The following is a 144,179-nucleotide window of genomic DNA, read 5'->3' on the forward strand; positions in this document are numbered from 1 at the left end:
GAGAGATGCATAGTTTGTCTTAAAGTATATATCACTTTTGGCATAAAAGAAGGATTAGTTCTCAAAGAAACCATGTCCTTGTGGGAAAGTGAGGTAGGGTTGACTCACCATAAGAGCTTGTAACTCAGATACTCTTCTTGAAGAGGTCAGAGCAATCAGTCAAACTGTTTTCCAAGTTAAGAACCTCAAGTCAGCCAGATTAGCTGGTTCAAATGGAGCAGGTGTTAGTTTCTATACCACAAAATTAAGATCCTAAGGATGGGCCATCAGGTTACTTGGAGGCCACTTATGTAAAACCCCTATCAAGGACATTTTGATATGTGATTGGCTTAAAAAAGGGGATCCATGGGAAGACATGCTGAATGGCTGATAAATGAACCTTGATGGAGGAATAAGAAAGGCCGTAGGATAGTAAAACCAGAAAACAACTAACACTGAATGGGTGCTGGTTATGTTGTTGGCACCAACGAGAAACCTTTTTCCATTTGCTAATATATATAATTTTCTAGTAGCAGGCATTCTTGCCTCCATTAGTACCTGTTGCACATCCCCAGAAAACAGTTGCCTAAAAGGAATTAAGACACTATCATCCAGGCAGTCAACTGAAGATGATTTATGTCTGGGTGTATCAAACACACTTGTTGTTGTGTAAGTAGATCCATTCAGTGAGGAAGCTTGTGGTAAATGTACCTGATCATTTCCAAAAGAAGGGAGAACTACAGTTGCCTGAGCCAGAAAGAATACACTACAATGATCTTGGGGGATTCCTTCTGAATCTTCAGAAGTACCCTGGATATTAGTGGAAAAGCATACAGGAACATTCCTGTCCAAAGAAAAGAAAAGGCATCTGTCTTCCAGGCCTTCTTGCATGCAGTCTTAGAAAATAATTTCACAAGTTAATTGTTCAGAGAGGAGGCAAAAAGGTCCACTTGAGGAACTCCTCACAGATGGATCAAATTTGGGAAGACCCCCAGATCTAGTTTCCATTTGTGAGGGTCTGCCCTGGTCCTGTTAAGTTTCTCTGTCATGCAATTTTCCTCTGATGGAAAGTAGGAAGCCTGTAGTGTGAAATTGTTTTGTGAAACTATATCCCAAGTCAATATGACAAGTCTGCAAAAGGGGTATGTGGTTTCCCCTTGCTTCTGTAAGTACTTGAAGAGGTCCAAGGGATCAAAGATGGTTCAAGTAACTGAGTACTTTGATCAGGGCAAGCATCTCTTTGATATTTATATGCTTTGCATTTGTATACACCCTACACTTTTATCTCTCCTGAAACTGCTCTATCAGCAAATTCTGAAGTGTCTCTGGTAAGTGTCTGCTTTGGAGCAGGGAGGAAGAAGTTGAGATCTTGATTTAAGTATATTTGTTGTCTCCACCAAGTGATCTGTCTTCTGACAAACTCCAGTACTGGGATCTGAAAAGATAAAGGGTGTTGATGATGGGACCAAAGAAATTTCAGATACCACTGTGTCTTTCTTGTGTGAAGTCTTGCCAGAGGCATCAGGAGAATTTTAGATGCCATGAGTCCCAAAATCTTGAGGTATTCCCTCGCAGTGACTGAAGTCTGAGTGAAAAACTTAAGAAATAGATCTAAATATTAATCTATGTTTTTCCATATGTAAGAAAAGTTCTTTGAACTGAGGTGTTTAGCTGACATCCCTGAAACACAACCCTGTATGAAGAAGTCATGAAAGACTTATGAATTTTCTCTTAGAACCCCAGCTGACATTTTGAAAAAGACTCTGCAAAGATAAGTAAGTCATCTAAATATGGAATCAATATGGATAATCTGTAGCCTGTAATGATCTATAACTGGAGCTAGACACATTGTGAACATTCTGAGTGCCATGTACAGCCCAAAGAGTAAAAAGGAATCAAAGGAATCGGTTCTATCACTCCTTGTAAGAGCATGTGAAGAAGAATCGGTGGAAACGAAACAGTCGGATCTGCAGGATGAGAAATGACCTCCTGAAAAGGAGGAATTGCCTACCATTGCCATCTACAACCTGATGAATGATTTTCAGAACCCATTTGTCTGAAACAATCTGGTGCCAAAGAAAAAAAATCGAGATTCAAACTTTCTGGAAGAAGAAAAAGGATCCAGGTGGGATGGAGTCACAAGATCTCTTGAATGGTCATTTAACTTTGTTGGGGTGTCCTTGGTTTTGTGAGGTTTGCGACTTCTTTTTTGAACCTCCTTGCCACTACTTTAATGTCTGTTTACTTGAGTTCTGTTGAGACCATATATTCTGTTTTTTTTTTTCCAAAACAGGATGAGAATAAAAAAAGTGCTTTGGGCAATTTGGAAAAGGGGAGGGGGGTAAAAAATCTTAGAGATTCCCTGGGTCAGCTTGCTCTTTCACCACAGTTTTTGATCACCTCTGCAGCAGAAAGACCAACCACTAAATCTCTATCCAAGGGAGAATTTAAAATCTCATCTTTAACGTCATCTGGAAGGTTCTGAGAATGCAGCCAAGCAAACCTCCTTAAAACCACAGCCCTGGAAGAAGTATCAACAGAGTCATATACACACACTGCGAATAATGTGTAGTGACCTGTGCAACAGAAGAAACTGCACTATTTAAAGTAGATTTTCCTTCACAAGAAGAAACTGTAGATACAACATACCTTATACTTTCACAATATGTCAGAATAAACTTTAACATATGAACCTAACATTTTAACATTCTGAAATTCAAAGTTGCAGAAGTATACACGTTTTTCCCCATACCTATCAATAATTTTCCCATCCTTATTAGAGAGAGTAGGACTGGAGTTAATTAAGTTCTTAGCAGCAGAGGATTTCAAATAAGGTTATAGCAGCTGGGTCAGGTTTGGGAACAGTGTATACAAATTTAAAAGACTGAGGAACTTTATACATCCTATCTGATTATTTAGGGACAAATTGCTGACTATTAGGAAAATTGCAGGCAGTAAGACACACATCCTCTAAAACAGACAGGACAGGAAGAATGAGTTTATCTTCTGGAAAATCCTTCTGTAACAAATTACAGTATTTTTCAAGGACTGAGAAACATCAGTGTTCTCCCACTGAAAACACTGGGACATTCTATCAATAATCCCAGAGGAAGAGAAACATCCAGATGGAAAATCAGAAAGTGAGGTCTTTTCTGAGTCTGAATCAAAAATCTGAGGACAGCACCCTGAATCCATCCCGTTATCTTCCTGTTCAAATTCAGAATCTTGAATCTCTTCATGAAAGGAAGCATCTCTCTTTCTTTTACTGAAAACTACTCACAAGCAGGATCAATAGCCTGAATCAAACCCTGAGCCAGTGCCAGTAAACTACTCCTATCCAAAGAAATTTGAGGAGGAGGAGTTACATGCTTGGTTTTTTGTTTCTTTTTGGTAGGAAAATTGGGGCCATCTGTGTTACTAATGGCAGCCGCTGATTCCCTAGGAATGGGCACAGCATTCTGAAACAACAAGTAAACATTCTCTGTTCCATTTCCCAAGACTGAAAGAGTGGTTCTCCTTTGCCCACTGAGGGAACCCCAACACCTGCAGAGGACGTGGCTAACACCCACCAGGACAGTGACATGTTTATCTTTGATAAAATGGATAGCAACTGCATGTTGCATGAGTCTGCTAGTATACTTCTGTAGTAGTTTGTGAACAGTGACCTGTAGTGTCTATAGCTGATTTTCTCAGCTCTTAAGTTATATGTTGAACTCAAGTAAGGGTTCCCATGCATTCTTCAGAAAAATGATAATCATATGCAACTCATGACTCTACAGGTTGTGACAAATTAAGTTAATTTTAGCTGTGCGTGGTTCTGCAGGCATAAAATATAAGTTTAGGGCTGGCCACATTTCCGGGGTTCTGCTAATGACCTTCCTGACATTGATCTACTTCAGTGTCTGTTAACAAAGCAAATTCTTTCAGTTTCCATTGTGTTTGCACACTGAAACTGAAATAGCTGCACATATCTGATATGAGTTTTTCCACTGGAGATCATAGAGCTTTTACCCCAGAGTTAATGCAATAATCTGCTAGATGTCACAGAGACCACAGATTAATAACGCTGTGTTTCAACTCCTTTAAACAAGAATTGTTCTTTCCAACCACTGAGGCAGTATTATCTGAAGAAAAGCCTACAATGTTGGAGGCTGTAATGTCAAATTTTGCCATTGTTGACATTAAAGCATCAAAGAATGCCTGCCCACTCCCTGACACAGATTCTAGCATATGAAGAACCCTAGTTGCATTTTTGACTACATTTTCAACTAGGTAACATACAAGGATCACGAAAAATGTGTTATCACCCATGTCTGTGCCTTTGTCTACATACACACAAAATGGTGATTTCTGACAATTGGCAGCAGCTCTGATCTGGTAATGAGATCCCAGGATGTTCCTTGTGATGCAAGCTGCCTTAGTTGCAGTGGCGGCTGGTGACTTCAAATCAAAGGGGGGGGGGGCTGCAGGAGACAGCTGAATGGGTGGGGTCAATGGGAATGGGTGTGGCCAACTAGAAAGGGGAAGGGCTATGATCAAAACCACAAAAACTGTAACATTAATTAAATACGCTGCCCTGGGTGCCAAACCATCATTATGAGAGTCCAATCAAGAAAAAAGGAAAGTGTAGAAGAAAAAAAATATTTCACTCCATTGGCTGTATGGCAGCTTACTTAATATCTAGATGGAAACAAAAAGGTTGTGAGGCATGAAAAAATAAATTACTTTTTAAATACATTACTGGAATGTGTGGAGGCATACGTGAATGGGCGTGCCTTCGTTGAAGGTTGTGCATCAGGGCTGGTAACTCGGCACGTAAAAATCCTCTACCAAACGTTAGCGGACTGGAGTTCCGCTGTGGCGACCCATAACCGGGATAAGCCGAAAGACACAACAACAACAACTGGAATGCTAGTCAAAATCAAGTATAAGAAAAACAAGCAGCACTCAACTCAAACCACTTCTCCTTGCAATCCAGTTCTAATTATAATTTATATTCAGCTTTATTAAAGTACCAAGTAACATGCTGAAAGTAGCAATCTCTGTGATACCCCCACTTGTAAAAATGTTTCTTATCCAAAACAGACCTGCTGCTTACAACAGCTATCTACTTGTTTTATGGGGAAAGCATGATCAAAGTAAAAAATGAAAAGCAAACAGGAAACAAGCTCAACATACATTGCTTAATGGATTACTGCACAGGATATGGACCACACATGATAGATTGGCATTCTGTTTAGTTTGCAGGTAAAGCCTGTAATGAGCTCTTAAAATAAGTAATCCTGTCCTTTATTACAAATACTGTCACATGCATTTCAATACCCAAGGCTTATATGTTATCTAGTTATGTAAAGATTCTCTGCATGGCAACAACAGAAAGGCTTTCAATGTTGGCAATTTGTTAACAGTATGCTTATTAAAACTTACTTGCATCTTACAATCTCAGACAAGCTTACCAGATGGTCATTAAAGCATTGCTACTTAAACACAGAGCAACAGGCACTTTCTGAATAATAATAAGCATACATCAACAGTATAAAAATATGGCAGAAACCAGAACATTCTGCAAAATCAAGGACAGATGAAAAGCCATTGTAGTACTTGTGTCTACCTTGGATGGGGGGATCATCTGCACATTTACACTGCATAACTGCTCCTTGCCTTGCTTGGACATATCCAGAGTCACTACATGGGGGAGTGGGGTGCAACAAGTATGTCACAATTTGAAATGTCTCTGGGTGACTGCGATGGCCCTGACACATTTGTCATACCTCTCAACCTCAGAGCAAGAAATCTGGACAAAGCCATACATAGTTGTGGGACAAAGGCCCAAAAATAAGGACAATTTTTAAATATTGCTCTTATAAACTTAGAAAGATAATAGAATAGTATGTCTTGCATTAGTATGAATTTTCTGAAGGGTATGAAATCTGAAACTGAAATGTCTGTCATTATTTTCTAACTTCAGTTTTTAATGATTTGCCACTAATTTGCCAAAAAAACACAATTTTATGAAAAATGGACCAAAAATGTGATTCAAAAATATAAAATAGCAACACAATACAACTGGGAACCTGTCAAAGAAGGGACACTTATTAATATTAGTACTGCTAACTTGAGCAGCTGACAAAATAAAAGAATCTACATCCATTTCTGAAATAAAAGCAATCTATAACTGATTATTACAGTTATTTATTAATTGTAAACCCTCCATGTTTTCTTCCAAAATTTCCATTTTGTGGTGGGATTATTAGGGGAATAGCAACATTTTGAGCCAAAATCCAGGACAGTTGAGAGGTTTGGATATGTCTAATTCTATAAAGCAATTTATTTGCATGTACCTCTCAACCTGTTAATGAAGGAAATCTGGACAAGGCCAAATATATGGGGGGAACATATAAACAGTACTAAAAATTGCTTTTGTATAAACTGAGACAGTTGATAGAATAACAGGTCTTGCTTTAGCATGCATTTTTCTGAAGGTTATGACGTCTGAAACTCAGTGTCTGTCATTATTTAGTGACTTCATTCCTAAATGATTTGACAGAAAACCACAAATTTTATGAGGAAAAAAACAAAAATAAGCAAAAATCTCTTCATTCTGCAAAACTCTGGACTGTTGAGAGGTATAGTTCAGCCGGGGCTGTCTGAGATTTCTGCCCTCCCCCCCCTCACAAAATCATGGTCGAATGGAGCTTCCCCCACCCTACAGCCATTCCAATGAACCATTACTTGGCTATTTCACCCCATTTACCATAAACACTAACTGGGAAAAGCCGAAAAACAAAAAACATAAACACTAATGTGCATACTGCTTTACTTCTGCGATGATTTGGACTTCATTTGAAAGTTTTATTTTGCATTTTACTGCATAAACACTAATAGATATCATATCTGCTAAACAAAGCAATGCAGTCTCACAATGAAAACAGACAGCATTAAAACTTCTCTGCCCTTGAAAACTCACATTCACTGAAACAGCATTGAAACCCACATTCAAAGAAAATACATTTTGCCAGTGGCAGATTAACTTTGGGTTCGGGCTGTTTTCAAATCACAGGCCCCTTGCACACGAAACATACACATGCTCTTTCATACACCTTCCTGATTGTATTAAATTATATTCCTTGTACAATATGGTACAGTTTTAGAGGGTGTTTTAAATTTATTGTTTTGAAATTTTTTCAGTAAACAATGAAACAAAATGCATGCACCAGTAATGACAAAACTGCTCAATCCAGAACATTTCCATCATAAAAGTCTACTCAAACTTCTACAGTCCACCAGTATCAGTACATATGCACAATCTCTGAAGAAGTAAAAGTCATCTAAATAATTCTACATTAAAGATATCTGTAAATAATGCAGAGGTTGCTGCTAGCAAACAACTTTGTATTTCATTGTTTCATCTACAAATAAAGTTCCTGTTACCCTTGAGGAATAAATTGCCTATCTTACACTAAAAAAATGATAAGCTAGCAATATTGCAATAGGGAATGGATGGCAAACTGATAACAGGTTCATAGTTACTAGGTATCTTCGTCAAAAAGGGGTGCAGAATCCACCCCCATTGCATAGTACAGTATCAGCAATGCATCTATCTACTGTGGGAGTAGAACCCACAGCCTTCTGCATCAAAAAGCAAGTATACTACCTGTTGTGCTATTAACAAGGCAAGCAGACTCAGCATAATCAGCACTAAACTTTTACTCCCCTGCAGCTCTCAGCTCCTTGTAAAAATCTACTCACTCAGCTGTATCTCTGAACTTTGCAGCACAAAGAAATCTGGAAAAAGCCAAAGTTTATTGTGGGGGGGGGGGGCAAAAGCCCAAAAACCAGGGACACATTTTAAACATTGCTTGTATAATGTTGAAAAGTTGCTGGAATAAAATGCTGTGTTACCACCATACATTTCACTGCCAAGCCTTAAACCCAAGACCCTGTGCAAAACAGTCAGAGCAGCATACCACTATGCCAAATCAGCTGCTTTGTGAAAGAGGAAGACGGAAACTTAAATGGCTACCATTTAGCGAATTCAGTTCTCACCATAGCACAGCTGTCAACTTCTTAGCACAAAATACCTGAGCAAAGTCAATAATGGGTGAATACAGCCCCCAAACATTCAGTGAATTCAGTTCTCACCATAGCTCTCGATCTCTTAGCAAAAAACATCTGGACAAAGCCAGTAATGGGGGAATATAGGCCCCAAACATATTCAGTGAATTCAGTTCTTACCATAGTTCTCAACCGTAACACAAAAAACCTGGATGAAGCCAATAATACAAACCCAAAAATTGGGACAAATTTCAAATATCCATCTTATACACTTAGAAAATTGCTTGAATAAAAGCTTTTGTTTTACCATGCACTTTCTGAAGAATATGAAGTCTGATATTCAAATGCGTGTCATTTTTAACATTTATTAACCAGGAAAGTCTGACTTGGAACAAAAGCTAATTTTTAGCAGAGGCCCAGGGAGAAACACTCCAGACAGACACATGTCTTTGTAAGGTGGGAAGACACTAGAGAAAGCAAACACAGGGAAGGCATGTAGACTCCACAGAGAAGGTAAGGCACCCCAGGCGAGAATCAAACCAAAAACCTGTAGCTGTCAGGCAACAAAGCTACCACTACACCAACACACTACTGGCTTTCCAAGGACACAAAAATACCGAAACCACAGATTTTATGAGGAATAGAATAAGTATGAGGGAAAAATCTGCAATGTTTTTACAAATGGTGGTGGGTAGGGAATTCAGGTTCCTGCTACCTGGGCTCAAGGTACAGGGTTCAAGCCTTTTTCTCTACCCACCACCATGTAGCAACTGGGACATTACACACACACACACACACACACACACACACACACACACACACACACACACACACACACACACACACACACACACACACACACACACACACACACACACACACACACACACTACCTGTTCTACATAAAACAGCCCTGGCCGATCCACAAATCCTCCTGTTTGCAGCTAAGTCCTCCACAAAACAGCCACTGATCCACGAATCCTCTCCTGCGAAGCAGCTAAGTCCTCTGGCATCCTGGTCCATGCATTGGTCTCCCGTGAGAGATGGCTAGAGCACTCTGTCCCATGAGAGTAGGCTGGAGCCCCCATCCTGTGGGCAATGCAGTCCAGTGACTGTGCAGTCATCACCGCACAGACCTCTGGGCTGGAAGGATGGAGTTTTCTGCCTTCCCTATCCAGACTGTCTAACAGAGCAGTCTGGAGCTCTGGAATGAGCACGCATGTGTGCATGGAGTTCTGGTCTGCATAACACAGCAGTCAGGAACCATGCACACATGAGTGGAGTCCATGAAATTTTTTTTTTTTAATTTTATTTTTCAATTTTTTTGTTTAATTTCTTTATTCTACAGATGGGGGGGCTACAGTCCTGCAGTCTTATAGCACGAGCCACCCCTGCTTAGCTGCTCTAAATATAATTTTTCATAGAAAATCTTTATCCTGTCCATATTTTTCCTAAATTTAAGGATGTGCCTTCCTCCTGCAAATGATGAGTTATGTTCAGTAAAGAGTGAGACAAAACCAGTCTCTGCCTCAATAACTTTTGTACATGCTAAATTCGGAAGTCCATAGAAATCTGCCACTGTCCTTTCATCTGCATGTTTCCAATTCTGTCTGTGTTTCTCACTGTTGGCAAGTTGTTGCAGGTCACATCATCCAACATAATGAATTGCAAAATCTGCACCACATGTCTTGAGAATGCATACTTTACTTCATGGCTACTCACAGAAAGCCAACTTGCCTGATAAAAAATATACCTTATTCTCTACGTTGGATTGTAGTCTTTATCCCTGTTCCCATCTTGTTCCATGCAGTCTGTATCTAGCACATTTGTAAAAATAAAATTTGTTAATGACCAAACAAGGTAAAAGAGTAAAGACAGAAAAGTCCCCAAATAACTATTCACTCTAAAGCTGAATATTACTAAAAGCTGAACTAATCAGCCACAGGAGACTCAGCAATGTGCTCCAATCATTCCTTTCCTGTTTTTCAAACCTACATTTCTCCTTGAAAGCATCATGTCCATACAGCTATACAACAGTTGCAAATGTGGCTATACATACTGCAGAAAAGAAAAATGAGAGAGGCAAAAGCTTCTGCCTCCCCAAAGCATGGAAATGGGGCATTAGGACCACACCATGCCAACATCATTGAAAAGTTGCTACCTCTGCATTGATTCCTCATGGTAATCTCTGATCTTTTTGCTCATTATAAAGGCCTGCATGATTATGTCCAAATGACAGGTTTGCTATAGCTTGCCGAAGGTGTTCACTCTTGTGCCTTCACAATAATACTGTCAGTTCTCTGGTGCTTACTGCCCACCAGTTTAGCATTTGAGAATGGACAGCATATTTTGTACAGAAGATATTTGCATTGACACTGTCTGAATACACCCTCAGTTCCATTTTATCATCCACAGAATCAGTTCTGCAAACTACAGCACACATTGCATTTACATGAAAACATTACTTATACAGTAGTAATGGATTTGTAATTCACATCAAATACTTTCTGCAGTGCTATAAACCTAAGCATTAAGGTCATCAACTAAAACATGGAAGTTTGCCAAGAATATAACACAACAAAACACTATCCATTCTGTATAACACTACTAAGATGTCTCCAAAAGTCGTTACCTGTGCATCTTTAGAGAAACTGCTAACTGTATGCTAACTAAAAAGAAGTTCTACATAACTAAAGCATAGTCCATTGCAACACTGTCTAGCAAAACACCTGCTATATTGTACCACACCATGCACAATTCCACAACCACACATGACATACACAGTAGTAATGTCTTTAGTGTTTAGTCAGTAAAGTCAGCATTTTAAAACATAACAAAAAAAGGAAGTTTTAGGAGGTGAACAGTAAACTCAAGCCAAAATGCAACAGCAAAATACATTTTAAAATAAAGAAAGAACAGACTGTTTTTACTCAAGTGAGTTAGTGATATTTTATAGAAAACAACTAGCAGTTACTTGTGAAGTCATTAGACCTAACAATGACAATCTGTAAAGTATCTTTTTCTAATTCTCCCATCAAACAATTAAAAAAGACATCCTATGGAGAGAAAAACATGTAGAATCACTGATGCAAACTCCTCGATAATGCAGAGCTTATCCGAAACAATCCTTTGTTGGTTTGTGATTTGGTCATCTTTACCGTATTAACAAGGTACGTCTGTGAGCAAAAGTAAGCAGAAGCTACTGTGCTTGATGTAAAGGAAATCCACCCTTTGAGTGACTGGTACAACTGGTACTGCGTGTCAGAGCAATATCTTTAAAGTACTTAATTTAATATTTAGTTGTATATTGTCTGTGTGATTTTTATCTTTGAATTCTATAGTAACTGATTTTGATTATTCTTTTATTTTGAATGTTGTATTCATTTGCAGCTGAAATGGGTTTCTTAAATGATTATGCCATTAATGATTCATTAAAGCACAAGTATTTTTGTGCAGTGTACTAAATGCTATGTATATTTAAAGGTAACCGCTGATAGCGCTGGTTATCAGTGTTCCTCATGGCAAAAGTTGAAGGATTTACTTACCGTTATTGATACTAAATAGACTTACTGACAATGATTGTACTATTGCACCTGGCACATCTTGGTTCATTGGTTCAGAGGTTCATAGGTAAGTACTAGGCTATCTGTCTGAGGGCATCTATAAGCCTAGCCAGAATGTATGGGCTTTCATCACCCCCTTAGATTAGTTCCTTGTGCCTCAGTCCAGCAGAGCCATTAGTTCCCTGTGCCTCTATCCAGCAGAGCCACTGCAGTGATCCCCGGGGTAAATTTTTTGTTTCCCATCCACTCATCAAGGTTTTTTTTGAAGAGTGTTAGTGAGGGGTTCTGCCTAATGTAGATTGGAATCCTGTTCCAAAGCATGGGGAGTCTCTGGGACAGGAATCTATCCCTCCAGCACGTCCTATTTATCGTTGTGGTGAGGTTTAGATCCCTAGAGTGTGTGGCTCTTGGGGATTTGTTTTTTTTTTTAGTGGAGCATGTCCATCAATTTGGGGTTGGACATGGCCTTGTATGTCAGGCAGAGATCACCTCTGGGTAAGCGGTATGCAACCGAGTACAGCTGGAGTTTTTTCAGTTGGGCTGCATACGGCATATGTTTGAGGCCAGTAATCCTTTTGGTGAGATAATTCTGTGGTCTTTCCAGCTGTTGCAGGTGTCTTGTAAGGTACATTCCAAATGGGGCATTGTACTTTATGATGGGTCTGATGAGTGATGAATAGATAGGCAGAATAACCTATTTTGTTCTAGATGCGAACCCTTTTGTGATTAGGTGGGCCACATAGAAGGATTTTCTAACCACCTTGGCAATATGATTATCAAAGGAGAGCTTACTATCTACTTGGGTCCCCAGATCCCTTATTACATTATCTGCATTTAGGGGACTACCACGTATGTGGTAGTTCACAGGTACTTTGTTTTTTCCAAAGGGGGTGACTATTCACTTTTTGGCATTTAGCTTGAAGCCATGATTTTGACAACAGGTATCCGTCTCAGTGAGACCCTTCTGGAGGATGTCTGTATCAGCTGGAGAGTCAATATGGCCCCCAGTTTGCAGTCGTCTGCAAACTTGGTCAGCCATAGTCCTCCTGTGTTTGCCTGTACCTCTGAGATGTATATACTGAACAGGAGGGGTCCCAGGACTGAGCGCTGGGGGACGCCACTTGTAACTGGTTTAGAGTCAGACCTAGATCCTGCTACTTTCACCATGTGGGTTCTATCTGTGAGCCAACTGGCAACCCATCTCGTGATGAAGGGGTTTATGTTCGGGCTGTTGAGCTTGTCTATAATACCAGAATGGGGAATGGTGTCGAAAGCCTTTGCGAAGTCTAGGTAGGCTGTGTGGACCTCCTTTCCCTCATCTAAAGCCTTGGGAACTGTCTCAAAGAAGTTCACCAGGTTTAGGAGGCATGATCTGCCCTTAACAAAGCCAAACTGGGTAGGGTCCAATGTTTGAAGGTTCCCAGTGTCTCTGTTAATGAGTTCCATGATGATGCACTCCATAGCCTTGCAGAATAAGCTAGTCAGGCTTATAGGGCGATAGTTCCTGGGGTCCATTGTGGCTCCACCTTTGTGGAGCGGAATAACTGTTGCTGTGCACCACTCTATGGGTATGCAGCCTGTAGAGAGGCTGAGTTTCAACAGTGTGTTTAGGTGAGGGGTTAGTCCATTTTGGAGCTCATGTAAGACACAACCTGAGACATTGTCTGGTCCCATTGAAACTGTACTTTTGGCTTTGAATAGGGCTGTTTTAACCTGTGTGTCAGTGATTGCTGGGGCACTACATTCTTCTGGTATGGTTATGGACCCTTTAGGGGGTGAGAGGGGAGAACTGTTGTTACATATATCAATGACTGGACTGATGAGATAAATAATAGTAATAGGCAAAGTGCAAACAGAACACATTTAGGAAAGGAAGTGCCTGTTGTAAGTAAAGTTGGAAGTACAAAGCCAGCTGGATGATAATAATTGAAAGCTTACAAATGTAATAAGCAAGGAAAACAGAGGAATTAATAAGAATAATGGTGAATGAAGATCACTCCTTTGTAAAAATTGATAGAGCAGATATTATTGAAATAGAAGTTAGAGATTCTCCTTATCTGGTCAGAAGTGATATACTTTTAAGTGGAGGTTCAATGATAGAAGAACTGCTGTTTACATTTACAGAGAAGATAATGAACATCAAATAGTGTTATGCTTTCTGAAAGCAAAAATATAGGATATGAGAAAGGCCTTAGAACACTTTCATGTAAGGAAGTGCGGAGCTCTTTTTATTCTTGTTGGTAAAATGATCTCATCCGCAAGGACTATGTGACTGTTACTAGGGAATTTGCAGCCTTCTTTGATAGCATAGCTTGTATATGTATTAGGACATATTTTTCACAAATCACAGATATAGTAAGGAGAGTTAGGTCACCATAAAATTAAAATATTTTTGGGGTAAATCCATCCGTCCATGCACACCCCCTTTTCCCATTTCTGTACATGAGGTCAGGGTGTCACTTCAACAGTGACAATCATCTATTGACAAAGTTTACATCACCAAGTGGCTAGCCCTGCCATAGTTTTGGGATAAATGCCTACATAAAAAAATGGCCGATTTAAAAAAAAATGGAAATGTATAGTGCATCCAAGCCTAATTTTTAGCACATATGTGCTTGGGCAAGGTGACATGGATTTTTTGCAGCAAATATATTGTAATGTTTGACAAACATAAGACAGTCAAAAATTTAACAGCTGACAGCAAAATTTGAAGTATCTCTGATGGTTGTTAATTCTAGGAGCATTAGTGATAAAGTTTTATTATTGCAAAACGTGTTGCATTCCAACAATACTGATGTTATTATTGTTTCTGAAATATGGTTAAAGAGCAATGGATGGAAATCATTTATATCGGGTTATAAATGTTTTAACTGTAACAGACATTCTAAGAAAAAAAGAAGTGGAGGTATTACAATAGGAATAAAATGTTGTTATTAGACCTGTAATTATGGAATGTTCAGTGATAACACCAATACTATGGAATCTATAACTGTGACAATAAGGACAACCCTGTAACATACAACAATTGTTAGAGTGGATTGACCACCAAAATCAAGTGCTAATGACATAGAACAGTTAACACATTTCTTGCATGAAATACTGGAGGAAGACTAATATTTTCTGGGGTCTTAAATTTACCAGAGATGGGCTGGAATAATACTGATTCAAAAACATTAGTAAGGAAATTATTTACAATGTATTGCTTCTGTGACTTCATGCCATGTTTTATCACAGTTTATGTGCAGTGATGGTGGGGTTATAAAAGTTAAATTGTTGCTAGATAATTCAGCTAAACTGATATCTAAACCATTGCACAGATGATTAATAACTGATTATATGGAAATGAAACAGTCATTATGTAAAACTAATCAGAGTGATGCAGTCAGTGGAAAAACTGCCAAATAAATGTGGCAAGTTTTGAAAGAGAATCTGAATGCAAAAAAAAAGATTAACATCAGGATCTAGGTACACAATATCCGGAGGATATATTTCCACATGGACAAAATCCTTAATATAAGAAATGGAAAAGAGGTTGAACTATAACTTTGAAAACTGAAATAAACAAGTTGGACAGATAAATTAAACATGTGAGACAAGATCAAGGAAAAAAAAGTAAAATTTATATAAAGGTTTTGAGTGTAATAAGAGACTATTTTATAGATGCATTAAATATGGTCAGAATAAATACATATAACCTAATAAGTTGTGTATGATTCTAAAATTTATCAAGCACAGTAGATTATAAATATATTTGAAAAATATTTTGCAAAGTTGTTTGGCTCCACAAAGGGGGTGATAATTTGTCCTAGTACCATTCAGATAACCTCAGATACTGAAATCAGGTTAGATTTTATTGAAAATGAACTATACAAACTGACCCAAGCAAAGTATAGAGAAGAGATGAAATTGATAATGACCTGAGAACACTTCAGCATGAACTTAAAGTACCAATATATTTGTTATTCACCGGGTCATTTAAAATGGCGAGAATCCTCAAGATTGGAGATGTCCACTTGTTAAACCTATCTTCAAGGGAAAGGGGATTAGGGCAAATCTAGGGTCATACCAACTCATAAGTTTACTTTCAGTTTGTAGAAAATAATGGACAAGGTTATTTTGGCTAAGTTATGGTCAACATTTGAAAGGTTGGGACTTTAACCATATATCATCATGCATATGTTGAAAGTACATAAATAACCACCTGTAAAATGATGTTCTAAAGCAATATAATAATAGATATAAATGAAAAATGCTGCTGTGATATAACTTATATAGACTTAACCAGCATTTTATACAGACAAAACCAAAACACTGATCAATAAATTAGAACAAGATGGCATTGATGTAATCTTGATAAGATGGATAGGTGCATGGCTTTTAAATAGTATGTGGCAAGTAATCAGACAATAATTGAACAGTTGAAATTCTAGGTTGCAGTCATGGTGTCTCACAGAGCTCTGTTCTAGGCTCATACTTGTTTGAGTTCCAGATCTATCTTTTTCAACTGAGGTGTTCTACAGTCTGTATGCAGATGCCTTAGAAATGGGTAGACTGATTACATATGTTACAGATAGTGCATGTCAGCAAAAGAACTTGACTAAACTGAACATTTGTGCACAAAATAAAAATATGGTGATAAATACATCAAAAACTAAGCATATGAGATATGGAAGACATAGATTGAAAGGTGAATATGTAATACATTACACAGTGATTGAAACTGAAGATTCATTTAAGGACCTGGGTATATAGGTAGATGCAGCTTTGAATTTTTCTAACTATATAAATTGTTGATATCTTCCATGATATAGGTACAGTACATTATTTTAAGAGACTATAATGACAGTTATAGAACCGTAAGTTGTATAAAAGATTTATAAAGTCTGTGAAATCAGAAATGATTAAATCATTGTTTGTTACTTACATTAGACCCAAACAAGAGTATGGAATAACACTATGGAAACTTTATAAGAAAACAAGCTTGAGTAAATTAGAATGAGTGTAGCAGTATTATACCAAGGGCATTCATATATGAGAACATTTAAGTTATTATGAAAGACTAAAATATCCAAACGTGTACAGTGTCCTATATAGACATTTAATAGGAGACCTTATTGAAATATATAGGGCATTTAGTGACAACTACCTCTAGGAATATATGGGGTTATTAAAATTAGTAGATAATTATCAAACAAGCTATGTATAAGATTATATAGAGTGAAAGGTGTATTAATTGGTTCTCGCAGAGAGTAGCTGATGTATAAAATAGACTACTAAATTGCATTAAAGCACTCACTTGTTTACATACTTTTATGAGCAATCTGGGCACTTATTATGGGAATAACTGCTTTGGTATAATGGCAGGCTAGAATGGTATTATTGCTCATGCCTGAGATATTTGTATGCTTGCATGTGTGTATGTATGTAAGTATATGAACAGCAAGGAAAATGTTACTGAAACTCATACAGCCCACCTGGAACATCAAGTTTTGAAATGCTATAGCCCCTTATTAAATATAAGCCTTCATAATAAGAATCACAGAAACAGACCACATGAAATATGCATCTAATAAAATTAAGTAATACTATGCCTGACATTAACTATCACAGTGCAGTACTTTACACTGAGAGCAGTAGCAAAGGAATTATAAAGTAACATAAGGCCTACTACCAATAATCATATACTCGTACAAACTCATGATAGTACACAGAAATACACCAATACTGCCTGTACTTTATTCCATGTCGCCACTTTAATTTGCTTTAGTCCATGCTCACACTGCATCATATACTAGTCTATACCAAAGGTGACAGAGCAATTTACTTTAGACTCCAACAGCATGAGCAAAAACCAGCCATAGAAATTTTGCAGTACAAAAAGCCTTTACACGAATGTCCATCAATGCATATGCCACATCTTATGGTACACTGTATAAAACTATTCTTTATAACCTTCATCTTTTATTAAAGATTCCGGGAAAAACCTAAAAGCCATACATCAGGAACAAAAAAGTCATGAATTCAGTTTAACAGTCCATAAAACAAATCTTGCCTCAAAATACATTTTAGGAACAAACCGCATTAAAAGGCTGGCTTAACTGAATATTCCTCAGTGATTTACCTGACAACGTTTTAATGAGAGCTAGGGCAACAATGTAAGGCAATTGCATCAACATACATTTTGATAACAATAACACAATATGGTGTACTGTTATAGCATTTACTGATAGACTACAGTTTAGTTAATTTAAAAATGTATTTATTTATTTATTGACATTTGTTGACCGGGAAAGTCCACTGGGTCCAATTACCCATTTTCAGTGGAGGGCCGGGGAGAAAAGCTCCATACAATCACGGAAATTTCTACATAACATCAGCTTAACTTTGAAAGTCAAGAAAGTTTTTACATAATACAAATGGAAGTAGATATACAAGACAAATACATATTATAGCGGTATACAATATAAGAAAATAAACCCAGTGTGTTACATTTTTAGTAATTCTGTTTCTATATTCTCATAAGTAAGAATACTGTTTAATCAATTCTGTTTATTCAACCACAGAAATAAAGAAAGTAAGAGAGATTGGATAGGTAGACAGATAGTGTAAATTGCAACTATATTCAGTTAGTAAAAGTATTTGTAGTGTATAGTAGCTAAAACATTTAATGTGCTAATATAAGTATAATATATAAAAAACTAATAGAAAAGGTTTTGGATCAGCCTAGAGTTTCTGAACAATAAAAAGCATGAAAACTAGCTTTACAATACCACAATCTATTTACAACAAGCAAGTTTGCACCAACTTACATTGCTTGAATAATAAGTTAATTTTTCTCATTCTCCATATATTAAGTATCATAGCACTGTCCTTAGCAGAGTGTTATAATAAAGAGGAGTACTTTCTTATTTTTTCATATTTAAAGTTCTGCCTATACCACTACCCATACAGTAAGTGATAGGGAAAGTTTTGCATAGGCTTAATTTATTTAATAAACTAAGTCCTCGTAACCACTTCTGATTGTATGAAGAAAGCAGTAAATCTAGAAAGAGTAAGACTGAATCTGAGTACCGAAACCATAGCAGTTAAGAGAAATAAATCTATGATTAAAAACTACACACACAAAAGCAATTCCAAGCTCACTGTGTCTCCCAAGTATAAACAATAAACAGGAAACAGGACCAGTAATCTGATAAAATATTCTTCCATCCTCATATTGTATAAATATTAAGTTAATTTAGTAACTGTAATTATGATTTGTAAAATGGTAACAGTCTCTAAAGAAACTACACTAAACACAACTGAATAAGTAGGAACCTCTTTAAGGAGGCTTTATGAGTGTACAATTAAATTTAAAAAAGTACATAGAACTGTAGGTTTGGCATGAAAGAATGAAACTATAATGTCTGGCATTATCGATATACTGCACTCCTCATTGACTCACCAAGGAAAAACATTATTTTATGTGCAGAAGCCCCTACACACAAAAAAAGCAAAAAAAAAACTCTTTCTAATCCTACATTGATTGATGAAGCCAGGCACTTTCTTAATCTTAGCACTGACTGATGAAGTCAAGCACTTTCTAATCCTAACACTGACTGACGAAGTCAGGAACTTCCTAATCCTAGCATTGGCTGATGAAATCAATCACTTTCTTATCCTAACACTAACTGATAAAGTCAGGAACTTCCTAATCCTAGCATTGGCTGATGAAATCAATCACTTTCTTATCCTAACACTGACTGATGAAGTCAGGCACTTTCTAATCCTAACACAAACTGATAAAGTCAGGAACTTCCTAATCCTAGCATTGGCTGATGAAATCAATCACTTTCTTATCCTAACACTGACTGATGAAGTCAGGCGCTTTCTAATCCTAACACTAACTGATAAATTCAGGCACTTTCTAATCCTGATACTGACTGATAAAGTCAGGCACTTTCTAATCCTAACATTGACTGATAAAGTCAGGCACTGACTAATGAAGTCAGGCACTTTCTAATCCTAACACTGACTGATAAAGTCAGGCACTGACTGATGAAGTCAGGCACTTTCTAATCCTACATTGACTGATGAAGTCAGGCACTTTCTAATCCTAGCATTGACTGATGAAGTCAGGCACTCCCTAATCCTAACACTGACTGTGAAATCAGGCACTTTGTAATCCTAGCATTGACTGATGAAGTCAGGCACTTTCTAATCCTAACACTGACTGTGAAATCAGGCACTTCCTAATCCTAGCATTGACTGATAAAGTCAGGCACTTTCTAATCCTACACTGACTGTTGAAGTCAGGCACTTTATAATCCTAACATTGATCGATGAAGTCAGGCATTTTCTAATCCCAACACTGACTGTTGAAGTCAGGCACATTATAATCCTAGCATTGATGGATGAAGTCAGGCACTTTCTAATCCTAGCATTGACTGACGAAGTCAGGCACATTATAATCCTAGCATTGATGGATGAAGTCAGGCACTTTATAATCCTAACAGTGACTGTTGAAATCAAGCACTTTATAATCCTAACATTGATTGATGAAGTCAGGCACGTTCAAATCCTAGCACTGAATGATGAAGTCAGGCACTTATCTCTAGCAAGGTATGTCAAGCAGTTCCACCACCCTTGGGCAGAAGAAAAAAATATCAGCAATTCAGGCAGCCCGAGCTACTGGTACCACAAAACAGGAAGGCAAACAAACTAACCACAGCAGCTAACAGCCAGCTCAGTAGCACACAGTGCCACTGATGTCACATCTATGCTTTTCCACAGGCAGAAGAGACAAGAAGCAGCTATTAATTAATTACAGATCTTTTTGTGAGTAGGTCAAATAGTGTTCATCTATAGCAAATGGCAGGGCATCACATAAAGGAACGGCATCATTAACATTGCCATTTTGTCAGCCAGACCACGGGTAACGTAACATAAGTGTCAGTCAGCATACTACTTAAACAATGTCCACTGTACACTATCTGCTGAATATGTGGGCTACAACAAAGGTGATATGTCCTGTGCTACATATAATAGTTTAACAGTCTCTTAAAAGAATGTACTGTACATATATCATGGAAGATATCAACAATCTCACCTTTTTTAAAAAAAATTTATCAAATTTGATCTGCAAAAGTACAGGCCAATTATTTTGACACATTTATGTTACAAATGTTATAGGAGATGGCTAATGCACCTTTTATCGGGCCCTGTCAATAACATAATAGCCTGGGATTTATACAAACATGGTTTTACCACTGGCAGGTCTACTCTTATAAATTTAGCTGGACTCTATAATAAAATTACCATTCCTCTAGACTCAAGGTTTACATCTTGGATTATATATATAGACCTAACAAAATCCTTCAACAATTTGCCTCTCTCTCTCTCTTTAATCCATCTTGCATTGTGAAGTCAAAATTGTAATCCGTATGTGATCATTTGGGTTAATAACTGACTAGTCATTCAAATCCAGTGAGTCTCTATTCAAGGAACTCACTCAGATTATTTACTAACAACCCAGGAGTACCTCAGGATTCCATTTTAGGACGTTTCTAATTCAGTCTCATATTATGGAGCAGTCTCACCAGTAATCAGTGCTGGTTCTGCAAGTATGCACATTATTGTAAGATGAGATTCTTAGCAGTATCCATTGATGGACTTTCTGTCACCGCTGGGTAATTAAACATCTTTTCTGACTGGGCAAGGAAAGTAGGATTTCATTTTAGTGAAAATAAATGCCAAGTAATGTATTTTGGCAAGCCTACTATTGAATATTAATTAAAACTACAAGACCTTACCCTTGGGGAAGTATTTAAATACAAAAACTGATGGATTGAGATTAACACTAATTTCTCCTTTGATCTCCATGAGAACCTTACCAGAAGTACAGCTGTAAGATAAACCTGATTAATGCGCAGATCTGTACTCTTTAGAGATGAGCATAACTTGGCAATGCTCTACAAAATATGCATAAGACTAATTTTGGAATACAATAACACATTCTTTATTTATATGAGAAGACAACTTAAAAAAACGAATCTGTAAAAAGGAAATTCACTAAACAGATACTATCTATTAAAGAATTAAGACATTCTAACAGATGCAGAAAACTAAACATACTTCTCTTCATTCCGGATTATTTCACGGTAAGGTAATACTTCAGTAATAATCAATGGCTGGTCAAGGACAATGCTTGATTTACCAGCACCAACCTAAACCAAGCATACCCACACCCAGCCAACTATAATTGTTGTATTACTTTTGTGTGATACTCTGTAGTTGTGGTATTTTTTAAAGTCTTTTTTAGATTTACTTGCATACTCTTTTACTTTGCAGTAGAAAAATAGTTCTCGGCAGATTTTTTTCCATCTATAATTAACCATTTTATAATGACAATGCCCATATTTAGTAGAAGCAGAAATGTCTTGAGCTATTTATTTAATTTTTTTAAAATAAATAACTTAAACACTTCTTTTGTTCACTACTTAATCATGCTAGTTACACGAACATTACCTTTGTCTTCAGTCTGTCGTTACTGAAACAGCAATGATATAGGTAGTCTATATATTGCTTGCTTCTATTTATTTATATTTCATAATTTATTACGATAACACAATTATACTGAATGTCACATGGGCTCCTATAGATCTATATACATATATATATATATATATATATATATATATATATATATATATATATATATATATATCTTTTTTCTCTCTCTCTCTCTCCCGCTGTATATATATATATATATATATATATATATATATATATATATATATATATATATTTATATTAGACAAAGGGGTCTGTAATTATCCTTCTTTTTATGGGAGGGTGCTTGTTGACTCCTGAGCTCTCAGTAGCTTTTTTTAAAGGTGTTTGAAATAAATACAAGAGAGTAGAATATGTCTGTGTGCAGCTCTAACAAATTTTAATAACTATAGCTAACAAGATATCTTCCTGTTGGAAACAGTACCTGAGTCCTGAACTCACCATATTTGTTCTTTAGAACATTTTTCTTTACTTATTTTTTTTTTTTTTGGTACAGGGTAGAAGATGTTTGCATTTAGTTTTCACCTTTGCTTTTGGTAAATACAATGAGCACATTGGAATAGCTGCTTTTACAGCACAGACTCCAGGGCTCCTGGTAATTCTTTTATTACATAGATTTCCTTACTTTTTGATTATTTTCTTTTTATTTTTGTTGGGAGTAGAAGAAGTCTGCACTTAGCTATAGCATTTGTTTTTAGCATTATAGTTAGCCACATTTTTTACTGTTAGTAACAGTTGATTTATGATGTACATGCTAGTTGCTTTGTCAAATCTGAATATAAATGATCTTCTATTGAATAATTGCTTTTAATACTTTTAAGGAAGATCTGCTATTGGCAGTATTTAATTTAGTCTGATCTACAACTCCTATGTATGAAAATATCATTTTTAGTATCCTGCACAAGATGTTTAAAAAGTAATTATTTTGCACAATAAATACCAAGGATTTTGAATAAAATTACTTATAAGACACATTTATTAGAAAACTTACAAACTTTGATGTTGACCTTAAATTGGTGGGTGAAGAAGTTTTTAATATTAACTTTAAGGAGATATTTTTCCTTGATGACCTTCTAGACAGAGCGCTGGGCATTAAACATATGAAAAGGTTTTACTTGTTACTAAACACTGTGTCTTTAGTTACATGAGATTTGGCCTGCTTGCCCCTTACATATTTTCTGCCCTATGCGCTAGCAAGGCAGCTTCATAAATGCTGCCTACAATATTAGCAAAAGTACGACCCCAGAGCAGGGAGAGGAAGAAACTGAGGTTTCAGGAATAAATGATTCCTTTGTATTTAATATATTGAGTATTGTATTAACAAGAGATCAGACTCGACTATTAGAGAAAGGAATGAGTTTCATACCCTCCTTGCATTCACCAATGAGTGAACTTATCCTAGATCTAAAATATTTTGGGAGAAATGTGACTGTAAGACATCTCATTGGCAATATAAACAATGAGGAATCTCAAACTAGAATTGGATATAGAAAACCAAGTACGTTTGTCCCTGCATGTCATCTGGCTGTAGATGCCATTGTGCGATTATGTGAAAATGAAGAGGCTGAATAAAGACAGCAAAAGGGAAGTAAACATTTGCACAACTCAACTCTAAATGAGAAGAGAGCACTATTTGAACTACAGAGTATGAAGGACATCATGATTAAACAAGCTGACAAAGGAGGGGCAGTTATAGTTATGGATATGTCGTTCTATGATACAAAGATGAAGGAGATACTAGCGGATATAGCCACCTACAGCAGGATTGATAAAAGAGAATTGAACACCATTATACATAGTGTACAAGACACGCTTTATGACAAGCTCATGAACAGATCGATAAGCAGAGCTGTTTGATTTTTTGAAGTATGTCATCCTACTATACCTAGCATCAGTGAAATGCCTAAGGTGCATAAGAATCTACATGAGCCTCAGATGTGACCAGTCGTTTCAGGAAAAGGATGGATAACTGAACCCCTTTCTATTTTTATAGAAGGGGAGTTAAGGAAATTGCTACCTCATGCACCTGCAGTGATCAAGGACTCGGCTGAGTTCTTAAGTAGACTTTACAAGAAACTGCAACAGATGAATACTTGTAAGAATTTATTATTGGTAACTATGGACATGAACAGTTTGTTCACGTCCATACCCAATGATTTGGGAATCAAAGCGATCAGAGACTTTGGTGTGAAGCACAAAGCAACTGATGATATCCATTTACTATGTAGTCATTTGGAATTGGTCTTATATAACAATGTGTTTCTGTATGGTAGTACTTACTACTGGCAGAAGTCGGGGGTAGCAATGGGAACTCCAAGCGCAAATAGTTATGCCAATCTGGTCCTGGCAAGATGGGAAGAGCTATGGAAAATGAATACTAACAACAAATGGAATAGAAATATAGTTTTCTATAATCGATTTGTGCATGATGTCTTTCTCTTATGGGATGGCGATTTAACCTCCTTGGAACATTTTGTACAATTTTTGACCAACACAACTTCATTTTTGAAGTTTGAAGTTACATCTTCTAGTACGGAGATAGAATTCTTGGATGTTAAGCTAATGTTAGATAACACAGGAAGCATCAAGACTAGAATGTATATGAAACCTGTATGGCACAATCATTCACTACACAATGCTAGCATGCATCCCAGGCATGTTCTTGACAACATAGTGACTAACCAACTAACTCGAGTGTCCAAGCACTGCACAAGGGATGAGAATTATAGGGAGGAGCAAATTAAACTTATCAATGACTTTAATAAGAGAGGATACAAAGTCAAAGAGACACAGACCAATGAAGTAACTACCTTGGAACTATGCTCAGAGAGGGGAAGACCCTATTTTTTGGACAAAGGTGAAACAGTTAAGAACAAGGTAAAGGAGGTAAAGTCCAATCTGAGATGCCAGTTGACATGTAGTACTGACAATTTTGCTATTCGTAATACCATCAGAAAATTTTGGCCAGTGCTAACATCTGACAACAAAATTAGGGAAATTGTTGGAGATCAACCCAGCTTTTAATTTAAGAACAGTAAAAACTTAAAAAAGACTATTATGTTATAAAACAGAAACTGAAGCTATTTCTGAAGACAGGAGCTTTCAGATGAACAGGAGAGTTGGTACATTCAGATGTGGAAGTTGCAAGGCATGCTCTCATATAAACATCTCAAATACTTTTACACATCCCCTGACTAAGAAGAACTAATTATAAGTTTGAAGGATTTGCAAACTGTCGGAGTAAGAACATTATCTATGTGGCAACCTGCAGTCATTGCAAGGCATACTACATAGGGAAAACGAATCAAATGCTCAAGGAACGTATCCTAAAGCACTTATCTGACAAAAGAAAAAAAGTTACCAGCAATGCACTTTATATGCATATTAGTATAAATGGCAGTCATTCTTTCAAGTTCATGGCACTAACTAGGCTTTATGAAGCACCAAGAGGTGGGGATTTAGTAAACCAAACAGAAATTGAAGAGATGAAGTGGATAATGAATTTGCAATCAGATCAGTCACCAGGTCTGAATGCATTTGTCCCTTTAAAACCTGCACTAAAAGGGAAAGCTCTTCAGCACTCAAAATGACATAATTAAAAGGGTGTGTATGCTGCTATGGTTACTAAATGCATCCAAGTGAGTGAACACTAGGAAAAGAAGGTATTTAAGAGGAAGTTTCACTGGCAAACATTTAGGATTTGAAAAAGCTATTATACCGAAAGTGCTTATCCGGTTTATGAGCCAGTGAGTTTATTTTATTTTATCTTATCATCGTATATTTTATTAAAGTTTCCAAGTTTCAAGTGTTTTTAAGTGGCATTGGTGGCAAAACCATTTGTTTTTGGAATATTAGCAAATTTAGCTGTTGTAGCTTGTGAATTACTGGATGGACCACAAGCATGGATGTTGTCAACATGACTTATACCAGCTGAAAAAATCAATCAATCAATCAATCAATCAATCAATCAATCAATCAATCAGTGATGAAACAAATACCAAAAAGTATTAAACATGCACCATAAGCACCAGACATTATAAAAAGTATCTTTCAATCTCATCACAGGCTGTGCAACTCTTAGAGTTGCTACCATACAATCTGTGCCAAAAAATCTCAAAATGGTAGGCACCTAATCTGTAGTAATCGTGTTTGGTGGAACATTCTTACTGCAGCCATGACTGCACACATTAACTTATGTGATGCATAACTATGTGCCTAGAATATGATCAGTACATTGTGATGCTGTTCTTGTGCCACGGTGAATTTTTAATAGTTGGATTATTCTTATTATGAAAACAAATGACTGCCATGTCATACTAACATTAAAACTAAAAGGAGTGTTGAAAAGGAAAGTGTATACCTGATAATACAGACAGAACCGTAGCTTCTCTCTACAATATCTATAGCTCTCTATAATGTCCCATCTAGTATATAAACATCCCCCTGACAGCAGCAATTGCTTACTCTTAGAGAAAATATGATCTAATATCTGTTCTACATGCTGTCTTGTAAACCTGTCAGATCTTGTTTTAATTTCATTTTAATAGACTTCCTTGCACAATATAAATAAATAATTTTAAATAAGTGGATGCCATTGTTTTATATGGTGTATCCCTAGCTACATTCTTAGGGTACATGAGCAAGTAGGCTGGGACAGCTCCCTTAGGACAATTGCACACCCACATGTGCACCCATTATTCAGCACAGTAGGAGATGAGAATCATTACAAGCTGCCAGCTGCCTGTGACAGACATTGTAATACTTCTGAACCCCTCTCCTCTCCATTTCCCAGCCCAACACATAAACAATCGTGTTGCTGGATGCGGAGAATAGCAATATTGAAGTCCAGTAAATTAAATATAGATAAAGAATATGAATTATAATAGTAGGCAAGTAGTAAGAATATCACAATTTCCATATCCACTGTACTGCATCAAGCAAATCAAGGAAACCTACTGAAAAAAAAAACTGCAAAATGGCATTAGTAGTATTCAAAAACCTAAAGAATTATTGTAAATATTAACCATGTCTTCACAACAAAGTCACAACCATTCTGATCTGTACTGTCTGGAAAGAATTAATGACAGCCAATCATCTTAAGTTCATAATTCATCTGAAAAGACAGATTATTAATAAAGCTCAGCATGGTTAAAGTTCAGTAGTGTTAAAATTCTTGCTTGTTAGAAATGTTGACATGCAACAAAAATTCTTTTCATATATGAGTGTTGGTAATTATCTTTGCTTTTTCATGCATGTATTGGGAGTAGTCATGTATTTGTTAGTAATGTTTATTTTTCTACTTGTATGTGCTGTTTTACTTTCCTTTGTAATCTCAAGAATTGAGCTGATGCACAAAATTTCATTTAGGTTATGCATGTGTAGTTCTAAATGACAATAAAGTTTATTTTTACTTTGACTTTGACATATTATGAAGTCATTCATACAATCAGTTTCTATTACCTGTTTAATCCTATTACAGGTCATAGATGAGTCCCTAGCATTTAAGGACCTGAACCACTCAGAATAAGCACATACAAGTGATGAACCCTACAAAACAACACAATAAAACCAACAGGCAAAAAATCTCCAATTCACTAGCCAGCATATCATTCAATGTGTAAATCTTACAAAATGACAATGTATAAAGAGTCTGTTATCTTGCTTCACTGAAGCCATGGAGGGGGTAAGTTCTCCTATTCTATGCAGAATATATCTGTGAAACTGGATAATACTTGGAAAACAAGAGACAGCAAGCAATATAAAGAGTCATAAAATGTTGCAACCTCCATTGTAAAGTAACAAAAGTCCGAAAGTATAATATGATAACATTTTATTAAGTTGTACTAGCCAGAATGTATGGGATCTTATTCGTACAACCTCCTGATAATCAGAAGTATAAGTAGCAGGCATACTCACAATAACAGCCTGACAATAACAGTTTGAGTACATTAGACAGAATATTTTAGCATAGCAAAGTAACAGAAAAAGAAAATTATTATGGTATAGCCCTTCTTTCTTTCATTTTTTTTCCTTTCCTGTCACATCTTATCATTAAGCCTCCATCTTGAGTAGTCTATGACCCACTGTTTCTATAGGAGTGAGAAGTTAGCATTCCCAGAGGATAGTCATCATCCAAATGGGGAAATGAGTGTTGATTTAATCCTACCATTTCATCATACAAGCCCAGTGATAGCCATAAGGATTTCTAGGCAAAAGGCCTTGTGATTGATTGTCATTATCTTCTGTTACTAATGACAACCTGGGGAGTCCCACCTCCCCTGAGTCAAATGTCCCTGCTGGCTCTCAAGTCTGCACTGAGGATCTGACATGGAAAATGTATTCTTTGACGCATGCCCATTCTTGATAGACATGAGCTGGCTCCGCCCCTGCATTCTTCCCATCCCATAGAAGTCTCCTCCATTATTAGAACTGCTAATGGATCTCAGGTCATCTGAGGAGCAGTAAGGGTTCTAATCCACTTTGCCATGGAAAACACAACTACAGACACAATTAAAAAGTCAGTACAGAGAAGATAAATCTGGTCTGTGAGATTAGAAAAGTTAAATCCTGTATCTGAGAACACAGACATTAGATTCTGGCTGTGAGAGCAAAAATAAGAATAAACGAAATAAAAGATGTTTGTTCCTGGTCTTCCAGATGTCTGCCATCTTAGAAATACCTTTCTGAAAAACACCATGTCATCAATAACTGTCTTAATATGTCACTGTGGAATGAATTATCAGGAGGTTGTAAGAATAAGATCCCATACATTCTGGCTAGTACAACTTAATAAAATATCATATTATAAAATCTCATGCAAAGGACCCACTCATAGGTAATAAGTTTACTCGTGGTGTTCCTGGAGTTGTTAGTTCCAGCAACACAAACATTTTTCATCTCTTCTATTCCTAAAATGGAATAATGCCTCAAAAAGTTATATGTTCATCTCTGATAGCTTTGTTTTATCAACCTTCTTTAAAAAACAGCTTTAATATACACAAATGATAGTGCTCTTCCATCTTTAATGTTTCTTTGATATTATAACTCTGCATCCAGGTGTCGGCTCTAAAAGCCAAATCTTTATTCATCATTTGCTCTAGTTTGTTCTTGAAGAACAGACATATATGATAACATTTCACTGTTTATCTGCAAAATTATTTATTTTCTAGTTTACTTACCAAATTTTCATCCCATGTTTTGTGAGTACAGCTCTGTGATACACAGAAAGAATCAGTTCAAGGACATCCTCACTGATGCTTTATTAAAATCAGGTACAGAAAATCAAGCGAAGAATCTAAAAGCACACAGGTTTTCTGCCATAAAACAACAGAGAACATTTTGTAAAGCAAATTTTCTGAATGTAAAATAAAAAAAATAGCCTTCATCACTTAGCCACACTCCTCTTTACTAGATTTTTCATAGAACCTACATTTTTTAATTACTTCAGTAAGCAGTCCAGCACAGTTTATCTAAGCTGCCTGTACTGTAAATCAACACTCATTGCTCTGCCGCTGGTTCTGGTACTATGTGACTAAATACTTGTTACTCTGCCACTGGTTGTGGTACTATGTGCCTAAATACTCAATTACTCTGTCACTGGTTCTGGTACTATGTGCCGAAATACTCCACTCTATCACCGGTTTTGGTACTATGTGCCTAAATACTCATTACCCTGTCACTGGTTCTGGTACTATGTGCCTAAATACTCATTACTCTGCCACTGGTTGTGGTACTATGTGCCTAATTACTTGTTACTCTGTTACTGGTTCTGGTACTATGTGCCTAAATACTCGTTACTCTGTTACTGGTTCTGGTACTATATACCTAACATGTACAAGCTCAGTTAAACAGCATAGCTTTATTTTTTCCTGAGAACTTTGTAACAGTCACTGAATTGGGTTACTGGTCATTTGTTTTGTTTTTTTTCAATGAGTTTCAAATAATGTTGAATAAATAAATGAGATTTCAAGACAAGTGGAATATTTTCTTTGAACATCTAAGGTGCAGAGGAAACACAGCAGAGGTATATACACACATACACAGACATATACCCCTCCACCTGCCCCCCCCCCCCACACACACACACTGTTCTCGCTGTTGTAAAAGCACATAATCATTGTCATAGAAGCTATAGTAGAAGCAAATACTGCTGTAAAAGTGTGTCATAAAGCAGGCAGTGCAGTAAAAGCTTTATAGGTACTGATGTGAAAATACAAAAAAAAAAAAAAACAAAAGAACATAAAGATACTTGAACAAAGAAGTGATTACTCCAGTAATCAGAAAACTTAACACTGGCCCAATAAAATGTATTACATCAGTTCGGTGTCTCAGACTAGTGTCTTTATGTTTTCTGTTAGTGGACCAGAAAGGCATTTCTTATTCTTTTTCTACCAAAAGCAAGACATAACACCCAGATCAGTACTGAGGAATAAAAAATCACTCAATGTATGGATGAATACTACAGTAAATGAAATTATGACAGAACTATACCTCTCAACCTCTCAGATCAATAAATCTGGAGAAAGCCATAAATATTGGTGGACAAAGGCCCAAAACTAGGGACAATTTTTAAATATTGCTCTTACAAACATAGAAAGTTGACAGATAGCAAGCTTTGAATTAAAATGGATTTTCTGAAGAGTATAAATTCAGAAATGCAAGTGTCTGTCATTATATTCTGACTTGAATCCTCAAAGAGTTGCCAATCATTTACTAGGAAACCAAAATTATATGAGAAACAGACCAAAAACATGAGGCAAAAATCTGGACATTCTGCGAAAATTTGGACAGTTGAGAGGTATGGACAGAACTTAACTTTGTAGCTGGTTTAAAGGTTAACAAACAAAAAGGAACAGAATTCTATACCTGGCTTCCTCTTTCTAAGGAAAAATACAAAAAAAAAATGATTTACCTACTGACTGACTCTATTATGAACACAATGGAAGATGTTTTATTTTTCAGATCTTTCTTTATTTCAGGTTTCAAAATCTCAAGCACCCAGATAGTTACAAATGATAATGCCCCTACAGGACAAGTAACTACGCCCACTAAATGATCAGAAGCAGCTAATGGTGATCTAGCACTTGCATGCAGCATGCATGTACTACTAGAAAATTAGGTGATAGACCTGGAATCACAAACAGCTTATCTAGAAGGAACATTACGATGGTATAATATGTGATGTAAAGGTATTCTAGAAAACTGTGTTCAAGTACAAAAGCCAGACCAGCCTACAGAATTATTCTTGAAATGATAAAAAACTAATTTTCTAAGAGCTCCACAGACATACAAGACTGACACTGCACATTAAACAGACCATTCCAAATTTATAATTTACAAAGCAATTATATCCAAAATCTTCTCAAAGAATGAAAAAACAATCAAATGTTTATTGTTTAAACTGTAGTCAAAGTCAGAAAGCTAATCTTGGACAAAGCTTGTACAGGAGTCTTCTTGGATATTGTTATAGTTCTGGTTACCAAGGGAAGAACTTTTAGTAACATTAAGAATGATGTGGCATCAAGGCCTTTCAACCAAATTTGTTTTTCTGCCAAACCAGAATTTAAATACAAAAACAAGCACAATCTTTTGGCATATGCTTGGAATCTGAATGAGAACTGAAGACATTAAATACATAAATGGAACCTTTTTTCTACAGCCCCTACAGCATGTGTTATTAAAAAAGCTCCACTTTTCTGGTTTGTTTTTAAGAAGTCCCTAAAACCAAAGGTATTTATAGGATAATAAATACCACCAGCTTTACAGGAAAAGGCCATTTGGTTATGGTCTGATTTAACAAGATAGGATGATTTTTATGGAAATGTGCATAGACTGACTACATTTGTGAAGATTAGATTAAGGATACTTCCACCTGTAGGATAGTTAACTACTTGTAAAAGAGAGTTAGCTTTTATAATGTCCAGGAAGTGTTGGGCATGCCGACTACTGGCAGTGTAGGTCAGACAGTTTATTAATGGAGAGAATGTTGGAGCTGAATGGGAAGGAGAGGATTGATGAAGTTTAAAACAGCTCACACCACCTTCTTGGGGAGAGAGGTATGTGCTCTTGCAGATGCACACCCTGAAGTAGAATCCCCGGTGGGAACAGGATATCATACAGATGTGGCACAGAAGTCTCCCAATGGAAATGTGCTTGCTTTAATGCCAGCTCATATGTTGAGATGACTACTATACTATGTAGGGAACATAGACGGTACTCTATAGTGAGCTGTGAAGTAGGAATTAGTTTTGTTTATGGTAAATTGGTCTTTCAGAACATATATGAATGCATTTAAGTTTCAAGAGAGCCTCATATTCAAGCATTTGTTTTAAGGCTCCTGGCATTGGGTAGAGCCACATTATTGTGTTCCAAGTTTGAATTTGCTAGGTTGAATGTGAATCAAATGGACTCTACCTATCAAAGGTGCTATGGGGGCAGCAAAGGCTTTACCCTGAATGTAAAGGCCTTGGAAAGAGAGGTGCTGACCATCCTTGATAAAGTAGCAAGGCTTGTCAGTCATCTCATCCTAAGCTATCATACTGAATCCCTTAGAATGACATCAGATACAAAGCCAATTATTAAAAACAATTAATAATTAATTAAATGTATATGTGTGTGTGTGTGTGTGTGTGTGTGTGTGTGTGTGTGTGTGTGTGTGTGTGTGTGTGTGTGTGTGTGTGTGTGTGTGTGTGTGTGTGTGTGTGTGTGTGTGTGTGTGTGTGTGTGTGTGTGTGTGTATATATATATATATATATATATATATATATATATATATATATATATATATATAGATATAGATATGTATGTGTTTTTATATATATATATATATATATATATATATATATATATATATATATATATATATATATATATATATATATATATATATATATATATATATATATATATATATATATATATATATATATATATATATATATATATATATATACAAATGGGTCTACCTGACAACACCGACGACTACAACACCGACAATGAAATCACCGACACCACATAACCGAAAGTTCACAAACATGAAACCTCATATTCCCGACAGACCACAATCCCGACAATCAACAAACAAAACAAATCCCCTGTCCAAAAAGCACACACACAACACAAGCACACCAAAATCCTTACAAACCCACACTAAACCTTACATACACAACTATCTATAACCTTAACCCAAACCCTAACCCTAAGGTCCGTCACTATCGCACACTCACCTAACCTGCGCCCTAACCCTAACTCACTTAACCCGCCCCTAACAATAAAGACTGTCACTATCACACACTCACCTAACCTGCGCCCTAACCTTAACTCACTTAACCCGCCCCTAACCCTAAAGACTGTCACTATCGCACACTCACCTAACCCGCGCCCTAACCCTAACTAACTTAACCCACCCCTATCCCTAGAGTCCATCAATATCGCACACTTACCTTACTCGCACCCTAAACCTAACGTCCATCACTACCGCATACTTACACAGCCTTTTCACATGTCAGTGTTCTCAGTGTCGGGGTTTTCATCCGTCGGTCATCTCAGTTTTCAATCTTCTGGTGTCGGTGTTCTCATCGTCGGCGTTGTCAGCTTTCGGCATTGTCAGGTAAACCCATATATATATATATATATATATATATATATATATATATATATATATATATATATGGGTCTCTTTGGATTACTGAAATTTTACTTTACTGAAAATCACAGCAGAGAGATTACAACACTAAAACTGGACATCACCGAATCATCACATTCTCAAAGTTTACATCACCAAAACATCTGCTGCACATGTCTCATAGTGCTTGGAGCTTCTGAATGGAGATTGCAGTACAGTGAGGATCGGGAAATGTATGCTTTCCCTCACAGTAGTGAGCTCTCAGAGTTGGTATATATAATAGGCAAGGTGTGTGAAGGGGTGCAGCTTGATATAAAGATATAATTTTTTTTTTTTTTTCTACAATGTAGCAAACAGTTTGCTTTTATTTAGACCACACAGGGATCACTACACTGCTCAGGAATGACTACATATGCAATACCGGATTTTAAAAGTGGCTATTACATTAACGAGTGACCAGGATCATTTAATTGCATTCCCCAACACTTTGCTCCTTAGGCTGTTGCCCCTCTCACCTTGCCCAAGCTACTCTACTGCCAGAGCAAGAAGGCACAATAGGACAATATTATGTAAACTTAATACTAGCAGGGATGAAAACTAGATGGACACGTGAAACAGCTAAATTTTAGAGCTCTACAAAATTAACTAATTAGACAGGAAAATATTAAGATTATAGTAAAACATCTTATAAAGTTTAATTAATAACAATCTAGTCTTCAAGCCTAGACATTTTTGTGGATTATTTCTGAAGATTTCCTGTCAAAATATCTGTAGAGAAAATTTCAACTGTGAATATAAGCAATTCAAAGCAATCTCACTCTGACTTAGCCTTGAAGAAGGAACTGCAGATTGTCACTTCATCTGTACAGGTGCTGTGTTTGCAAATAGATGGCTTTCAACAAAATGTGGAAAACCTTAAAGAAAATTGTCTCAAACAAACTGAGGTCTTTAAAGAACTTCTCCAACAAAAATAAAACAAAATATCAGACACTGAAACTGCATTGAATGATGTGGATGGCAGACATAAGGAAGAAGAACAACAAACTTTCTTCTAAAACAAAATACCTGGCTGCAGAATAAACTAGATGATTTAGAAAATTGTGAACAAAGAAGTAACGTTAGAATCTTCAGATTAGCTGAGAAAACTGAAGAAGACATCATTTTCTTTTTTAAACACTTGGATTCCTGAAATCTTGGACTTATAGGAGGGGTTCTCCTATGGCATATAAAGATCCCACAGAGCAATAGGGAAGCCAACACAAGCATCATCCTCATCTCCACCTAGATCCATTGTTATAAAGTTTCTTTCATGTTTAGACAAGGAACTTGTACTGAAAACTGCATGGAGGAAAGCCCCTCTGAGGTTTAAACAAAGCCAAATCAGGTTTGACAATGACTAGTCCACCAAAGTCTTAGAGATGAGAAAGAAGTGCTGACCACTTGTTAAACTTTTAAAGCAGAATAACCCAAAATGCAAATTATATACCCAGCAAGAGTCAAAATACACTGGTCTAATGAAACAAGAATGTTCAGCAACCTGGATGAACTGTCTTCTTTCATAATAAACCACAAATTAATTACCATCCCAGAAGATATGGACTAGTCATCTCCTTCATTAAAAAGATCCTCAGGAAAAAAAAAAGTACTTGGACAGATCTAAAAAAGAAGAAACAACAAAATAGATCATACAACAGCTTCTAGTAACAATTTCCTGAAAACATCTACTTCTAAATGATGTATTTGTTCTTTAAATATTACTGCCTCTTTTTCCACTGAAGTCAAGTAAGGTAACATATGCCAATCAAAATGGTGTCTCCTTTTTGCTTTGTTCTAATTAAATGTCACTGGAAAAACAACTAACCCATATTAGCAAACAGTGGCAATGCATTTATCCCTCTTATATCCAGGTAACTTTGATTTTCTTTCTTGTATGGCTATTAAGCTAAACAGCTTTGATGTTAATCATTAGCATGGTGGAGGAGGAAGGAAGGATCTCTCAACATAAAACACATTATTACCCAAGAAATTTTAGTCAGAAGAGTCATAACTATACTTTCTGACATGACTAAATGTTATATATATATATATATATATATATATATATATATATATATATATATATATATATATATATATAATACATATTAAAATCAGTCATTGAATAGCTTGTTTTACTTATTTTGGCAAAAACAGCTTTAGGACAGTTAATTGGTCACAATGACATGCTTTGTTACATGAAATACTAATGAGAAAACACCAGTGAAACTCTGTGACATTTTTTTCACATTATTTGTGGTAATAAAGCTTTAACTTCAGTTTTCTTAGTAAAATTCCATTTATCAGATTCTAATGAAACTGTTCTTACCTCAAAACATATCGAGCCATTTGTCTTCATGCTGTATCATTCCTGAAGTCTGTGAGGGTTCCTGGTATCCTCTTTTAGTGTAACACATGTGAAATGAAGGGACCTATTTTTGTGATGCACCACTAGTCCTACTAAGCCATTTTTGTTGCGTTTTAATAGAAAATGTTAGAAACATTCAATGAATAATATTTATTTGTTCTGTGAAAGAATTACTTTATTTTTATGAATGAAATTTTGCTTGTCATGTATGCAAATGAAAATACTTTGTTAGAGGTCTGGTATACAATTGAACATTTTTTTTAATATAAGCTGATTTTGCTTAGGAATGGTTCTTCCATCCCCCTATTCCTTTTAGAAACACGTCTCACTTGTTATCAGTATAATTAGAAGAAAATGATTTGATTTTATAGAAATGGCATTTTTTATACAAGAATTGACATTTTACATACAAGTCTCATATTCATGCACATGGATTACTGTGCAAAAGTATTGCTTTATACTGCCCTTTCAAGTTAGCACTAGTTAAATTGAGAGTTACACCTAATTGTCAGAATTAACTGCTGCATGTAAAACTGCACTAATAAGTCTTTTCACTTTAGTATTCATATTATCCAGCATAATGCATCATAGTCAGGTTGATATATGTGATCTTGATAGATGTTATTTCATAATGAAGTTACCTACTTTGTTCAGCCTTCCTTTATTATTCTGGTATAACTAAGCACCAAAGTTGACATTTACCTACAAGTTAAGCTTAAAAGATGTGATTCTTGTATTTGGAAATGTAATATGCCTTATTAATTCACCCCCCTTTTTTCTCTCGCCTTGCCATTGTCTTTGCTTTCATTAATTATTAACCGGCAACTATTTAATAGTTCTTTAGCTTTAGTGGATTGTAAATACTTTTAATGAATACATACATGTATATATATATATATATATATATATATATATATATATATATATATATATATATAGATGTATACCTATTGTCCTGGTCTACTTCAATAAAAACACAACACCGAATGACATTTGGCGACCTTAATTAAACTTCCATAAATATGATTGTTAACCAATAGTTATAGTTTTCAACCAAAAACATGACACAGGTGATAATAACCGCCATGAAAAGAAACATAAAATAACCATAAGGGCAGAATAACCACTCACCCTTGATAAGCAGCGTCCCCCACTTGCTCACTTATCTTACACTAACAAGGCAGCATTACCCGCTCACCTTAAATTTATTGAATTACACCACCATCCAAATAAGCAGCTCTGTTTGTTTATTAACTTATCCAACAGAGCAATTGCTCACTTTCCTACTCAGCTTATAGAATTGCACATCCAACACCAGAGGGGGAACAGAAGAGGGCAAGTCTGCCCCTCTTCTCTGCCCACCAGCCTGACCAGTCTGTTCCCCCTCTCTTCAAAATGCTTCAAGCAACCTAGCCACCATTAAGGCATCTAGCCAAACATCATTCGGTGTACCCCATTCTCTCTAATAAAGCTGTAACAAAGTCATCACCCCCTAAAACCCTTTCACATAACTAACGAGAATAGCCAGTTCCTAAGCAGCTGAAAATAAACCACTGACCCCTCTCCTTTGCCAAGATAGCCACCCTAACCTCATAACCTAATTTAGCCACTGCTCATGAAATACATAATCCTTACCTCATGACCAATGGAAACTACACCGTGATTCCAAGAGCATTACTAGCCAACCGGACAACCAAACAGTAAGCCCACTACCACTAAAACCATGCAGATGCAACTGCATACTATCATGCCACCTTGTGACCCAATTTTACCACCCAGTTAATGGAACAACCAAAAAATGTCTCTTTGCAGTCAGGGCAATAACCATCCTAATGATTCCCTGATAATTAACATCCAACTGGACAAGCAACCAATTTCATAGGCAACTGAAATTAAAAACCAATAATCCCACACTAACACAAGATAACAATGCCCTTGTAACATGTGTACTCATACCCCAGTCATTAAATGACAGAAGCACCACAAGCACTATAAAGCACAAAGCCATCCAACAAATGAAAACCCAGCAGTACAAAGCAAAACATCCGATAACCAAAATAGCATTTGCTGATCCATACCCACTCTCACAAAAAAAAAAAAAAAAACATCCCTAAATGAAATATCCCCAAAAGGTAAAACAGGCCAAACATATTAGGCCAAGTTTGAACATTCCAGGGAAATCTATAAACTGTGTTGCTTGATTCTTCAATGACCTAGTACCTGAAAACCCATCTATAATGCCCAGCATTAAAGTACTCTGACTGCCTCACCTCCTTACTGCCTCTCCTACCTGAAAAGTTTGACCCTCACAAACCTATCATGCCCAGTGGTTAATTAAACGCAACCTCACATTGTCATCCCTACCGTCTCATGACTGAGACTTGCCATTAATCAAAAATGTTACCAAAGATGAAAACCTCATATAATATCATCTTTACTTAGACCTCAATCCAACCTATATAGATATAGATAACCATAACTATACCCTTAGACCTAACTGACAAATCCTTCCCCGCAGGAGTACTTGGCATGGTCTCTCTACCCTCTGCATGATCAGAGCTACCTAGCCGAATTACCCTCCTAATACCTCCTTCAGCAGTAAGCATAATTATACCCATCCCTTGCAATGAATGGTATGCTCCCATGGTAATACTCCTACAACCTGACCCATTTCAATGAAGACCCCATGTACCAATAATGCAGCAAGAGCTTCAATCCTAGTGATTACCATCCTACTCAAAGCACAAAATCAAAGACATTACCTTGTAGTTGCAAGAGAAAAAAGAAACACACACACAAAATAACAACTCCCATTCAGCTGGATTCTGGAAAACTGTGACCTCATTGCATACTGCTTCAGTAGCCAACATTCACTGCAACCTCCTCTCTCACCTATCAAGTCAACACCCCTCTGGTCATCAGTTGCTGCAACTCTGCACCTCATCCATCTGGGCCCTCCTTGTACATCACTCCATCCAAGCAACATCCATCCCTTCAGGCCACCAACTGATGAGACTCTGCATACCTCCTTTTACGACCTCACAGCCCATCACTCCAGCTACCAGCACACTGTCCACTGTGCACTTATTCCTCATTGATCTGCAAAAGAAAAGAGCTGTAAATTCATTGCCACAAAGCAAAATATCTTAACCTTGAGAGCTGTCATGTTGACCCATAGTCGTAATGCCCCCATCACTCTTCAATGTAAATATGACTTAGCGTCCCCTCCTACTCTTCTACCCTCCCCCTTTTGTTTATTTTATTTTTTTATTATTTTTTTTTTATAATTCAGCCAGCTTAACCTTACCAGCTGAAGCTGTTAATATGCCATAATATACCATTAGTATGTGTCCCACATTTTGCCCATCTGTTCCCCTTAACTTGCAAACAATAACACAAGCAAAAGCTCTAAACACATACCTCTCAGCCTGTTAGCCCATGTAATGTGGACAAAGCCCATACTTCTCGACCTCTTAGATCAAAAGTGTTTGCAAGCCATAAATAAAAAGGGGACCAATATATCATCTGAATGATATAAAGTGCTCAACTGAAATTCTGTCATTATTTTCTAAATTTCAGTCTTTAATGCTTGGCCACAAATTGCCAAACCCAAACTCTATGAAAACAAACCTCAAATATGAAACTAATTCTGTACATTCCATGCAATCTGTAGAGTTGAAAGGTATGCCAGAGCAGTTATATATGGACCAGACCAACCTCTCAACCCAACAGAGCAGGATATACAATAAACATGAAACTAGACCCCCCCCACCCATCTCACACAGCGCATGTTAAACCCTATTGTACCTGTGCGGCTGCAGGGAGGACATGCAGCCCTACTACTACTGAATCTGGCCCATAATTTGAATCAATGAACCAACAAGCTATTCTCCTCCCCAAATGTTAAAAGCATGACCCTCCAACCCCTTACCTTTATCTGTGATGCTTAAGTACAGGAATCCAAAATCCAAATTGGCAAAACCAAGCCTCCAAAAGCATTATGTGCATTTGACCATGTGTTCAATAACCAGATAACTTTGCTTGATGTTACCACAGAAAAGTAGTCCCTATGCTTAGCCATTCTGCTAGACATGCAACATTACCGATACATGTATACACCTTGTGTGTATATATTATATACACACGCTCTTACATATATTTATCCAAATATATCATATATTCATTTACCTATACAGCACACACACACACACACACACACACACACACACACACACACACACACACACACACACACACACACACACACACACACACACACACACACCAACTCAAGTACAATACACAAATTCAATTAAATGCATGGAACAGAGCTAATAAAACCCTCTACCCTGTGTACATGGCAAACCAAACATTATAACACTAAACACTGAAAGTGTGATGAGAGACTTAGGTACACAGGTGGACAGTGGTCGCACTTTCGATAACCACATTGCCATGACAGTCAGGAAATCCTTTTATGTGGCACACCTCATCACTAAGGGATTTTCATCCAGAAAAAAGGAGGTCACAGTCCCACTGTACTCACCCCTCATTAGACCCATTATAGAGTATAATGTCCCATTTGGTATGTACCTCACAAGACATCTTCAACAGCTGGAAAGGCCACATAAATACCTCACTAAAAGAATCACAGGCCTAAAGCAGATGCCATATGCTGACCATCTAAAAAAACCTCCAGCTATACTCTGTGGCATATCGGCTACTCAGAGGCGATCTCTGCTTAACATACAAGGTCATGCCAAACCCTGAGCTGTTGGACATGCTCCACTTAAAGAAATCCCAATCACCCAGAACCACATGCTCCAGGGATCTAAACCTTGTCATCACAATGAACAAAACATGCTGGAGGGATAGGTTCCTGACCCAGAGACTCCTCATACTCTGGAACAGACTGCCCATACATGTCAAGCAGAGCGTCTCCTTGGCCCTGTTCAAAAGGAACCTTGATGATTGGATGGGAGATAGGAAATTCACCCCGGGGATCATGTCAGTCACCCTACTAGACAAGGGTCCAGAGAAGTAAATATTGTGGGAAGAAATATCCGGGGAATTATTATGGCTAGGGTTGTATAGGCCCTAGGGCCAATAGCCTAGTACCAACCTATGAACCTATGACCCCCCCTTACCACCTGCATTGACGAGCTGTCCAGTCTGGGAACTATATTCATATATTTTGGCCTTCCATAATAGCTTACATTTTCCCATCCATGGATACCTCTGGTATAGTTCCATCATACTCTTTCCAGTTTAGTCATGTTTGTTTTCTGATAGGGTTTCCATATTGTTATTCCATACTCAGGTTTGGGTCTAATGTAACTAACAAACAATGACTTCATTATATTTGATATCATAATCTTTATAAATCTTTTTATACAGCCTATAGTTTTATAACTATCATTAACCCACTGGTTGATATCATTAGAAAAAAAAAACTCCTAGCTGACTCTACCCCTATAACCAGATCCATAAATGAGTCTACAGCTTCAATTATTGTGTGCTGTATTAAATATTCACCTTTAAATTTATGCCCACCAAACCTCCTGTGCTTAGTTGTTTTGATGTATTGAATAGCATATTAATCTCCTGTGCCCAAATGGTCAATTTATTCAAGTTATTTTGCAGACATGCCTTATCTGTAACATCTGTAATCAGTTTACCCAATTTCAGGTCATCTGCCCACCTCCCTTATAGATTGTAGAACATCTCAGATGAAAAATGTAGGTCTAAAAGATACAATCTAAATGAGTAAGGCCTAGGACAGAGCCCTGTGGGACACCCTGACTATAACCAAGGATTTCGTCTGTCCAGTTGCCATGTCCCATTTGTCAGCCATGCAGCTATCCATCTTATCAAGAGTACACCAAAACCTGGTTGTACTAATTTATTGACAATTTTAAGTGTATGACATTGTCAAATGCTGAAGTTAAATCTATATACATTAAATCACAGCACAATTTTTCATTCATAGCTGTTATTATATTGTTATAAAACATAATGTTATATGTGGTAATAGATCTGTTTTCAACATATGCATGCTGATATATGGTTTCAAGTCTGGACAGTCTGCAAAATCTATACAGATAGTAGGTATGTTGCGAAGCCCCTGCCCCTTTGGGACAACACTGTCAACCAATAGTCAGACTCCCCCATGGCAGCAACTGCCCATGAACAGCAATGAAAGCCCTACCAAGCACACAAACAGCATCCATCCTGTCCCCACCATACTGTTCAGAAGGACTCCAAGTCAGAAATTTAGGGAACCTTCTCCCTACATGGCCAAGCAACAGGCTATATGCTAGCATGCACCACAAACCACCTACAACAAACATCTTCACAGCAGACAAATGCCTCAAGTGGTTCAATCCCATCCAAATCCAAAGTCAAGGCAATAAAAACGACAACAAGATGCAACTGCCAGTACAGTGGAGGCTGTGGTTCTGTTCACCTATTCAATTGGACACCAATGGGATATTCCATCTCAATGTCTGTCAACATGCCAAGATAAGAGCACCACTTTCCCTTCTGGGGCTCACTGGCACCCCATTCTGTTCGATTCCACTCCTCTCCTTGCCTGCCCATCCCCCAGCCCCCCCCCCCCCAAGTGTGCTGAACAGCAATTACACACTGGTACTATGAACCTGTGAAAAACACAAATCCTCTCTCCTGACTCAGCAGATGAAATAGGGTGCAAATCCCCATACCACTATGACCAATGTGCATGTAAAACTACTTTTTTACTATTTTTTTTTTTTACAATTGACACTCTTCCTCATACTCCCTAAAGTTCAAAACTCAAATGTATACCCTCATTTACCAATTTGCCACTGAAGCACACCTCAAAATAAGGCACAAATCTGGATGTACTGCAAAACTCTGTACAGCCAAGAGGGATACTCCTTTACTTTATCCCTCTACTGTGACATCAACAGTAATATGACAGCATGTTTTCTCTGACAGTAAGTCAGAAACCAAAACCTCATTTCCTACCAACTGCAGTCCAGAGTGCTCTAACAACAATCGGAGAAAGTTGATAGAATAACAGATTTGCATTGGCATGAATTCACTGCATGGCCTAATGTGGAAACCAATCACCTTCTAGGTTAACAGACCTGAAATAAATGCAGGTCATACATATAAGTGTTACCCCCTAGCACCCTCTTTTTCTTATGTGGTCTGGGACACATCTCGCCCTCCCCCCAACAGCTACCCTGCCCAATGCACATGGGCAGCAATAGCCATTGTACTTGGGCATCTCAAAGCCCACAAAATTGCTATCACAGAGCTGGGCAGTCATCAAACTGACTCTAGGCGTCATTATGCCACTGCCGCAAGCCTTCCCAGCCCACTGACAAAGCGAAGCATGGAACCACTGTCATTGCAAGTGGTTAAATAAACTGATGAAGATGAACTCCATCTTAATAAAAATCTGGCCACAAAATGTATATGAGTACCGGACCTGCTCTGCAGCATGAGCACAAATGTCTGTAGGAAGAGTCTAGAGTCTGGACAAACCTAAGGTATGGGGGAACAAGGGCACAAGACAAGGATGTGCTTCTACTATTTAGTTTATAAACTTCGAACGAGGTACTTTGAAAGTTGCTTAATAGAATGTGTTACCACACTGCCTGTAGGACGTGTGGTAAAACAGCTCGCTGCATTTACTACAAATAGGAGACCATAGACCATAGATGTGTCTCCTGATTCTTTGTTACCCCCTCGTGACTACCCTCATAATAACCCCAGAGTGACCTCCTAACCCACTACTATCTAGCCACCTGCTCCTAACCCATAGCCACCTATGAGGGCAGGGAGAGAAAAAAAATTTGTTACTCACCTCTCCCTTTCTGCTAATCACCCAAAGGCCTACCTGATCACCAGCCTACCTCAGGTCATCACGGACGTGATCCTGCACTTAGCAAGTTCACGCCAAAATGTGACTTCAACCTCAGTTATGTTTAACAAATCCTTCTAAGCACCTCCCTACCCTTACCTCATTTCCTCCTAAACATCCCTCCATCCCATTTAACTCTATCCTCCCCTTAGTCTCTTAATCCCTCCTAATCTATGTGCCTACCCCCCACTTGAAAATGTCCCTGGCCAAAATGGTCTGTTCCAAACCTCATTTCCATAGATTTAAGTTATCAAAGACTGCATTTAAAAAGAAGGGGAAGTGGAGAAAGGGATATATATGAATAGCTAGGGGAAAACCCAGAGAGTTAGATGGAATAAGATCCACCCTCTTGATAAATGTATAGTAAATTCCCATTCATATATTCGCTTTGTATTAAAAGCATGTTCCAATATATCTTTGTCCCTTAAGTAAACTAATGATACTACACAGACTCTTGTCTCATTTATAGGAGTCATATAACACTAAAAGTAACTCTGGTAATTACTTCATTTCAAGGATTAGTGAGTGATACTAGATAATATCATTCATCTGTACATTAACTTATTTTCATTTGTACTGAGTTTGAAATCTAGATGTTGGTAATCATAACTTGATTTTTAGAGATGTTTTAATATTAATTCTTCTACTATTTCTAAATCTGCGGGGATATTTTTCAACTACTATTAGTAGTAATAGATAAGATTTTACTTAAAACTAAAAAGTTTCTTCTTATTACATGCAATCTATAACATTCAGAGTTATCTAACTATTAACAAGTTCTTTGATATAATTAAACTTAACATCACTTTTATGTAAACACAAAGAATATTGGATCTATGTTTACCCAAAGTCTCATACAAAGACTTTTTCACAGATTCAGCTAATATCTTATAAACTGAAGTTCCTTTTATGTCTAGATTGAGCAGTTCTAATGTATATTATTACATACACAGTATGTCTCCTTTACAAGACTTATTAGAACTACTCAGTATGGCTGGTATAATTACAGAACGTAGTTTGATGGATCATAGTATATCTATCAGACTAGAATTTTTTTATAATTCCATGTTTGTTTTTGAAAACTTTTATCTTTACTATTACCGGGTTTCATATATTATTTTTGAGTCAATTCTTTGCTATAGCCCTGAAATCACAATTTTTACCTTAAAATAATTATCTTCTCATTTTATAATTACATTTTACCTAGATGCTAGAAATATTAATTTCTTACATGTAAGAAAGAATTTTTGGACTATAACAGAAATTTTTGATTATATTCTTACAACCCCCTTCACATTATTCCATGACATTAACTTTAACATCTCTAAATATTAATGGATTGAACAAAACAAAGAAAAGATCTAATTTAAGATACTTGAATAATAACAAATCAGAGGTTGTGTTTTTGCAGAAAACTCACTTTAAAACTACTGAAAAAAACATTTGGAATCACAGTACATTCAACTTATAAAACAAAGAAGAGGGGACTCATGACCTTATGTGAAAAAGTACTGTAATTCCTCAAATAATATATAAATATGAAGACCCAGATGGACTATTAACCATTCTTATGCTAAAATTTAATAATAGAATTTGGACCTTAGTTTTACTGGTTCCCGGGGTTAGTTGATAAAACTGCTAAAGAAAATCTTGCTCTTATCAGAATCACATATGGGGGCAATCCTATACTTGGGGGAGAACTTAGATAATTGTGATACCTCAAATAACCCTTCATTTAGACTCACTTATACTGCAAAACTCTTTAAAAATGGTCTGAATAACTGAACTTGCATGATACTTTCAACTCTAAGCATAAAAATAAATGGTCAGACCACCACAGCTACATGGCAAATGAAAAGTAATAATAATTTATTGAAAACAGATAAGAGCTTTCATGTTGCAACAACCAACACTTCTTCAGATCACATAAAACACAATAAAACAAGGTAATTTAAAATAAAAGCATCCAATAAACAAAGTGCGTCAATAGATATAACCAATCAAGGGTTTAACACAATTTCTTATTTCTTAAGGTTGGCTTTAAATGAACATACCCATTAAGACTGGGATATCTATCTGCTTGTAGTTTCAAGAACCATTTGAGTTCAACCATTTCAGTAAGGTTTTTCAAATCACCTCCTCTAACATTACTGTGTATGTACTGAAGTACCCTAAAGACAAAACTGTGTCCTAGATTGTCTTTAATGTGTTTAGCAAGAGCATTTTGGTCATTACCAGTCTTAATATATAAATGGTTAAAAATCCTGTCCTTCAATCATCTATTGGTCTTGCCAACATAGAAACCTTCACAACATTTACATGTAGCTTTTTGGTTTTGACCTTTGTCAGTTATTGGGACTTTCTTTTGCCTGATACTTTCAACTCTAAGGATTCTACCTCTTTAAGATGTTCTCATATAGATCATAGATTTAGGACTCAAACAAGGATAGATAGTATCTTAGTCTCTACTGACTTAAAACTGAACTTTTCATCGTTCACAATTCCCCATGTCCTATCTCTGACCATGATGCACTTAATCTTAAATTTTAAATGGATTACAAAAGGTTAATAACTATAACCAGAATACCAGCTTACATAACCAAAATAAAATATTTTAAACATTGGCTTTATCAGAATAAGAATTCTAACATAATCATTGTTTGGGGTGCATTGTCAGCTTACATATTTGGTAAAATTACCACCTGGTATACAAATAAATTGAAAAAATGGGAATCAGAACTGCAGAATATACAATTTCAACTTCTAACACTTAAAGATAATGCTACTCAACTTTCCCCAGATGAAAAAAAGAAAATAGAAGAACTAAATAAAAAATACTCAGACATCCTAACTCATAAAATGAATCTGTCTCTGGAAAGATTCAAATTAAACTCTTATGCTTTTAACATCAAAACATATGCATAATCTAGAAGTAAGATCTAAGATCCAATGCAATTCAAATAACATTGTAGAATTATTACATGAAGGTACCAGCAAAACTGTATCTGATATAGGGGATATCCTTGATGCCTTCAAACATCATTACACTAATCATTACAAAACTAATAATTCAGAAAGCAACTCTTTTAAAACTAAACTTTCTTCTCTCAGCTTAACAAAAATTTTAATCTAGAAACACAAAGATCATTAAATGAAATAAAGGGAAAAATCTAAAATTTTGAGCCCAACAATGTCCAAAGAATAGATGGCATAATTATAGAAATATATAAATTATTCCCTTCAACCATCATAACCTTCTTTCACAAAACCTTACTTGAAGTACAAACACAAAATAAAATCCTTCCCTCTTGGAGGCACTCTGATCATCTCTATGATAAAAGCTAATTAAAATCATTGATGTTATAGTTCTTATAGGCCCATTTCTTTTTTAAACAAAGACTGTAAAATCTTTGTGTCTGTTTTTACTTACAGAATCAGGGTCCCATTATCTCATACTATTAATGATGATCAAACAGGTTTTATTTACAAGAGACAAACACATGATAACATTAGAAGATTTCTAACTCTAATTGACTTTTTAAACAGAGAACAAATTATTTGAATTCCCACCTTCCTTTATATCTATTCTGAAAAAATATATACAAGACCAATCTGGCCTATGTCAAACTAGGTCCTTTTTCATCCAAATATATTCCCATAACTAAAGGCACCATGCAATGTTGCCCCTTATCTTAGATATTATTTGCTCTCATTATTGAAATATTTTCTGCTCTAGTACAAAATAACTCAAATATCACAGGTATTGACATTTATGATTATTACAATTCTAAGGTGATGCTCTTTGCTGATGACATTCTTCTTACTTTATCTTATTTAACAACTGCCTTATGAGAATTATAATCTGTAATAAACATTTCTCATGGAATCTCTGTTCTTCACTTTAGTAAACTGAAATCTGAACATATATTACTAAAAGGAAAGAAAAGCACACAATCCTTCAATCAGCATATCATTGGTAAACAAACGAGCACCTTTGATTATTTAGCTATAGTATTATGTAATTCCATAGAGAAGATGATTGAAGTGACTTACAAAAATATCATAACTTTGATAAATTATTATTCTCTAAAATGGAACCACATATTCTTTTCTTTTGAGGATAGGTTACAGTTAATTAAAATTACTCTTTTGCCAAAAATTCTATATAGAGCTCAGGCTCTTAATATTTTTCCTGGAAACCAACTCATTTAAGATATAAACAAATTATTATTAATTTTTTGTGGTACCCTAAGAGAACATACCTGTGGAAGCATGGAGGTGTTTAGGTGAAATGGCAGTGGGGTTTTTAACTAGATTGTTTAATGAAATCTTGGAAAGTGAGAGGATTCCTGAGGAATGGAGAAAAAGTGTTTTGGTACCGAGTTTTAAGAATAAGGGTGATGTGCAGAGCTGTAGTAACTACAGAGGGATTAAACTGATCGGTCACAGCATGAAGTTATGGGAAAGAGTAATCGAAGCTAGGTTAAGAAGGGACGTGATGATTAGTGATCAGTGGTATGGTTTCATGCCAGGAAAGAGCACTACAGATGCGATGTTTGCTCTGAGAGCATTGATGGAGAAGTGCAGAGAAGGTCAGAAGGAGTTGTATTGTGTCTTTCTGGACTTAGAGAAAGCATATGACAGGGTGTCTAGAGAGGAGTTGTGGTATTGTATGAGGAAGACTGGAGTGTCAGAGAAGTATGTAAGAGTGGTACAGAATATGTACGAGGGTAGTGTGACAGCGGTGAGGTCTGCGGTGTGAGTGATGGATGCATTTAAGGTGGAGGTGGGTTTACATCAAGGATCAGCTCTGAGCCCTTTCTTATTTGCAATGGTGATGGACATGTTGACAGATGAGATCAGACAGGAGTCCCCGTGGACTATGATTTTTGCAGATGACATTGTGATCTGTAGTGAAAGTAATGGTGAGTGTGGAAGAGAGGTGAAGAAGAGAGTACAGGCAGGATGGAGTGGGTGGAGAAGAGTGTCAGGAGTGATTTGTGACAGACAAGTACCAGTAATAGTGAAAGTGAAGGTCTACAAGAGGGTAGTGAGACCAGCTATGTTATACGGGTTGGAGACAGTGGCATTGACAAAAAGGCAGGAGTCAGAGCTTGATGTGGCAGAGTTGATGATGTTAAGATTTGCACTGGGTGTGACGAGGATGGACAGGATTAGGAATAAGTAGATTAGAGGTAGGCCCAGGTTGGAAAGTTTGGAGACAAAGCCAGAGAGGCAAGATTACATTGGTTTGGACATGTGCTGAGGAGGGATGCAGAGTATATTGGGAAAAAGATGCTAAGGATGAAGCTGCCAGGTAACAGGAAAAGAGGAAGGCCTAAGATAAGTTTTATGGATGTGGTGAGAGAGGACATGCAGGTGGTTGGTGTGACAGAGCAAGATGCAGAGGACAGGAAGAAATGGAAACAGTTGATCCGGTGTGGCGACCCCTAACGGGAGCAGCCAAAAGAAGAAGAAGAAGAACCCTAGGAGAAATAGAATAGCATATCTTCATCATATTAGACCATGAAATCAGTTTGGGATAAAATTTCCTCATATTAAAACCTATATTAAAGCATCGACATTCAAGGTCATTATAAATTGGGTTGATCCAAATTATAATTCCAACTGGAAATCCTTACACCTTACTATATTATCAAATGAAAACCATTTTTAACTAAACTCTCTTTAAACAACCATACTAACAAATTCTGGTATTTTCTTTTTTATATTGTTCAATACAATATTGCTAAACCAACAAAGTTAAATTCCTTGAATTTTTTTCAACAACTTTGGGAAATTTGTCAACTCTGATGCTGATATCAAAATCTGGTTTGAACTATTAATTCCTTTCAAAATTTTAAGAAATTATTCTGATAAGCTACATTTAAATATACTCAGCATTTAGGAATCTAAAAGCTTCATTTGCTGACAACATTGTATAAAAGGTCATAAAACATTTGATACTCAATATCTGTTTAAAGAATATGATTTACTACCCCAAGGCTGGTTACTCTTACAAAGTATTCTGACCTACTTACAAGACTTCTGTAGGGTACTCAAAAACTCATCTAAAAAGACCTATGTTAAAAATCTATCTATATGAAATTTTATATAATAGCTTTAGTTCGAAAACGCATTCTTTCAAATGCGTCTTGATCGAACTTGAAAGCACGAGACGACAAAATACCGAAATGGCATATAAGCGAATTCTTTCCCTGGGAAAGAAATCGCTTGGCGGCCTTCATTATTTTGCCATTTTCAGCACTGTAGTGTAATCTTGGAGTTGGTATATTTTAAGTGTGGGGGCATGTTTAATGTTTTAAAGTTTTTTTTTCTTTTTTGGAAGAACGATTTTTTTTTCCCTGGGAAAAAAAATTGCTGTTCTAAGTGTTTGGGATTGTAAACTTTCACTTTTATGGGGTCAGTAAATCAGCGTTCACTTTTTTAAGCGTTCACTAATTTAATATAGACCCTAGATTTAATACTGATAACCCTTAGTGATGTGCATCAAAAATACTGGAATCACATCACTAAGGAAAAATCAAAAACTTTGTCCACTGTTAAATTCTATCATGGACTCAATACTGGAGTATTTTTACCTAGAAATTCCCTCAAAGAGCCTTCATAACTCCTGATAGAACAGCTAAATTCAGAAATTCTAATGATATTATTTGTTGGAGATGTCTGGAGGTCTCCAAAGCAGATTGGCTACACATTTGTTATGAATGTTCTGAATAACAAAATTAAAGGAAGGACAAAGATGATTTCTTTAAAGCCTTCATTTTCAGATTCATTCTCACTTAGTAAATCTATTGTGTTCGTTAACATAAATGAAGGTTCTACTATAAACAAAGGCAATTCATATCCACTATGGACAATCCTAGCCGTTGCTAGAATATGTGTCACCAGAAAATGGAACTCTAACATCTCCCCAGCTGTAGAAGATTTCCTGTCTCTTGTGAAGGAAACAGCACTTAAAGAAACCAAGACCAAATAAATCAGAACGTACCTTAAGATCTTCACCAACAATCCTTGGAGAAAGGTTTTGTCACTTATTGAGATACTTCAAATGGACTCAATGTCTTTCTGAAATTGTTCATACTTATGCATCTTTTTCTATTTTTTTTTATCATTAATGTATAATTTATCATTTCAGGCCTTTGTATATAATGTAAATATAAATTTTATTTTTTTCTTATTCTGCTTGTCAATTGTTATGAAGCTTTGTTTTAAAATGTGTACACAGTTGACATATAAAATAAAAAAAAAATATGATTAAACAAATAAACTTAATACTAGCGTAGTCAACAAAGTGAAAGTGAACAAAAGCATGATACCAGTAAGGTGCAATAATACAGTATTATTTAAACTCTTTAACACAACTGCATGCTAAAAAAAGTTGGCAGTTTTGGCAAAGTATCCATTAGAAGTGCAGTCAGTAAGTTAAGTGGCTAAAATATTTTCATTGGATGAAATTTGTCAGTAGTAAAGTTAATCAGAGTACTGAAACTAGGTTGTACCAAAAACAGCACTGGAGTTTAAGTCATAGACAAGGATGAAATGGTTCCATTACCCGCTGTACACTAGGCACTTTTGTTGGATACATCATCATCATCATCATTATCAGCTCCCTTTTTCCCATTTTTCTACATCTGGTCGGGGTATCGTGTTAACTGTCGCCAACTCTCTCGATTCAGTGCCACACTTCTGCCTTCTTCAACATTCATGCCTGACTGTCGCAGATCTTCTTTCACACAATCTATCCACCTCTTTGCTGGATGTTCTCACTTCCTCTTACGTTCTTCCTGTCGGATACCTAATGGAATAAAAACTGCTTCATAGACCTGAAGAAGACATGTGGGATTTAAAGTCTGTAAGGCTGCAACCCGGTGGAGGCCAGATAATCAAAATTCAGCCAATGACCCGACAGAAATTGTCTAATCAAAATCAAGCACTACCATCCCCTCAATAGAACTGAGGCCCAGGTGGTTATCACTTGGAGGTCTCTACTTTCACTAGTGGGTTTAATTCTGCAGACCCATTCCTAGGACGTTGATGATGTCCTTGCACAGTAGGAACCCAGGTGGAAAAGAGCTTTGTAATTTTGTCCTTCAATAGCTTAAATGGTCACTGACAAAAACATTTAATCCTGCCCTTTGGGATCCTCATTCCACCCTAGACAGAAGCAGACAGTCAATTCCCTTTCACGTCTACAAGAAAATTGATTATGAGAACCCAAAGAAGCCAAAGACTCAAGGACTTGAAATCCATGCAGTCGTTCACAAAACTCATGAAGCAAAGACCCCTATCTTAATAAGCAACCATGCCTGTAAAATTATAACTGGATATGTTATCAGTCAAAGACATGCATACTGATCCAAAGATCCCCACCCCCTTGTATTGGTATGATTCCATCCACAGCCAAACTATGTCTATACATGGACAATGGCATTTTATATTAAAAACCCATGCAGCTCTCTCAGAATGCCTGAGGACGTACTCCTTATCTCACTTTAGAAGTGATACACACTTGCATTTTCAATATTATAGATCAAGTGGTCTAACATACTAGTCACTGATGTTTACATGAGTGAATATTTAACCTGTTGGTTTAGATTCATCATTTTTTTAATCTCATATTGCTGTATTCCATAGAGAGTCACTGATGATGCAATTTGTCTGTGTCTGTTGGCAGTTATAGCACTGTATGAGGTCTTTTTTTATTTTCCCTGTGGTGGTACAACTATGCAGTAGCAATATATAAGTTAAGGGGGGGGGCTTAACCCTCGTGTTGGAGAGTTGTGCTTTTTGAGGACATTTTTCTTAAGTGGAAGGTTTGTCTTGTTGTGTTTGTCCATTTCAATATTCACCAACTTTTACCTCAATGAAATGTGGGGAAACAAGTCCACTGTCCTATAATTGGAGTCACTACTTCCATCTCCTGTAATGTCTCATCTTGCCACTGTCAGGTGGTGAGCATTGCGATGCTTTGTCAGCAGAAAAGGCCTTTCATTCTAGAGTAACTCTGCTCAGACATGAGTGTCCTCTTTTCTCAGCTGGAGAGATGCAACTAGGTGACAGAGTTTCATAATATCCTGGAAAATTGTTGCACACAACCATTGCACTGCAAAATGTTCGGTATCATATTGTTGTATGTACTTAAAATTTGTTTTCCTTTACAATTATATTTAAATTTTAAGGATGTAGCACCTCCATTATTCCTGTTCTTACTGTATGTCTTACTGTATGTAAAGTTGTTGCCATAGTTTTCATCTCTTTCTCTCTCAATGATCATTAGGCTTTTGTGCATTAAGGAGATTACATATTTCATTGGACAGCTCTTTAATAATCTTCTTTTGCTAACAATAGGTATTTTGCACTGTATGTCAGTCATATATTTATATAAGTAAAACAAAAGAATATGAACTGTAATGGCTGAAGCAAAACTTGTTTAATAAAACAGTAAAAAACAATAAGCACTTTCACGATCAACCAGATCGCTTCCTCAGACTAAAATACACCATCACTTAAACTTTTAAACTTTGGAGCACCAACCAGAAAGTAGAATCAATTAACAAATTAGGTAAAGGCAGTTAGTTTATCCATTACAAAATACATCTCATTAAAAATGCAAGGATGTATAACATATAAGCAATATACCAGTACTTAAAACATTATACAGAGAATATATCAATAAGTCATACTCGTAATTTATATCTATATAAAAATACAGTTATTTATTAAGCACTTCTAATATTTAAGTGGTTTGGCTTTCAAAAAGGGTTTAAGGGACACCATTTCATTGAGTCCTGGATATTTATCTGCATTAAGCTATATGATCCATCTTTGTTCTATCTCCTCAGTCCTATTCTTCAGGTCACTCCCCCCTGATGTTCTCAGCCAACTTTTCCAGTACCAGGAATTTAAAAACATGGTGAATGCCATCAGCTTCATCATGTTTAGCTAAGGCACTAGTTTCTTTCTTATTAGCTATATCCCTCACATGTTCTAAGATCGACTCCTTATGCATTCTATTGGTTTTATCTACGTAAAAACTTTACAGTATTGCAGTCTGAATAAAAATCCACTTTTATTTATTTATTTATTTTACATTTGTTGACCGGGCTAGTCTAACTGGAATAAAATCCATTTTCAGTAGAGGCCCGGGGAGAAAAGCTCCAGCACAGAAAACTTTATACAGTAAAAAATAATAAGTTCAAAGCAAAATAACAGTAGTAAAATAGCTCTAAACAGTTACAGCCATTCACATACACAATATATGACTGTAATAAATTGTTTCAAATTAAAAGAATTATAATAATAATTAAAAAGGGTCAAGCAGAATACAGACATACTGATTAGGTTCAGTTGACATTACAAGGATACCTAGGTTGTGCTGAGGTGATGTGCAATGGAATAGAAATAAAAACAAATTAGTAGTTTTCAATTGGTAGCAGGATAACAGAAAGTATATACTGTTGATAAATTATAGAAATGTATCATATGATATAGTGAGATAAAGGTATCTAAGAGGCAGCAAGAGTATGTAAATTGGTGGAATATACTCTTGCTAGGAGCAGAGAAGATATTTAGTCAGGGTTAGTACAAGGACAAAGCCAGTGAGAACTGAGAAATTGTTTTATTCTTAGTTTAAAGAGTCTTGTGGAGGTCAGAGATAGGAGTTCAGAGGAAGTTTGTTCCAGTGTTTGCCTATGGAGTTAGAGAACAGAGAATCTCCAGCTGAGTTGTTGGATTTGTTGATAGTAATAAGTGGCTTATTGGAGGAGCGTAGGTTCTTGAGATTGTTATAGGGGGTGATGAGGGTAGTCAGTATAGGTGTATAGGTGGGGTAGTACAAGCTCTTATGGATAATAATGAGTTGTTGAGATAGTATCTGGTTTTGAAACTCAAGCCATCCTAGTTGTTTTAGGTTGTTGCAGTGATATGTACGAAAAGGAGAGCCTGTGGCAAATCTAGCAATGGAGTGATAGGCAGTAGCAAGTTTGTTTAGGTTGTGTTTTGAGAGATTGGTGTATATGGGTGAGGCATAGAGTAAGGTAGTGATTAAATGAGTTCTAGCTATAGCGATTTTGGTTGTGGGAGTGAGGAAGGGTTTGATTCTGTAAAGAGATACCAGTTTATTATTTACTGTTTTTATAGTGATGTTAGTATGAGTGTCAAAGTTTGGATTATTATCTATAGTAATTCCAAGAAGTTTGGTGGTTACGTCAGGAGATATGAGAGTCCCATTGTTGGATGCAAGAGTAAAGTGAAGAGGGGCAGTCCTACGAGTAGGAGTAAAAAGTAGGAGTTTGTTTTTTTTTGGGTTAAGTAAAAGGCAACGGTTTAAAAACCATTGTTCCACTGTGTTAAATGCATTTTGTGTAAGAGATTGTAGCTCGGCAGGGGTATTAGCTGAGCAAATAATAGTGGAGTCATCTGCATATTGAATGCAGGTGGCATGTGGGATTGCTAGGTGGAGGTCATTAATGAAAATGGAAAATAACAGTGGGCCTAAAATGGAGCCCTGGGGGACACCAAGGGAAATAGGGAGGTGAGAGGATAGGTTACCTTCCCATAGTACTGCTTGTTGTCTATTGTCTAAGTAGGATTTAAACCATTGTAATGCTAGAGAATCAAGAGAAAGAGTTTTAAGTATTTCAATAAGGAGCTGGTGATTAACCATATCAAAAGCCCTAGATAAATCAATGAAGACAGAGGAGGAAAGGGTATTGTTATTACCGTTAGAATTTATACAGTCTGTGAAGGAGAGGAGGGGTGTGGTGGTGCTGTGGTTAGGTCTAAATCCATGTTGACAGTTGGCAAGTAAGTTATTATCAATTAGATGGGTGAGTACTTGCTTATGGACACATTTTTCCATTATTTTTGCTAGTGGAGAGAGTAAGGCTATTAGTCTATAGTTTGAGATGTCGATAGAGTTACCACCTTTATGAAGGGGGATGATGTGTGAGATTTTCCAGATAGATGGGATATTTCCTTCGGATATAGTTCTGTTTATGAGTATGGAAATGGGGAGGGCTATGGCTTTGGCACCTTTTTGCAGGTACTCAGCAGGTAGATGGTCAGCAGAGGGGGTGGTAGGTTTCAATTTTTCTAGTAGAGAGCATATAAAGGATGTAGGAACTGGTTTTAGCTGAAGTAATGGAATAGGGAAAGTGGAAGAGGTGGTTAGATTGGGGGAAGTAGGAGATAATTGCTTAGCTAGAGTTTGAATGGTATCTGTAAAGAAAGAATTAAAGGCATTAGCAGTTTGTGTTGGGTTTTCTTGGTTAGAGCCTAGAGGGGTAGGTGTTATAGATTGGCCTGGGTGTAGGAGTTTGTTGATGCTGGACCAAAACTTTTGTGGATTTCTTTGGTTAGTTTGTTGTAGTTGGATGTAAAAGTTTTTTTTATCTAGCAGGATAGCTTTTTTAGTGGTATTCCTAAGTTGTCTAAAGGTTTGGTGGTCTGTTGGATTCCTGGTAGTGTGCCATTTTGACCAAGATTTGTTTCTGAGGAGAATTTTCTGTCTAGTTTCTTTGGTGAGCCATGGGGCAGGTTTAGTGTTACTTCTAATAGAGCGTACAGGGGCATGTTGGTTAAGGATGGATAAGAATGAGGTATTAAAGTAGTCAACTGCTTTATCTAGGGGAAGTGTTTTTAGTGGTGACCAGTCACAGTGTTTAAGTTCTAGCTGGAAAAGTTCTGGGTTGAATGATTTTTTAGTCCTGATTGTACGATATGTAGTTGGGTTAGGTAAGTTAATTTTGTGTCTGATGATATAAGTGAGTAAGTGATCACTTAGATTATCAGGGAGGGTTCTGCCTTGTATGTAAGATGTGGGAGTTTGTAAGAATCCAATCAAGTATACTTTCTTTATTGTTGCTTTTATCAATTCTTGTGGGGGAGGTTATAACTTGAGAGAAGCCATGAAGATTAATGTGGGTGGTGGGCTGAGGGTACTGCAGGACTTCCAATCGATGTTAAAGTCCCCAAGTATTAAGGTTTCTTGTGGAAGATTGATAGATATCCAGTTAAGAATGTTTTCAAGGGTATTAATGTTATTACCAGGGGGAAGGTAAATACAAGCGATGTTATTGGATTTGAATTTGTTGATTTGAAGTTTAGTGACTAGGATTTCTGAGTTATTAAATATAGGTAGATTTATGTTAGATATGGTGACTTGTAGATTATTTTTAAAGGACCGCGCACCCCTCCCACACCCCCTTTTGTTTATCTGATCCTTCTCAGGATACTGTAGGCAGGTGGGATAAGTTCATTGTCATTAATGGATGGTTTTAGCCATGTTTCGGATAGACATAGGAAATCAAATTGGTAGAATTCTAATAGGGCATGAAGATGGGTGGTCTTATTGTTAATGCTTCGAATGTTAAGATGTGCTATGGAAAGAGTTTGGAGGCTTATTAGGTGTGTGTGGAAGAGTAATGTTGGAGGTAATTTGTACAGTGTCAGGAATATTGTTTGGGCCAGGATTAGGATGAATGTCTCCATCTAGTAGGGCTAAGTGGAGTATTCTATATGTGGGGTTGTTAATGTTAAGGAAGTAAAAACAAAGTATTTTCCTTGCAAGGGAAGTATTATATTTTATATGGGTTAGCCTGTGATATTTGGCATGGAGGTAGCAGGGAGAAGTTGTGGTGTTAAAGCTATAAAGAGAAATAGGTAGTAGTGGTGTGGAAGTGAGCTTAGAAGGCAGTAGAAGGTTTGGGTGGAGTGGTTGTTCATAAGAGGTTAATGTGTAGATAGTTATTAGAGGAGATAGAAGTGATATAAAGGCTAAACAGTTTAGTTGAGTTAGGTAGGTAATATTGGCCATGATGTAGGTAAAAGATGGGAAGATAGATAAGGGTTTGTAGTAATAGCAGGTGGGTATTTGAAACTATAAGGGTGGGGTGGGTATTACATTTAGTTAGGAGAGGTAATTGAATAAGTATGGTGGGGAGTGGCAATAAGGAGAACTATTTGATTGGTGTTGGTAAAAGTAGTGGTGTGGTTTAGTGAAAATATATTGAGGACCCCTGGGGTGGGTGGGAATTGGGGGTAGGAAGAGGAGCGGAGTGAACCCGCAGGGCGAAAGGAGCGGGTTGAGACAGTTGAGTGAGAACAATCAGTGGAATTCTGATTGTGGAGGAGGGACTGCAGGGGTAAGTAGGTTTTGTGATCTGTGTAGAAGAGTAGGGTGTAGTAGAAGTGAATTGTAAAGGCAGATAATGGGAAAGGTTTAGCAGAAAAGGTAATATGTCGAGTCAGTGGTAATAATGCTAGAAAGGAGTTCAAAAAAGAATACAGTCTTATGAGGATGAAGGGCAACAAGAGAGGAGCAGTTAGGAGGGTGCCACCTAGTGGGCAGTAGGTTAATGACCACAGTGGTGAGGAAAAGAAACTCAGGCAAGGTTAGACTAGGGCTAGAAAGGCAATATATATGATAGGGTTAATTAATTAAACTAGAAGTATGAGAGGGAATATACATAGTCTACTGGAGTGGGGGGGTGGCTACTGGGTGTTCAGGCTGTAAGGCATACAATAATTAACAACCAGGATTAAAGCAGAGTAGTGAATTAGGTATGAGCCAAACTTACAATTGCATATACTCTCTTATCACTTTACATGTGAGAACAACAGTTTTCACTTATGAAGTGATGTTACAGTTGAAAGATTGGGGGGTCCTTGGGTCCCTGCTGGATAGTAATCTCTTAGTAGAGGGTAGGCAGGCTGAAATAGGTGAAAGCAGACATGTATAAAGCAGGAACTAGAGAGAAGGGGAGAAAGACAAGAAAGAGACAAAAAAAAGTATTAGATGGCACACTACAAAATGGTTAGGCAAGTTACCAAGTTAATCAATTAGAAGCAATCAAATCCATATCTCTAGAGTAGGAAAGACAAGATAATGGTTTACTAATCTACAAAGGAAGAGAACACTAGTGCAAAATAAATTAGATAAAGCCTACCATGAGAAAACACTTCTATTCTAAGATTCTGTTCAGGACATTGGAAAATGGACCCTGTAAAAATATACCTACATGCTGTGCAATTTCTACACGGGTATGTCCATATTCTATTGGATAGTTCCCTGGGTTTATTACCTGATGTTTTATAACATAATTGTCTTTTAAGTGATTTTCTTTTTGTGTATGAAAAATGTGGCATTGGGTCGGTAACTCCCTCCAATTCCTTTGTAGATAAATATCCAGGACTCAATGAAATGGTGTTCCTTAAACCCTTTTTGAAAGCCAAACCACTTAAACATTAGAAGTGCTTAATAAACATCTGGATTTTTATATAGATATAAATTGCTAGTATGAATTATTGATATATTTTCTGTATAATGTTTTAATTACTGGTATATTGCTTATATGTTATGCATCCTCGCATTTTTTAATGAGATGTATTTTGAAATGGATAAACTGCCTTTACTTAATTTGTTAATTGATTCTACTTTCTGGTTGGTGCTCCAAAGTGTAACTTTTAAGTGACAGTTGGTGTATTTTAGTCTGAGGAAGCAAGCTGGTTGATCGTGAAAGCGCTTACTGTTTTTTTATTGTTCTATTAAACAAGTCTTGCTTCAGCCATGACAGCTCATATTCTTTTGTTTTACTTAGCTCTGAGGTGAATACCGAGTGCACACCTGGTACCTGCATCTATTTCTTTTGGATATATTTATATAAGCATTTTTGAAGAGTTCTAACTAAAGGGGTTGGATTGTGTGTCTTCTAAAAGAGAACACCAGTGCAAAATAAATTAGATAAAGCCTACCATGAGAAAACAAATCAAGTAATTAAAAAAAAAAATCTAAAAATCCAGTCATTTGCAAAGAAAATCTGCTGATACACATTTATAGATAATTAAGCTTGTATATCAACAACTTATTTTATTCCAACCCACACAATGCTGTCAAAGACAAAAAATAACGTTTATTTTGTGACCTACTCTACCTATTTAGCATAAAATTTTATTAAAACTAGAAAAGAAAATGCAATGTATTATATAGTTGTTTGCTGTCTTTGTTTAATTAATCAACAAAAAAGAGAAGAGAGAGAGAGAGAGAGAGAGAGGAGATCATTGCTGACATAACACATAGGGATAAAACCCTGACTACAATGACCCAGGTGACTTATGCTCACTTAGAAGGTCAAGTGCACATTCAACTCAGTGTTAGGGATGACAGGAATGGTGAAGAATGACCTACTCACCTGTTCTCTGTAGGAGATATTGGGATGCGTGAACAGGGTATTTCCAATAATAGCAATTTTGGGAGTTCTCAGGACATAATGGACATGGGAGATGTCCATTGGAAGAGCCCGCTGCATACCCACTTCTAACCATGTAGTAGCAGTGGTATTTTCTTAGTCTACAGTAGTTCTGTGTCATCTGTCTTTGACAGTTATGGCAGGAACTGTCAATCAGAGTTTTAAGGAGATAGACCTAAATGAAGCTATCCAATCCATTTTACTAGGAAGAGTAGGACACTGGTGAGCCATGCCACCAAACTGGAAAAAGCAGACAAACCCCAACCCAGGCCTCAGTGGTAGAAAAACTTTTCTGAAATATATCTGTACCAAAGAAGGCTCTAATATCTGTAAAAAGCAGAGCACCAATCTAGTCAGTATGTCTCGCCAATGGCACAGTTTTGATATAATTGATCTCCAAGACCAGGAATTTACATACTTTGTATACAGATATCAAAATCAAAAGTAATATTTCTTTTCTCAATTTCTTTTTCAGTTTTAAAGCTCAAATTAGTAAAAATGAATCTAGTAGCTACTACAAAAAAAGTCTTTAAAGTGAACAATAGTTCAGATGCTACCTTATGAACTTTGTATTGTGATAAAATGTTTGTTGCCATAATGTAGAGTTAAAAATAATAAATATAAAGTCATCTGGAATATCAGCTTAATGAGTCAGTGTTGAAGTAATAGTGATCAAGCAAGTCCACAGGGAAAGGAATACTTATTTATTTATTTATTTTACATTTGTTTACCAGGAAAGTCCGACTGGACTAGGTCTATTTACAGCAGAGGCCCGGGGAGAAAAGCTCCACAATTATAACAATAATACATTTTTTATACAGACTAATAACAACAATAATACATGTTTTAAACAGAATTATAAGAACAAGCTAGCAGTGGAGAACACCAATAGATCTTTGCATGTGGAAATTTATAGACAGATAAGACATAATAGATATTTACATGTAGGAATTTTTAGACAGACAATACATATTAAAACAACATTATTAACATTTTCAGGCTAGAAATATGAATACACGCAGAATATATGTCAGCAGTGATCATGGTTGATGAGCTATTGACTAGCGATAGCTTAACTGTTAGTACTGTAGAGCATTACGGTGAAGTAATTAGAAGACATCATTGTCAATGGAGGGTGAGAGGTAGGAAGCATTTATTTTTATGTAATACATGGAAATAACCAGGTAATCAGTAGGTGTCATTTTAGGGTGTTTTTGAAGTGTGACGTAGAGGAGCTTGCTGTTATTGAAGGAGGGAGGGTATTCCAGTTTTTAGCAACTGTGTGGGAGAATAGTGCTTTTCCTGCAGTATTATTAGCTCTAGAGATACTGAGGAGTGATTTGTCATTAGAGTGGAGGGGGAGATTTGCTGTGTATTGAGTTAGTAGTTGCCCTAGTGATGGGGTTTTATCAGGATATTTTAGAATGTTGTAATAATGACTAGCTGATGGAACTTGAGAAGTTGTGGAAATTCTAACCATTGTAAGCCCCTAAGAGCTATACAGTCATGTGTACTGAAGGAGGAGTTGTTAGCAAACTTGGCAATCTTATTATAGCATGAGTCAAGTTTATCCAGGTCTGTTTTCCTGATATGGGTAAGAATAGGTGCTGCATACATTAGTGTGGACAATAGGTGAGTTTGTGCTAGGGTGATTCTAGCTTGATTTGAGAGGATGTTTTTGAGCCATTTTTTTGTGAACCTTTTTGATAGTTTGGGATATATGGACATTGCAGTGAAGGTTTTTGTCAATTTTGATGCCCAGGAGTTTGAACTGGGTTGAAGGGGAAATGGTGGTACCATTTCTGGAAGTGATAGTAAAGGAAAGAGGAGTCGTTTTTGATTTGTTGGGGGTAAATAACAATGTTAGTCTTATTGGGATTCAGGATGAGTTGGATGCCAGTAATCCATTTTTCCACAGAACTAAAGGATTCTTGGGTGAGTTGTTGAAGGGAGGGGAGGCAAGGGGCTGAGCAGATTAGAGTGGAATCATCTGCATACTGTATAAGTGAGGCCTGCTTGGTTGTGGTATGTAAGTTGTTGGTAAAAATAGAAAAGAGAAGTGGGCCTAGTATTGAGCTTTGTGGTACACCTATGGAAGTTGGAAGTTGAGGGGAAAGTATACCTTGCCATTGGACAGACTGCTGCCTGTCAGATAGATAATTCCTGAACCAGGCAATAGTAGATGGGGCAAAGGATAGGGAGGCTAGAGTATCTAGTAGTATGGTGTGTGAGACCATATCGAATGCCTTGGAGAGGTCCAGAAATATGGCAGATGTGAAGTTATTATTATTCCTGTGTTGGTTAACTATATTAGTAAAGGAAAGAAGAGCAGTAGTTGTGCTGTGATGTGGCCAGAAGCCATGTTGTGTGGACGGGAGTTTTTGTGTGTCCAGGAACTTCATGACTTGAAAGTGAATGCATTTCTCTAGAAGTTTAGAAAGGGGAGATAAAATGGCGATTGGACGGTAATTTGAGAAGTCGTAAGAATTTCCACCTTTATGAAGAGGGATGATGTATGATACTTTCCACAGTTGAGGGATATAGGATTCTTGTATGGAGCAGATAATGAGGATGGACACAGGGTAGGATATGGATTCAGCAGCCATTTTTAGGAAGTTGGCAGGTAAATTATCAGCTGCAAGGGTGGTAGGTTTAAGTTTCATAAGGAGTTTCCTAATTGATGAGATAGGAACAGGTGAGAGAGTTGGGGGGATGTTGTTTGGATGTTTTGTTGGTGAATATGAATGGTTATTTTTGGATAATTGGTTAGATAAGGCTAGAATAGAGACAGTGAAATGGTGGTTAAATTGAGAGGCTATATCCTTGCCATTATTGGCTGAGATGGGAGTAGGAGTGATAGTTTTGCCTGGTTTCGGTAAGGAGTTGATGGCTTTCCAAAATGTTTGTGGGTTTCTTAAGTGTTTTGTTTGGGCATTATGGAAATAGTTGTGTTTGTCAAGTTTGGTTTGTCTTTTGGCTTGGTTCCTAAGTTGTTGGTAAGTTTGTTTGGATAGGGCAGTGTTTTCCCTCTTCCAGAGTTTCCTGGACTTATCTTTGGACTTTAGTAGGGCTCTAGTGTCCCTACTTAGCCATGGTGCATAGTTAGCTTTTACTCTGACATTCCTTGTTGGGGCAATACTGTTGAGGACATTGGTAAAAGTAGTGTTAAAGTAACTGACTGCCTGATGTAGTCCAACGGTTAGCAGAGGTTTCCAGTTACATTGTCTTAGAATTGAGTTAAGATCCTGAAGATTTAGGTTGCTGTCTTGTTGGATTTGCCTATGAACAATGGGCTTGGGTAAGCTAGTTTGTTTGCATAATAGGAATGTGGGGAGGTGGTCACTAAGACTACCTGATAGACAGCCTGTCTGGTAGTTTTATCTGGAGCAGTTGACCAGTGTCCAATCGAGTATGGATTGTTTTTGTGATTTTTTTATCTATTCTGGTAGGTTCATCAATGAGTTGTGAGAACCCATAGAAGGAAAGATACTGCATCTTAAGACACCTCCATTCATCCATTTCTAACCCCTTTTTCTGATTTAACACATGGGGTAGAGGTGTCACTTCAACAGTGAAAATTATCTCAAGCCAAGGTTTACACCACCAGGTGGATAGCCTTGCCACTGTAGTTCATTCATACCACTCACTGGCACACACACATAGTCACCTGCGCCAATTTAGAATCTCCAATCCACCTACCGCATGTCTTTGGGTGTGGAAGGAAACCAGAGTACCAGAGGAAACCCATATGACCACAGGAGGACATGCAGACTCGACTCAGAAGGCACCAGCCGAGAATCAAATTAGTAAAAATGAATCTAGTAGCTACTACAAAAAAAGTATTTAAAGTGAACAATAGTTCAGATGCTACCTTATGAATTTTGTATTGTGATAAAAAGTTTTGATGCCATAATGTAGAGTTAAAAATAATAAATATAAAGTCATCTGGAATATCAGCTTAATGAGTCAGTGTTGAAGTAATAGTGATCAAGCAAGTTCACAGGGAAAGGAATACTTATTTATTTATTTATTTTACATTGGTTTACCAGGAAAGTCCGACTGGACTAGGTCTATTTACAGCAGAGGCCCGGGGAGAAAAGCTCCACAATTATAACAATAATACATTTTTTATACAGACTAATAACAACAATAATACATGTTTTAAACAGAATTATAAGAACAAGCTAGCAGTGGAGAACACCAATAGATCTTTGCATGTGGACATTTATAGACAGATAAGACATAATAGATATTTACATGTAGGAATTTTTAGACAGACAAGACGTATTAAAACAACATTATTAACATTTTCAGGCTAGAAATATGAATACACGCAGAATATATGTCAGCAGTAATCATGGTTGATGAGCTACTGACTAGCGATAGCTTAACTGTTAGTACTGTAGAGCATTACAATGATGTAATTAGAAGACATCATTGTCAATGGAGGGTGAGAGGTAGGAAGCATTTATTTTTATGTAATACATGGAAATAACCAGGTAATCAGTAGGTGTCATTTTAGGGTGTTTTTGAAGTGTGACGTAGAGGAGCTTGCTGTTATTGAAGAAGGGAGGGTATTCCAGTTTTTAGCAACTGTGTGGGAGAATAGTGCTTTTCCTGCAGTATTATTAGCTCTAGAGATACTGAGGAGTGATTTGTCATTAGAGTGGAGGGGGAGATTTGCTGTGTATTGAGTTAGTAGTTGCCCTAGTGATGGGGTTTTATCAGGATATTTTAGAATGTTGTAATAATGACTAGCTGATGGAAATTGAGAAGTTGTGGAAATTCTAACCATTGTAAGTCCCTAAGAGCTATACAGTGGTGTGTTCTGAAGGAGGAGTTGTTAGCAAACTTGGCAATCTTATTATAGCATGAGTCAAGTTTATCCAGGTCTGTTTTCCTGATATGGGTAAGAATAGGTGCTGCATACATTAGTGTGGACAATAGGTGAGTTTGTGCTAGGGTGATTCTAGCTTGATTTGAGGGGATGTTTTTGAGCCTATAGAGTGTACCCATTTTTTTGTGAACCTTTTTGATAGTTTGGGATATATGGACATTGCAGTGAAGGTTTTTGTCAATTTTGATGCCCAGGAGTTTGGAGTGGTTTGAAGGGGAAATGGTGGTACCATTTCTGGAAGTGATAGTAAAGGAAAGAGGAGTCGTTTTTGATTTGTTGGGGGTAAATAACAATGTTAGTCTTATTGGGATTCAGGATGAGTTGGATGCCAGTAATCCATTTTTCCACAGAACTAAAGGATTCTTGGGTGAGTTGTTGAAGGGAGGGGAGGCAAGGGGCTGAGCAGATTAGAGTGGAATCATCTGCATACTGTATAAGTGAGGCCTGCTTGGTTGTGGTATGTAAGTTGTTGGTAAAAATAGAAAAGAGAAGTGGGCCTAGTATTGAGCTTTGTGGTACACCTATGGAAGTTGGAAGTTGAGGGGAAAGTATACCTTGCCATTGGACAGACTGCTGCCTGTCAGATAGATAATTCCTGAACCAGGCAATAGTAGATGGGGCAAAGGATAGGGAGGCTAGAGTATTTAGTAGTATGGTGTGTGAGACCATATCGAATGCCTTGGAGAGGTCCAGAAATATGGCAGATGTGAAGTTATTATTATTCCTGTGTTGGTTAACTATGTTAGTAAAGGAAAGAAGAGCAGTAGTTGTGCTGTGATGTGGCCAGAAGCCATGTTGTGTGGCGGACGGGAGTTTTTGTGTGTCCAGGAACTTCATGACTTGAAAGTGAATGCATTTCTCTAGAAGTTTAGAAAGGGGAGATAAAATGGCGATTGGACGGTAATTTGAGAAGTCGTAAGAATTTCCACCTTTATGAAGATGGATGATGTATGATACTTTCCACAGTTGAGGGATATAGGATTCTTGTATGGAGCAGATAATGAGGATGGACACAGGGTAGGATATGGATTCAGCAGCCATTTTTAGGAAGTTGGCAGGTAAATTATCAGCTGCAAGGGTGGTAGGTTTAAGTTTCAAAAGGAGTTTCCTAATTGATGAGATAGGAACAGGTGAGAGAGTTGGGGGGATGTTGTTTGGATGTTTTGTTGGTGAATATGAATGGTTATTTTTGGATAATTGGTTGGATAAGGCTAGAATAGAGACAGTGAAATGGTGGTTAAATTGAGAGGCTATATCCTTGCCATTATTGGCTGAGATGGGAGTAGGAGTGATAGTTTTGCCTGGTTTCGGTAAGGAGTTGATGGCTTGCCAAAATGTTTGTGGGTTTCTTAAGTGTTTTGTTTGGGCATTATGGAAATAGTTGTGTTTGTCAAGTTTGGTTTGTCTTTTGGCTTGGTTCCTAAGTTGTTGGTAAGTTTGTTTGGATAGGGCAGTGTTTTCCCTCTTCCAGAATTTCCTGGACTTATCTTTGGACTTTAGTAGGGCTCTAGTGTCCCTACTTAGCCATGGTGCATAGTTAGCTTTTACTCTGACATTCCTTGTTGGGGCAATACTGTTGAGGACATTGGTAAAAGTACTGTTAAAGTAACTGACTGCCTGATGTAGTCCAACGGTTAGCAGAGGTTCACAGTTACATTGTCTTAGAATTGAGTTAAGATCCTGAAGATTTAGGTTGCTGTCTTGTTGGATTTTCCTATGAACAATGGGCTTGGGTAAGCTAGTTTGTTTGCATAATGGGAATGTGGGGAGGTGGTCACTAAGACTACCTGATAGACAGCCTGTCTGGTAGTTTTATCTGGAGCAGTTGACCAGTGTCCAATCGAGTATGGATTGTTTTTGTGATTTTTTTATCTATTCTGGTAGGTTCATCAATGAGTTGTGAGAACCCATAGAAGGAAAGATACTGCATCTTAAGACACCTCCATTCATCCATTTCTAACCCCTTTTTCTGATATAACACATGGGGTAGAGGTGTCACTTCAACAGTGAAATTTATCTCAAGCCAAGGTTTACACCACCAGGTGGATAGCCTTGCCACTGTAGTTCATTCATACCACTCACTGGCACACACACATAGTCACCTGCGGCCAATTTAGAATCTCCAATCCACCTACCGCATGTCTTTGGAGTGTGGAAGGAAACCAGAGTACCCAGAGGAAACCCATATGACCACAGGGAGGACATGCAGACTCGACTCAGAAGGCACACCAGCCGAGAATCAAACCAGAGAACCTTTTGCTGTGAGGCGACAGTGCTAACTGCTGCACTACCACAGCCACCCACAAGACACCTATAGGTTCATAGGTTTATAGGTAGGTACTAGGCTATTTACCCGAGGGCATTTATAAGCCTAGCCAAAGTGTGTTGGCTTTCGCCGCCCCATTGATTATTAGCTGAGCCTCTGTCAAGCAGAGCCAATGAAGTGATCCCAGGGGTGTATTTTCTGTTACCCATCCACTCGTCAAGTCTTCTCTTGAAGAGTGTTAGTGAGGGGCTCTGCCTAATGTAGTTAGGAATTTTGTTCCAAAGAATGGGGAGTCTCTGTAACAGGAATCTATCCCTCCAGCATGTTCTATTTATTGTTGTGGTGAGGTTTAGCTCACTAGAGCAAGTGGCTCGCAGTGACTTGGATTTCTTTAGGTAGAGCATGTCCATCAATTCTGAGTTGGACATGGCTTTGTAAGTCAGACAGAGATCACCTCTGAGTAAGCGATATGTCACTGAGTACAGCCAGAGTTTTTTCAGTCGGGCTGCATAGGACATATGTTTGAGGCCAGTAATCCTCTTGGTGAGGTGATTTTGTGATCTTTCCAGCTGTTGGAAGTGTCTTGTGAGGTACATCCCAAAGGGGGCATTGTACTCTATGATGGGTCTGATGAGTGACGAGTAGAGGGGCACTATAACCTCTTTATTTCTAGATGCGAACCCCTTAGTAATTAGATGGGCCACATAGAAGGATTTCCTAACTACTTTGGCAATATGATTGTCAAAGGAGAGATTACTATCTACCTGGGTCCCCAGATCTCTTATTATCTCTTCTGTATTAAGGGGGCTGCCACCTATGTGGTAATTCGTGGGTGTTTTGTTTTTCCCAAACAGGACGACTATGCATTTTTTGACATTTAGCTTGAGGCCAAGACTTTGACACCAGGTGTCTGTCTCAGTAAGGCCTTTTTGAAGGATGTCCATGTCAGCTAGAGAGTCAATCATGGATCCCAGTTTGCAGTCATCGGCGAACTTGGTTAGCCATAGTCCTCCTGTGTTTGCCTGTACTTCTGAGAAATAAATGCAGAATAGTAGGGGTCCCAGAACCGAGCCTTGTGGGACTCCACTTGTGACTGGTTTAGAGTCGGACCTGGATCCCGCTATTCTTACCGTGTGAGTTCTGTCTGTAAGCCAGTTGGCAACCCATCTTGTGACATAGGGGTTTATGTTCAGGCTGGTGAGTTTTTCTATAATACCCGAGTGAGGAATGGTGTCGAACGCCTTGGCGAGATCAAGGTAGGCTGTGTGAACCACCTTTCCCTCATCTATGGCCTTGGTGACTGTCTCGAAGAAGTCAACCAGGTTTAGTAGGCATGATCTGCCCTTAACAAAGCCGAACTGGGTCGGGCCAAGTGTTTGGAGGTTCCCAATGTCTTTGTTAATGAGTTCCATGATGATGCGCTCCATAGCCTTACAGGCCAGGCTAGTCAGGCTTATGGGGTGATAGTTACCAGGGTCAGTTGTGGCCCCTCCTTTGTGGAGCGGAATAACCGTTGCTGTGCACCATTCTATGGGCATGTAGCCTGTGGAGAGGCTGAAGTTGAACAGCGTGTTTCGGTGGGAGGTTAGTCCGTTCTGTAGTTCATGCAAGACGCAGCCTGGGACACCATCTGTCCCCATTGATGCTGTCTTTTTGGCTTTTGAAAGGGCTGTTTTCACCTATGCTTCTGTGATTTCCGGGCCACTACACTTTTCTGGTATTGTTGCGGGCCCTTTTGAAGGTGAGAGGGAGGTGAAGTTTGCACTGAATCTATCTGCCAGGATGTTGGCAATATCAGTAGGTTCAGTATATTTTGTGCTATTTTGCACTAACTCAGAGCATATCTGCGAGTTGCCACTTAGATTCTTGACATAGCTAAAGAAGGCTTTGTGGTTATCTTTTGAATCCTTGGCTATTTTTCTTTCGGTTAGCCTTGGATGATTTTATGAGGGACCTTAGTTTTTTACTGATACTGATCAGGGATGTCTTTCCTTCTTGGAATTTGCTTTTTTCTGAACTAGTTTCCTCTTTTTGTTGTATAACCTGTTTATGGCAGGGGTCCTACAGATTGGTTTCCTTCTCTTAGGGGAGTGAGTCTTGGTTTTGCTAGTGATGGCATGATCCATGCATCCTTGTAGGTGCTCATTGAGTGCAATTGTAAAGGATTCTGCATCTTGGGCAGTGTTATCCTTTAGCGTGTGGGCTGTGAAACTTACCACCTCTGCCTTAAGTAAGGTGAAGTTTGCTTTAGAAAAGTTTTTCACTGCGGTTTCCTTGGTTGGGATGGTGGTGGGGTGTGGACATCCAGGGTGATTAGTTTATGGTCTGATCTAACCAGTGACGGGTTGACCTCCGGTATGGAATACCTGTCGCCCATGTTGGTGATGACCAGGTCCAATATGTTGTGGCCTTTGGTAGGGGAGTTTACCAGCTGATCCAGGGCATTTGAGTTGATCAATTCCAGGAAGCGCTGAGCCTGGGAGTTTGTACTCAAGTAGTTTTCCCAGTTAATGGTAGGGTAATTGAAATTGCCCAATATCAGGGTGTTTGGTAGGACCTTCATGTTTTCCAGTGTCTCCAGAAAGACGGAGTGGTAGTCCTGGGTCATGGAGGGTGATCTGTTGCAGGCCACAATTTGCAATGTAGATTTGCCCTATGATAGCTGCACATGGATGATCTCAGAGGTGTCATGCTGCGCCACTAACCTGGAGGTGTGGGTATCCTTGATGAATATGGATACACCCCCTCTTTTTGTGTTTTGTTCCGTATTCTGTGGCCGAAATGTGTGGTATGAGTTATAGCCCAACAGTGCTGGAGTGCTCTCTGGAGCATTGAACCAGGTTTCAGTTACTGCACAGATGTCGACGTTCTCCATACTTAGGAGTGCTTTGAGCACATGCATTTTGAGATTTAAACTCCTGGCATTGAGTAGCATAACCCTTATTTTTTTACTTGTGCTGTTTACGGAGGTGGGTTTGAATTTTGATCCTTGCCTAAAAAAGGCACTATTGGGGCAGCAAGAGCCTTGGCCAGTATTCGAAAGCTAAGGGGTGACAGGTGCAAGCCATCTCTTGTGAAGCAATGTGACTTGTCGACCATGTCATCCCAGGCTGACAGACACTGGATCCCCTTTGAATGACACCAGAAGCTTAGCCAATTGTTGAAATTGATCATTTTTTTCTTTATACTGAGGTATTATTCTTGGTAAGGGCAGGATGCTACTCAGGGTCAGGGTCATACCTGCCTGGGCTACATGATCAGAGAGCTCTTCCATGTCTCTTTTCATGTAGTCCAGGGAGGTACGTCTCAGGTCAATCATGCCAACATGAACAATGACAGAGTCATATTTGTACTTGTTCTGGAGTGACCTGAGTGCTTGTGTTATGTGGCGGACTCTGGCTCCCTGCAGGCAGCTAACAGTAAACTACTCCTTCTCCAGCCTAGTGAGTGGGGCATCAGTGTGCCTGACTATTTAGTCACTTATTACTAGTGTGTTAGGTATGTTATTTCACCTTAAGGGCTGTGATTGTGCGGTACATTGATTTTGTGTTTTATGTGTTGCCTGGTTTGTGATGGGAGGTGCAGGTTTTGTGGGTGTCTACTTTGGAGCTCTCTGATGCTTTTGCAGGTTTTTATTTAGAGCCTCCGAGTAAGATTTAATGTATTTATGTGTATTTTTTGCCAGTGCTGGTTTAGTAGGTCTATGTGAGGCTGGAGGTGTGGTGCAAGTGTTAACCTTCTCCTCATGATTGTCTGTTCCAGTCTTGGGTGGAGAGACCTTAGCCTCCAGTTTGGCTGTATAATTGCATCTCTCGCATATGTTAGTGTTTTGTGGTAGGAGGAGAGGGCTGTCTGTGTACATGAGGCAGTTGTAACATTGCCTCAGGATACCCAGATTCACCAGCTGGACTGGAGAGTACACCTGAAGTTGCCCTTTGGTCATGCCTGAATAGTAGGGTGAGCTGCTTAGTCGCTTGGTTGGTGAGGGGTGGATAAAGAGCCTTGCCCTGCTGGGCAGTCAAGTGTCAGGGTATATTAGTGCTTGCTATTAGGTCTGAGCAAGTGCTGGACTGTAGGATGCTTTTTAAGTGCTTAGGTTGAGAGTTAGACTAGTTTCAAGTGAAAAACTGAAGAGGAGACTTAGTGGAGCCGGGAATAATTTAACCCTAGTGCCGGGAATAATTTAACCCTAGCTAACTGGTGCTGTCCAGCGCACAAAACTGTGTAAACATGGTTTTTAACCTACTAACTTCTAGGCTGGAACCACTCCTCCAGGAACAGATGGCTGCTCAAAGTTGCCCTCTCTCACAGGTGAACAGAGAAACTTCCCTCTATCCAAGTAAGGTATGGGTAACTCAGAAACTTGTAATAGAGCCCTGAATTCAGCACTAGCCTGAAAACTGGACTATACTAGCTTAGAAAGATGGGAAACAAGAATTTTTTTTATTTTTATTTTATTTTTTTGAAAAGATAAGGCAAAAACAGAAAAAGTACACTTAAAACAGCTTTAAACGACTACAAGCGATCAGAAAAGGCTATCACACTTTAGTGTGTAGCCTACAACAGTTAAACAATTTATTTAAACAAAAAACAACTTTTTTAAAAGTACAGGCAGTCAAATAAATACAATATGTGAAAAAACAAGCTTTTAAATCACAATAAGTGCTGGAAAATCAGCGTTTAGACGGAAAACAGTTAAGTACAGCAAGAAAATACAGAAAACTAATACTTAATCACTTCAAAGTCTCTCTTTTAAGCTAGATGGCATTTATTTTAAACAATGACATCTGTAAGGAAAAAAATGAACATTTGTAAGAAGGTATTTTCCTCTTTATCATCTAATACATCAAATTTGACCAAACCTTGACTGAGCTGTTAATGTTTATGTGGAAATTAAAACTTAAATATATATTGTATGGTGGGACTATTAGTTAATTTGCCTCTAATGATATTTTAAAGGAAAAATGCATTTAATTCAACTTTTCCATTCTTTTCTAGTTTTTAACACCTTTTGTAAAAATTAAAATAAAGGTTTATTACCATTCACCCCAAGTCAGTTTGTGAAAATGAATATAATGTTTTTTCATCAGCCGTCATGAAATGCTTGCTTTCTGAACCCACTGTTAAACAGTGGGAAACAGTTAAAGAACAGTATATAAAGGGAGCAATCAGATGTAAAATAACAGTTTTTTTTGGAATTGCAAAGATTCACATATTTTTTGAAATATCTCCTTTCAGGCCAATTTTCTCAGCCTGCAGTTCCAATGTGGAAGTTCTAACATTATATGTTTATACAAAATTCAGTAAAACATACTCTCATATACCTGTAATTCATGACATTTTGGGTAAAATTAAAGAAATTGGTCTACTCTGAATATTATATGGAAGTAGTTTGTTTACTATCATTAAATCTTTGTACACATGTATTTCAGAAAACAATGCATTGAGTATGTCAGAGATTTTTTTAATAAGTGTAGGCAATTCACTTGCACTGACTTTTTTAACTCTATTTGTACAGTTTCTCCAGATTTTCTCCAGTATTTTATAAAGTCTGATAATGGATATTATAAACAGATGAAAGACATTAGCACTGCTGGAGCTGAATGAAAAAGAATATGAATGATGAGGCTTAAGCCAGTTCACTTTTTCTTGGAGGGAGGGGCATGTGCTCTTGGGTACACTACATGAGATAGAATTGGTGGTAACCAGATATGCAGAGGTGGTTGTTGCTTGTCCAGTCAAGATAAAATAGATGAGCCTTAGTGGGTTCTGTTCAAGCAGAATGGAAATGGCACTGAAGTTAAAACATGTTTGCTGTTCTTAAAGATACAACACACACACACACACACACACACACACACACACACACACACACACACACACACACACACACACACACACACACACACACTATTCTACATTCTCCCTATTTGAGACATGAGTCATGCAATATTGATGACATTGATTGACATGCAAACTGATACAAATAATTCTTTGTCATGCAATTATACAGAACTAAACACATATAGACAATTATGTCCATGTTGCAGTGTATGTCACACTAGGTCTGGAAATATGACCAAATCATGTGACATAGAACTTAGAATTAGGTCTAGCAACTGAGACTGTGTCTGCTGAATGTTCAACTTTGGGGACATCAGGAACACCTTCAGAAATGGAAGTAGAAGATAAGACATGTTCTGCAACAGGAACATTGTTTGGATTGTTCTGAGATCTAGAGTCTGTATCACAGGAACAATGCTGCAATATCGATTCTGATACAGGAAGATATCTGTGATTTCTCCATTACTCCACATCCTCAGATTCTACGAAGTAGGATCTCAGCTCGCTATATATACCTGTTACTTGACCAATCAGGTTGAAACCTTTCACCATTTCTATCCTCACTGTGTCTTCTTCTTTCAATGGATAAAGAAACCTGCTCGATTTGTCATAACTGGACTTCTGGAAAGAATGCTTTCTGAAAATTTGAGCTCTAATTGTCCTGTTGTTCTTTGCTTTAGGCCTCAACAAACTGGAACTAATAAGAAATGCTGTTTTGGTTTGCCTAGATAGAAGTCTTTGAGCAGGTGGCAAAGTATATTGTTACTGGGTATGTTTCTGAGATTAAGTAAATTCAAAACATCAGTATTATCATGCTTTGACTTCTCCAGCAATTGCTTTGCACTCTGTACTGCACGTTCAGCTAGTTCATTTGACTGTGGATACTCTGGACTGCTAGTAACATATACAAAGTCCCATTCTTTCACATATTACTGAAACAATTGACTGGTAAATGGGGTAACATTGTCAGAAATAACTGTGTGGACTACCATGGACTGAGAAATGACATTTCAACTTGGTAATAACAGCAGTGGATGTTAGATTATTTAGTAAATCAATCTCAAACTAGTTTGAATAAGAGTCTACCAACACTAAGTAATGCTGATTTTTTCCACTAGAATATATCAGTGGCTACTGTTGAACAAGGTAGTTCAGGACCTTGGCTTAGCTGAAGTGGTTCTTTTTGCAAATGTGGTTTAGTACTATTGCCTACTGAAAAAAGAAGAAAGTACGCTGTCAATGTATTTTGCTAGAGAAGGCCAAAACACTAGTCCTCTCACCCTTCTTTTGTTAGATTTGGAACATGGGTGACCACAATGCAAAATCTGGATATATTCATGTTGTACCGAAGCAGGAACAAAAACTTTAGGATCTTTGAAAATAATGCTATCTTCCATCGACATCTCATCTCTGTAAAAAAAATAAGTTTGCACTTTGGGTGATAACACTAGATTGCTTTGATGGCTATCCAACATTAATGTAGTTGTTGAGCTTTTGCAAAATTGCATCAGTCTTTGTATGATCTCTCAGCTCATCAAGTCTCATGGTAGAAAAATGACACACTTGCATGACATCAAAGTCGAAATTCTCTGCATGAAGCTGCTCCTTTGTTTTTCTGGGTGATCTGGATAAGGTATCAGTCAGATAAAGAAGTTTGCCTTTTGTATAGACTATTTTGAAGTTCTACTTTTGCAATTTGAGCATCATTCTTTGTAATCTTGCTGGAGCTGAATGCATAGGCTTCTTTAAAATAGTAACTAGAGGTTGGTGATCAGTTTCAATCTGAATAGCTCGACTATAGATATAATTATGAAACTTTGAACATGCAAATACTATTGCCAAAAGTTCTTTCTCAATTTGAGCATATTGTATTTCTGTTTGGGTAAGAGACCTAGATGCATAGGGTACTGGTCTGCCCTCTTGAAAAATAGCTGCACCAAGACCAAACTTTAAAGCATCACAGGAAAGAGTTATTGGTTTATTGACATCATAGTATATTAATGTAGGTGGGGTGGCAATTTTCTGCTTAACATCTTCAAATGCATTTGTTGCTGTTCTAACCAAGACCAGGTAAAATTTTTGCATGTCAGCTCTCTCAAAGTTGCTGTCAACTCACAGAAGTCTGGTATAAACTTGCATAAATACTTGGCCATACCAATAAAATGTTGTAGAGCTTGAACATCTGGTGCTAGGTATCTCAAGAATGCCTGCTTGCTTGGATGGGTCTGGTCACAAGCCAGTGCTAGTAAATAAATGACCTACATATGTAACTTCTTGAAGCTTCAATTTGTACTTCAGAGGATTGAGCTTTAAGTTCACTTCACATGCTCTGTCTAGAACTCGATTAAGGATTCTGCCATGCTCTGCTTCACCATTGCCTCCAACCAATAAATTATCTACTGTTATGGCACAAGGATAACCTGAAAAAAATGCTCCATTTCATGCTGATAGACTTTACTTGCAGAATTTATTTTCCAAATGGCATCCTGAGGAATCAGTATCGCCAAACAGTGTAATGAAAGTAGTCAGTAATGAGGATTTGTGATAAAGTATCACTTGACAAAATTAACTTTTTGCATCCAAGACAGAAAAAACAGTGGTATTTGGTGTTAGGGTTTTGACTTCCTCGACTGTACACAGTGGATGATGCAGTCTCTTTAATGCTTTGTTCAAATCCCTTGGGTCAGTACATAGTCTGATTTCATTTCTTGCCAGTCTGACCACTGGACTGATGTTTGGGACTAACTTCATATAATACACACCTGGAAGTTTGCCCAACATGTCATCGAAAGCATCAGCATACTCTGAGAAAATAGTTTCAGTAAAATTGGAACTAGGATATGTGCTTATATGATGAACTTCTTTGGTAAAGGATAGCAAATTCATTCTGAAACTGTCTCTTGAGACCCAATAATGACTGCACAGGTCTTTGGACTACATAGAATAACAAGTTGTAACAGTTCCTAAATAAATAACATGAAAGCACTACTGATCCTTTGGTTTGAATTTCTTTACCTCCGTAAGCAACAAGTTTCACATAACTAGCCACCTTGATTTGTTCACCAGTTCTCACCTTAGCAAATGTGTCTGCCGGCATAACATTACACTTTGAACCTGTGTCTACTTTAAGCTCGGTGGATTTACCATTGATCTGGACAGTGCAAAAGACTTCACTCTTTGCCAACAAATTTACTCCATCAACCTTTTCACCAATTACTGATAGACCATCTACACTGAGAGTAGAATTATAGCTCTCTATATGATCAAATTGCTTTTTTGAATGACCCCTCTTTATAAGTGTATGGTTCCATTTTTTACACTTGTGGCATTGAAGACCAAATGCTAAGCATTTTTCTCTTTTAAAGTCATGATTGGCACCACAATTGCAACAGTTAATAAAGCTGGTTTTGCCGACTCACCCTTGTACTGCATTGAGCATATCCTTTTCTTAGAACTTGCAGGAAAAATACGTGGTTTACCTGGGGAGTCTACAGGGGTAGCAGGTACCATGTGCTTAGGCCTGCTCCTGCTAGCCACATGTTGCATGCTGTCTACATTTGCTCTGGAGCCTACTGAAACCATGCTCTTATCACTTGCAAGCATACTTGTGTGCCTTTCTATAACTTTATGGATTTGACAAATCTCAATAGCTTTGCTCAGTGTTAAATCACGGTCATGAAGCAAAATCTTTTTCACTGCAGCACAATTAATACCACACACAAGCCTGTCCTGTATCAACTCATCTTTTAAGTCACCAAACTAACACATTTTAGTTTGTTCCTCAGGTCAGTAATGTAAGCTGCAAAAGTTTCCCCTGGTTTCGATCTTTTGTGTAAAACAAATGCCTCTCTAATGTAATATTTGTCTGGGAGTTACACATTTCCCTGAACTTGCGTTTCAAGCACTCAGGGTCTTCCCTTGATTCAGCCTGTACAACAATATGATGATTTTCAGCTTTTGCCTCATACATCGCTGGTGCATACACAAATGTACACTCTCTTTCAATGGACTCTGACCCAGCTAGGTTTAGTGAAATGAATGCCCTGGTGCTTGTATCTTGGTCAGAATAAGCTGCTTGTATAAAAATATTGTACTCTTGATCAGATATTCTCCAATTCTCTGCAATATTCTGATCAAATACACATGGTGATGGTTTTTGAAATCCATCTGCCATATTAACACATACCACTGAAGGCTTTTGCAAATATGCACAAACACACATGTATACATATACCAGAAATTTATGCCAGCATTTGTAACTATGCCCAGTAGCACAACACGCCTCTGAATAACTGAACTTTGCAAAATAAGACTCTCAAGCCCTGGAATACTCTTGAAATAACTGTACTGTAAGAAATCACCTCTTAACAGAGTAAGAAACATTTCAAAATAACTGCACTATGTGAATAAACTGGGCAGAAGAAGCTCAGATTAAGAATCATTTCAAATAACTGCACTTTACTAATAAATAGTACACGGTACACTGAAACCTTCCCAAAATGGCTGTACTTTGCTTAATAACTCTTTACAGTGCAAAAAATACTCTGTAATGACAGCACGTTGTGAACAGACACACCAGCACAAGAAACTTTTTGAAATGGTTGTGTTTTGACTGTACTTCATGAAATAGTTGCACCTTGCCCACAAATACACTCTTAAGAATAAATGCACAGTAATAAGCACACCCTGTAAGCACTTTACACACTTTAAGATACTTCAAATAACTCTAGTTATGCCCTTAATACAATGCAAATTAGTAGTTATGCCAAAGCACAGTACTTTGCCAAAAACACATGCAGTTACCTTGCTTTATTTAAACTTAATGTGCCCTTTTTGCCTTTTGTTGTATTTGTTTTGCACAGTTAATCTTTCTACATGTCCATTATACTTTTCTTGTGCTAGTTTTTCCCTAAACATACTCGTTTTATTTTAAAAATACTCGATTGCAATTCTAAGGTAATTCTGGACCTCTTATGTGCTTTTCTAATAATTGTTTTATAAATATCTTAATTTTAAACATTTAGTTTAATTACTAAACCTTTTGTGCCTGTCGCTTGTTTAATAATATGGTTTGTGCCCTTGTAATGCTCTGCTGTATTTTTTTTATAAAATAAATAGTTTGTGCAAGTTTTTATTACCTTTGGTTCATTTCTGGCCTTTTTTGTGCTCAGTTCTCTTAGTTTATCTTCACTGTTAACTCTGCATCTTGTAGCTCTGAAAAGCAGTCTCTAGAATCCTGGTTCTGACACCATGTCGCTTGTCCAGTCAGGATAAAATAGATGAGCCTACATGGGTTCTGTTCAAGCAGCTTTATTATGTGCAAACACATCAGGATTGAGGCTTAATAACTTTAACTTGGATACACTTATAAGCTAGTTATTACACTCATACATGCTCATAGTCTGGCTGCACTCTCAAAATGACACTGAAGCTAGCATGTACTTGCTATTTATATGCATGTGCTGACCTTGAAACACTTTTTTAAAGATACAACACACACACACACACACACACACACACACACACACACACACACACACACACACACACTCTTCTAAAGTGGTTATCTGCAAGGCAGACACAGGGACTATTGATCACAATCCATTGCAGTGTGGCATGCATTGCAAAGGTCCACTGCACACCAACCTCTTAGGCACAAACAGTCTTGCTCAGGGAGTCAAAGCTACCAAAGAAAATCATTTTTTTGCTTAGAATAAAGGCATCAATTCAAGTACAGTCAGACATTACCTTCATGAATTAAGTGGCCATAGGGCTCTCACCCAGGAGAAGCAAACAGCTCATTAGAGCTGCTGAGAGGATAATAAGCTCAATGATCAGAGGATGCCTGTGGCAAAATAAAAAGAAACAACACTGATTTTTAACAGTAAATGTAGCTGAAAAAGTTTTTAGATATTAAAGATATTTAATATCAAGATATACAGATAAACAGCTTCTGTCAATTTTTGTTCAGACAGTTCTAGTTTTTGTCTGACTTTATTAATAAAGAGCATATTGAAGAAACAGTTTTATTAGATTAACCACAGTCAGTATTGATGAAGTCTTTTTACAAGACAATCTGTTAAATAAACTTTTTTGATAGGGAATATGAAGGAGAAATGATTAAGGATAAAGCAAGGGATGTTGTTTAATATTGAAATATGAGTGATACTCCTATTCCTAAGGATGGAATGTATGCCTGAGAAGATTAAAGAAAAAAAAAATACAGATTATGAACAAACTTCTTCAGTGGCCTAATGTGTTAATGAACTAAATTCTAATTAACAACACAAGCGGTGCAGATTCATATCTATGTAAGGGATGCTTTTCCTATAAATACATATGACGTTTGAGGAAATCAGATATGAGTTCACTCACTCACAGTTATGAATGACCATTAAGTATCAGAAATACCTTTCATTGAGGCGGTATGAAGTTAGCATTGTCTATCCATCTTGTAGTTTTGACAGATCAGTGTTACAAATGGAATAATACTGAATCCCCTGGTCAAAAAGCATCAGCACTGTAAGGAATAGTAGCACAAACCACGGAAATGGTGCACAATGACTCAGGTGCCTCAGAGAAATACAAACAGTTCAAACAACCACCTCCAGCAGTCAATAATAATAAAAATCCACAGTCAGAAGCAGCTTGTAAGGATTAAATGCCAAACCAATACACCCACAGACTGGTTTTGCCACATGGCGTTATCAGTGTGACTGTATATTGTGATTTTATCCCAGGGGAGTTGGTATTATTCTGTTTGTGACATCACATAGGTAAACTTTCATTAGTTGAATGTTACTGTTTGGATTTCAACATTATTCAGTTGATATGGCAGCATCACAAAATTTAAGGTAATTTTTGGATAATTTAGTTACTGACAAGGATGACCTTTCTTTTTTCAACATGGAAATGGTATTTTCACAATATCAAAAAGGACAGGAAAGGTTAGATTTGGAGGAGCAGTTTAAAGTCTTGCTGGATGTTACAAGAAAGGTACTTTCTAATATATGGCACTGTAAATTATTAAAAGCACACTCTAAAGCCAAAATAGCCTTGAGGGGCCTTTGAGTTTATGTAGAACCAGAAGTTGGGACTGATGATGTGCAATTTATTCAAAAATGGTGTAAAATACAACAGACAGCGTCTAACATGTTTATTTTACTTTTAATTGAATATTATGAACAACAGTTACCCTCGCTAATGGCCAAACTCAATGAATAAATGACCAAGTTTTCTACGCATAATAGTTATGCAGATAAACATGCCATGTTTTTTGAGGAAGCACACAAGTATGACAAAGAGTTACAGGATCGCAAATTTAAAAAGTACCAATGTGATCTTAATGACTTTAAAAGTGATAGTGCTTTTATGCGGAAGAAAATAAAAAGGACAGTTCATTTTTCAGAGGGCAACCATAAGAAAAATCCAAATAGACCAAAGAGAAAGTGGATGCATTCCATATTAAGGAAAACTAATAATTAATCTAGTACTTCAGAAGTTTCTTCAAGCTATTTGAATACTGACACTGAGACTGACACAGGGGAGCATTTGTTATCTGTCTCTCCAATACTGAAGAGATCTAGGGGCCCTTTAGGAGGGATTGCAGAAAACATTGTGGTATAAACAGGCGAAACAGTGGAATACATGTTCACCAAGATTTTAGAGACTCAGTAGATGGTCAGATGATTGCAACTGGTTCTAGTATGGATGAGAGCTGACCACAATTTTTCTGAAAATGAGACACAGTTACTTAATAAAGGTTTAGGATTTGTACCATCATTTTATGTCTCTTATTATGATACTGTTTTTTAATCTGAATTTTGTTTACACAAAAACAGCATGTACAACATAGGTCTGAGAGAACATCATTTAATTTTAAAAGGTCTAATTTTCAACTGCCCTATCATGGTTCTGTAAAAAATTTTGAACAACAAGGTAATAGTAATATTTTTAAGAATTTTTCACAAAATGTAACCACCAATGAAAAATCAGCTATGGTTAATTTGAAGAATAACAGGTTGATTATTACTAATGTGTCAAGGGGGATGCTATTGTGGTTTGGGACATACAAGAGTATGAAATTTAGGTTAATAGACAACTTAAAGATGTGATATTTTATTGTCACCTTCCGATTGACCCCACACCAGGTTTCAAAAATGTGATAGATAAGTGTTTGAATAAGGCTAAATCAGAAAGTATTATACATGGTTCTTTGGCACAACAATTGGTGCTAGATGATCCACAACCCCAATATTTTTGTTTGGTGCCCAAGATTCATAAATCTGTTACCAAACCTCCGGGTCACCCTATAGTGGCAGGAAGGGGTTCTTTAATAGAACCTCTTTTGGTTTACTTAGAATCTAAACTTAAACCTCTTTTGGTTTTTGTCAGAGCTAGAATTAAAGATACTAACCAGTTTTTGGCACTTATGAATGATTTACAAGTTCCATGCAATGGTTATTTAGGTACATTAGGTGTACAAGAATTATATACCAGCATTCCACATGTGGGCTGTATTTGTGCAGTGAAATACTGGTTACAATATTCTAGAATGTATGAAGAGGCAGAAGTAGAATTCTTGCTTACACTATTAGGGTTAATGTTAGAACATAACTCTTTTATATTTGGATCTCAGTGTTTTTTACAGATTAAAGATACTGCCATGGGTGCTACTTTCGCACCCATTTATGCAGATCTATTCATGGGTTTTTTTGAGTTGCAATTAATTTATAGTGATACTAATGTGTTCTTACCCCATTTAATTATGTGGAAAAGACATTTAGATGATTGGTGGGCAGTTTGGAATATTAATTTAAATAAGTGGAAGTCATTTCTTACATATTTGAACTCCAATGAATATTGTATACAATTCAGTGGCAAAACTGATTTATTTAATGTTGAATTATTGGATGTAAATGTGACTAAAGCTATAGATGGGACTATCATCACTAGTCTCTACTGTAAACCTTTTTCTAAGAATTCTTTATTAGATGCCAATAGTTGCCACCCCAGACACATAGTCAATAATATTCCCAAGGCCCAGTTTTTGAGAATAAGACAAATGTGTGATTCAGAAAAAGATTTTGACACTGAGGTGGATAATCTTAAATCCAGATTTAGATCAAGGGGTTATAATAATACTTTGATTGATTCTGCCTATCAATAGGCAGTTCAGTTTCCCAAGATGGAATGTTTGCAAGAAAAGCAGGTGGATAATTTAGATGGTCAAGATAAGCCCAGGTTGATCGCTCCTTTTGGTAGCAACATTTCAAGAATAAACCGTCATAACCAAGTATTGGCATATCTTGAAGTCTGATGTGTTTTTTGGACCAGTGTTGGATAATTTTTGTCATTTTTGTTTAAACAGGGGTAAAACAGTGGGTGAGCATTTTTCTTCCTTTAAAAAAGGACATATCAGTAAGTCTGGTCACATAGCCAGAAACGTTGTTGGTAGCACTTTTTGTGGACATTGCACATATTGTAAGTTGATATCTAGGACTAAGTCCTTTACTTCAATTAATACCCTAAAGGTGTACAATATAAGGCATTTGATAACCTGTTTTAGTGAATGGGTTGTATATATGACAGTTTGCCAATTTGGGTCATTTTATGTGGGACAAATGTCTCGTTCTTTCAAATAACGTATAGCACTACACGTAAGTAATATTAACTGTAAACGCTCATGTAGTGATTTATATAAACATGTCTTAATACATCATTCTGCACATTTTGTTTTCTTGGATATAGACATGGTAGTGGGGGATGACATTGCAGTATCATATAAACATCATATTCTGAAGCATAAGGAACTCATGTGGATAATTAATTTGGGTGCATTATTCAAGCCAGGTCTTAATGACCATTGGTAATTAATTTTTAGGTACCGTTTTGAACAATGAAGGCTTATGACAGGTAATATAACATTTAATTTTTGATAGCAAGGTATTTTATTGGCTATTTGATGGCATGGTATTGCAATGGTGCTTTATGGGGCTGTATATATAAGTTTACCAATGTCCTCTGATAGATTCGTAGTTCTTTGATTTTTATTTCAGTCATTGCAGTTATCTTCAGTAAAGTGTAGAATTCTTCCAAGGTTGGGGGTGTATTTGAATTCCACCTTCTGGTTATGCATTTCCTATGTATAGCAAGTACTGTCCATAACAAATACATATTTGTCTTATTCAGGTAAGGACTTTCATTTACATTTAGTATTATCAATATTTTAGTTAAGGTAAAGGATTCATTAAATAAAGCTTGTAAAAAATGATTGATTCCATCCAATATGATTTAATTTTATTACATTCATAACAAATATGAATCCAGTCTGCTTTATTTGACTTTTCACACCTCCAGCAAAAAACATTTTTAGTAGTACTGATATTTTTAATTCTACCTGGTGTTAAAAATGCTCTATGTAAGTATTTTCAGTTAAATATTTTCCAGTACTGTGTGTTAGAGGTGTAAGTAACTGATAGTAAGATGTTACTTTTAATTTCTTCTGTTAACTGCAATGACTGACCTTTTGTTAAGAACTGCCAGTATGATGGTTTGGGAATTGATTTATATGTTAACTCTTTATATAGATTTTAAATGGAATTTTTCTTTTCACAACTATTATATATAAATTCATACAGAAAACTTATTAGATTTGGAATATCTTTAAATGAGGAATTATTTATTAATCTGCATAAATCTTGAGTGCACATTAGAATGCTTTGTAAGGTTAACCAGTCCTGTGTTGGAATATTGTAAGCAGTTTTTATCATATGTATATCTAAAACATTTAATTTATTTACACATTGAAACCAGCATACAAATCCATTTTGTTCCAAGGAGGTTATTATTTCCCTATATATTTTGTGAGGAAAGTTCTTAGTGATGGTAAATGGGGTTAAAAGGTCAAACCAAAGTTTTAGATCTATGTTTGCATTGATAAGTGTCCTAAAGGAATTGATGTAATGATTAATCCATGTTGTTTTAGAAGGTTTTGTTATATTATATTGTACACTTTTGCATAGTATGTACCAGGGTTTGTTTGATTTGTCTACTATAACATTTTTTTAACAGATTACATTCATTTTTTAATATAGTTGTTAATTCTTTCCAGTTAGCAAAATAATGTGGGTTTATCCAGTCTATTGTAGTTTTAAGCACAGATGCTTTTATATATGTTTCTATTTCTGGGAAGTTCAATTCTTCTTGTTTCCAGGGTCTAATGTGATGAGTTAGAGCTAATCTATTCTTTTTGGGATACCATAAAAATTTTATTAAACATGAGTTTATTTCTTTAAGAATGCATCTTTCAGGAATTAACTGTATTGCTACATATAGTATTTTTGGCAATAAGACCATGTTTATTAATTGCAATCTGTCTTCAAAAGTTAATATAATTTTTTTCCCACTTTTCTATATATATTTTTATTGTTTCAATAAAGTTTTTATAATTTATTAATATTGTTTTGTTTATATTTTTGCATAACACTATTCCTAAATAATTTAGCATAAGTTCTTGTTTTCCTATGATGGATTTATCTGTAACTTGTAGGTCTTTTTTCTTATTTAAAAATATAAATTTTGATTTTGATCTATTAAAGCGTAGACCTGAAATCTTATAAAATTTCTCCATTAATTCTTCTAGCTCTCCTAATGACTCTCTGGAGTTTGATAGGGTTAATAAAATATCATCAGCAAAAAGCATTATTTTAGATATGTACTGGTCATAGACATCTATTCCTTTTATTCTTGGATTATTGTGTATTATTTTTGCAAGTATTTCTATAGCCAAAGCAAATAAAATATGAGAAAGGGGGCATCCTTGTTTAGTACCTTTTGTTATATGGAAAGATTCTGAGGTGAAAGGACCTAATTTCATATAGGCTAAGTTATTAATATATACGTTTTTTAGTAATAAGATGAAGGGAGGAGGAAATTCAAATAATGTTAAAGTTTTAAATAGATATTCCCAGTTGAGGCAATCAAAGGCTTTTTCTATGTCTAATCCGATTACAAGTATTTCTCTATCTTCTTTATTCTCATAATCTATAAGAGTAAGTATCTTTTTAATATTATCAAGTGTGTGCCTGTTATATAAAAATCCAGTTTGATTATTATTAATTGTCTTTGAAAGTGGGATTTTCATTCTGTTAGCTAGGATTGACATGAATATTTTGTAATCATTATTCAGTAATGATATAGGTGTATGAGATGAAAAGGTCTGATGGTTTATTATCTTTTAGAATTGGTGTTATGAGAGAATATTTCCATGAGGGTGGTATTTTTGCTTCTGACTGGACTTCTAGCAAAGTTTTATGAAAAAGGGAGATTACTGTTGAAGGGAAGAGTTTGTAAATTTCTGTAATTATACCATCTATCCCTGGAGCTTTGCTAGATTTACTTTCTTTTATCTTGTCAACAATTTCTTTGTAGGATATAGGTTTTTGTAGGTCTAGTTTTAAGTTTTCGAATTTTTTTTTATATTGATAATATTTGTATCTAAGTTTATTTGGTTGGTATCTAAATCTTCTTTTTTGAAGTGTTCCATATAATGGAACCAAAATGCTTCAAGGATGTCTCCTATATCTGATACTTTTTTCCCTTTCTTTTCATGATATATACTACTAATGTTGTTTGCTTTAGATTGTATTTTAATTCTTGTAGATAAGTTATGTAGATATCTGGGGGAGGTGGCTAATGAGTTTATTTTTAATTTTTCCAAGCCTAGACAAGTTTTGTGTGTTATAATTTCATTATATTTTTTATTTAATTCCTCTATTTCTTTTTTGACTTCTGGACAATTCTGATTTTTTTTTTTAGATTTTGCTGTCAAGAGTCTGGTTTGCAAGTCTAATGTTTCAGATCCCCACTCTCTAACTTTGTTTTTGTACCAGCTAAGGGTCTTACCAAATAAATACGCTTTTAATGAGTCCCAAACCATGACTCTAATGATTTCTGTTGTATTATTAATTTCAAGAAATAATTGTAGTTCTGACAACATCCAGGGTCTGAATTCTTTAATTTTCATGATATATGATGGAATTCTAGTTGAGAGGATTAAAGGGTTAAACTCTATTTGGAGCTTCATTATCAGAGAGACATGATCTGAGAAGGGGCATGGAATTATTGAGAAGTTGAGGATTTTTGTTTGTAAATCTTGAACTACGAATAATTTGTCTATTCTGGTTTGTGTTCCAAATCTATGGTCTTTATGGGAAAAATAATAAGGATTTATCATCTTTTACTTCAAAAGTCTCTATTTAATGAAATGAATCAATCCATTTTTTTAAGGATTTTGAAATAGTTGCTATGCAAAAAGACTTTTTGGTGGTTTTACAAGCTTCTAAGGTAGAATTAAAGTCTCCTCCCAGTATAAGATTTCCTTTATAATTGTTGGAAATAAAATCTAGGTGTTTTTTAACCATTCCTGCTCCAATTCCTGGGAACCAATATAGATTAGCTAAGGTCCATATTCTGTTATTAAATTTAATTATAACAAATGCTAGTAGACCTTCTTTGTCTTCATATTTATAAATAACTTTTGGAGTGATTATGTTTTTCTTCCAGAGAATTGATACTCCGTTTTTCTTTGTTTTATAGGAGGATTGAGCTAAGACTGTATAGTCCTTAGGGTTACAAATAAAGCTATCATTAGTCTTAAAATGCATTTCCTGGAGAAATACTACTTGTGCCTTATTTAGATTTAAATATTTTAGTAAGTTTGATCTTTTGTTTGCATTATTTAAGCCATTAGTATTTAATGATAAGAATGTTAAATCCATTTCAAGTTATTGTTGGAAGAAACTTTTTGCTTCTTTTTTTTATTTTGATTATAGTAGTTATACCATATTCTCTGTTAACATTGGATGTTATTTTTATGTGTGTAAACTTGGGAGTATAATTTAATGTTCTTTCTTTTTTAAATATAAGTAGGGCAAAATTCTGGTCAGGTTTTAAAAAAGTACTTCTATAAAACATTAATTCTAAATATCAAATATAAGTAAATATGAATTTCCCATTAAACATAGAATGAAAGTTATTCCTAATCCAATAGATAAAGATAGATCTACTGGATTATCACTCATACCTTTAACCAGCAATATCAACTGAGCTCCATATGTTAAATTATTATATGGAGAATTTTCTTAAAAGAGATATGAAATTCTATAGTATTCTATTATTGTACTAAAGTATTTTATATATTATGGAATGTTAGTAGTGTAAACAATTATTATGCTGACTTAAAAAATATCCAATATTTAGCTACCCTTAAGAGATCCCAAACATGTCAGATATGTAATTTTGGATACATTAAATGCAACAGAGGAGAATATACTAAATAAGCCAACAACAAATAGATTATTGCTAAAATAATTTGACTAAAAGGACTCTACAGGAGACAATGAGTGATTACCAATGAAATATAAATTTACTGTAGGTGTACTGTCTTCCTTTACTTTCCCACTCTTCAGCTCACCAACTTCAACTTACACTTATGAAAAGACATGGCTTACCAGTGGTATCCTAACTTTGAGTAGAGTCGCCCTACATTCTAGTGTGCAATGCTTTTACATAATTATAGATTTACAAAGCAGAGTCTAAGAATGAACTATGATCACCCTGACAATTCCTATCCTGCATAGGGCACCTCCTGCTTCCAGAATGGGTAATCACATCAGGTCTAGAATGAATGTGAAGGTACCTATATGGTAATCAAGACTTACCTTAGGTAAGTATTAATCAAATAATATTTAGAGCATCTTAAAGGGTTCTCAGGGCAGTTAGAATACTCTTAAGCCTCTCCTCACTTGACCAAAAACAGAGATTTCCCTTCCCTTTCTTTCACTTGTTTGAAATTAGTACTATTAAAAGAAATTCAGCAAACATAAGTAAAGAGAAATAACATTCAGTAGTCCGTCTTGTACATGACTCGCAGTCCATTAAACAAGTCAGTGATTAACATCACTTTAGTAAACATTATAAAGACAAATTAGAAATAATTTCCTAGCTCTTTAAATTTTCTGATAAAGCAAAAAGTTAACAATAAGCTATTTTAATTAAAAGTATAAAGCATTTCAATCTTTCCTTGCATGTATACATTTCTACTTACATAGTGTCAATAGCTGTCTTTCAAATCTGTACAATATTTCACTTCTTCAAATCATTCCTTTTTCAATTCAGGTTTTGTTTTGTCAAAACGGCAACAATATTTCAAGGGCACAATTAATATTTAGACTGATGTTTCAAATAAATAACTTGTCAGTTGCCAATTGAGTTAGTTTAGAATGTATGGTTAGTGCAAATATAGCATGTTGCAAAAATAATATGTATTTTTTCGTGTGCTCTAGAGACTGTCATATGCAAGTGACATATATAATGTAGCATATATAGAGCAGATAGCTTATGGATTGAGGTTGTTAAAGTAAATTATGCTTATTAATCAGGCAGTTTCATTTAAATTCACAAGTAATTTGGGAACATTTCAGTTGAGTTTCCAGGAATATGTAGTCCAATTTGAGTAATTGAGTCCACTTTTCCTCATAAACATATGTCACAATTCATTAAACTAAGCAGAGTCTAACATATGTCTAATAATCATTATAAAGGCAAAGAATAGTAATTTCCTAGCTCTCAAACTTTCTGATACTGCACTGTTAGGACATGTACCAAGGTCCTATTAAGAATATTGATCCTTCCCCAGTTCGCAAGAAGAAAAAAGTTGTCTGGGACACTTTGGTCTTTAATTCAGCTTCCTCCTTATCCCAGCCACTAATTGGTGACTCTGTTGTGGGCATCATTTGTTCCTCAGATCACTATTTTTTTTATTCTGGTTCTCCTGGTATTTTTACTAAAGATGCCACCATGTACTGGGGGTCAGGCACATCCTCTGTGCTGTAAAGTTGCCATTGCAACCCTTGCAGGAAGGTACCTGGGAATGCTCCTTCACTATAACATATGGAAGAGCTTCATCCCTCAGGAAGGGACATCTATTGAGCTGGTCATTTTCTGGGGGGTGATCACATCTCCTAGTAAGAGGAAACATAAGTCTAGATCTATTTCCTGAAGCAGATAACTGGCTGGTTTCATAAAAGTTTTGTTGAGAGCATTTCAGTCTCTGAGTGATGATTTTCCTCCTCAGAAAAGATGAGAAGAGTTTCTTCACTACCAGATTCTGTTTGTCAGTCTAAGGGACAGGATTTAGACTGTGGTTGTGTTTCTCATATTCCCTCACTACAGGGTGGAAATTCTGACTCTGAAGAAAGCCTTCTCTCAGATTCCCCTCCTGAAGAATGACATTTTTCTAATACTATTGCCAAAAAAGGGAGCAAAAAGACATTTCTGAATTCCAACAAAGATATTATGATTTATTACAGGTAGAGTTTCCTCAACCTGCACCTATTACTCTTGGTTTAACAGCTTTAGAGAATGCCTTTTTAGAAGCTTGCACTTAAAAAAGTGTTGATGTGTTGTATGAAGTGCCACAGTCACATAAGTTTCTTTTTCTAACCATAGGACAGTTCCTGCAGTAAGTCACTTGTCAATGTTAACTTCTAAGCACCGTTTAGTAGCCAACCTCACCCATTCTGACAAAATGGAAATGGTTTTGGATATGTTTCATAAAAATGTTTATTCTTCTTACACCCTGCCCTTCATACATGTGAATTGTCAGGCACAAAAGTATAAGTTTTTGATGGTTTCTTATGATAACTTATGGAATGTAATTGTTGAGCTCCCTCCTTCAAATATTAAAGCATCTATGTTTTCTCAGGTATCTGGTAAGTGTCAGGTAATGAAATGTTTTTGAAATTTTCTTATGACACTGGTGATGCTGTTTCCAGACCTGCTGGTATGGGCTGTGTTTTGAGAAAGTTGCTTGATTGCTATCTCAGAATTTCACAGAGGATGTTAAAACTTAAATTTTACATGCTTTCCTAGATAAAGAAGAGTTATTTGATCCCTCATTTGCAATGATGATTGGGACAAAAGAGCATTAATTATTTTTAAATTGTGCTGAACTGTGTGACAACCCACTACTGGACCAGTAATCAAGGAGCCTCAATCCTCACCACTGGGGGACTTACACTGGGAGGATAACAGGAATTTCCCTTAAGAGCACACAGAGACCACAGTCAGTCCAGGGATATTTTTTCCCCTCTTTCTCCATATCCTCAGTAAGACTCTCCACTGGTACAGCTATTGAGTTGAGATCTCAGCTGAGTGTCTAAGCCAGGGCCTCCTCCACCCCCTCTGTCCAACCAGTGTTTCGGGTCCCTGCCCAAGTAGCTGACACATGCACTCTTTGAGGTTTGATTTACACACACACATACACACCTGGGAAAGGTTGGCACAGGTTTACTAGCTATGCCCCCTCTTGCTCAGACTATAAGGTAGTTATCTTTGCCACCAGTCAACTCCTTATCATCTAATATAAGGCCCTTAACAAAGGGTGTCCAATCTTACTGTGTAATACTAATATTAATACAAATGGTAGTTTGACCAAGATTAAGGCTATCAGGAGTGGTCCACACATTGTAACCAAATAAATATGCAAGTGCTCTCAAAACTTAAATATCTTTAGACAGGTTAGCCACAATGAAAGGTTTAAATATATTTAAAAATAAATAATAAACAAACAAGAAAATACTCATATATACTCACAGTGACATCAGAGTTCAAAATCAAAGGAAATATTTAAAACTACATTGCAGAACAGCCTCAAATAAATAAGGAAAAATATCTAAACTAAGCATTGCTATATTCCTGACTAAATCTAAGAGAATTATACTATTCCCTTGTAACTTACTTCATCAGAGCAAGGCAGGTGTGTTTTCTGTTGGCAGGTCCAAGACAGAATACGGAATGCCCTAGCTCACTAAGAGACTCCTCAAATTAATATCTCGAATATTACTGCTGGGATAGCAGGCAGAATGACATGTCATCTCACTCTATCCCAGGTGAAACCTCCACTGCTAGAAGCTTGGCAGTATTTAGCATCTACATGTGAAAATAGATAGACCCCAGGTCTTTGGCAGATGCTGGAAGTCATAAAACAATTACATTCCTTCATATTTCAAGACTAGTAATTATTTCACCTTAGAGACAATACAGAAAGCTCCCAAGTTTTAGACATTGTGTCTCCTTGCTGCATTGAAATTGAAAGATACAATTTTTATGGCATAGACATAAAATAATTTAATTTCAGTTATTTTTCTAAATTAACCTCCTGAATTCCAGTTTCCACTATTAAAATATATACATTTAAACAGTTACAATAGGGCATGCACATTTCTATTCTTTCCAGTAGGGCATACTGTGGTTACATTTTTAAACAGCACTTTGCAAAAACCTTTTCAACATACACTTCTGTACCTGCAGTTTGATATACACATGGCATACAATTCTAATACATTTGTTATGCAAGCATCTTATATAAATCATATTGATATTCACAAATGACACATAATTATTTACAAAATTCTAGCTAGATGGGCTGGCAGTATCTCCCTTTCTCACAAACCAAATTGTGCATGTAGTGCTGTGGTGAATAATTGTTGAAGTTTGAAGTATATTTTTTAACGTGAAGTCTTTACTTTTGTAGACTACAGACTTCTTAGAGTTCTCATTGGTAGTTATTGGAGTTTCATACCCCCAGCCTTCAAATTCTTCAACTGTTTGCATGGATGATAGAATTCTAGTGCCTTTTAGACACCTCTTTTTCTGAGGACATGCATCAGATATTAAAGGAGGTAAAGAAACCTAGAAAATCATATATGACTAAGTGGAAAAGGTTTTCTAGTTTATGTCAATTGAAGAACCAAGATCCTTTAAAGGCTGAGATGCCTGTTATTCTTTAGTATTTTGTAAGTTATTATCCTCTGGCCTCTCTTGCTTTTCTATCAAGATTCAACTTTCAGCCATATGTCCTTGTCTCCTCTTCAATCCCCCTTTCCTCCCTACTTCCTGTGAAACAGATATTGAAAGGGGTGTTACATATTCAACAATCCAAGATTACAAAGGACTGAAACACAGCTGTTGTTGTCTTTCGGCTTTTCCCGGTTAGGGGTCGCCATAGCAGAACTCCGGTCCGCTAATGATTGTCAGTAGATTTTCATGAATGCCGAGGTGCCAGCTCAACGTCCAACCTTCAATGAAGGCATGCCCATTTATGCATGCCTTTTGAATGCCCACCCAACCGCGGGGAGGACATGCAGACTCCACACAGAAGGCACTCCCCGCACTCCTGCCGAAGCTAAAAGCAAAAAAAGATTTTAATTTAATAAGTGCTTTCATGCCTTATAAGGTGCTTCTTCAGACCATGAATACAGAGTAACATAATGAATAGTACAAAGTAAAAACCAACTTCACTTGAAAAGACCACATGACTTTAAAATAGGTTTTAAAGGAACAATCCCATTAAGACCAAACCCTTTGTAGTTATTTCAGATCAGACTGAACTTTTGTACGTTTGTGATAAATACAACCATAACATTACTGATAGTCCTTGACTACTGCTAACATTGCTTTCTCTGTTTGTGCTTACTGAGTTTGCATTTCTGTTAGAGCTATTGAAAAGTATTCTAGTGGACCAACTTCCTGCAGTAATACTGCACTTATCTCATACTGGGTGGCATCCAATTCAAGTTTTAGTCATTGGGACATGTCATAATACAGTAAGATCAGAGCTTTTGCAACAAGTCTATTTGATATCTCAGTGTTTCAGTACTGAAATATCATTATCATTATTTCATGTATTTTTGTTCAGTTTCTCATAAAATCTGTGGTTTTCTAGGAAATTACTGGGATAATCTGAGGAATGAAGTAACTAAATAACGGCGTACATTTAAGTTTCAGACTTCATGTTGTTCAGAAAAATGCATGTTAAGACAAATCCTGTTATCCTATCAACGTTCTAAGTTTACAAGAGCAATGTTTAAAATCCGTCCCTATTTTGGGCCTTTTCCCCCATTATGTCAGGCTTTGCCTAGATTTCTTGCATTAAGAGGTTCAGGAGTATGCTATTCGGTTCTGTTTATGATAGCATTACAAGCCCATATGAGTACATAGATAGCTAATACTGCCAATGATGAAAAATGAGTGCAATATTTCTGTGGTAAAAAAACTAATTCATTAAATAAGGCAGCATTGGTTATTAACATATCTGCAGTATCTTGACCATTCATTTTAAAACTCTTAGTGAAGTACTCATGTATGTATGTATTCCTATCTTTACAACTAATGCAGGACATTAGAAATATTCAGTTTGTATCAGAAACATTCAATCTGCCTTTTTTACACTTCTGCAAAACATTCTGTACAGAATGAATTTTCTTTCTTATGTAAAATTTCTCAAAAGCACATGCATTTAAACCCTCTCTCTCACACTCTCTCTCTCCCTCTCTCTCTCCCTCTCTCTCTCTATATATATATATATATATATATATATATATATATACATGGTTTCACTTTATATTCTCAAAATGCTGAAATCTTGAATTTCAGCATTTCGAGACTATAAAGCTGAATTTCAAAATGTGGAAATTCATAATCACGAATTTGAGATGTTATGTGATGCTGCTTGTTTACGTTGGATGAAGTTTGATGTGGTGTATGGATTTGCATGGAGTGTAAGGTAAGTGACTGTTTTTTAAGGGTTTTGGGTGGGAGTTTGAGTGTGTTAGATTGTTTTTAAGTTGTATGTGTGGATTAGTGTAGGTAGGTTAACGTACGAGTTTGTAATTGTTGTATGTGTTGGTGTTTGTGTGATGTGTGTGTGTGTGTCTGTGTGTGTGTGTGTGTGTGTGTGTGTGTGTGTGTGTGTGTGTGTGTGTGTGTGTGTGTGTGTGCACGTGCATGCGTGCGTGAAGGACTGTGGAATGTCTGGTTGTTAGTGTTCAGTTTGTTACTGTTTGTGCAATCTCAGCGTTAGTATATATAAGTGGGGGGGTGGGAGGTGTATAGACACTTGCCCCCCCTACTTGTATGTAGTGTAGGTATTTGCATGTTTGGTGTTTTGTTTTTTTTGTGCATTTGTTTTGTGGTGTGGGTGTTGTGGTTTGTGTGTAGTGTGGTTTATGATGTGTGTTTGGGTTTATGATTTTGAGTTTGTGAAGTTTCGGTTTTGTACGGTTTAGGCTTTATGGTCTCGAAATGCTGAAATTCAAGATTTCAGCATTTCGAGATTATGAAGTGAAACCATATATATATATATATATATATATATATATATATATATATATATATATTTGTGAGAGAGAGTGTCTGTGTGTGTCTGTGTGTGTGTGTGTGTGTGTGTGTGTGTGTGTGTGTGTGTGTGTGTGTGTGTGTGTGTGTGTGTGTGTGTGTGTGTGTGTGTGCGCTTATTTGATTTTCCAAACCCACAGTCTGGAACTTCACTCTGTACTTTCTGTGCTTTTACTGAAAAAGAAATCTCATACTGTCTCTTCGCTTGAACTATGAGTATGTCAGAAAAATGCATGTTGCTTTGTGTACAAGATTAGATTTAGGCAAAATGGTAAAATGCTGCATTCAGCTCTGTTTTAAATAAAATTAATAAAATAGCTATCAGTTGCACACCAACCCACACTTGTTAATCAGAGTTGCTTAAGGACATCACATAAAAAAGCGAGAAGCCAGATATTGAATGGCACTGAATCCAAATACCAGTGTGAAATAATATTCAATACAATGGACCAAATATGTGAAGCTTTCTTGAACATGGTAACTAATAATTCAGTTGTAAGAGGAAGGAAGAAAAGTTTGAAATAACAGCATATATAATAAATAAGTTCTGTTTCCTATCCTTACTTAAGGAATATATTACGGTCTTACCATTTTTTTAAAATAAGTAATACAGACTTAAAAATATCTGTATTTGTACCAGCAGACAGATATAACATCATCTTTTCAGGATCTATACACCAGTAGCAAAGTAAACTTGTACTTGAAAAACAAATACATAACATCAAAAGACTCTTAGCATTAGCAAAATAAGCATATATATAAAAAAACAAGACTCTTAATAATGTTTGACACTGATAAAGAGTGAGAAACATTGGTGGTCATATTTGTATATTTGTATACAGAAATAGACTTTCTTGCAAAATTTGCAAGGTTTGTTCAAGCAGTTTATACACACTCCACTCACCTTTCAAAAACTGGACCATGTAAGAAGGAATCCTACTATTTAGAGGACACCACTCTCTTCCCACAATCCAGTCTTCTAATTGCCTTTAAAATTGGTCATCATGATAGAATAAGTAACACAGTTGGTGGATATGATAATTAAGACCTCACTAACTTAAAAAAAACTCTATAATGAAGATAATTATTATAATATTACAAATTACACAAATAATCACTGCTCTGTTTATTTGAAAGACTGTGCAGATTCATAAAATATTTCAGAGCCATACTTTAATAAGCAAAAATAAATGCAGAATAAAATTTATTTGATATTGGTCACACCTTTAGTGCCACATTTGTAATTTCTAAGAAATGAAATCCATAATGAAATATTATAAGTACATTTAATTGGGAATTCACATTCCAGGTTAATTGAGAATTTGTTTATCTTACAGCTAACATTCTACAATTCACTTCTTGGTTATTATTGCAATGACATTCTTGTCTACATTAGTTGTGTACTATAAAATACCTCAATGGAAAATCCTGGTTGAATGTAAAAAATAGAATAATAGATTGTTCTTAAGTTCTTACGACATTCACTGAACTGTACTATCTACAACAATATGCTAGACATATTGACCAATGAAGAATACACTTTTAGGTATTTAATGATACTCAGAGGCTTCAGTTCTAAAACCAGCATTTAAAGGCTTGACCTAGCATGTGAAAATGTGAAAAACATGCCTGCTTCCTATGTAAGTCAGATAAATCTAACACTCACTCAAACAACATGTCATGACTCCTTCTGATTCAGATTTTACCTATAATTACTATATTTAGCATACTGTAATATAGAACTGTAAACAATATATGGCAGGAATTCCATGGACCTGTCACTGTGTTAACTATTTTCAGTCAGTACAACTGTCTCCAAAATATTTTGCCTGTCTATATATCCATGTTTTTCTCTAATATTTGATTTTTACATCATACATCCTAACATACTCTTCTGCTTCCCTTTACTTCATCTTATTTTCCTGCTTCCTCATCTTTTTTATTAGTTCGTCCATCCTTCCCTGCCTTCCTGTCTTACCCCCTCACCTCGCTTTCTTCTTGTTTTTCTCTAACCTCATTTGAATACTACCTCCTGTCCCCCACCAACTATCAAGAAATTGTTATAATAATTTATGCCGCCTATGCGGACCTCCTTGAATCTATTAAGTATCAACCCTATACACTGATCTTGGATAATTTAACTACCCAGCCATTGATTGGAAATAAATTACTTAAGACAGAACACAAATGCTCAAAGATTCCTTGACTTTGTCATTGCCAATGCCTTGGACCAGCTTGTTGACACCCCGACAAGAGGTGACACCATCTTGGACTTGGTACTAACCAACATAGGAAACCACTGCAGCATCCCTGCAGTGTCATCATCCCTGGTAAGATCAGACCACAAAATGGTCACCTTTAAATTCACCATCTCCCCTGACCCCTCCCCAGCTAGGATTAAACAAAAAAAACTTATTCAAAGCCGATTACAACCTCCTCAGGGAAGGTCTAAACAGTTTCATAGTCCCCTGCCCAACAGTAGGAATTGGCACTAATACTATACAGCAATTTATATAAATGCATGGATTCAGCAATACCTGACAGGATAAAATCCTCCTCCTCAAGGAGGTGTAAACCTATCTGGTGGACATCAGCTCTAAATAAATTCTACAATAAAAGGAAAATATTGCTGTCCAGGACCAAGAAGGAATAGGTGCCAAACTGGAAGCAATCTCTCCTTGGCCTAAATAGGCAAATAAGGATATTAGTGAAGTCCTCCAAAGCTAACTTTGAGTCCAAATTGGCCACATCTACTAAAGGCAATCATAAAGCCTTCATCACATACATCTACAATCTAAGGGGAAACATGCAAATCTCCTCAGAACTGATGGTCAATTAAAACACATGCAGAAATACCATGGATATAGCCAGCATGCTAGAAGACAGGTTCAGTTAAAACTTCACCCTTCTGTCTCTCCCATCAGTAATCCAGAATATCCCCAGCACCTGCCCTCCACCAATTATCTCTAGGGAACAAGTCATTACTGCCCTCTCTAAGGCTAAAAACACAGCTTCCATGGGACCCGATAACATTCCAGGCTGCATCCTGCATCAACTCAGGCAGGAACTCGCAGCACCATTAGGCACCCTATTCAACCTAAGCCTGAGTACCACTTTCATCCCAGCTGAGTGGAGGATGGCCACTGTCATCCCTTTGCACAAAGGTGGAGCGTCCACTGATCCAGGCCTAACTAGCCTGATTTGCAAGGCCATGAAATACATTATAATGGACCACATTAACAAGGACATCTGCAACCTCCAAGCATTTGATCCCACACAGTTTGGTTTGGTCAAGGGGAGATTATGCCTGTTAAATTTGGCAGACTTCATTGACTCAGTCACTAAAACCATGGATGAAGGTAAGACAGTGCACACCACCTACCTTGACCTGGCCAAGGCCTTCGAGACTATTCCCCACTCGGGCATAATAGATTATCTATTGTAGCTTGGTATTAAATCCATATGTGACCAGTTGGGTGGCTAACTAGCTCATGGATAGAGCTCACTTGGTAAAAATAGGGGAAGCTACCTCAAGTAGTAGACCTGTAATGAGCGTTGTACCCCAGGGATCAGTCTTGGGGCCTCTGCTGATTGGGATATAATTCTCCAAGGTGAAAGCCAAAGACAGAGGTCTATGGCCGACCAAGTCTGCAGATGACTACAAGCTGGGCAATGTCATCAACTCCCCTAGTGATGTAGACATAATACAAGAGGGACTCATTCAGACAAATGACTGGTGCCAGAAACATGGCCTCAATCTAAATGTCAAAAAATGCATCATCATTCCCTTTGTGGAGAGTGATGTCTAAACAAATTGTCACAATAATAACAATGTCCTAAATACTCAAGCAGTTGTGAGGGACCTAGGCACCCAAGTTGGCAGCAATCTAACTTTTGGCCACCATGTTGCCTGGATTGTATGGAGAGCTTTGTACATGGCTCACCTCATCAGAAAGTGTACTTCTTCCAGGAACAAAGAAGTCATAACTTCCTTTTACTCCTCCCTTATCAGGCCCATCTTTGAGTATAATGTCCCTCTTAGCATGTATCTCGTGAAACACATGCAGCAGCTGGAAAAAACACAGAGGTTCCTGACCAGGACAATCCTTGGCTTCAAAAATCTATCCTACATAGATAGGCTAAAATCCCTGCCCTCTACTCCATCTCATACAGACTCCTCATAGGTGATTTATGTCTGGCATACAGAGCAATCTCTGACCCCACCTTGATGTAATTGCTGCATATCGGCAAGCCAAACTCCACTCATCTGACCTGCATGCAAAACCTCAACTTGGTCTATGACATCAATGGGACTTGCTGAAGGGACAGATTTGTGTCACAGAGAATCCCCTGGGTCTACTTTAATTACGTGAAAGCTTAAAACAGCGAATGCATATGCATCAAACCATATGCATCGAAAGTGTGAAGCATCGAAAACTGTAAACGGAAATCTGCGTAGGTGGAGATTTCCATTTACTTCAATGTAGTGCGATCTCAGAGTTGGTATATTTAAGTAGCGGGGGGTGTGGGGGTGCAGGGGGGCTTGCCCCCCTGCCTACAGCTGTTACATGTCATGTTTGCTGTGTAGTTCCGTTTTTATTGTGTTTCAATGGTTTCTCAGTTCGATGCATATGGTTAGATGTATATGCATTAGCTGTTTTAAGCTTTCATGTAAATAAAGTAGACCCAATCCCCTATCTGTGGAATAGAATCCTTTTCCACGTCAAGCAGAATACTTCATTATCCCTCTTTAAGAGGAACCTGGATGACTGGCTGGGAAATAAAAAACACACCCCTGGAATTCCACCTGTGTCCCTTTTGGACAGGGGCATCGGGTGCTGAGTTGTGGGAGCATGGGAAATGTATTTGTTAGGCTTATAAGGGCCTCAGACCAGTAGCCTAGTTACTTGCTATGATCCTATGCTATAACCAATGGCTGTCTCAAATCTAATCGTATTAATAACACATGTAAAACTTTGTACATAATATACATATTTCTTTTAATAACCAGTCCTTGTAATTGTGAACTTAATTGCTGCTAAATTGTTGCTGGGGCTTTTCTCCTGGGACTCCATTGTGTGTTAGTCTAGTCAGATTATCGCAGTCAACAAATGTAATAAATAAATAAATAAATAAATAAATAAATAAAATGAAAAAAACCATAAAATATTAAGCAAAAAGTCATACATTTTGGAGTCTCAGAATCTATTTTACAGTATTCTAGCTTAACGTAGCATAAGAGTTATAACTTATAAACTACTACTTTTCAATTCATGCAGAGGTTGCTTATCACATGAATTCAACTTTCCATTTCTTCATATCACTCTGGTCTTTCCATCTCACTACTTTTTTCACAATGCATTGCTATATATTCTACAAATCTTCACACTCCTCTTCCTCACAACTATAACACTCACTGTCCATAACCTTTTTTTTCCCTTATCTTTAATGCTTTGTCTCTTTTCTTACCTCACTTCTCCTTTTTTACTGTCAGCCCACCAACCTTCATCTTAGCTGTTTTTCAATAGCTGATATCCAGTAATGAATAGCCCTTTTTATTTTTCCTCACGTTTTATACTCCTCATATTTTCCTTGTAACCTTATAATTATAGCACCATCATTTCAGTATTACAAGCTATTAGCGCAAAATTGCATCATACTGAATTATTGTTTTATAATTGTATTGTACAGCATTATGGCAGTGTCCTTCCTTGTGTATCAATCCTCCTACCTAGTTTTAGTCTTGTCCTCCCCATCACCAATTTTTCTTCTTCTGACACATTCCATCTACTGTTGATTCCCTTATGTGTCCATACCACACCAGTCTGTCTCAGTTTGCATTTCAGGTTTTGTTTGTCTGCTCCTGCTGCCTTACATATTCCCTCCTTTCTCTTTCTCATTCTTGTAGCCATGTGGATACTATGACCATCCATGGTATGGACACTTTACTACTCTTCCACAGCATGAATGCTGTCAGCAACACAGCTGAGCTAATTTACTGCACATCCCTTTTCCTGAATGTCAGTGATATGTCAGTCCTTTTTTGCCTTCTCATGGTAATTTAGCACTATACAACACCACTGTGAATCCTTCCACATAACCTCCAACGTTTCCTTACTTTCTTGTGTTTTCATGTTGAACAAGTATAATAAGAAACAGAGTTATGTGTTGTATAGATTTTAATTTGTTCTGTAACTGTAGTCTTTGATATCCTTGTTATTATTAAGTACTTTATTCAGCTATAATGAATGGTTAAAAATCACAAAATCAAAATATTATATATCAGTGTAAATAATGTCACCTTTAAACATTATCAGTCATTTCATAACACAGCAGGGTTTTGAGAATTACTTAACAGCACATACAAAAATCATGCATTAAACAGTACAAATCCTTACAACTTTTTAGTAACCCACAGCCACATTAAAATTTTCTGAATAGTTTTACTAACATTTATTAAACGTGGAAAACAATGTTTCCATTTCTACCCAACCCCATGTCTATCCACAACATGTGACACCTGTCCTGGCTCCATGTCTTTTACTTTTGGTCTGCTAAAGCCTTCTCTTATGCATAAAGATTGTTTTCTTTTAGGACATGAGAACTTCACCTGAATGTTCCTTTCTACCTGTTTTACGATGAAATTCTTAAACCATCCACATAATGATAAATCCTACTTCTCTCATTCATGCCAGCTTAACACGTTACCCTCTCAACCAGACAGTACAGACTTCCAATGGCTAGCTTTATTAAAGATAGCAACCAGCTCCATTCTGAATTGCACCCAGATATCTTTCACAAGTAAACACTCCCAAAATATATAAATTAAGCCTACATCAGATTTGCCACACCAACACTGCAGTGGCAAAAAAAATAAATATCTAAGATCTGCATTAGTGAGTCCCACACAGTTCAAACTGATTTTAACGTCCTCTGTTCTTTATAAGGTTTAGCCTACTCCTTGAGAGGAAGTCTACCTTCTTTTTACAGTTTACCTTTCTCTTAGTATTTCCATTGGTTTGGAATGTATCCCTTGCTTTACCCTGCTGTGCAGACTTTCAAAATTGTATTCTCTTTCTTCTTCACTTAACTTGATCTGCCCTTCCTTCTCTATTTTTGTGAACTGTTTCAGATCCCTTCCATACTTAGCAAACTTTTCATTGATTACTTGTTTTATCAAATTGCAACCCAGTCTGCGTTCAGAAAATCACAATCACCCCAAAATGTTTTCCATGTAAATACTATGTTTCACATTTGAGAATCTTAACAGTTTTATGCATTTTTCAACAATCTCAGTTTTCTATTTCTTCCAGATTATCATCTTATCCTTTAGCTTAGGTTTTTAAATCTGCTTTTTAAAACCTCTATACACTCAGCATCTTCCAAAATTCTGCTTCTGATAAGCCCAGATCATACCACAAATCCTAACTTAAGTTCATCTACCTCTTTTCCCTTATTGAAAATAGATTGATACATATTACTGTAAAACTTTTCCATTACATCCTTAAAATATTTTCTATCATGTTACAGTTTTCCTGTTCCATTCTGTAATGCTAAGATTAAGTTCTCCTTTTTATTCTAAGCTTCTAAGTCAGGTACCTACCTGCCCTCTCACCTGGAGCCCATCAGATATCTTGTTGTTTTATTCTGCTATTTTCTACTTGCAAAAACTAGTACATTTGTGTTCTTTTGTTTAAGCTCCTGCACTTCAAATCTAAGCTCCTTCTCCTTTACTCATTCATATAGTTCTAGTGCATCCTTTTTCCTAAATTAATTAATTGTTTTACCATCCCATAATAGTCCCCTACTCCATATTTTTCAGCGACCTTCCTGACCATTCCTCTTCTCCTCACTGTGGTCTTTATTGAATCCCACCTTATATGTTTCCCCCACTCTCATTGCATGTTTCCTAGTAAGCACCATCTTAACTTGCTCATGATCATGGGTTCTACCTCCAACATACCTCCCATGGAGACCTCCTTTACTAACATTAAGACAAGCATGTGGTGAGAAAGGCACCCATCTCCAGTCTTCAAGAGTTTAATATCTATACTTTATTTGTTATAGATATTGATGCCTTCAGCCATCCTCCTACCTCTCTTCTCTTTCCCAGCCCATAAGAAACTTTCCTCACTTTTCTGCAAGGTTCACCTCACCCAAAGCATATCATCTAAAATTACATACAGCACTAAACTAAAATCCCTTGTCAATGCCACCCTATGGGACTGAGATGAAGTCCATTTGCATTCCTGGCAGAAGTCCGTAAAGAAATCAGTACTAATTGAAATAAGTCAGTACAGGTAACCTATATACCATAAATCAGCACCCAAATTCATCTTGTTTATCAAATTTCATTGACAATTTATGGTATATTTTGTAAACAATAGTCAAGAGTACAATTCACCTTTTATTTCCTCCTTTTACTGAGTTGAAACCCACCAGATTCCAATATCTTCCTCCATAGCTGATATTTCTGCTCTTTTCAGCTTCAGCTCCTGAAGAAAAATCATAAATGTTCTCTCCCAATTACATTTTGTTAGGATCCTCTCTCTATTTACTGAGTGGCAAAGCCCTTTAAAGTTCTGGGTCTGAAAAGTTTTTTCCATCCTCTTCATATCAGTTAACCTCTTACCATTAAAAATTGAGTCTTGGCTTTTAGAATCATAGCAGGGGTTCAGAAAGATGAGCACTTCCCTGTTCTTCAGAATGGAAATGAATCTGGTTCTAGACTCCATACACTTAATAAGAAGAGATATTGATTGTCATAAGAATATATCAATATTTAGATAATAGTTTGGAAAGTGAATGATCCTCATTGAATACTTAGGGTTCTTTTGCAGGGTTGTATTGCATACAGCTCACTTGTTGAATAATTAGAGTGTCCAATCTGGCAAGAAATAGCATGAGACTGAAATCATCTCTGAGAACTACCATATCCTTTCCCCTTGCTAACTACAGATTTTACATTACTGCAAGAAGGACCACAATAAATAAATATATGCATACACACAAACATACATAAATAATAAACTCAAAAGTGAAGCAAGCACATGTCTATTTTCACCTCCCTTAGCATGGTTGTAAGAAATCTGTGGCTAGCAAGCAGGGTAAATAAAGAACTAATAAAATAATCTAAAGCAATTAACTGTTGCACCAGTTACAATAACATGGCTTTTATTCTCCTCTGACTAACCAGGTCTCAGAGAAAATAATGGAAATAATGTAAAGCATGTAACTGCTCTAGCTTTTACACTAACTTACATTTTCATTTCACTCTCTAACTAAGGCTCAGAGAAAGCCATGGTTAGCGAGCAGAAAGGAAAATAAATAACGGATCTAAATCAGTGAACTGCATTAACAGCTACATGAATGAGGCGATTATTTGTGGATGTGTGTGAGTACGTATGGTTGAGTGTGTGTGTGGGTGAGCATGTGTGAGTTTGGGAGTGTGTATTTGTTAGTGCGTATGTGTGGGTGTGTGTGAATGTGCATGTGTGAGTGTGTGAGTGTGTATGTGTGAGTGCGTATGTGTGGGTATGAGTGAGTGTGTATATGTGGAAAACTGAATGGTTGTCTGTGTGGGATGGCAGGTAGAGTTTTAATGCTTTGTTGGAAAAAATTACATGAAATAACTGCAGTTCAAAGTCAAAATGCTAAGTATGTTTAATCTATGTTTATGTGTGTGCTTGAAAACTCAAGTTGATTGAAAACTCATTTAACCAAAAACTCATTTTATAGAAATTTGTAGAAGTATATAGAAAGAATGCATGCTGCGGTGGTACGGCGGTAGCATCGTTACCTCACAGCAAGAGGTTCTCCCATTCGATTCTCGGCTGGGCTTGGGAGTGCCTTCTGTGTGGAGTCTGCATGTCCTCTCCGTGGTTGGGTAGCATTCAAAAAACATGCATGCGTAAATGGGCGTGCCTTTGTTGAAGGTTGGGCATCGAGCTGGCACCTCGGCGTTTCATAAAAATCTACTGCCAATCATTAGCGGACCAGAGTTCCGCTGTGGCGACCCCTTACTGGGAAAAGCCGAAAGACCAACAACAACATATAGAAAGAATGCAATGGTGTCATTTGTTATCATAGAAGTTATTAGAGATGGGAGTCTAGGTGAATATGTGTGACTGCATTAGTCGGCATCACTCTGTGCCCCCATATCTGTAGGTGTTTGTGCTTCAGCACCGATTCACTGTGTGTTTGGGTCTATGTCATTTGACTGAATGTCAAATTGTCAAACATATTTCATCAAAAACTAATTTTACTGAAAACTCATTTAATGGAAAACTCATTTAATAGAAAACCTTATCCCCAACAAATAAGCCATAAATATGTTTTTGCAGTCGGGCAAACCCCCCCCCCCCATGGTGGAGCTGTAGCACCCTTACCCTTACTTAAATATACTAAACTGTATAGATGCACAACTGCAGAGAAAAAAAAAAAACACCACACATTCTAAATTAGTGCTGGAACACAAACACAAAGATCTGGAGTTAATTATTTCCCCTGTAAAGTCCACATCAAAGGCATTATTTCATGCATATATCCTTAAGTATTAATGAAGAAAATCAGTAGATCTTGGAGAAACAATGCTAAATCTGAAGACAAAAATGACAGTCTTCTTCTTCTTCTTTTGGCTGCTTCCATTAGGGGTTGCCACAGAGGATCATCTATTTCCATTTCTTCCTGTCCTCTGCATCTTGCTCTATCAAACTAACCACCTGCATGCCCTCTCTTACCACATCCATAAACCTTATCTTAGGCCTTCCTCTTTTCCTGTTACCTGGCAGCTTTATCCTTAGCATCTTTTTCCCAATATACTCTGCATCCCTCCTCAGTACATGTCCAAACCAATGTAATCTTGCCTGTCTGGCTTTGTCTCCAAACCTTCCAACCTGGGCCGACCCTCTAATATACTTATTCTAAATCCTGTCCACCCTCATCACACCCAGTGCAAATCTTAACATCTTTAACTCTGCCACGCCCAGCTCTGACTCTTGCCTTTTTGTCAGTGCCACTGTCTCCAACCCATATAACATAGCTGGTCTCACTACCCTCTTGTAGACTTTCCCTTTCACTCTTACTGGTACTCGTCTGTTACAAATCACTCCTGACATTCTTCTCCACCCACTCCATCCTGCCTGTACTCTCTTCTTCACCTCTCTTCCACACTCACCATTACTCTGAACTGTTGATCCCAAGTATATAAACTCATCCACCTTCACCACCTCTACTCCCTGCATCCTCATCATTCCTCTATCCTCTCTCTCATTCACACACATATATTCTGTCTTAGTCCTGCTGACCTTCATTCCTCTTCTCTCCAGAGCATATCTCCACCTCTCCAGGGTCTCCTCCACCTGTTCCCTACTCTCACTACAGATTACAATGTCATCTGCAAACATCATATTCCACGGGGACTCCTGTCTGATCTTGTCTGTCAACCTGTTCATCACCATTGCAAATAAGAAAGGGCTCAGAGCTGATACTTGATGTAATCCTACCTCCACCATAACTGCATCCGTCACTCCCACCGCAGACCTCACCACTGTCACCCTACCCTACACTACCCTCGAACATATCCTTTACCACTCTTACATACTTCTCTAACACTCCCGACTTCCTCATACAATACAAGAAGAATTGAAGACAAAAATAACAGTGCCATTCCTAAATCATATCTGTTGAGAAGTATGCTCTCATTTAACATGCAATCCAAGTTTCTCATTTCCCCTCATCAGGCATATATGTTAGTCCCATATGACTCTTAGCCACTATGACCCCCAACCACAGGCTTATCACTCCTTCCTCGCAACACCTGGGCTAGATGTCTTAAGAGCATTCAGCCATTATATCTTCAGTTGGCATGTATAGCCACACATGCTGCCCAGAGCTCATGGTGTCTAGAACCATCATGTTTTTCCTACAACCATCTGGGGCATTTATTATAACATTACCTGCAGTCTAGTCTATTCCTATTCTATTTTACTCCCTACAAGCTGGAATCTCCTGCACTTACTTTTTTGTCTCTATATCAACCCTAGCCTAAAATGCTATCTTTATCTAACATCACTTGGTAGACCTTTAATGTTTTCTTCAGTACATAAACATTAGGTTTATTCAGCCATCTGTATTGTTCCTATGCTATGCAGCATTCATCCCTCCTTCACTAGTGTGCTCCCAGTTCTGCTGCATCTCATATCTTAACTTTTGTCCCTATACTCCAATCAATGAATACAACTTTCTGTAATAATGCTATCTGTAAGATTGTATTGACAACACCCTTCCAGTCATAGTAAATGTTGACTTCAGCTTTCCTAAATAAAAACACATGGCTTAGTCATGACATTTAATAGTCTGTTATTTAAACCTCTGCATGCTATGTTCTCCATTGCAGTGCTCTTAGATGTTTAATCAAGTGAACTATCTGCACACTCCTTATATTGGTGTTAAAACTGTCCATGTAGACATCTTCCTTCTTCCTTTCAACTACAACTCATTGAGTTATCCCATCAGTGCAAATTCATCTGCAAAATGCCTAATTCATCTTATTAAAGGTTAATAGGGTTTACTTTACTAGTTAGCTTACTGCAGAGGCAATTTAGTTTTCCAAGCATTCCCTAGAACATTCAGACTGCAGATAATCTGCTGGGCGAAACCAAACAGGGCTGGAACCTAAAGCATTTTTTGATTTTTTGCACTGAATTATGTATTTCAATAACCACTATACTACAGCTTTAGCAAATAAACTTGGAAATTTAGGTACAATAGCATCTTTAAACAAGGAACTGAGATATTAGTTGAGTCATAGGTTCATAGGTTCACAGGCTGGTACTAGGATATTGGCCCTAGGGCCTATACAAGCCTAGCCATAACAATTCCCTGGCTATTTCTTCTCACGCTATTTACTTCTATGAAAATGTTATTCTGCTTCTTTATTTCCCCTTCATCACATTCTTTAAAGAACCCCGACATTACTGGGTACCTTTCCTTTTTCTGGAATCCTACATCATCATCTTGAAGCCAAGCTAGACTATTTGTAGATCTAGGACATTGCTGATGTCATTGTCTCCACACCCTCCTTCAAGAATACAGTCCCTTTACAACACAATTAAATAGATGCCAAGCATGCCCAGACTTAAAACACTTAAAATTTGCTGTTCTCATCAAAAATTGCATAAGAGAGAGAAAACTGTTGATTTTAAAATAAAAGGTCTGCGCAGTTCTATATATCAACCCAAATCTTGTGATGAGGTAGTATGTCTGCACACAAGTAACAGAACATGCAGTTCATGATATTTTGGTTTTCCATATTTTCATCCCCCTTTTTTTGCTTGTCTACAAATAATTCACCTATTGTTAGCAGAATTAACACAAAGTTCCACCACATACACCGAATGAAAGTGCACTCCTATATGAATTGTGGTACACTACAATATGTTTCTTGGATTAAATTCAATTGCTCTATGCAGTTCTTTCCCTTTGCTCAGTCTTTCATGGCCAGTAATTACAACTGGCAATTCATGGCAGTGGCCTTAAGATGTGCTTTGTTATAAAGGTTTTTGCACTGTTCTAGGCATGTTCTCCTGGAACCTCATTCAAAAAATCATCTTTTAGGGCCAAAAAAAATGAAAAAAACTAACAACTTTTCAAGTTTGCTATCTGTTTGTGAGTTTATGTTTGGCAAGGAAGCTTAACAGTAACCACTAAGAGAGCTTTGGCAGATCTGCAAAATCAACTCAAACTTTCAATATTGCAAGAAAGTTGCTCACTGTAACTCCATTACATGTTTTTAAAAGATCCCTCTAATAGGGCCATAAAGAAAATATATCATCAGACACCCCCCACTGTAATTTTACACAAATCTTAATTCTTATACAGAAAAATTAATAATGTTAGGCAATACCAATGAGAAACTCATTATTCATGTACCGATTTTTCAACTTCTTTAACACATAAAATAATAAATGGGAAAGGATCAATAGAGAATATGATGTCTGCCACTCTGTACTAGTCAGGTAGTGAAAATGTATTGCTTCAATTGTGGGTCAAAACTTCAGCAAGGAGAAGATGCTAATGTCTTTTTAAAAAAGTTCGTAGCAGCAAAATGGTTGTGGATAATAATCCATATGCTGCTGGCCTGCAGACAACGATTATTTTATTGACATCTGAGAAGCCCCTGTTCTAAGTCAATCCACTGTTTATATCACTAAATAACAAATAACAGATCCCCTCTTTCCTCCTTACCTCTAGTAGACATAAGAAGTTACTACATTCATTTTGCTTTACTGTGCCAGCCCCTCCCTCCAATAGTGCCAAATATTTCTTACACATGGTGTCCAGCTTTTGTGTCTCTTACCAGTGAATTATATTTTTCCATCAGGCATTAATAACTCTTTCTGTGGCTAGACGAGGACTGTCCATCACTTCAGCTGTCCACCCATTTCCTGATAGATACTACTCACTTGACTGCCCTTGTTTGGCATATACAGGTCACTCTTTGGGTAGCAGCCACTTTTCATATATGTTTGCCTTCTTTTTAGATACTGACCTACTTCATCACAGCAGGAGACTGAGTGAGTGCCCCTTGCACTAAATAAACTAGTTTTACCTGCAGTACTTTTTTGGAGAACTAAATGTGGGATATTGTATGTCGCTTCATGTTACCTAATATGTCTTCTACATATTGTCCATTTTATGGCAACTTCCCAAAAGTCTTACAGTTCTTTTGCTGTTTCCAACCTTCTATTTCCATGTTAAAGGACATTCTTAGGAGCTTTCCTGGTGGGCTACAATTCAGTGATACATGGTCAAGCTTGCTATTGCTATAGGTTTACAGCTTTTTTAATTGGTCACCTGCTACCACCATAAGTGAGTCTGAACAAGACAGCCATCACTTTGATTTCAGCTTGAATGTATGTGAATGCCATACATTTATGAAATAATTCATTAGAAAAATCCTGATACACATTTATAATAAGTCCAAGCATTTTTACTAACCAACCTTTTATTGTATATAAATTTAATTTACAGATAACTTGTCTAGGTTTATTTCTGCATCTTTAATTGTGTTTGCTCTCTGCATTTTATCACTGTTTCAATATACTTCAGTAGGTGCATTAATCCCATGAGTGGCTTAGTGTGAAGAGAGATGCATAAATCACTTTTGCATGTATGTATTCCTATTAAACCATGTTGCCACTGTATGCTCTATTCTATACATCTTCCACTTTAATTTTGAAATTGTGTATACCATTCTCCAAACAGGTGATCCTTTTCAGCTGCTGATCAATATTATCTTAGCTTATTTCCTGAAAGTGATAAGAAGATGATCAATATCTGACTACAAGGAAAAAAAATACATCTTGCTGTCTGCCTAGCCGTCTTGGTAAATTACTGACCTCTTAAGTATCACTGTCACATTTGAGCTTGTGTTCTATCACTGTCAATTAATCTTTCATGGGAATTTTGTATTTGGTCCTTTATTTCCTACCATTTCTACATAAATCAACTCTGGGGTAGCTCCTTTTAGTGAATTGCATATAAACAACGGGAGGTTTAGGTAAAGCTAGAACAAATCACATTTCCATGGTTGACTCCAATCCATTGCCCCATGTTAAGGTTTATTTTAATAGCATTTCTTTTACTCTTTTCTTAAAGAGACACGGAGGCTTTAACACCTATTAGAGCTCTGAGGAGTTTATGCAGATGAGCCTGACTTTAAATTCTAAATAATGGCACCTCAGTTTGCAGTACTACTCATTGTTGTACAGTAAACTGAACAGGAATCCATATGTTTAGTGTTGGAATAGAACCCACATTCTTCCTTCTAATACCAAAAGTTAGGCTTCTACCTGCTGAGCTAAAAATACTGCACTAAGTGTTGAACCTCATTCATTATTGCAGTTATCTTTCAAGATTCAGTATTAAGTGATGTCCTTACAATCACTGCTGCAGTATTTATAAGGTATGGGATTCCCTGCCATGGAGGCCAGTCTACCAAAGCTACTCTTCCTTTAAGGTACACTGAATGTCACCCAAATGCTTCTCACACAGAGTAGGGCAGAAAGTGATGTTCAGGAGTACCATCCTCACAACTTCTATGACACCCATCTGAATAATTCTGATTGTCTGTCTGTTCGCCTACATCTGTCTTCTGCCAGTTTTGAATGCCTGCACTTTTCTGCTGAAGTCCAGGCCATTACAGATGTTTCAGACATGGGATGGGGAACAACATTTAGCTCCCTAAAACTACAAGGGGTGTGGTCACCTCATCAGTAGAAGGAGCATATAATTGTCAAAGAGATGAGAGCTCTTATGCTGGCTCTTCAGGCCTTTCATTCTCTTTTCCATTCAGGGCCTCTCAAGGTATTCTCAGAGAATACCACTGTGATGTGGTATATCAACAAATAAGGAGGAACAAGATCTTATCTACTTTGGTGGATAGCACTTCTGGTATGGGATCTTGCTGTCAAGTATCAAGTGATTCTTCAGGAAGTCTATATCCTTCAGATCAGAATATTGTGGCAGACACTCTGACCAGATCCTTAACTCAATCCCACGAATGGATGCTTCGAAGGGACGTGTTTCTGCAAATTGTCCACCAGTGGGGTACTCCTCAAGTAGTTCTGTTTGCCTCCCCTTTGAAAAAAACAACTTCTTCTGTTTTGTGCCGGACTCCCAGGTCCTCTGGTATGGAATGTGGATACTCTCTAGTTTTCTTAGAAGGGGAGGTTTCTTATGGATTCCCTCCCCTTCCTATCTTTCCAAAGGTCCTGTTCAAGATTCAACAGGATGCTCCCAAAATCAAGTTGATGGCTCCCTCTTGGCCATGACAGCACTGGTTCCATCTACTTCTGCATTTAGCCAAGGGCAACCATCACAAGTTACCTCAAAGGGTGGATCTATTCACACAGGACAAGGGATTTCTCATCCATCCCCACCTGTCCATACTTCAATTGACACTGTGCATGATAGAATTTTGATTTCTCATAGATACCTTTTTTCTGAGGACATGCTGAAGGTCCTGCAGGTGGCCAGGAAATCTACTACTAGGAAATCCTACTTATGCAAATAGACGAGGTTTTATATTTGGTGTCTCTCTTGTAACCTTGACCCACTTACTGTGGATGTTCCTTTGGTTCTCTCTTATTTGTGTGAGTTACTCAATACTGGTTTGGCTTATTCTTAAATTAAGGCCCACTTATCAGCTATCTCTGCTTATCTGCCTTTAACTCCTCCTTTAGCTTCTAGATTTAAGGCTAAACAATTTTAAGGATGCCTATAAAATTGTTTAGCCTTTAAAAATTGTTTAAGGCTAAACAATTTTTAAAGGCGTCCTTAATATAAGACCTCACTGGAAACCTGTTCCTCCTCCCTGGGATCTTAATTTTGTTTTGAGTAAGTTGACTCAGGCTCCTTTTGAGTCTGCTGCTTCAGTTTCCTTGCAACATTGTTCTTAGGAGACTGTCCTTTTGTTAGCTCTTCTGCCAGATGGGTGCCTTAGTTTTAAACTCTTATGGCTTGTCCTCCTTTTTTTGATATATCATGAGGACAGGTTGTCCTTGCATACTAATCCTTCTTTTATGTTAAAAAGTTGGTACTTAATCAGTCTATTAATTTGCCTACTTTTTTCACCTCTCCAAAATCTGAGAGTGAGATGTGCATAGACAACTCAGATTTTATTTGAATAAGACTAAGATTATTACAAAATCTGATCAGTTGTTTGTTTCTTTTCATCCTATGTCATTAGGATTGGCTGTATCCAAGCAAACTACATCTTCTTGGATTTCAAAGGCTATTTCTTTCTGGTACATTTTCATGGCAAGAGCCTTCCTTCGTGTGCAAAGGCTCATTCTACTAGAGCTATGGCTTCTTCTGGTACTTTTTCAATCACTTAAATAGTAATTCTAGTCTTGATGCAACTACCTGGACTTCTGTGCATACTTTTACCAAGCACTACAAGTTGGGTGGTATTTCTGGAAATAGGACTGTTTTTTCTAGAGCCATTCTTCATAGCTTTTTAGAAAGTTCTTCTGCTACTTCCTCCTCCCATGTTTTCTCTAGAGCTTTGGCACTCTCCCATATGTTACAAATACTACAGCAGTGAATGTAAGGACATAGTACAGTTGTGCAAAATCTTACCATAACAGTATATGTCCTTGCCTTCACTGTTGCAGTATTCACTCCCTACATCCCCCTAGTCCTTTACCTTCCTGGATGTACAGGTTACCCCATGGGGTTCCTTAGACTGCTGTTCCTACTGGGGCAATCAGTTCTGAGGATGGTATGCCTAAATGTTACCTTTATGCCCTATGCTAAGCAAGGAGCATTTGGGTGATGTTCAGCATACCTTAAAGCAACAGTATGCTTTGGTGGACTTGATGAATGCTGGGCTTCCACGGCAGACTATCCCATAAGTTACGAATGCTGCAGCAGAGAAGGTAAGGACATCTTCTGTTATGGTAAGATTTTACACAACTGTACTTTCACTGCTAATAGGTTAGCCAACACATTTCAGTGGCATTTTAGGGAACCTTTCAACCTTGAAGAAAAAAGAATATCTAACATGTAAAGAAGCCCTATTATCAGACAAATTTATGAGGCATAGTTTTGAAATATATGTCCTCTGTTAAAAATTAATAAACTGTATAGTACTATAAGTAATCTGTAAAGATATTATTTTGTTGTACACATAAAAGCAAACTTCTGGCATCTCATTTCAGCAAATATAAACACAATTAGCAGGCTTAAGCTTTATGCACATGATGGTACATGAAGCAGTAATCAAATTCTGCAGTTTAATACTATAAATGGAAAAACTGTGTCCGTACTAATGTTATTATTTTTTTCCCCTAAGATAATGATTTTATTATAAAAAAAAGAAAGCACATTTATTAAATCCCATTACTAGATGCATGATAAACTAAGAATAAAGCTTTATTACTGCTAAAGATCATTTGAATTTTATTTGATTTTCACATAAAGTCCAATGCAATTGTGCCTTTATTTATGCTACAGTAGCATTACACTCCACTGTTATCTATTGCATTGTTATACAATTTACCATGAAATCAGAATGACTCACTTTTACTGCAAACCTTTCAAGTAATTACTATTACTTTTTAAGAATTTGTAATCACAAGATAATTACAAACGCTGTTCATGTTTATTTGTTGCTAACAATCAAAGTTACATCACAATGCTAATGTCCCTTCACTCCAGGAAAGCAAATGCTACTTCAACATAAATAATGCAACTTATGATAAAGTACACTAAACAAATTATAGATTGATTTATTACTTGGTCAAAGAAAAGAACAAAAAAAAACCCCAAAAAACAACAACTAACACTTGAGGCAAGGCACAGCATGAAAATTAGAGCATTCAAAAGAAATGTCTCCAAGTGATATTCATACGGTGCAATTACATGGTCCTGGATTGGTGACAACATGGAAGTCTGGAAGATGTCTGAGCATCACACTTATATAATAAATTATATACTATAAATTATAAGTAAAACGTGTATACAACTCAAGATCAGATTCTTGTAATGAAGAACTTTGCAAAAAAATAAATAAATAAACAAACTAATAAATAAATAAATAAATAATGTGTGTTTCTTTCTTGACAGCAACAGTTCAAAGGAGTCATACTACCTGTTTCATGACCCCAAAATGGGAGGTAACAAGCTAGTCATTGTCATTTCCAGTGACTGGACCAGCTCTCTGATTAAAGATTTATTGATAATTACTGACTGAACAGTGAGCTGGTGATAGTTGTATGTGACCTGTATGTACATCTTATCAGTCCATGCACAGAAACTCCATTCTGATTTGAGACCAAATTCTGCCTATTGCTGAGTGTTCTTCTCAGCAATAGGCATCTGGGAGACAGCCATCTGGATGATATTCTGGGGTTGTCTCAGACTGCCACATCTCATGTACTTAATGCATTCTTGGATATAATGTGCTATGAGGCTAGGAACTGTGTGATGTTCCCATCAACATTGTGTCATGCACTCAGAACATGTTCCATGAGGTTGTACATCGTGCATGAGTTGTTGAGGTCATCCACAGCACTGCTATCATTATAAGGGCACCTTATGAGAATAATGGCAGGTAAACATCAACCAGAAGTGGAGTCGTAGCACCCAGTTTAATGTCAAACTATGTATTCCTTTCATTCCCTAAAGGTATGCATGATACACATAAATGGTGCCTTGTGTCTTGTCACATGGGTTCATAATGAAGGATATTTCAGAAGGACATCTACTTGATGACTAGATGGAAAAGTGCAAGTGTTTGCAACATTTAACTGTACTCCAGAAAAATTCATTACTATGCACCTAACTGTAAAATGTCCTTATTAAATGCATAAAAGTGTAGTTTGGGCCTCAACTAATCACACCTATATACCATCCTCAGAAGAATAGCTTATTGTTAGGCACACAGATTGTAAGTATAATAAGTGAGTGCATTCATCGCTAGATCCAGTTTTAGATGTTGAGATATAACTAGTTGTGGTGAGCAGTATACATCTTTGATAACATCTTTCTGGGTTGTAGCATGTGCAATCCTGCACAGTGTAATGACATTAAAGTACAGTGGCTTTCTACTCTGAGGTATAGGAGGTTTAACCAATGAACCATACATTACATAACAGAAACAGTAATGGGATGTATCATCAGGTAGCAACAAAGAATAAGAAGACAATTGTGAGTGAGAAAAAGCGACGTGTAGTAATTCCACAGGAAAGTGATACAATGCGAATCTGGTTCAAGCATATGTGCTGTGAAATGTCATCATATGCAGCCTGTGCACAGATAAAGCATAATGTCCACACAGTAACTGCTGCATTTCCAAAGCCTCATCAGTGCATGCTGATAATGTGCATGTCCTGAGTGCATGAGTTGTACACTAGGCACAACAATCATTATCTGCATAGACAGCAACAAACACACAGAATTTAGGCAATACGACAATCTATATACATGTGCTACATCCTCTGGTATGATTTTTGATGACTTGACAAATACCATGTGTACTGTCTCAGGCCTAACCCTTTACACTTGGTAGTGAAACACTCTTGTTAACTCATGCATACCTGCTTACTGCACTCGCTATAGCTGAAATATCTGTCATTAGTCATGCTTTGGATATTGAGAAATAAACACTAAAGCCCAGTGATCTACTAAGGCATGGACCTTGATCTTGCAGGATTATTGAATTTGGTCTGTAGTCCTGCATGAAGCTTTGAATCTGATGTCTGCCTTCATGCACATTTATCCTAGTAAACAACAGTCAGGCTATACACTTAGCGGGCATATCATGAAAAACAGGTATTAAAGAGATAAATTAGCCATGTTATGATATAATGATGTTTAAACAACACTTTTTTGCAGTCACTCATTATTATCAGAAATGAGACAGAAAAACCGAGTGATATTTCTTATCACCACTGCACATTTTTACAGGAATATAAGATTTACACTCAGTGTCTCCAAAACCTCAAGAAAGGAGGAAAGTATTTGCCACTGCAGCCATTTCTTCAACTGTACCAGCATACAAACTGGTACTAGGAGATCCCACACATCTAGAACATCATGATCCCCCTGCTCACCGCTGCTGTTACCACATCTGCTGAAGCTGATACAGATTGTACCCTGCCTACGATGGACTTCGGTCCATGATTATATGATCACCTTCAATATACTCCTCCAAACCAGATCTACTGGAGCCAGGACCACTATGAACTAATTTAACCATTACTAACAATGGTCAGCTGTTAGCTGCTCATTAGTTGGTTAAATAGGTGCTTCTCTGGCTGCCATGCTGTATCACCCTTTTGCTGGACCATGGGTGTGAGATACTTCATCCTGGTCCATATCCACAATGCTGAAGGCATGTCTATTCTCCTGTGACTCAATACCGCTGGATTCATTGCACCAATCAGTAGTCTCAGCATTCTGAGCCAAGGCCACTGTGGTACTGGCCCTGCCTACCAGGTGACAGCATTATAAGGAAAAGACAATTTCCAAACAACCTCTAGGCATACATCAATGTATAGCACCATACATGACACCTGAAATGGCCTATTTGTCATCTTCTTTCGACTTTTTCCCGGTTAGGGGTCGCCACAGTGGATCATCTGTCTGCTCATGATTGGCAGTGGAGTATTACTGTGTTGAGTTGGCAGCCCGGTGCCCAGCCTTCCACAGAAGGCACACACACATGCACACACTCACACCTAGGGCCAATTTAGAGTGTCCAGTCCACCTACTGCAAGTCTTTGGGATATGGGAGGAAACTGAAGCACCCGGAGGAAACCCACACAACCACAGGGAGGACATGCAGACTCTGCACAGAAGGCACCCTAGCCAGGAATCTAACCGGAGATCCTCTTGCTGTGAGGCAGCAACGCTGACTGCTGCACCACCGCGGCCACCCGAAATGGCCTATTTGTCTACTAGCACCAAACCGGAAGTACAGGGAAACATTGTAGGACATGTGAGTTATGCAAACGAGGATGAGATATTGACAAAATTTAATATACCACATGCAAGACCATGAATCAAACCTGGTCTGACATTGGTAAGAATATTTATGCTGACAATCCTACCTGCAAAGCACATACAAATCAGTGTTAAGTTTTTGTATAGCAACACCAGCAACATCTGTATCATTCAACCCTCACATATAGTCTTAGTTACAGCACTACTTGCCCATGGTAGACAACCAGTATCAGTGCGTGTTCCATGTTAGACACACCTCTGTAAATGCTGCATGCATACACACACACACACACACACACACACACACACACACACACACACACACACACACACACACACACACACATGTACATGAAGATGTTCAGTATAATTTAGTTTATTTTAATTTATTTATTTACTTAATTATTTATTTGCTTTATGATAAATTGCAGCAAAATATAAGACATTCAGATCCTTGGAAATATAACCATCTTAATTCTCAACCTTTAAAAATGAGCAAGGTAATAATCACTGATATAAAACAAGCAATGTAATACCCAAAAAGAATCAGAAAAAATGACTTGACATCATGGAAGTCTTCCACAGCCTTGGAGTGATTTAACACCATCAGAATAATAACAGTGAAATATATTACCTTTGAATAATGTGTGCTGTACATGGAGAGACTGGGAAACTAATTTAGGAATCAGTAAGATACAGGAAATACCCATTAAAGAGAGCACTACATTTTAATACAATATATAGCAAGATATTTAAAATATGTGTCAATAAATTACTAAGCAGGGTATACAGAGTGTTTGGTGTAGATATGGATGAGAATGTTTATCAGACTCTTTACAGTATTTTTTGTTAGAATGCCAGGTAATATACTGCAGAAGAAAACACACTCCTGATATACAGAGAGGAATTTTTCAGAAGATGCACATTCATTGTCTCATATTAGTAAACCAAATGCATGGTTTACTATTGTGAACTAATAGCACTGTATGATGATTTTGAAAGAACGACCTAATATAAATAAATTATTTTAGGAAAACATTTCATATTCTTTCTATTATTTCCATTTAACAATTATTCCATATCTAAATATCATTTGCTCCAATGAGTTGTGTAGCTTAGTGATGTGCAGCTATAAATGTTTTTCTTTCATATACATATAAGTGATTATTTTGCTTATTCAACATGTATGTTCCAAGCTATATTTTCTTTCCATGATATTAGTTAATATCTGTTGTAGCAATATCTGTGGCTTTGAAAGTTATATTTCCTGTGAGATTTTAAGATCAAAGCATCCTGGAAAAAGAATGATCTTTTTTTTTTTATTTCAGCAAGAAAACCCAAAGGCCGTGAATGTATTCCAGCAGCAGACCCAAACAGAATTCCAAGCAAAACCACAGCTAGTAACAGGCAGAAAGGCAAGGCTCAGCAGTTGTAAAATGCACAGATTTTATTAAAAGTTAGAACTTTCGCAGTGTTCACCACCGCTTCATCAGACAAAAAAGTAAAGCAAACTTCTTTTATACTAAACTTTAGTATCAATTTAGTATCCAGAAACTTAGAGATAGGCTCTGTCAACCAGCCCCCACCTGCTTCAATGGGTCTAAATGGAGGACTCATGGGATGCTTAAGTATTTTTGGTAACCCATGCATTTGGGGTATAAGTGGATTCTGCGCTATAAAATAATCATACAATTCCTTAGTGATGAGTCCTAAATTCAGACATTCTAGTAAGCAGTTGTCAACCCTGCATTTCAAATAATGCATCATTACTGCATAAATACTAGCATAAGTGTTTAAATCACTAAGCTAAACTAAATTGGTTGACCGAGCCTATCTCTAGGTTTCTGGATAAACAACTTAGAAAGGTTTTTGATGAATCTGAGGTAGTGCTAAGGGACACAGAACATTTTTAAGGGATCTATATACTGCAACTAATGGAGAAAATTGTAAAAGCATTGAGGTCCTTAGAACCCTAGATGTGATCTCATTATTTACATGCATTCCCAGTCTTGAGGGAATAATGATGGTGGAAAGTGCCTTAGATAGATATGGAAAATTTGAATCAAAACAGGTGGACCTTTTTTGTCTACTTCTGGAATTACTTCTATACAATAACATATTTTTCTTCAAAGATAAGTGCTACTGGCAAAAAAACTGGAGTTGCTATGGGCACTAGCTGTGCGAACTCCTATGCCAACTTAGTAATAATGGAATGGGTAAACCAGCACATTCTAAATAATTTGAACCCACATATAATAATGTATTGAAGTTTTGTGGATGACCTTTTTATACGCTGGCAGGGGTATGAAGAGAGTTTAGAATTTTTTACCCAATATTTGAACACCAGCAGTAACTTTTTCAAATTCACCCTTAACAAATCCATGAGTACAATTGATTTTTTGGATGTAACTATAGCTAACCAAGGAACTGGTCTAACCACCAGTATTCATAGAAAAGAATACCATCGTTCCACGTATTTGCACAGAGTATGCATCCACAACACATTTTTAGTAATATTATCATGGGACAGGCTATGAGGACCTCATGTTTATCCTGTGATGACAAGGACTTTCGTGAGGGACTATGCCATCTACTGGATGACTTTATGGGTAGTGGGTATGGACAATGCATATAGTAAAACAAATGAGGAAAGAGGAGGGAGGGCTAAGCCCTATTTTTCACAAGGAAATGATACATTTAAGTACACTAAAAACAGTTCTGTGAAAATGCCCATGGTTATTACCTATACATCAGAGGTGAATAGATTAGGGAAGTAGTCAGAAGTAACTGCCATATCTTACACACAGATGAGAAGGTAAAAAGTCTGGTAGGCCAACAGCCTACTTTTATGTATAAAAACAAAAAGAACCTTAAACAACGTTTATGCTATCCTATATTATATTATAATTTAGGAGTAAGACAATGGGGTACACGTAAATGTCAGGATGTGCATACTGTGATTATATTGATCAGTCTATGCATTTTAAGCATACACAGACAGGTGATTTATGGAAACTTAGGGTTTCAGCAGACTGTACGACACAGAATGTTATTTATGCAGCACACTGTGGTTTGTGCTTCAAGTTTTATATAGGTAAAACTAACCGGGAATTGAAAGAGAGAGTGCTGGATCATTTATATTGTACGAGAAGAAGGAATGACTGTAGTGCTTTAGCAAGACACACATTAACAAATGGCAACACACATACATTTGTATTTCAAGTTTTGCAAATTTTGAATGAGAGTGTGAGGGAGGACTTAGTAAACTTCACAGAGAATGCAGAATTAAAATGGATTTTAAGGTTATAAGCACACAGGGGAATGGGTCTGAATGGCCATGTACCCCCTAAAACTAGTCTTAAAGGCAAAGAAAAATAGATAAATGTAATATTCTGCATTTTTGTGTTTTTTACTTGCTACTTTTTATGTGCTGATTTTAGATGCAGTTGCTTTAAAAGTCAATGACTTGTGAATCAATTAGGATTCTGCATTGTTATGTTAATTGATACTAAAGTTTAGTATAAAAGAAGTTTATTTGCTTTACTTTTTTGTCTGATGAACTGGTGTTGAACACTGCGAAAGCGCTAACCTTTAATAAAATTTGTGGATTTTACAACTGCTGAGCCTTGCCTTTCTGCCTGTTACTAGCTGTGGTTTTGCTTGGAATTTTTTTTTTATTTGTTTACATTTTTGTTTGTACATTTACTTCTTTTCTGAGATTAAATGATCTCAGGCTGACAATATATAAATAGGGTGAGTCTGAGGTAAAACACATTACATAGACTGCTCAGGGGCTTGTGCCACTGCAACATGTGAAAGTTGCACTTATATTACCAAACTGGAAGCTGTGCACTCTTCAGTTAAGACCGGACTAGCTGGTCAAGAGAAGGTCAACACTTGTAACACACTACATGCAACACACAGCCCTCCAAAACACCAGCTATCACAACTCACACAAAGAAACACAAACCATACTCCCACCTTTGTGGAGGATCTCAATAAAAATTCACCTAAACAACAGAAATCCCACCCCCCCCCCGAGACAGAAATGCACTCAACCACCACAACACAACACCAACCACAGAACACATAGCTCACCACCACAGTGTGGCCCTCAACCTAAGCCCTTAAGGCAAAACACTTTGCTCAATGTACTAATCATAGTAGATTCAATAGTAAGGCACACTGATGTCCCACTCACTAGGCTGAACAAGGAGAAGGTGACAGTCAGTTGTCTATCAGGTGCCAGGATCCACCACACAACACATGCACTCAGGTCACTCCACAACAAGTACAAGTATGACTTAGTCATTGTCCATGTGGATGTGAATGACCTGAGACGTGCCTCCCTGGACTACATGAAAAGAGATGTGATGGAACTCAGATTATGTGGCACAGGCAGGTATGACCCTAGCCCTGAGCAGTATTCTACCATCACCCAGAATGATACCACAGCATGAGCAGAAAATTATTGACTTCAACAATTGGCTAAGCTTCTGGAGTAATTCTAAGGGGATCCAGTGTCTGTCTGCCTGGGATGACATAACTGACAGACCTTGATGCTTTGCCAGAGACGGCCTGTATCTGTCACACCTGGGATTCAGGCTACTGGCTAAGGCTCTTGTCACCCCTATATTGCCTTTTTTAGGCAGTGTTCCAAAGACCAAATTTCCACCATAAGAGCTACAAATAAATGCTATCTAAGGGTCATGCTACTCAATGCTAGAAGTCTAAATCTCAAGATGCACTCGCTCAAAGCTCTCCTCAAAGTGGAGAATGTCAACATTTGTGCTGCAATGGAGACCTGGTTTAAACAGGCAGAAAGCACCCCTGCGCTTACAAGCTACAACTCAATCCATACCTTAAGGCCCCAGAATATGTCCAGAAGCTCTAAAGGTGATGGTGACTCCATATTTATAAAAGATATGCACACCTCTAGATTGGTAACCCTGCATAATGCATCTGAGATACTGCCGGTACAACTAACACTGGGTAAGATGGCGATACAGGTCATAGCCTGCTACAGAACCCCAACCATGTCCCTAGACTCTCACTCCATGTTCTTAAGCACCCTGAAATCTACCAAGATCCAGCCCAATACTCTCATACTGGGTGACCTCAACTACCATTCCAGCAACTGGGAAAACTATTCATGTACCAATGCACTGGCTTCCTGGAATTTATCAATTCCAATGCCCTGGACCAACTCATTCTGACCCCCACTATAGGGAGCAACATCCTTGACCTGGTTATCATCAACATGAGAAAATGTTGCTTCACACCTAAGGTAAATTCCTCCCTGGTTAGATCCAACCACAAACAGATCACCATGGAAATCTCCATTTCACCTACACCCCCCACAAAGGAGACCACCCTAAAAAACTTCTCCAAAGCTGACTTTGGGCTCCTAAAATCAGAGTTGGCTAACTTCTTGGCACCCATGCCAATGGAAAATAGCTGCATGACAGCTGATTCATACACCAATGCAGTGTACGAGCACGTACACAAATGAATGGAACTTGCCATACCAAATAAAACCAAGATGCTTTCCTCCAAAAAAAGTATGCCAATCTGGTGGCTCCCAGCCATCACTAAACATTACAACAGAAGGATGAAACTGTTGCAGAAAAAAGTAAAATCACAAGACTGGAAAAACTCCCTTATCAGCCTCAACAAAAACTTGAGATGCTTTATCAACTCTTCTAAAGCCAGCTATGAAGGCAGAATTGCAGCTGACACCAAAAACAACCACAAAACCTTCTCTAGATATATCAAGAACCTCCAAGGCAATACCTAGATTTGCTCGGAGTTATTGCACAATGGTACCTCCTATACTGAGCCAACAGATATAGCCAACATACTGGCTGTCAGATTCAGTGCCAACTTTACCCCTCTCCCCCCTAAAGACCCTATCACAATACCAGAAGAAAGTCTGGTACCCAACATTTCTATAGCATAGGTAAAAGCTGCATTGTGCAAAGTCAAGAATACAGCATCCATGGGACCTGATAATATCCCTGGCTGTGTTCTACATGAGGTACAAAATGAACTGGCACCACATCTGTGCACCCTCTTCAATCACAGCCTTACCTCAGGCTTTGTCCCTAATGAATGGCACACTGCTACAGCCATCCCTCTCCATAAAGGGGGAGCAACTACAGACCCTGGGAACTATCTCCCCATTAGCCGGAGTCTGGTATGTAAAGCTATGGAGTGCATCATCATGGACCTGCTTAACAAAGATATATGCAATCTCTAAACTCTTGACACCACACAGTTTGGGTTTGTCAAAGGAAGATCCTGCCTGCTGAACACGGTTGACTTTTTCGAGGCAGTCACCAAGGCTGTGGATGAGGGTAAGGCAGTGCATGCAGCCTATCTTGACCTAGCCAAGGCCTTTGATACCATTCCCCACTCAGGTATCATTAACAAACTCACTGAACTAGGCATTGATTCCTATATCACTAGGTGGGTTGCAAATTGGCTCAGAGACAGGACCCACAGAGTGAAAGTTGTGAATTCCAAGTCAGACTGTCAACCAGTCATGAGTGGAGTCCCACAGGGCTCGGTCCTGGGCCCTCTCCTGTTTGGCATCTACTTCTCAGAAGTCCATGCCAACATAGAGGAACTCTGGCTGACCAAGTTCACTGAGGACTGCAAGCTAGGAGACATTATTAACTACCCATGTGATGCAGACATCTTACGAAAGGGCCTCACTGAGACCAATGACTGGTGCCGGAACCATGGTCTTAAGATTAATGCCAAAAAATGCTTTATCATTCCCTTTGGAAAAAACTCAGTTTCCACTAATTACCATGTCAATGGGAGCCCACTGAACACTGAAGAGATCTGGGCACCCAGGCTGACAGCAACCTCACCTTCAAGCACCACATTGCCACTGTGGTCATTAAGTCCTTCTATGTGGCACATCTCATAACCAAAGGTTTCGCATCCAAGAAGAAAGAGGTCATCATCCCCCTCTACTTGTCCCTCATTAGACCAATCATCAAGCATAACGCCCCATTTGGCATGTACCTGACCAGACACCTTCAACAGCTGGAGAGGCCACAAAAGTACCTCACAAAAAGGATCCTAGGCCTTAAACACATGTCCTACACAGACAGACTCAAGAAACTTCAGCTGTTCTCAGTCTCTTATCATTCACTTAGAGGTGATCTCTGCTTGACTTACAAAGCCATGTCTGATCCAACCCTACTTAGGTTCATAGGTTCATAGGTTCATACTAGGCTATCTGCCCTAGGTCATTTATAAGCCTAGCCAGAGTGTGTTTGGCTTTCGCCACCCATTTTAAATTAATTTTGCTATGCCCTTTTTCGAGGTTAGTATACTGTGCCTCTGTCTAACAGTGACACAGAAGTGATACCCAGGGTAAACCTACAATCTCCCATCCACTCATCAAGATTCCTCTTGAAGAGAGTCAATGAGGGACTTTGCCTAACCTGGACTGGGATTTTATTCAGAGTGAAGGGAGCCTCTGGGTTATGAATCTGTCCCTCCAGCATGTCCTATTTATTTCAGTTCTGAGGTTCAAGTCTCTCAAACGCATAGCTCGATGGGATTTGGATTTTCTGAGGTGCAGCATGTCCATTAATTCCGGGTTGGACATGGCTTTGTACGTCATGCACAGATCGCCTCTGAGCAGGCGGTATGCCACTGAGTAGAGCTGGAGTTTCTTTAACTGGGCAGCATATGGCATTTGTTTGAGCCCTTTGATCCTCTTGGTGAGGTACTTTTGGGGTCTTTCCAGTTGCTGCAGGTGTCTGGTAAGGTACATCCCAAAAGGGGCATTGTACTCAATTATGGGCCTGATGAGGGATGAGTAAAGAGGCACGATGACCTCCCCTGATCTAGATGTGAATCCCTTCATGATTAGGTGGGCTATATAAAATGTTCTTCTAACCACTTTGGCCACGTGGTTGTCAAATGAAAGATTGCTATCAACTTGGGTCCCCAGGTCCCTAATTACTTCTTCTGGACTTAATGGATTACCACCTATGTGGTAATTTTTGGGCACTTTGTTTTTGCCAAGGGGGGTGACTATACACTTTTTGGCGTTTAGCTTGAGGCCATGGCTCTGGCACCAGTTGTCTGTTTCTATGAGGCCCTTTTGGAGGATGCTTGTGTCGGCTGGAGAGTCGATTATGGTGCCCAGTTTGCAGTCATCTGCAAACTTAGTCAGCCACAGTCCTTCCGTGTTGGCCTGTACCTCCGAGAAATATATACCGAACAAGAGAGGTCCCAGGACTGAGCCTTGTGGGATGCCACTTGTAACTGGTTTGGAGTCTGACATGGCTGCAGCATTTCTAACCATGTGGGTTCTATCCTTGAGCCAGTTTGCAACCCATCTAGTGACACAGGGGTTTATATTTAAGCTAGTGAGCTTATCTATAATGCCCGAGTGGGGTATTGCATCGAAGGCTTTTGCGAGGTCCAGGTAGGCTGTGTGGACCACCTTCCCCTCATCAATGGCCTTGGTGACTGCTAAAATGAAATCAACCAGGTTTAAGAGGCAGGATCTGCCCTTAACAAAGCCGAACTGGGTAGGATCCAGTGTCTGTAGGTCCCCAATATCTTTATTTATGAGGTCCATGATGATCCTTTCCATAGCTTTGCAGACCAAGCTAGTCAGGCTTATGGGGCAATAGTTTCCAGGATCCATTGAGGCACCACCTTTGTGGAGAGGGACCACTGTTGCTGTACACCACTCTTTGGGTACATATCCTGTAGTAAGGCTGATACTGAACAGTAGTTTTATGTTTGGATTTAGCTCTTCTTGGAGTTCATGTAGGACGCAGCCCGGGACACCATCTGGTCCCATTGTTCTGTGTTTTTTGCTTTGGAGAGGGCGGCTCTTACCTGAGCATCTGAGATGTCAGAGGGGCAGCACTCTGCTGGGATAGATATTTGCCCTTTTGGTGGGGAGGGGGGGAGATGTTTGCGCTGAACCTGTCAGCTAGGATGTTGGCAATGTCTGTGGGTTCGGTGTATTTTTTGTCATTTTGGACTAATTCTGAGCATATCTGGGAATTCCCACCCAGGTTCCAAACATAACTAAAGAAAGCCTTGTGATTATCCTTAGTGTCCTGTGCAATTTTTCTCTCGAAGCTGGCCTTAGACGATTTTATGAGTGCCCGTAGTTTTTTGCTAATACTGATCAGAGATGCCTTCCCTTTTTGGGATTTTGCTCTATCATGTAGTAGCTTCCTCCTTCTATTGTATAGTTTGTTTATGGCTGGGGTCCACCAGACAGGACATCTGCCTTTGGAGGATTGGGTCTTGGTTTTATTTGGGATTGCAAGATCCATGCATTCCTGAAGGTGTTCATAGAATGCATTTATAAAGGATTTTGCAGTCTGGGCCGTATTTTCCACAGGCTCGGGGGCTTTGAAGGATCCCACCTCGGTTTTGAGGAGTGTGAAATTTGCTTTAGAGAAGTTTTTCACTGTGGTTTTCTGGGCAGGGGGTGGGGTCGGGATGTGAATATCCAGTGAGATTAGTTTATGGTCTGATCTTACCAGTGAGGGATACACTTCTGGTCTGGAGCATAGAGTCCCCATGTTGGTGATGATCAGGTCCAGTATGTTTTCCCCTCTTGTGGGAGTGGTAACAAGTTGTTCCATAGCATTTGAGTTTATAAATTCTAGGAACCTTTGCGCTAGGGTGTTGGAGCTAGAGTAATGCTCCCAGTCTATGTTTGGGTAGTTGAAGTCGCCCAATATAATGGTGTTTGGAGAGACCTTCATATTTTCCAGTGTTCTCAGGAAGGCCGAGTGGGGTTCCTGGGTTTGGGAGGGTGGTCTGTAGCAGGCTATAAACTGGAAGGCAGTTTTACCCACTGTTAGTTGCACATGGATAGTCTCTGATGTTTCGTGCTGTGCCACCAACCTGGAGGTGTGGGTATCTTTGACGAATATTGATACTCCCCCTCCTTTTGTGGTTCGGTCCAAGTTTTGCGGCCGAAAAGCATGGTATGAGGTATAACCTGGTAGTGCTGGGGTGCTCTCGGGAGCCTTGAACCAGGTTTCTGTTACTGCACAGATATCGATGTTCTCCATGCTAAGGAGAGTTTCGAGTGCATGCATCTTGAGGTTTAGACTTCTGGCGTTGAGTAGCATTACTCTTAGTTTCTTATCCCTTGTGATATCTATGGAGGTGGGTTTGTCTTTTGAGCCTTGCCTAAAAAAGGCACTATGGGGGTAGCAAGAGCCTTTGCCAATATCCGAAAGCCCAGAGGTGACAGGTGCAAGTCATCCCTAGTGAAGCATCGTGGCTTGTCGAGCATGTCATCCCAGGCTGACAGGCATTGGATCCCCTTTGAATGACACCAATACTTAAGCCAATTGTTGAAATTGATCATCTTGTCTTCATATTGTGGCATCATTCTTGGTGAGGGTAAGATGCTACTCAAGGTCAGGGTCATACCGGCCTGGGCTACATGCTATACTTAAAAAAATCCCAATCCCCCCATGCCACACACTCCAGAGATCACGACCTCATATTACAATCAATAGAACATGCTGAAGGGACAGGTTCATCACATAGAGACTGCCCATACTCTCTGGAATAATCTTCTCATTCATGTCAAGCAGAGCACCTAAAAGAACTGCCCTAAAACTCTCCACAGCTCACAAACTCATCTTCAACCCATCTAACTGTCCAGCTCTCTCCTTCACCTTCTCCCCCTATATTCCAAATCACCCACTTCCGTTAGAAAACCAAAACCTATTACAGATTCACAAACCCTCTAGGCCCCCTGGCCACTTCCTGCTATCTTACTTTATAGCCAAACTTTGGAACCCCTCCCTCCCTTTGAAACACTGCAAATCCCACCAACTTCAAATCCATCCCTCCTTCACTCATATCTATCCTCCAAGTGGATTTGCTCCTGCTCTTCACCCACAAGTTCCCACTTTGTAATTCATCATTCACACTTAACACTCTGCTCATCTCTTGCATCCTCTATATTACTAATACATTCTCTATAAATACTATACTATGTTCACTCTGCTTATAGAATAAATTTTCACTACCACTAGACCTATACTTTATTCTTACATCTACTTATGCTAAATTCATTAAGTTGTACTGTGACATGTACTGTATGTCTGTTGTTTTGAACAATGTCCTCTTAATGATGGATCTGACTTACTATTGATAATATTTTTGACATGTTTTTGAATTGTAATTGACTTATTACTGTAATTGTGTCATGGAGCTTATCTCCCCGGGCCTCCACTGAAAATGGGCCTTTGAAAGCCCAGTGGACTTCCCTGGTCATCAAACTGAAATAAATAAATAAATAAACTGACCTCACCTTACGAGTGTGCATGTATTCACAAAACATAAATTTACTAGGTCACAGTTAAACAATTTAAAAGAAAAAGTAGGCATGATAAGATAAAATGTGACTCAAAAGAAAAAACAAAACTGAAAAAGAAGTGAAGAGGTAATCTATTGTAACAATATTTCAGACCCGAAAAAGAATATATGAGGTGAAGAAATAAAAATGGTAAAATTAAAATTCAATCCTCATTTACAAGATGAGATAGTAAATGTGAGAGGAAGTATCGACCTACCTTTTATAAATTGCACTGTGGTAGAAGCAACCATTTTTTAACAAATGTGTATAAAACAAAAGAGAACTGCATTCAAAATTATTTGCATGTTTAGTAACAGAATGATGAAAATGTTTACATCAAGAATTGCTTCTGAGTGGCGTTATCAAAATGAAATTAGCTGAAACACTGAAATCTTAAAATAGATCATTGTTAATCTGAAACTACCATAAATCATGTGCTGATGATAATGCTAAAATTAGGAATCAATATCTTTAATGCAAATTATTCACAGGTGGAGATTATAATATATTATCTGAGACTATATCTAATAGACTGATATTCAATGTAACTAAAGAGGAACTGTATGCACATCATTGACATTCATATTAGAACCAAAGTCATTAACTGAAGTTCTATTGTCATTTCTTATGAAAATATCATATGCAGATTTATTCTGAGGCAGAATCAGTAATACAAGCTCCTATAAAGTACCACTAACTCTCGTGTGTAAATCTAAGTAGGAATTGAAGTGTATGAAACCCTAGGTGGCATTAACAAAGAAGTAGAAGTAAAGAGAACACTTGAATATTCAGCTGAATGTTGTAAACTGAGTCAGTATATGCATCTTTATTGTTCCACAAGAACTAAATAAAATGATTAAAATAGGTCATTATCTATTTCTTACTGTTGATATAGTGGCTTCACATTAGCAAATGCCGCATTTTATCGGTGCAAATTACAGATTCTGTCAAATACAAATACAACTACTTTAATAAAGGGGTGATTACATTCAATGTACTATTATAAATGTTTACATTTCTTAGCCTTCTGCAAGGTATTTCAACAGCATAAGAACTGTTTCAATGAATTCTTGTATAGGTAATTCAAAAGATTTAGTAATCATGCACTATATTCTACTATATTGGGTCAGATTTATGACAAATATGAAAAGAGATGGATAAAGCTGTTGATTACATTAAGACATCGTAAAATTAAGATAAATTGTATGAAGTGCAAAATACACATGATGTGGCTGAATTATACTACTTATATTCTGACATCAGGGGACTAAAGCCTGATGTGCAAATAAAAAACTCTGTGAAATTGCACACATGTTAAAGCAAAACACTGGACGGGTATTAAATAGATTTGTAGTAAAATGCAGTATACAGCAAGATTGTTCCTAAAATGTCTGTGGTACCTCTTCCTGTAAGAAAGCTGTTACAGAAAGCTGGAGATCTGAGAAATGGAGCTGGGAACTAAATAAAGGGTTGCAGATGTACTATGTAAAATGAATCTGAGGGGAATAAGCCGCATGGTTTGCAGGTGCACACCACTCAGAATGAAACAGGAACCATATATTTTACAATTGAAGAGAGGGTTGCCTAGAAGTCAAGACCATTTCAAAATGCACCAAATATGTATATTCATTTATACTTAGAGCTGCAAGTAATATTGTAAGGAGGTAAGTAAATCAATTAATATGTCTGTGGTAAAATGTTCACAGGGCAACATATCATAATTCCACTCAAAGCATATTGAGAAGGTTCTACTGTACTCCTCAAAAAGTATAGATGATGATACTTTATCAACAGAATTATGATGTGAATCTGAAGCATACAACAGCATGAATATCAAATATGTTGAGTAGAGTACAATTACCAGATAAGCGTGTAGATCTGCAAGAAGACAGAGAAGTCTTGGGTAACACTAAACTTACCAAAGACTGAAGAAAAAGTGATGGATTTCTAGAGCTGCACTGACATTTGTTCAGAACTGCATAACTGAAAAAATATAGTGATAACTTGGACTAAGCAAAAGTCATCAATAAAAAAATACACTTAAAAAGGTTACTATTGGATAAATGGTTTTCATGGAATTCAATCATCCTCATATTACTTGTATCGACTGTCTATCACATGACTTTGTTTATACTGATGCATTTTACTGTCCAATTACAATACAATTGACATTTTGTCCATTGCAAGGTGTGCCCCTTTCTCTGCAGATGTGTGTGGATTTAGCATATATAAGTAAGTGAGAAACAGTGGGAGTTTTGTGTGAATCTCCCTCATGCAGGGTTGCAGTGAGGCTTGCTTCCCTGTAGATAATACATTCTTGGTTGTGTCACCTGTAGGCATGGCAGGTATGTTGATCAAGCAGTTTGATTTGCACAGTTTACTGTCAATCCTTTGTATAGGAACCAAGAAATTCAGTCTTGTTTTTTTTTTCATGGAAAAAATTATATTGTTAGAGGCTTAGTCTTCAAAATTAACAAAATTATACTTTACAAATAGATGAGAATATAATACACAAGAGGATACATGAATCAGAAAGTGCAAATAAAGGGCAAGAAATATATAATACATTCACCATGAATGTTGAACCAAACAGAACAAGTAGCACAGAGTTCTTTTTCATACATGGTAACTATCACAGCAATAGTTCATGCAAAGAGACAAAATGGCTCCACTGAACAGATGGACAGAGTCCTAACTATATTCCAGATGACACAGGATCATTTAGTATACCTGGTACTGAAGAAGACAAATGGTGCCAGCAGAAAAATAAAGGGGTAGTGCCTGCCCACTTCTGTCTGGTATGAGGAATATAAAGGTCACCTGATTGGTACTTTGCATCTTTTAGGTATCCTGATAGTCAGCAAAGTATTTTTTTTTCAAAGGAGAGGGTTGTCATTGGGTATATGCTACTCACATAAGAGAGTAACATTCCTGTAAAACTCCCATTTTGCACCTTTTCTAGATAAGACAACTGATTCTATATGTGGAAAAATAGTTTGAAATGTATTTCCCAACACATGGTACTCGGCACTCACCATGAGGGGGAACAATTGAACAGTATGTTTTTTGCATTGAGGAGAATACATGGGTCAGTGAAGTGACTTAGTGACAGATGCTTGCTTTAAACCATTCCAGAAGAAGAGATGCTAATATCCTCCATGGATCATGGTGGTGAAAAACATTTTCATTCATTGAGTGGGTACAGTTTTTTTTTGTGTGGTTTAATGATGCTATGTATTTTATATGTGAAAATAATTGTTCCAAGTATTTTGAAATAATTAAATTGATAGGCATAAAAATCTCAAGACTGATTTGTATATTAAAGTTAATTTTTTCTAGGTAGGATATATATGTTAGGAATTCAGAAAACCTATATGTGAGGTGGGGATATAGGTAGATGATGTCCAGTCCACACTATCTACAGATAAAAGGATGACTGGGTAAGTAAATAGAGTTATTCCAGCAGTAAAGAATCTCAAGAGAAAGAGCTGGAGGAATAGCTATGAAAATTACTGCCCAATTTTGAAATACAACAGTACTGTATTACAAAGTCTCTCACCATCTCTGTTGTTCATGGACAGAAAGCAGAAAAGCAAATTGCATACTTCGTCTGCATTTGTGATATTTAAATCAAAAACTCCAGCTTTACTGCATAGCATATCACCTACTCAGAGGTGATATCTGCCTAACATATACAGCTATGTCAAACCCAGAGCTGTTGGACATGCTTCACCTAAAGAAATCCCAATCCCTCCAAGCTACATGCTCTAGGGACCTAAACCTTGTCACCACAATAAACAGGACACGCTAGAGGGATAGATTCCTGTCCTAGAAACTTCCTATACTCTGGATCAAGCTACCCATCTATGTCAAGCAAAGTTCTTCATTAGCACTCTTCAGGAAAAATCTTGATGAGTGGATGGGAAATAGGAAATACACCCAGGGATCACTTCTGTGTCTCTGCTGGACAGTGGCACAGGAAAATAACTTTCTTGGGTGGCGTAAGCTATGGTACCTTGCTAGCTAGGCTTATGTAGGCCCTTGGGCCGATAGCCTAGTCCTACCTATGAACCTATGAATCTATGAACCTATAAAGCACAAGGTAGGAAAACTGCTGGAAAGAATATCAGCAGATGAACTAAATCTATTACTGTTGAAACTAAAGAAAAACAAATTGGAAGAGTAGAGAGTGGGTATGAATATAAAATCTATGGGGGCATTTGCAGTACAAAGCTGAAGTAGTTAGTAAAAGGGCAAAATCAAGATTTTATGTTGTTCACAAGGAAGACACAAAGCTGTAGAGGAAAAACTGAACATTTATGAAAGACAAATATTTCAGAATTCAGCCCAAGTTATATTCTAAGTGTTTTATATCAAGACAATCTTCAATAATCCTCATATAGGAGGGAGTGTTGTACTCCTAGAACTCATGTTTAATTTCAAGATTACAGCTGAGGCTATGACTGAAGACAGAATGGAAAATACTTGTTTATTTTATTATTATTGCATTTGATTCAAATACTGACATTCATGTAAGGTTTCCAAATCCGCTTTTTAACAGTACTAACACTTTTCAATGCTTACCATCATCATAAATGACTAAAATGATTCTAATTGGTTGAAATTATTTTGTAGTGCCTGGATGGCCTGCTAATACTAGAAAAAAAAAATGTGTTAACAACATCCATAGTGTAACACATGATCACAAAAGTCCTAAATGCTGTTACAATAGGGTCTCGTGTTAAGGACTAATAGCAGATAGTAACAGCCAGCACAGAACAGCAGCAGAAGGTAAAGGAGATTTGTTTCTGCCTGGTAAAAGTGATAGTCATTGTATGTCCAATAAGAAAGTTCTTCCCATGGATCGATGTGCAGCAAAACTGTGAGCATCAGGACACTGAAAAATGATGCCAGGTACACTGGATGGTGAAAAAAAAATCTGCAAGCATTTTATTTATGGATTTAAGCTCCCTCCCCTGAGCAAGGGTTAATGGTATCTATAGTACAAAATCATATCTAATGGTATAATCAACAACTGCCCTTGACAATGTTTAGTTATTTTATGCTATATTGTTGGGAAAAGTAGTCTTAAGAATTTAGTTACTGCCAAGATAAAGTAAGATGGCTATATTTGCTGCACCTTCATTGTTCATATCATCCACGTATAACACTTACAACTCTGAAATGGATGTCCTTTAATCAAAGAAGTTATATTACCAACAACCATTAATCAGATTACAGGGATTTAAGTATATTCCTCAGTGCTTCCTGGGACAAACTGCAAGTATCAGTCAGAGCTGTGGAAACAGCAGCAGAATTAATAACTACACCATGGATCATATCCTTCAGCATGAAGACTGTATACTCTTTTGCAATCCAAGATCATCTTATTTAAAACAAAGCCAGGTGTTGCTAGACATAGTGTGTAGATGCATGCATACATGAATCTTGTCCAAGATGTCTTACTGCACGACAGACTGCAATAACTTATGATCACAGATTAGAATAGTCCATATCAAGGTGCAATAACAATAGCAAACAGAATCACCTGGTGCACCAGAATGTATCAGGATCCAGTGTACTAGATACCCCTGTGTTTGCGATGTGAATAAGTGCTCTGTGGCATGAAGCCAGTTCAGTGCACATCATTTACAGGAAGATCAGCAAGGTATCCTATACCTAAGCAGCTATGTGGGGTTTGTCATCATATGTTGTTTGTCATCAGGTGTGGGGATCCATTTACAAAAATGTTTCATTCTCTAGCCATGCTGGTAGACTGGTATGGTAATGAGAGGATCAACTGCTATATGATCTCCTGTTTACAGGAAATTAGTGTCACTCTGGGGTAATACGATATGTTGGCTTGTGATGTCACAACAACTCCAATGCTGCTAGGGATATTTCTGTCATGCCACACAGGGATTTATATATATATATATATATATATATATATATATATATATATATATATAAAGCTATTGTATTTTTCTACTATGTCTGTTGAGTAGCATATTAACAGAGCAGAGGAATCATATGCTGTATATTTTAGAAGTAAAGCACTGTAATTCATTATTATTTTTCATTGTGTTATATTGCTACTATATAATGCAGCTTTAGTCTCTATGACTTCTAAATAAATTAAGCCTGCCTTGTAGAAATAATCCTGCAAACAAACTGTAAGTAAATATATTAATCAGTAAACTGATAAACTGATTAACTGTTCCAGTGGACCCTGCAAATAGTACGCAATGATGAAGATTATAAATCTTCTGAATGTGCTGAACAGTATTGCTTTTATACTCTGAAAATCAGTGCTACTGTCAAGCTTGATAAGCCATTTTGCATTTCGAAAGTCTTAAGATAAGCATTTATTGACAGAACACATGTGAATGGTCAGAGAAAACCAAAAATAGGTTAATTGGTGAATACTAAGCAAATTAGTCAGCAGGTTGTTACATGCCTAGCCAATGTCTAAAAAGTGAGCAAAAATGGAAATCAAACTCTGTACCTTGTGCATCTGAAGTGAGATCCTTAGCCATTGTGCCAACCTCAACCCTTGATCACATGCAAAATAAAAGTATAAATATAAAGGAATATGGCACAGATCCCAATGGTCACTTCTTGGTATTTGGTACTGAATGAGACATGGATAGAAACATGCTAAGACCTAAGTGAACAGTTGTGCAGGAGAGCAATGACCAATTCAATTTTTATTTGGTTTAGTCCATGAAAGACAACTTGTTTAATCATCAGTAGGAAATGGAATTATAGGCCCTTCTGAAATCAATAAATACTCTGTCTGCAACTTTCTCTGTACCTGTGATGTCATTGATGCAATTAATGAAACAAAGTAGTGTTGCATTAAAGCAACCACACTACAAACGTTTTTAATGCATAGAGATAAATCTACCAGGTTTAGAGTGTTTCTTTACTTGATAGGAGATGACTCTTTCCAAAGCTGTGGTCTGAAGAAACAACATTCAGTGTGAACAGTGATCAGTGGCGGTATGACATGTTTAATGTTTTCCAGAGTGCTGGAAATACTTAAGATTTTAAGTCGGTGTTAAAAATATATGTAACAAAACTCACTTGCAGAAAAATAGAAAACAGAGTGAGCAGAAAAGTTTGGCTTTAATATACAGACACACAAAAAAAATTAACTTTTTTTTTTTCTGTTCTTGTTGCCATTTTAAAGTGGGATCAAATTAGAATTATGCAGTATATGTATAAGAATTTTATTTTCAGCAGCTTGTATCCTTGATGCATTCTGAGTGGGTTAAGGGCTATAATACAGACCCCATATCTAAGCTTGAGGTTAGTATATTGAGGGCAATAGATGGTTGAATCTCTAGCATTAGCGTATTCGAAATTTTGTATGATAGCTTAAGTCGAGGATTACCTTACTGTGTGGCTTATAAAGGAAAAATGATGGTCAGGGGTAATGCCGTGGTATTTCTAAGAGATGGCAATGCACAGAGGAGTATAGATATTATTGGAAGTAATTGTAGTAAGGGCTTTATTATGTCATGTTCATGTACAAAAAGCATAGCATAGTTTTGTGATATGTGTAAAATGCATCTGCTAATGATAATCTACACCAGCTCAAATTCTTCTTGAAAATTTTAAGTGATATGACATGGTAATGACAAAGTCATCAGAATATAACAACCATTTGAAATTTGGAATATTCCAAGGTATGTTATTAATATAAAGACTAGAAGGAGTTCAGGCATGAACTTTATTGCAGTCCTTGCTTTACTAATCTCTGACTGTTATTCAGTACCAGTTGTCCTAAATGTTCTTCCAATGAGCAAATTATTAAACCACTGAATAACATCACTTCAGAAATCACAGGCTGAAAGCTTTTATATAAGTAAGGTATGATAAACTGTCTTAAAGATACACATCATATCCAGACAGATGGCTCTAGTAAGTTATCCATTGTCCATATCAGAATATATCTGACTGCCAATAGTCAATAAGGCAGTTGTATTGCTGCAAAAACTACACTGCTTATCTACAAGGATGTTATATTTATTAATGTAGTCCAGAATGTGGATATTGATACTAGATCCAAGATGTTGGCTAGTGGACAGAGGCTGACAGTTGGGTGGAAATCTAAGCTGTTAGTGGAGGAAATTTTGGTAAAAGAATAATAAGGTCATTCATAAAACTGGTATAATTGTAGAAAAAAGATTTACTGAAAATTAATACAAATGTTTTTTCTAGACTAAGACTTATATTTTCAAAACCTTACAGTGGATATTATGGAATGAATTCTAGAACTGACAGATACGTTCGTCTGGAAGATCACAAACCTCTCACTTTGTGACTGACCTAAAGTAGATGGAATAACCAGTTCCACAGCAATAAATAATAGTGTAGCCTGTTGTTGTGGGGCTGCAGCACTGATTGTTAGATTGATACAAATGCTTGAGTTAATGTACCATGGGTTAAATGTTTTGGGAAAATATTTGTTAGTAGCGAGGATCATAACATTGCATTAAAGCAGCTTAACATATTTCTAAAATAAGTAGTTTTCAACAGAGTAGTTTGGATTTAAATGTCTTTTCTTAACCTTAAAATGTATGTGTAACATTTGTTATTGGATGGATCTGCTTTACATATTTTACAAATTGTGTTTCTATGTTTTATTTTTTGTTGCCTATATTTATCTATCTGTCAAACAAGGAAAAGCAGTCTGCTTTGATATTATTTACAGGATGCAGCCTCATTTGGGTAGGAACTGTACTGGTAAAAATGTTGATAAAGTATATATAGGTATATATAGCCAGCACATGAAACAGGAGCTCCAGTCGCTAAGGTTCAACTTTGTTTTGAGGACATGTGCTAAAGGATCACTGACACTTGTAGTTGTTATTTTTATGACGATTTCCTTCTTTATACTGAGCAATTAGAAAAAAAAAATTGACAATGATTCCTGTTAGCATTATTCAAGACAATAAGATACTATACTTTTTGTGCGATATTCGTAAGTATAACGTCAATGCTGGTATCTTGGTTCATTAAGAAGCTGTGTCTGTAACAACCCATTAAAGCTTATAAAGGGAAACCGGTGTATTTAAACTTTGTTTCAGTTATCTTTGATAGTTTTTCGTCAGGTCACAAGTAATTATGAATTTGTGGTGTCTGTTATAATTTGGAATCTGGTCTTAAAATAGTTTTAACAACAGACGAAGGTGAAGAGAATTTCAATCTCTGCAACTGAAGCTTTATTGTGTTGGTAGATAATCACATCAACATGAAGCCAGTTTAGATCTTTGTCAACTAAATGTTTTGGACAATGTTTGACTTTGCTATCAGTTAATAATGCAATGCCATCTTCTTGTCTAATGCCTGTCATATTGTCGGTGAACAGAGAGAGGTTCACTTGTATGAAGCTTGGTATTAATTGTCCCAGTCCCCTTCAATAAACACATCACACCAAATGACATTTGACAACCTTTATTAAACTTCCATAAACATAACTTTGTTGACCAATATTTATTCATTACAACTTAAACATTGTATAGTTGATATTAATCATAGCATAAGCATCCATGTAATGTTAACCAGGATAACGTGACCTCACTCATCCTGGCCTAGTAAGCAGTGCCCATACTTCCACTCACTTACTTTACTTATGAATCAGCATCCCACTACTCATTTCATTTACTACATATTGAATTAAACATCCAACTAAATAAGCAGCATCCTTACTTCCACTCGCTTATTTTATTTATCAACCAGCGTCCAACTGCTGAATTTCCTTTCCTAACTCATTGAAATGAACATCCAACACCAGAGGGGAAGCAGAAGACAGCAAGCCTGTCCCTCTTCTCTGCCCACCAGCCTGACCAGCAAGCTCATGCAAAAATGTGATTCCTTACCCAGTTACACTTGCATAAACCCCTTAAGCCCCTCTCTGCCCCTATCTCATTTCCTCCCAATCATTCCCATTTAACCCTTTCATCTCCCCATACCCTCTTAATTCCTACTATTATATTTATCTATTCCCCCCTCTGAAGATGTCCCTGGACAAATTGGTTTGTTACCAAACTCATTTAATATTCTTTTAACCAGGTTTCTGTAATAGGTTGTATTTTGTTTGTGTTTTGAGAAGACCATCTTTCAAGTTGATTTCATTTACTATTTAAAAAATTGCATTCACTTATATAGCCAGATGTAGTCATTTAAGTTAGAAGCATTTTTGGGATGATGAGACTTTGCTGTCTGTAGTCTGCGGTTTAATCCTCTGTTGTTTGGCTGAAGTATCATTAATGGGAATATTAATGAAATGAGTTTTGGAATCTTTAAGCAAGTCTAATAGGTACATTGGTTGTTAATAGATATATGATTATTGTACACAGTGATCTGGACACTGGAATAGCTACATCTATGTGCTTAACCCTCCACACTGGTAAAAAAGATAGAAAAGGTGTGTGGGGGGGGGGTTTGGTGGATCAAGAGGTATGAACTGGTGAGATGTAAATAGTGTGTTCACCTTTGTGTGATACAGTGAAGTGGAACAGAGTACTTGTACTATATATTGTAAAATATGTTTTTGAGGTTAAGAATACAAAAATGTAAGTGTCACAGACATAATATTTTAGTGAACAGCATACAGCAGAAAATGTATTAGCAATTGTTATGTTGTATAATTCATGTGAACAACATAAGAATGGGAGATGATGGAAAGTACAGGAAAACATGTTAGAACTCATATGGCTAGTGCTATCAAAATAGTCTATATAATGTGTTTTATGCACTGAAAGAGAGAAAAAGAAGAAACAGAGAAGAAAATATGGATGGCTCTAAGAGTTTTGCAGAATCTTTAAATTCTAATAGCTTTGAAAAAGAAATGGTGCTCATATAGCTGCAGTATAGGGGTGTGATACATGAAGAAAATTACAAAAAAGCACAAGGGTCCTAGCAAGTCTAAACTAAATGAAAATAAGTGGGTGGGAATGGGGGTAGGGTGAAGAATAATGCCAAGCTTAGCAAGGCTGTGTAGAGTAGCATTAACCTGCAAGTAATTACAAACAGATGCACACACACACACACACACACACACACACACACACACACACACACACACACACACACACACACACACACACACACACACACACACACACGAATATGTGGAACACTTTGGAAGAAGTTAAACTTGCAATAGTAAGAATGTTTCACTTAAAGATAGTAGCATTGCCAAATAAGGGTGAATGATAGCACAAAATGTCAGGTAATTGAAGCTAATGAAGAAAGCAATATCTGAATTACAGAAGGTCATCAGAGCCAGTTAGAGATTTAGGCTTGGTGCACCCTTCCCTTTTAAAAACACATTGTACTGTAGGACTTCACTCTCAACTCCACTGCTTTTAGTGGTACAGTGTATGCCAATTTCATTCTAGCTATTGTGCCAATTTTTACTTTTAAATCAGTAGCTCAGCATAGTAGGTAGAGTGAAAATCAGCATAGTGAATCAGCTACAAGCTAGAGTGAAAATCGTCAAACCTTACTGCAGGTATAGGTGCTAAGTGTAATCCGGTGTAGATAATAATGACCATATCATCAAACAGAAAGATTTTCACTTAAATAGTTTTGTTCATTTCACGATTACTTCTTCATCTAGATAAAGTTTGTATTTATAAATTGGATGAATTTACCACAGATATTTCTAGATGACAGTACGAATTAAGGTCAACACTACTGCATCAATGATGGTGGTGCTAAAGCTAAAACTATCAAAACATGAACACACGGGCCATTTCTAATCTGCTACCTTGTGATTATGGAAGATCACACAGCATCACTTCCAGCATGGAAAACACAAACCATTGTTGTGAAAAAGATGGCACACTCTAAAATTCATTCCAAATGTACGAGTGGTACATAGAGCCTGGCATGGCGTTGATGGCAGAAACCAGCAGTCAGTGTAGATGGAAAGGGGAAATTATTGTATTAAAGTTTTATATAGCTCTCAACCTATCATCTGCAAAATGAGGATTACTGCATCTCTTAGTGTGAAACATTAAAAACTGGGAAACTTCTTGTGGGAGATCAGAATTTAGCAGTCAATGGGAGTGTTTTTTTTTTCTCACAGTCTTTCTCTCATTTGTAGCTGGTAAGTTATTTTTATTATTATTATTATTATTTATTTATTTATTTTTTAATCCTAGTAATGTAAAACTATATCCTAAGGGTAGAAACGGGTCTGGGGCTATCTACAGATGAATTAATTTGGCCCGTTGTTTGCCATTTGCTGTTATCAATGAAATTTGCAATTGGCTCTTGCCCCTTGCTTCTGGAGTGTTTTGTGAATAAACAGGGATTCCAATAGATGGTGCCTGATAGGCAGCAGCATGAGGGATAAAAACTGCCTTGAAGAAACAAGAATTTCAGTTTATCTTGCAAGTAAGGGCTTTGGCATACTAGTGGGTTAGACTGTCTTTATTTACCATTAAATTCTGTTTTTGTTTAGAAGAGTTTAAAATCTGACCCCTTTGCAGTCAGCATTGAATTCAAGACTCTTGTAATTGTAGATAGGTCACTGTTTGTTCATGTGCATATGAGACAGCATCTCTGTATCAAGTTGTTTTCACAGCGCTGCTTTTTGTACATAAGTCCTAAAATATGTTAATTCAGTGTTGGGTTAGTAATGGAAGGCTGGCATGCTGTTTCTAGCAGTCAGTCTTTAGTTTTAGACAAGTGGACATATGCAAATTATAGTATCCTTAAATTATACTTTAGAAGAACAGTATCTTTGGAGTAAAAAGTAACATACCACATTCTAAGTTAGGTGTGTGAGACCTAGAATCTTTAATTTTAGGCCTTCAGTAAATCAAATTTATTATTTTTTTTAATTGAAAATAGTGATCTTTTGAATGCTCAAGGGGATGTAAATGATACTTTCTATGCACTCTGTCATCTCTTTGCTTGAATATTTGCTTTTTAATAGCATTATTGCATTCTGTTTAATAGGGATTTAAACCTGGTGGACAGGTTATGCCTATGTTAGTTTGCCAATAGGGTGTGCAGTGAATGCAAACTGAATGAAACTTTTGAAAAAAATGTTTTGACACCTTACTATAATACTATTTTTATTCTAGCATGGACAAACCAAATACTTTATGTAGGCAGTGACTATGGGGATTATAATGGAGGAAATGATTGGCTCTGAACAGTAAGAAGGCATTTTTTGTGTGTTCTGCTGAGGAAGGCTTTTTGTGTTCAGTTATTTTTTGCTCAAATTATATTGAATATTTATGAATTAATCCACAAGTCTGTGCCTCTGGTTTATATTTGATGCTGCAATTAAATTAATGTAGATTTTGAACTGGATTCCTATGTGAACTGCTACAGTGGTCACATGTGCATGCAAACGTTGCATATAGCTGAACTATGTATCTTTTCATTTTTTTAATTCACTACCTGTAGTTTCTTAACTTGCTATGTTGATTTTAATTTACTGATCTTCACCGTTTATGCAGAAATTAGCATTTACTTAGACAAGTTATTTGGCAGTTAGCAAAGAGGATGAAGACTGCGAACTGTTAACAAGTTATTTCCTGTGGTAAAGTGTTTGATTCCCTTAACCTTTATTTTCCAGTTATGTGACCTTGAGCAACATACGTACCCAGGAAATGCTTTAGGGCAATTAGGAATTTGGGCTAGGCTCCTCAATAGTCATCTTCACTGTATGCCTAGTAACAATCTACGAACCTAAAAATTACCAGCATTTATTATGGTACTTGATGTGGTGATGTCACCTTCATTGGGACTCTTTCCAAGGTCATCATAATGCAGGCTATGCTACTATGGAAGGTGACTGTGACTTGACATGAGTAATCATATCATCCAGGCATGCGTTGAATCAAGTGGTACTGTCTGTAAATTTGCTATGTGCTCGACAAGAGTTACCTACCTACCTCCACTACCACAGCCACACCAAAAAGATGTGCAATTGAATATATTCAAACCCTCTCCTCCAGTGTTCAACTCAGCCCCTACCCTCACTGGTCTACTTTCCAGAGTGAGCCCCCCCCCATCCCCACCCTTACAAAATTGCTGTCCAGGACCAAGAAGGAGCAGGTGCCCAGTTGGAAGCAATCTCTCCTTAGACCACTAGTGAAATCCTCTAAAGCCAACTCTGAGTCTAAGTTGGCCACATCTATTAGACACAATCATAACGCCTTCTTCACATATGTCTGCAATTTCAAAGGAAGCACCCAGATGTTTTCAGAACTGGTGGTCAAGGACACTACATACACAAATGCTGTACATATAGCCAATCCACTGGCTGACAGATTCATTGAAAACTTCTCCCCTCTGTCCCCTCCATCAGCAAATCAGGACATCTCCAGTACCTGACTCCCAACACTTATCTCTAGGAAGAGGTCATCACTGTCCTCTCAAAGGCAAAAAATGCAGCTTCCATGAGACCTGACAACATCCCAGGCTGTATCCTACATATACTCAGGCATGAACTTGTAGCACCATTAGGCACCCTATTCAACCAAAGCCTGAGTACCGGCATTATCCCAGCCGAGTGGAGGACAGCCACTGTCATCCCTTTACACAAAGGTGGAGCATCCACTGATCCAGGAAATTATAGACTCATCAGTTTAACTAGCCTGATCTGCAAGGCCATGAAATGGATTATCATCGACCTCATTAACAGGGACAATGGCAATATCCAAACACTCAAACCCACACAGTTTGTCTTTGTCAAAGAGAGGTCATATCTGTAAAATCTGGTCGACTTCTTTGAGACAGTCACCAAAGCATTGGACAAGGGGAAGACACTGCACACTGCCTACCTTGACCAGGCCAAAGCCTTTGACACTATTCCCCATTCGGGCATAACAGATAAGCTCTCTCAACTAGACATCAGTCCATATGTTACCAGATGGGTAGCAAACTAGCTCACTGATACAACCCACCTAATCAAAATAGGGGAAGCCAACTCAAGCAGTAGACCCATAATGAGTGGTGTATTCCAGGGATCAGTCTTGGGGCTTCTGTTATTCAGGATATACTACTCTGAGGTGCAGGACAAAACCAGTGGGTTATGGCTGACCAAGTTTGCAGATGACTGCAAGCTGGGTGCAGTCATCAATTCCCCAAGTGATGTGGACGTTCTCCAGGAAGGTCTCACCCAAACAAATGACTGGTGCCAGAAATATGGCCTCAAGTTGAATCCCAAAAAATGCATCATCATCCTCTTTGGGGGAGAGTGACATCCCCACATATTATCACATTAATAACAATGTCATAAGAATATCAGTAGTGAGTGAGTTGGGCACCTAAGTTGATAGCAACTTGACTTTTGACCACCATGTTGCTTCCATTGTATGGAAAGCTTTCTACATGGCCCACCTCATAAGTAAGGGTATCTCATCCAGGGACAAAGAGGTCATAAAATCCCTGTATTCTTCCCTTAAAAGGACAATTATTGAGTACAACATCCCCTTCGGCATGTACCTTGCAATGCACATGCAGTAGCTGGAGAGACCACAGAGGTTCCTCACCAGAAGAATCCAAGGCCTCAAACATCTACCCTACACAGATAGGCTAAAAGCCCTGACCATCTACTCAGTTTAATACAGACTCCTCAGTGGTGACCTCTGTCTGGTGTACAAAACAATCTCAGACCCTGCCTTGATGGGACTGCTGCATA

Source organism: Protopterus annectens, chromosome 3.part0 (assembly GCF_019279795.1).
Source record: "Protopterus annectens isolate FY-2018-M chromosome 3.part0, PAN1.0, whole genome shotgun sequence".
NCBI lineage: Eukaryota > Metazoa > Chordata > Ceratodontiformes > Protopteridae > Protopterus > Protopterus annectens.